The sequence below is a fragment of the Gopherus flavomarginatus genome, chromosome 21 (genome assembly GCF_025201925.1).
Source record: "Gopherus flavomarginatus isolate rGopFla2 chromosome 21, rGopFla2.mat.asm, whole genome shotgun sequence".
In the NCBI taxonomy this organism is placed as follows: domain Eukaryota; kingdom Metazoa; phylum Chordata; order Testudines; family Testudinidae; genus Gopherus; species Gopherus flavomarginatus.
The window spans coordinates 10441139-10584859 of record NC_066637.1 but is presented as its reverse complement, the minus strand read 5'-3'; the positions used below and the strand labels follow the sequence as shown (position 1 = coordinate 10584859).

The 143721-nt window shown below is 48.3% G+C and overlaps 2 protein-coding genes across 11 annotated transcripts; both read right to left on the bottom strand.

Moving 5' to 3' along the window:
• Nucleotides 1–27641: 27641 nt before the first annotated feature.
• SPSB1 (splA/ryanodine receptor domain and SOCS box containing 1) lies at nt 27642–97018 on the bottom strand. 8 transcript variants are annotated; one of them, XM_050931445.1, is made up of 5 exons: nt 96699–97018; nt 51954–52045; nt 43492–43688; nt 36260–37081; nt 27642–29866 (listed from the first exon to the last, which is right to left on the bottom strand). In XM_050931445.1, exons 4-5 carry the CDS (start codon nt 36951–36953, stop codon nt 29739–29741), a joined length of 822 nt encoding a protein of 273 aa, XP_050787402.1. In that variant the 5' UTR covers nt 36954–37081; nt 43492–43688; nt 51954–52045; nt 96699–97018; the 3' UTR covers nt 27642–29738. The 8 variants fall into 8 exon arrangements, with proteins under 8 accessions (XP_050787402.1, XP_050787401.1, XP_050787399.1 ...); XM_050931444.1 differs by lacking the exon at nt 43492–43688; XM_050931442.1 differs by lacking the exons at nt 43492–43688; nt 51954–52045.
• A 14356-nt stretch (nt 97019–111374) lies between these two features.
• On the bottom strand, nt 111375–133859 carry H6PD (hexose-6-phosphate dehydrogenase/glucose 1-dehydrogenase). Of its 3 annotated transcripts, none has more exons than XM_050931411.1 (5): nt 133800–133859; nt 123636–124292; nt 119788–119905; nt 117626–117895; nt 111375–116891 (listed from the first exon to the last, which is right to left on the bottom strand). In XM_050931411.1, the coding sequence occupies exons 2-5, from the start codon at nt 124260–124262 to the stop codon at nt 115534–115536; spliced, it is 2373 nt and encodes a 790-aa protein (XP_050787368.1). In that variant the 5' UTR covers nt 124263–124292; nt 133800–133859; the 3' UTR covers nt 111375–115533. The 3 variants fall into 3 exon arrangements, with proteins under 3 accessions (XP_050787368.1, XP_050787369.1, XP_050787367.1); XM_050931412.1 differs by lacking the exon at nt 133800–133859 and adding an exon at nt 132043–132106; XM_050931410.1 differs by lacking the exon at nt 133800–133859 and adding an exon at nt 127596–127693.
• Between the last annotated feature and the right edge of the window lie 9862 nt (nt 133860–143721).

Below are 143721 nucleotides of genomic sequence, written 5' to 3'. Positions count from 1 at the left end.
GTTCAGTCTACTCATGTTTGTAAAGCACTTGGGGATGCTTGGGCGAAAGGCACTAGAGCAGGGTGGAGTGGGGTTATTATTTAGCACATATTAGCCCCTCGAGGACCAGGTGGACTCCCCCTCCCTTCCCTAGGGCAGCCTCTCCGCCTCTCTGTCTTTTATTTAATCGTGGTGTAATCCTGATTAGTTACAGCCTGCTCTTGTTTCTCCACAAAGCCATGTGGGCAGCACCACTCGCGCGCCACTGTCTGCCTTAGCCCTCTGATGATGAGCCAGAGCAGGAGGAATTAACCACTGAGCTGTCTGGCTGCATCTCCAACAGGAAGTTGTTCCGCTTACGGCCCAGACAGCAGGCTTCAAGGTGCCTGCAGGAGGATGTCATTGTCTCGACATGTGGGGTGGAGGAGGGGAGGCAGCTGTGCAGGGAAGAAAGGGGTGGGAGAAAGAAAGAGCACACAGCAAAAAAAAGGAGGGGAGGGGGAGCAGGAAGAACATAGAATCCAGCCGTTGGCACTAGCAACTTCAGAAAGGCTGAAATTAAGCAGCAAAGGAGCAGGCAGGCTCAACCCCCCCACTGAGTGTAGTGGAGTCACCCCAGGGTTGTCCCATTAATGATCCACATTTTGTGACCCTCTGAAAACCAACGCCAACTGCACCAGCAGATGTGTTGCTACATTCCCTGGGCCCAGGCGGGGGGACTGAGTGATGGATGTGTGGCAGGCAGGGGTAGGCTTGTTGGGGTGTCGTAACACATGCATCCGCGTCTCCCGCTTCGCATCCAAGCTGGGATCGTGATTCTCCACAGCCGTGTGCTGGTACGTGCACAGGGTGAAGTGGGTGTAAAATGCCACTATTGCCCTTAGGGCCTTGAGCCAAAGCCCAGAGAAGTCAATGGAGTCATGCTGCTGACTTCAGGAAGCGTCAGCTGAGTTGGGGACTCTGAGGTAGTCGCCTCTTTTGTAGTCAACTCTGCCCGAGAGCAAACAGCCACACAAGGTGCAGGGCGGGAGAGAATCGGGCCCACAGCTGTGCGCTGAGCGTGTGCTCCCCTGCACACGTCCATGAGCAAGTGCAAGAGAGGGCTTTGGTTTGCCTTGTGCTTGCAAGCGACACGTATGGATGTGAGTGTGCATTACACATGCCACACGTGGAAATCAAAGAGGGGGCTGAAAGGGAGGTAAGACTTGAGCGTGGACATACAGGGTACCTTACGCTAGCCTGTCTAGTGATGGTGAGGAAACGATTTGCTAATGAAACATGACATTTTCAACTTCTGAAGCCTGCTTAATCAGAATGAACTATTCCACTTTCAAGTGGTTTGGGCTGCAACGAGCAGTAATTAAGGGGATTTTCCAGGCCTGTTCCTCTGCTTTTCAAGCCAGGCCGACTTCTCTCCCTCTGATGTTTAGCTTGGGTGGCATTTGGCCACCAGCTGTGGGCAGGTAGCACCTCTGTAGCCAGCAGCACATGGGCCTTTGCTATGCTGACTGAGATAAAGGGGGAGCTGCAGGAGGCTTTAATCTTTATGGTTCTCCCCCACACCTGTGTGATTTTCCCAGTGATTTATCCAAACCTACAGAAAAGCTCCTGGAGCAGATCCTGCTCTCAGTAACATCAGTATAAATACAGAGCGACTCTCTTGCAGCATTACAACTCTGTGCCTGAGAGCAGAACTGGACTCTGGAGGTCTCTGGAGACTCTTGAGGGCCAAAATCCTCATCAGCTGGATATACTGTGCTGAATCGTGCGTGCGAGCACATTGTTTTGGGCATGGGATTGACATTGTCCTTTCCTCCAGACAAGGGGCTGGGCTAGGCATGGCTTTCAAGGACCTTGTGACAAGCCAATCTCACCTGTAGACCTCACATGGCAATCAAATCAAACCCAAATTGGAATCCAGGACTTGGCGGCCCAGCTAGGGTGCCACAGAGAGGTGTCATATAGAAAACCTGGCATCTGGAGCAACCCTGGGATGCTTGGGAGAGAGGTGTATCTAAGCCTACCTCTACGACTGATTAGGATGCATTTGATTTCTGAACTGGAGGGTGCCAGGCTGGGGACAGAGAATGGTGCTCAATGAAAAGATGATGCGAGGAGAGGATTGGAACAAAGGAGAGGGGCTTACACGGCTGCTTCTGGCCATGAACAAGGCGAGTAGCCTACTGGGGTCTGAACGTCCCTACATACCAACCGTTGGCCAGTCCTTTCCCCAGTGAGGGCCCACAGCCAGAACTCTGGTGCCAAACCCATGCCCATACTCTGTGTCCCGGGCTGAGCTTTATGTCGCTGGTCCACAAAGAGAGGGCCAGACATGGCAGCATGGCCGATAGTTCGCTCATGAAGGGGCACAGGTGTCACTGCACTCAAGTCCTGCCCCCGGCGGCGCCTGTGCCTTGTGAATAATATCCCCACCCACAATGCCTACGAGCTCGGCACCAGCCCTGGACGAAGAGAAACAAGTGCTCAGCAGGTTTCTGAGAACTACTGGTGAAAGCCCCAGATCTGAGCTGGCTTTGATGGAGCTGAGCCGAACTGTTTTACATCGAAATAGAGATTTCCTCCACGCTCGGCCTGTTTCCACTTACAGCAGGGCTGGGGCAGTCTGCAGTTTCCCCATTGCAACACGAAGGGAAAGGGGAGGGTCTGATTTGTGCTTTCACCTGGATCTGGGACTCTAATTATCTTCAGTCCCCCAACACCACAGACTTGGGCCTGCCACCTCCCCCAGCCTTCTGACTTCACCTGGTACTGTGGGGCTGTCAGGCAGTCATTCGAATAGGAGCCTGGGACTCAGACTTTCTGGGGGATACATCCCAGCCACTGACTCTGTGTGATTGTGGGGAGGTCACGGCCCCGCTCTGGGCCTCGTTTCCCCACCTGTAAAATGGGTATAGTGATTCTTTTGCACTTTGGTGACGTGCTTTGAGATGCTACATGTGCAAGAGATGAGATTAAGGCAGTGCTAACATGATTTTCAGAAGGGCAAAGCACCCACAGCTCCCACTGGTGTGCAATGGGAGCTGGGCATTCTCAGCACCTCCGAGAATCAGGCCATAAACTCACTGCAGGACTCCTCATCCACTGGATGGAAGTGGATACCAAGAAGAACCCGAACCCAGCTGATCTGCATGAATTTATGTGAAGGCGACTGTATCCCAGCTGTACCTGTAACAGAGCAGCAGCCAGTCTCTTGGGTTTACAGAGACTGCCAGCAAAACATGCAACATTAAAGACTCAGTAAATGATGGAAGTAAAGGCCCCTGCAGCTGTTCCTCATTTCTGGAAGCAAAATCCATCACTGAACTTCTGGGACACATGCACACCTCACGGTTACCTTCACCAAACACCCCATGTCATCAGCTCTTCCTACATGGCCAGGATCTGCGTTCTCATCTGCAGCCCTCATCTGTTAGCGCAGCCTCCCTGGATCTCTGTCTCATCTGTCCTCATGACTTGACCATGCTCTTACTTTCTTCTCTGTCCCCGCTCTGCCGTGACCCATCATTTCATTCCTGCTCAGCATCTTGGGGGGAAGCTGATATGACAAGCTGGAGGACTCCAGGCAAAAAGGAAGTCGCAACATAGTGCCCCTCTGCTGGGTTTTCTCTTTTCCATGTTACAAGCCAGCAATGATGCTGGGAATTCTCCATGCCATGAAACACAAGGAGGCACAGCAATGACTGTGGTGGCGGGGAGCAGGGCAGGTCTTAATTGCAAACGAGGATTAAAGCTTCTTACAGTGGTATCTTGGACCCTGATCCAAAGCCCATTGCAGCCAACAGAAAACCTCCCAATTTCTTCAGCAGACTTTGAATCAGGCCCTCGATAAGCAGGAAAGGCTGTGTGGGGAGTATTTCTGCAGCCACACAGGACCGTTCAGTACCAGTCTGGTTCTGCATGATGCTACCCGCCCCCCAGTATGAGGTGCAGGAGCACCCATGGTTATGGAGTCCTCCTGTTTGGCCCAAGGCTCCCTCTGAACACACTGAAAACGAGAGAAGAAAAGCTTGAGAGAAAATACAGTGTAAATAGCAATGAAATGAAATGACATGAAGCAAATTGAAATGGGCCAAAGCGGTGATGTTCCAGTGCAGATTTGAACTTCCTTGTATCTGAAAGCAGGGTCCATTCTAGCAAGCAAAAAGTCACACAGTTCTCACCCACAGCCGAAACGCCGCCAAGTCTGGGGACAATCGGAGAGCCCCAGCTCCAGCTGTAGGAAAAGACACTTTTGATGATCACAACTTGCAAAGCAGCTCGACTGAGTCACAGGGATGAGACTCCCCGGTTCCCCCTAGATACCGGATTGGGCTCGTGTGAACCCTCTCATTCACTTGGGAGCGAGCGCAACAGCACGAAAGCAGCAGAGGAACAAAGGGACCAAGGCCAAGGCACCAGACTGGGAGTCAAGCAGTGTGGCCCTGCAGCTGACTTACTGGGTTACCATGGGCACGTCACTTAGCAGCTCCGTGCCTCAGTTTCCCCTCTGAGAAATAGGGTTACTGGCATTTGTCTCCCACACAGGAGCGGAACTTGTCACTATTTGCCAAGTGTCTAGAAATCCTCCAAGGGATGTTGCTGAGGGGCATGAGTGCAAAGTATTCTGACCAAAACACTGACAAGCCGAGGAAATGAAAGAGTCACTCGCAGAGCTCAGCATCTCTCTAGAATCCCACCTGGCGAGGGAGAAGGCTTTGAAAGGGAGGTGAGAAGTGGGCCTATGCCAAGCTGGCAGAGGGAGGGCTGAAGGAATCCAGCCTCTCCCCCGCTCGCCTGGTGCCTCACAAACGCAAGCGAGGCAGCAGCAGCAGCAGCGATCCCGCATGCTTGAATAACGCGGCTCCCTGAAGCTGATCCAACAAGAGCCCAGGCGGATCATAAAACAGCCTCTCACGTCCATGTGGTTTGCGCTGCTAGGAGACAAGGCACCAAACACAACCTCACGTGGGCCCAGTAAAACCTTATATCCCCTCAGACCCGGAGTTCAGCTGAAGAATTTGCATCACCTAATTAAAACCAAGCCAAGTTTGCAAAAAAAAACCTTCCAACCCCCAAAAGCCCCTCCCCACTCCTCTCCATGATTTCAATTACACTACAACTTGAAAGCTGCCTTCCTGGCTTCTCCCTGGGGGTTTCCTTGCAGAAGCTTTGCTGGCAGGGCTCAGCTGCTAAGAACATTTGAAGGCTAAAGTCACTTCCTCTGCCTGGTGCCCAAAAGGCAGGTGTAGCCCTTTCTCTGGCCTTCCCAGGGAGAAGAGCAAACAGAGAGCTCCTGGGAAACGCAAGGAGGACTTGAAACAGTTGCTCTGGGGTTGACTGCCGTGGGCTGTCACGGGGTTGTTGTTCTGCAAGGAGGAGGAGACGTTGATCTCTCCTTTACAACCAGAGATGAGGTTGTTCATTTTATTTTGGTTTGCTCTTTTTTTTTTTTTTTTTTAAAGCAGCTAGAATAAGGGGCACTGTGGCCAGGTGCTATGCCAGCTCCTCCTCCCCGTCACCTCTGGCTCACTCCCAGCCGGCAGCCCCCTGCTCTCCCAGTCCTGCATCCCCCCCACTGCTCTGCCAATGCGCCTCACTCCTCCCTAGCAGCACCCCACGCTGCTTGGGCACAACATGCGAACTTGTCACCTGCAGCAGCCCTTCCTCTCCCAGGCATGCTACACCGCTCTGCTGACCCCCCCGCACCTCTCTTGGACTGGCCCCCTACTAACCCAGGCATGGGCCTCTCGTGAGCCAGACCACAAGACGTGTCAAGTGTCAGGCTAGTTTTATGGCAACTGGAGAAAACCGAGGCCAGATGAAAGCAGAACAACTCCAGCCAGAGTTCACTTCAGAGTCCCTGTGTCCAGCAGCAACTTCTCCATTTTCCAGCTTCCTAGGATTGTGTGTGTCTTGGGAAGTTCAGCGCATTAGACTCTCATCTGTTCATTTTCCCTTTGCAGCAGTCACTCAAACTGTTGGACTGGGAGGTCACCGCCCAGCAAACCTGCCTGCTGCTCTGGCTCCCATACCCACTCTGCTGCAGGGTGCGAGTGAGGAGGTGTGAGAGGGTGAGGATGATTCGTGCAGCTTGTGTCTTCTTTTCAGCAAATCCAGATCCTGCCCATTCACTCCTTTCCCAGCAGCTGGCTGAAATAGGGACCGTCACAAAAGCAAACTGTCAGTGACTCGCTCAGAGGTGCTGCCCTTCACCTCAGGATCTGATCTCAGAGCATGCTGCAAACATTCATTAAGCTTCAAGGCCATTCTCAGGTAGCTGAGCATCCTCCTTCCCATTTCATAGAGGGGTAAACTGAGGCACAGAGCTTCTCCCAAGCTGCCAAAGCGAGTCAGTGGCAGAGCTGGGAACAGAAGGCAAGAATCCTGCATCCTCGTGTTCTCCCCCGCCCCCCGCCACCCTGTCCTAACCACCAGGCAACGCTCCCCGTCAAACCACCTATCTGAGATCAGTGTCTAGCCATCTGATTTTGCAAAGTGCGTCACTGGACGTTTCCCATCGATCATGTTAGTCAGTGACCCAGCTCCCTGGTGAGAGTTCCTCACCTTGCCAGGCCTCCTCCATCCATCACACAGCAGGACCTCCCCATCTGGTGCTGAAGAACAGAACGGCCTTTCGCTAGGTAGCATGGAGTTGGTCCGGCCCAGCCTGCCTTGAGGGCAGGTAAGTACTGGGGGAAGCATTAGAAGGGCCTTTCTTCAACTGCCTCACACCTCCTGGCTTCAGGTTTCTGGCCTGTATGGGGCTGGCAGTGTGTGGGCCGGAGGGGCAGCGCTCTTGTGAGGTTTGGACACAATTTTGGTAGCTCACACCCTGTGATTTCTCCTGGCCGCAGTCCCACCTCTGTTTGATGTGCCAGTCAGAGTAGAAAAATATGAACTGGCCCAGAACACTTCCTTGAGGAAGACCTATTTTTACTAGGGGAGAGGGGGCAGTGCAAGGATTACTCACCCGATCTGAGCTGCTTTGTTGTTTGAGCCGTCAGATGGATGCAGCCTGCTGGCTATTTGTGGTCCAGGCTCCCCTTGCGAGCCGCCTGGCTTGCCTTCCAACACATGGAGATGGCAGCCATTCCAGAGCGGTTAGAGTCCTCGCTTTGCCCTGTGCTAAACGGCTGATGCAGTGGAAAGCAGCTGCAGGAGGGGAGTGTGCTGCCAGGACAGGCAGCTGGCAAAATAACTCGCCCTTCCCTCCCCTTTTTGCCCCTCACTCACATCAGAGGGGAGAGAAAGGAAAGTGTCCCTCTACCTCAAACGGCCAGGGAGAAGCAAACTGAGCTGGGTTTCCAGGAGAAGCTGCCAACCCACTTGTCCTCTTCAGGTCATGGAAGATGTGAGGGGGTGGGTGCTGCTTTAGCAGCTGCAGAGCTACTCTTGGATTGCTACAGCATAGCTGGGTGGAGCCTTTGTGACCCCTGGCACTGGTGTCCTGCCCTAAGAACAGTTAGTGCCAGCCATCTGAAATGGCGACCCAACTCCCTGCCTGCGGCACCAGGGATGGCCAGCTGGGTGACATGCCTCCCCGCTCACAACCCATGCCTATATTCAAAGCCATTGGTGCAGTGGTACGATGCTGGTTACATCTCCCTGTGGCATGTCTAACACAGTCTATGATGCTGATGATGCTGTAGCTACCCTACAGTACAATATACCCGCGGGGTGCTTTGGCAGTATGTATGTCAGGGTAAGGCCAATACAGTACATCCCATGAACTGCTATGGCACCAATAAAGTGCATCAGTGTAGTGCCTTTATGACCCCAGGATAACACCACTACAGCTCCAAGATGGCATGCTGGCACAGTGCCCTGCCTTGGCCTCAGGCTGGCACATCAGTGCACTGCTGCCGTACAGGCTGATACAATACAGACACTACAGTGATGCGCACAGGAGAAATACCTGGAGGGCAGGAGGCCAGCGTAGTACTGTGCCCTCCTAACATACTCCTTGCTCGGCCTGAGCAGTGGAGCCTGAGTCAAATCCAAGGGCTGGAGAGGGGATCTTAGTCAGGGGCATATGCTGGAAGTATGGTTTGGGGTTATAGTTTGGCTAAGTAGGCTGTGACGAATGTTCATTCCTAGTTGCTGTATCACAGCCAAGGCTTCCGGAGAAAGCAGCCAGTGGAACACAGAGACAGGTCCATGAAAGGGAGGGCCATATCCGCTGCAGTCTGTACACTCGAGAGGATGCAGCTGTATCCTCCACGCCAGACCTGTGCCTGCATTTTCCTTCGTCAGTGCTAGAGTGAGCCCCACACTCCCTTCCCCTCCCAGTGCAAGCTGAAGACTGACCTCTGCCAGCTGCCCCTGTGCCTGCCCTCTAGAAGGCACCGAGAGGGAGAAGGAAAGGGAATTAGACCTGTCCAGATTCGTGCAGCAGCCTTGCCTGCCAAGATCCTTCTGTCACCTCCAGTGGGATGCTGGGGCCGCCAGGTTTAAAGGGAGAGTTGTCACAGCCTCGCCTCCACCATCAGACCCAGGTAGAGTCCACCCATCCAGTCTTTTAGCACGATGAAAAGATCCCAGTAAGGAGCCAATGTCATGGGGGGTCCCATGGATACCAAGTGTGTCACTGAGCAGAGTGAGAGGAAAGAATAATCTCAGGGAGGGAGAAAAAAACCAAACAAACCCAAGGACTTTCCCTGCCATGTGCTCAGAGGATGAAAGGGGAGGAAAGTCAATCGCTGAAGCTGTGGCTCTGCTCCAACTCATTGTTCTGAGGGAGACTCAGTCGCTGGGCTTTCAGCAGGTGCTACCTGGAAAATCCCTCACCTCTCCCATTTCTCAGCTCTGGCTGTTAGTAGGAGTGGAGATATTCCAGACAGCTGTAACAGCGCCAGCTTCCTGGCTAGTTTTGCCTCACCTTCTTAGAGGAAAATCAGCCAAGCCTTCCCGTTACCAGGAGAAGGACCATGCCTAGGACTGCACGGTGCTGACGGCGGAGCTCATGCAAAAGGCAGCCGAGGGAAATTCAGAACTGTCTCTGATTTTTCTGGACATTCCATGCCTGCTGTGGAACCCATCTACTGCATTGATGGACGCTGTCTTGGCCCGCAGAAAGCTGCTGGGTGTTGGGCCATCAGCAAAGCCGGGCAGCCACCCTGACCCCCACAGTAAAAAGTATCTTCCATTAGAAACACAGCTCTCTTCCTCTCCTCCATTCCTGCCTACCACTGCCCTCCATGGCACCTCCCGGAGAGGGGGCAGACAACTTCCTAATCTCAAGTGAGAAAACACTGTGGAACGCAGACTTTCTGCCCTGGCTTCTGGGTCAGGTCCCTGTGCATTGCTAAGGTAGGCAGGACAGAGTCCAAAGTTTCTCCTAAGAAACTAAGAGCCTTCATAGGTCCCCCTAAGTGACTGCAACAATAAAGTGCCCTTCAAGGTCTTACTGATGCCAGGGGCTATACCCAGAATCCATTCCAGCCCAGCCCAGAGCTCTAGTTCAGGACTTCTACCTTCCCACCTGGACTGTAACCCAGGAGGAAGGAAGGTGAGAGACAGAGAGGCTGCTGAAAAAGGAGCATGACTCAGAGGTTACAGTGCTAGCCTAAGACTTGCCAGACCTGGGTTCACTGCCACAGACTTGATTTCAATGGAAACTAGGAGCCCTGGGCCTCTTTGTGCCTCAGTTTCCTATCTGTACAATGAGGTTAATAGCATTTCCCTCCCTCACAGGGGTCCTGCGAGGATAAATGCATTACTGATTGTGAAGTGCTCAGATGCTATGGGCCGTATAAGCGTCTAAGATACTGATGGGTGATTCTCTATCACATCCATTACTGCCCTACTGGTACAGCAGTCCTTGAAGGGGGAAATTTATGCTGAATAGGCTCTGTTGAGTGCAGATGGAATTTACCAGCCTTTTCCATAGAATGCATAATTCCAAATCCTTGAGACTCATGGAAGGGGCTCAATGGGGGATCATATTAAATGGCTTAATGTGCAAGTGTTGTCCTATGGCTTAAAGTGCTCTCACTCAGGGGAGCGACATCAGGAAACCTCCCCCACACCCCACCCCGGTTGATTCAAGAGACCTTTCTGGCTCTCATTTGCCTTAGAACACCCAGAACCTACAGAGAATTCTGAAGGGAGAAGCAGACAACCGCAGGATAATTAAACTATTACGACAGTCTTGATCCTCTCAAGCAGACAGTTTTAAATACATTACCAATTCTCTCAACATGGCACACGCACAGTGCTGGGCTGCCACAGCAGTCTGGTTCTGGCTCATGTTGCTGTCTGCCTGTGCGTCACATCAGTATACAGGGACACTGGTCAACAATGGGAAGGGGGCATTTTTCCATTGAAACTTTTTTTTTTAAATGGAAAATTGGGTGTTTGACTAAAACATTTCAAGGAAAGTGCCTGACTTTTTTGAAATTTGTTGCTAATTATGCCAAAATGTAACAAAAATCATTTTTTGGTAAAGTTTTCAATAAAAAAATCAATTTTTTTTGCAGGGGGTGAGGGGAGGAGAACCATTTCCTGACCAGTTCTATTGGCCCACCCTCAATTCTTGTCTACTTAGATAGTAATCCCTGCCCTGAAGAACAGAAAAATCACAGAGCACTATGGGATATCCACCCCCCCACATGGGCAAGTTAAGAAACAGTGAGGACACAATAACTCAGGTCGAGCTTTGCAGTGGAGATGCTCATGCCTAGGCTTGGCTAACCTGGCTGCCCAGACCCGAGCTAACTGTGCAGTGAAGACATACCTAGAGTGGCAAGTGACTTGCCCAAGGTCATGTAGTAGGTCAGCAGCAGAAAGAAGAGGTACCCCAGATCTCCTGGTATTTGATCCAGAGCTCAGTCCACCGGATCACACTTTTTCTTTGAAATAATGATACTGAAAGAGGAAAAGGGAAAGAAAGAGGTAGGGGAATGAAAGGAGAGGAAATAGAGGGAAAATCAGGGAGAGAGAACGGCAGAAAAGGAGATGGAGAGATCCCTCATTCTTGTCCCTCATGTACTGTGGCAGACTCTCACTGTCTCACATCCTTTCTGTCTGAGAGCTCTGTTCCTTAAGGGTAGGTTTGTCTATCTGTTTTTTATAAAGGGCAAATCCAATTTCCGATTGGAAGCAAACGTGTTCTGCCCACACGCTGAGAGCTGATGAAGAATGAGTGCCCTCATCTGCTTGAGAGCACAGCATTTTTAACTGGACGCCGGTGTGGCTCCAAGTGTGGTCTTTCAGCAAACTCCATCCACTGGAGTAAGCAACAAATTCCATTACTTCAGTGCAAATTAACAAAAGGTGAGGGAGGTGTTCCCTCAGAACAGTCAGCTGGCTGTTGCATTTTCTCTTTAAAGAACCTCCTGGGTTTGAGGGCCTTGAGCTCTCTGGAAGAAATTGATGCTCCAGGGAAGAAATGGTTAGGAGACTAAGAATGAGGAATACGAAGAACCAAAACACATAAACAAAATAAATAAGGTTGGACACAGCCTTTGTGCGCAGGGCTAGAAGAGACCAATAAAAGATGAATGGGATATTATCAAGCATAGGGGTCTTGGATGGGAACTTTGGCTATGAAATTTTACTTGAGTTATTACAGTCATGACTCAAATTTTAGCTCCAAGTGAACTCCCAGTGCTTCCTCATGAAGGAGATCACAGACTGTACCCTGCTCTACTGCAGCCTATAACTCAAGAGACATCTGCTCCACCACACCTGCCTTCTACATGGCAAAGACTTTGGCACAAAACTCAGACCATTACATCATTAGCCATCTACAGCCTTGTTTTCTGACCCTATGACTCCAGATTAAGTCAGCTGGAGCTTCAGCTGCTCAGCACCTCTGGAAGTCAGACCCTCTTGTCTAATTAAGGTATTTCTAAGTGACCATCACCCTAGTATCTAACACCTATGGAAAGAATGAGCTCTTGCCCAGTGAATCACTAACAGTAGACAATTGATGGCTCGAAGAGCTGGCTGGTCACATGGTGCTGGTTTCTCCTTTTGGTTTCCAGCAGCTAAGTCACTTTAGAGGCTACCAAGAATACATTAGATTCATAAACAGTTGCTGTATGTGACACAGGGAGGCAGGCCATGAGCAATCCACCTAATCATGAATGGGAGAGGAGGCACTCAAAAGACAACTTTGCTAAGATGTCATGGTCCACAGCATGAGAAAGTCTGAGAACCTCACATCTAATGTTTGCAATTGAGCTGTAGGAGTATGCATTGAATATTCCCTGTCTATGCTTGGGTTACCACCTGAGGTAATGTCTAGGTGCTTGGACTCCTCTCTAATGTTTCCTAACACATTCTCAGAAGCTGAGAAAGAAGTTGCCCATTGCACTCTGAAAGTCACTATGCAGCATTCCCCACCTTGTACTGGGCACTTGTGTTCTCTCTTGATTGTGTGTGTATGGGGAGAGAAGGGTTCCTCTAGGAATGCATCCTTTGATATTCCCCATGGAGTATTGGGGGCATTCCTCATATTCTGGTTGGGTTTTGTGGGAGTCTGCTGATCCTCCATTGGTTCTTTGGGGTTCCTTCTAATTTTCTGACAGGATTCTAAGGACTCCTTTCCATTATCTTGCTTTGAGTTCCCTTTGACATTCTCCACTCATCTCCCCATTTGGAAACCACCATAGATGAAAGCCACCAGTCCACTCTTGGAGGGCACAACTGTCATTGCCTCCACCAGGGATGACCCTTTCAATGAAGGTAGGAAGTTTCTATGAAAGCCTATGGACAACACGAGATGTCACCGATCAGCACAAACTGACTGCTTTGTTCACATAAAGATGAGTTCAAATGCATTAGGGGAGCTCTGTCTAGCAAGAAATAGACTGGATTCTGAATATCTACACACTCAATCCCATCTTTTTTGGAAAGTGAGGTTTCATTTTTTAAGACACCCAGGACCCATAAGAATTCTGGAGGCCAGTTGATAATGGGTAGGCCTGTGGGGAAATACATTTTATGTACAGCTAATCTACTGAAAATATCCTCCTGTTATGGTTCCCACATCCACCCTCTACCCATTTGTTCCATCCACTTATTACCACCTGTCATTAGGGCAGGAACAATCTCTTACGACATGATTGTACAGTTCCTAGCACACTACGTCCCTGCTCCCTGCCTGGGGGGCTCTAGATGCTATTGTAATATGAACAATTATAGTACTTTAATTTGATTTATCATTCCCCTATTTCTGCAAATAGAAGGGATGGTTTCCTGTTCAGAAAGGGGGAAGGGGAGCCAAGAAGTGAAAGGTACATGCAACTCCCCCCCTCCTCCTCCAACCACCTCTTCAGCACACAGACTCACAGGGACACATCCTCTCACCCGCAGACTTCTCTGCAGAGATTATAACAGACTATAAATCAGCCCCACTGTGAAGTAGCTGGAGAGCAATTAAAAAAAAATACTGAACAGCTGAGAGGTGTGTGTGTGTGAGAGAGAGAGAGAGAGAGGCAGCATACATCTCAGCAGACAGGCCTGCAAATTCTTCTGGGATGCTAGAGGAAACGTAAGAAACTGCACATTGACTTTAGCACAATGAAGACACATGCGGTCCCTGATTTTTTGGAGTGTTGTAGTTTGTTAACATGCAGGCAGCATTTGAGTGGGAGCCATTACTGGAGAGGATGGCTCTGTGATAATATTTACATATTGTGTTCTTCTGCGGGTGCAGCTCTCGCCAGCTCCCGGTCTTTGTTCCAAGCAGCCCTCCTATGGACTGTCAGCACTGCATTCTCCGAATCTGGAGTCCCGAGAACATGGGTTTTAGGACGTTGGCTATGATCCTTTCTTAGCAGCATGACTGCCTTGCTGCACCAAAGCCGTGCCCGATCCCTCTGGGAAACACTGACCAAAGCTTGGAACATAAATGGAATTTCAGGCACCATTGGGGATCGCCCCAAGGGCTGTCTGTTCTTAAAAATACGTAGTGCAATGTGTTTAAAAAGCATCGGAATTTGCGCCTGTATAATAGTCTAACATGGATTGGTGGCAGTATCTGCTGTACAAGCTTCCATCTCATTGCCCTGCCAAATGCACCTCAACCTTCCCAGGTAGCATCCCCTGATATTTCAGTCCTGCACTCCCAAAGCCAGTTGAGAACATACAAGTGTCTCCCCTCACAGATCATAGACTGAATGCATACATTGCCAACAGCCCATAGGTATATGCGTGGAAAGAATGTGATTGACATGGGCAACGCGGGTCTGACTGGATTTGTAATCCAGTCCTTCAGCCCACAGTGCACTTGGGCGTCTGCAAAACAATCAGAGAAAGAGGTGGATCACGGAGCTTTACAGATGTCCAAGTAGGCAGGCGCCATTCCCATTTTAAATGGCATAGAAAAAAGGAAAATCAGCAAGAGGACCTAGACATATGAGAGAGGATCTCTGCCCATGTAGAGGGAGCCTAGCCTAGTGGAGGAGAAAGTCAGGACTCCCAGGTTTTATTCTCCCTTCTAGTACTGACACACTTCTTGAGCATAGACGAGTCACTTAACGTGTATGTGCCTGGGTGTCAGGTTTGCAAGCCAAGGTACTATCTTTAATGCGTGTGCAAAGTGCTTCTAGATTTTTCACTGAAAGGAGCTGTTAACTTGCTTATTACTAGTTATCAGCATGAATAAAAGGGATACGGTTTAAGCGAGATACATAAAGGGACTGGAGAGGAAAGGCTGTTAAAAGGGTAGAAATACAGCATGCCTCCTACCTGACTGGAGTTACTTGTGTATATCATACACAGCCTGTCATTCCCCACAAACAGCAGGTACCTTCTTAGAACTCTGCTGGTTCGATCCCACGATAAGGCAAGCGAATGTCAGCCTTCATTAAAGATTGGAAAGGGAAGATGCAGCACGGACAAAGACAATCCATTATTGTCCATATCCCAGACAGGCAGATGTTCCCAGAAAAGAAAGATAACCCACTGGCAAGACCCAGTTGTGTAATTAGCACAAAGCCAGGCGACGTCCAAGCAGAAGGAATAGCCATGTTTTATTGATTAATAAGCTTTGGCTGCTTAAGATTTCCATCAGCCAACTTGGGGCAAATGAGTTCACTCAACCCGATGTAGCCAATGTTTGTACTGGACTGTTGGTCATCTAGTGCACTCACAGTGAGAGACAGACTGGGACTTCCTTGCCCCCACTGATGAGCAGTTGCACACGCAAGATTATTTGTGAGAGTAACCGCTCACCAAGATAAGTGAGAGGTTCATAATCTGGCTGTGAGTTTGCACAGGTTCCTTAACCCAGATTTAGCTGCCTTTCTCTAGGCAATTCCCTATAGCAAATGAGTCCCCTTCATTCCTGCCGTGATTACAATGAAGGTTACAGCAGCTACACCAGGGATAATGGGGACCATTTATCCCCGTTTACCAAGCAAACAAGTTCCCAGGAATTCTGCAACTGTCTGGTGGCCCCTGCGCTCCTGGGAAGAGAAGCGCAGAGGAGTGAATAACTAAGCCCCTTTAGTCAGAAAAGGAGGCGGCAGCTGCTGGAAAGGGTCCAAACCACACCCCTACACGCCCTCTGCCTAGGAAGTTGTTCTTGGTACCAGGTGATTTCAGCTCCAGTGAGGTGTGTGTTAGCTGCCCTGGTTTCTTAGAACAGAGCTGGGAGCCAGAGTCTGCATGCCTTACAAGGATGATTACTGGCCCCTTGTGCAATTCTGTACTCCCCTTTAACTCGACGGCAGCGAGAGGCTTCTACTCTTCAACCAGCACAACAGACGAGGTGCGGCTGAAACTATCCAGCCCCACAGCCTCCAAATGTGGCAGCAATGGGACCAGCTGCCCTGGAGGCAGCATGGCAAGTTCATCTCTCATTTGTGTGGGCAGCTAGAAGACAATTCAATTTGTGTCACCTCTTTCTTGCTCAAGTAGCTTCCCTTTGGCTAATGATCAACAAGTACAATGGTATTGTCAAGAGAAGGCTGTAAACCTTTATGCATAACAAATGGGGAAGATCATGGAAGCAGGGTCCAAGGGACCTACAAGATGCATGGAATATACAAGAGTATTCTCAGCTGGGCATGACCAGATTTATTCTTGCATTAAATCTTGAGCTGGTCCTTGCATCATCTATGCATGATCCTTGTGCTTTTGCTGGAATAGACAGTTGGACCACAGGGACTTTAGCAACAATCACAGCAAGTGGAAAAACAGGTCCACACATAAGGAATTGTATAGAGAAGAGAACACTGGGTGGAGAAGGCCCCTGCACCTCCTTCAATGCCCCAAAGAAGTTACCACTTTCATATAAGGCCCTGTTCCAGAGCAGGTTCTTCCACCACGACTGAAGGACTGGGATGCCTGAACTCCCTCACTCCATTGTAAGCTCAGGGAAAAATGGCTCCAGCTCTCACTCATCTGCAGAACATACTGGAGTTCCAGCTGTGAAGATCTGCACAGAACGACTCAATGCCTCCCCTCAGCCACAACGAAGAATCGAAGTAGCTAGAACCATTGTACCTCTGAAACCATGTTAAGAGCTGACAGGAGGAATTGCACAGAGGAAGCTGTTTCCAGCACAGAAGAAGTTTCACTGGTCCCACACAAACCCCAATGGTAGCCTCGAGTGCTATCTATTGGCTCCTTATCTGTAGTTATTTGTCTATCCACAGATACAGAGTATGCTCGTGAAACCAACCACCCAACCCAGTGCCATCCCACTCATCTTCCATCCTGGTTGAAAAATGGCAAAGGAGGTAGGACCAATGCACCCTTTGTCTTCATACAATCAGCCCCTCCTGTATCCTTTTGTTTCTGGCTGACTCTGGCAAAAGAATGAAAAAACCCCCCGAAAAACCCAAGACTTTTTATTTATGGTTGTGTCAGTGGGCTGCACTGTCTAGACAGCTGGTATTAGCATCTCAAGCTGTCCTGGAATTTGAAATACCATTTATTTACCAGGAGAAATAAAAACTCTGAGATTAAACAGTTCATAAAAATAAATTGGGAACTGACACCAGGCAGGAGGAGACAAAAGGTAACGATGTCTGGGGTAGGCGTTTTCATTTGTCTTGGCGACAGAAATGTTTTTACAGAAAACAAAACAAAACAAAACAAAAAAGTCAGCTTGGCTTCAGCGAAATGTCCTCTCTCTCTCCCCTCCCCACCTTCACTCAGCTGCTCTCAACATGTCCCCACAAGAAATCCTCAGTTTGCTCAATTGAAAAGGAAAGATGGACAGAAACAGGTGTCACCCTTCTACAAGAAGCCTGGGGACCAGCAGTCACTCCATGTTCATGTGGAGAAAGCGACGAGGGATAGCCGGCTAATAAGTTACATGCAAAAAGAGGGGAGAGCTGGAAGCAGGAATCCTCAACCTTCCTTCTCTGCTGTGGAGGTTACAGGGCAATCCATGCCTGCCCCATTTTGGAGTGGCACTTTTGCAGGACACTGCACCTGCCTGCCCATTTCCACTCCAGTTCACAGATTCCAGGAGGTTTCCAGTCACATAGCTTTTAAGATTCAGCATGGACAGAGCAAAATAAATTTCTAGATCCCACCATCTCCCTCTCCTTGAATGAGCAGCACACAGTCTCCCAGGGGAACATATAAAGAGAGTTTGATGGAGCCACCCCATAATTTTAACAACAGCTGCAGAACTTTAAAGAGGAACCACATGAAAACATGAGACCTCACCTCTTACAAAGAGCTACAGGCTCTGTGTTGAAGCTGAAAGTTCATTTTTAATATAAATGACTCATTAGGCCAAACACACAGCAGCTTGGCTGGAGAATTACTCCAGCTCTCCAAAGACAGGAAGATTTTAATAAGTAAAGGAGAGGCCACAGGACAGAATCACAGTGCCAGGACTGGAACTAGCAGGGCTTTGTGCGGGTCAGACAGAGGCAAGAGTTAGCATTCCAAAATTGAAGAGGCGGTAAAAATCAGAAAAAACGGATTGGGAAGATAAGGGAGGGGAACTTGGTGTAATTAATAAGTACCAAAGCCTTGAAGGTCTGGAAAGAAAGGAGAAACAACAATCTGTAACGGATCGAACCATGTGCCTGCTGCAAGCCATGTTAGTGGTATCCAAGGATAGCGAGAGCAGTAATAGCCTGTAGGTGGTTTTTTTTAAGCCTTGATAATATATAGGTTTGGAATCTAATGTGGATATTCTTAAGGCATCTATCCCTGTGGTAACTAAGCACTCTGCTTCTGAATGCAGTGCACAGGGCCTGAATGCTGGGTGATGAACAACACCCTGCAAGTGAAATCTGCAGCCTACTGTTTCAAAGTACTCATTGATGATACTAACCTCAAAGGAAATTTGCCATTTAAGGCCAATACAGGCAGGGAGGCAGCACACACCAGGGCACAGTAAATAGTTTCAATACATTTCAGTTCTATTCAGCAAAGTGACTCAAAATGAGCTTTATAAAGCCAACCACTCCATCCATAGTTCAGAGCTTGAGAGGAAGGATGGCCCTGTGGTGTACTGGGACTTGGGAAATCTGCGTTTAATTCCCAACTCTGCTACAGACTCCATGACTGGCCCTGGCGAACCCACTTATTTCCTGGGCCTCAGTTTCCACCTCCACCTTCCCTACTGTGAATTGCAGGTGAAATGTAGGTGAGGTCACTTTCCGAGACCTGAAGAAGAGCTTTGTGAGACTAGAAAGTTTGTCTCTCTCACCAGCAAAAGTGGGTCCAATCAAATAATTTACTTCACCCACCATGTCTCTCTCCCCCTTGTCTACTTAGAATGTAAAATCTAGACCAGGGCTTCTCATTGCACTTTGACCCCCTTCTGACAACAAAAATTACTGCACGACCCCGGGAGGGAGGGGGACTGAAGCCCAAGCCCTGGGCAGGGGGCAAAGACAAAGCCAGAGCTGCACCGTCCCATGTGGGGGAGCCAAAGCCGAATCCCAAGGGCTTCTGCCCCAGGTGGGGAGCCTGTAACCTGAGCCCCGCTGCCCAGGGATGAAGCTCTCAGGCTCTGGCTTCGGACCCTGGGCAGTGAGGCTTGGGCTTCGACCCCAGCCCCAGCAATCTAAGTCAGCCCTGGCGACCCCATTAAAATGAGGGTCGCAACCCACTTTGGGGTCCGGACTCACAGTTTGAGAATCACTGCTCTAAACTCTTTCTTACAACACATACGGACAGCACCTAGCACACCAGGGTCCTGGTCTCTTTGGAGCCCCTTGGTGTTAACCACAATTCTATACAATAAATGCTCCTTACAGTCTTCTGGCTACGGCAACCTGGCCAAAGCAGCAGCCAACTCTGTAGAGGTCAGGCATTTTCTGCAAAGGGTGATTGGATCCTGGCTAGTGCCAGAAGGCCAGATTTGCTGGACCGAGGTTCTGATCCAGTATGGCCAACCCTATCTTACTATGGAAACACTGGTGAGTTCAGAGTCTGAAGAGCCAAATTCTGAAGCACAGAGAGGAAAGGATGTTTTCTTTTCTGCTGGACAAAACATAACATTTCTGGCAGGCGCGAGCAGGGACTGAACACTGTGTCCACTTTGGCAATATCCCCGATTCCTGGACGGACACAAGTGTGTTTTTACATGCAACACAATTGTGTAATCCATTTCCCTCCACTCCCTCTGAAGGAACTTGGCAAAAAAGCATCCACAAGGCTTTGGAAATTAAGAGTAGCTTGGAGCATGTTGCATCTCACTCCATTCCTAGTGCTCCTCGGTGCGGCTGCAGAGCAAGCATCACACAAATAAACAAAGTCACCTTCAACACTGCATAGTCTGTAGGTTTGCTGCACCCAGATTGTAAGAGGATCAATCATCAAAGCCCAGTTTCTCCCTCTCATTATATCCAATGAAGCTACATTCTAAAAATCCAAGGGTCATGAACTATCTATTCCAGACAGCACCAGTGAAGAACCTGGAAAACCCTGGTCTTAGTGTTGGGGTTCCCTGGCTTGCTAGCTTGTGTCCACACACAGCCTTCTGTTCGCTGCACAGGAAAAGTCCTCGCACAAACGAGAACACAGTTAACTAGCTCTTATGTGCACTCAACTCACCGTAGGTCCAGGGCCAGGCCATCTGAAATATACAGATTATGTTTGGAGTAACAGCCATTACTCCTCAACCTTGTCTGGCAGGAGGAACAGACCCTTTCGGCACTTGGGAGGAGACATCCAAAGGAAACACCCCGGGGTTATTGATTCCATAGGCAGCACTCAGCCTCCAATGAACAATGAACCACTGCCCAGCATGGTGCTAGAGAATCCTATTGCCAGAGGTGCTTGCTTTGGAAAAAGAAATACAGCAGGACTCTGGTGCCTCACACAATCATTAGAAACCTCCTTCTTTTTGTAGGGGGCAGAAAAGGTAACCCGCGTCCTCGTCAAATGCCAGTTTAGGCCAGCATATTTTGCCAGCCTGTACTATGAACTGGATAGAATATTTGCTTGTGCGGGTCCTGAACTGCTGAATAGTCGTTACTGCCCAGGCAAGAGATGATTACAGTTCAGGGGCACACGAGATTCCGGTACGAACAAGCACTATAATGAAGCACTTTGCAACCCTTTAGGACAAACAAAGCATTTTCTAGAAATTTATACAGCAACACCACCCCTACTCAAGCCTATACCCCCCTGCTATTAGATACCCCAACCAACTCCTTCCTGAGCTATCACCATCGGTTGCCTGAACAGCTTGACCAAGAGGATGCCTTAAAAATCTCAACCCACATGTACTCTGGGGGGAAAAACAGTGGTGGGTGAGTGGGGAGAAGTACTGATTCTACATATTTTTAGAGGTACAGATTAAAGTCCCTCTAGGCAAGCATCAATGGACGCTCAGAGTCAAGGCCTGCTGTCCAGTTACCCATCTATACTTACACAAATGGACTTTCACTTAGCATAATTCTGTCAGTTTGGTTTTCTTTCTAAGGCACTTGCACTGTTCCCCTCCCATCCTGTAATATTATCCCCATTTTACAGATGGGTTCCCGGAGGACGGAAGATGTTCTAGACCTCAGGCCAAGCTCACAGCTATTCAAGCAGAGTGGCTGCTCACGGCCAATTTTTTCACAATCAAAATGTTCAGCAGGAGTATGCTGATGTCAGCAAATCTTCTGACAGAAACCAGGCAGCATTCCTGCCGCATTGCCCACTTGGCAGGCTGCTGCAGAGCTGCGACCCTGGAAGCCCCAGCTCGAGTTGGGGTCATCTGGACTTTCAAGCTCCCAGCTTCTTGGTCACCCCTCCAGGCAGACCCCCAGGCAGCTCAAGGAGCCTCATCAGTTTTGTTTAGACAGAGTCAAAATGAAACATTTTGATTTTTCAAGCTGGAAATTTCAGGCTGTCTCTGTTCCGCAGGAAATTCTGAAACCACAGTTTTGTTCCAATGCAGAATTATTATTTTTTCAACTCTTAGAATTTCCTGCCCACTGGGGATTCCAGGTTCCGACCAACCAATATTAAGTGCCAGTCTATTTAAGGAAGTGTAGGCCCAGGCCAGGCTGTTCCCACATGACCCAGTTGCCTTTACAAATGGCTGTAAGCCACCTTAACATCTATGTGATACTGTAACACGTGAATGGAGGAACGTGGCTGAACTGGGTGAGTCCCAGTACCCTTGGAAATCAGAACAGCAAGTTAGGCAGTAAACGTGCATTACCGTAGGCTTGCATGATGAGATCTAGCTGGTATCTCTTCAATGCTATGTGCGTCTGTGGTTTGGGTGGGAAACAAGCATTTCGAGGCAGCAGAACAGAATGCACCAGGGCAGCTTGAACTCCAGCGGGAAGAGCATTGCTAAACAGTAAGCAAGTTGTAAACCACCAGTCAGACAAAACATCTGGCAGCTGCTTCAAATAGTTCTCTGTCTGAAGGGCGGACAAGGCTGCAACAGACTCATAAATCAAAACATTTGTGAGGACAGGGCCAGAGCCCCGGGAGGGCTTTGTGCAGCCCTAGGACGAGCCTTTCTCCCTTTGGCACCACTTTCTGGGCCAAGGAAGTTTTAAAAATAAAATAAGTAAATAAATCTCCAAATATTTCCCTCTCCAATCAAATTCAAGTCAGCCTTGGGCACGGGATCAAGATTATCAGTGCGGTATAGGATGGGGGAGCACACTAAGGGATCCTTTTCATTCCTAGCTTCAGAACAGCTTCACTCACTCAATAGAGAAGACCTGTTTGCACCCAAATTGGAACATTCTCTGCAGCAGTCAGCAGAGAAAGGCTGGCTGTGGTTAAGGCCTGGGGCTGGGACTCAGGAGATTTGCAGTCAGTTCTCAGCTCTGTCACTGGATGGCCTCTGTGACCTTGTGCAAGTCACTGAATCTCTGCCTGAGTTCCTCATCTACAACAATGAAATAGGGTTACTCCCTTTGGGCCATGACCCTAGTTAGGGTTGCCAACTTTCTAATTGCACAAAACTGAACACTCTTGCCCTGTCTCCTTTCCCTGAGACCCCATCCCCCACCCTCACTTACTTTCACTGGGCTGGGGAAAGGGATTGGGGTGCAGGAGGAGATGAGGACTCTGGCTGGGGGCACAGGCTCTGGTGTGGGGCCAGGAATGAGGGGTTTGGGGTGCAGAAGGGGACTCCAGGCTGTGGCCAAGGAGTTCAGAGTGTGGGAGGGGGCTCAGAGCTGGGGCACGGGGTTGGGGTGCAGGAGGGGCTGTGGGCTCTAGCTGGTGCTCTGGATGAGGGGTTTGGGATGCAGGAGAGGGCTCAAGGCTGGGGCAGGGCTTTGGGGTGCGGGAGGAGGTACGAGGTGCAGGCTCTGGGTGGGAGTTTGGGTCTGGGCGGGGACTCAGTGCTGAGGCAGGGCATTGGGATGCAGGAGGGGGTTCCAACCTGGTGCAGAGGGTTGGGGCGCAGGCTCTGGCTGGGCAGCACTTACCACAGGTCAGGGCCGGCTTTATACCCGCAGGGCCTGATTGGAATACTTGGCGGCGGCCTGGGGCTTCGGCAGTATTTTGGCCACGGGGCCCACTCCGGGTCTTCCATAGCATCGAAGGACCCCCCGCTGCCAAAATACTGCTGAAGACCTCCAGAGCGGACCCCCCCTCGCCGCCAAAATGCCTCTAAAGACCCCCGGAGCACAGCCCCCTTCAGTGCGGGGCCTGATTCCAGGGAATCGGTGGAATTGGCATAAATCCAGCCCTGCCACAGGTGGCTTCTGGTTGGTGGTGCAACAGAGCTAAGGCACGCTCCCTGCCTGCCCTAGCTCTGTGCTGCTCCTGGAAGCAGCTAGCCTAGGTGGAGGGGCCATGGGGCTCTGCGTGCTGCCTGCAGGCATCACTCCCACAGCTCCCATTGGCTGTGGCTCACAGCCAATGGGAGCTGCAGAGCCGGCGCTCAGGATGGGGGCAGCGCACGGAAACCCTGTGGTCGCCCCTGTGCCTAGGAGCTGGATATACGGGGAGTTTTCTGCAGTGGGGGGAGGCTGCATGGCAGAGTGGAAAGGACACTGATGGGTACCCAGGCCTGGGCTGTATTCTCAACTCCACGCTGAATCACTATGACTTCGGGAAAGCCACAACCCCTCTGCACCTCCTTATGGATGAGACTTGAGCTTCCTTTCCTAAGTAGCTTGGATATTGACAACTAAAGCCCTGTATCTGTGCTGATAGCTATTTTACCATAGCCATCACGGCAAAACACTCCCCTTGACTTAAGTTACTTTTAGGAGTTTCATCAGGATATCTCAGATTCTTTCAAAGAGCACCACAGGACATCTCTGGGGAGAGGAGTGCAGGGCCGGCTCCAGGCCACAGCGTGCCAAGTGCGTGCTTGGGGTGGCATGCCGCAGGGGTTGTTCTGCCGGTTGCTGGGAGGGTGGCAGGCGGCTCTGGTGGACCTGCCGCAGGCGTTTCTGCGGACGGTCCGCTGGTCCTGCGGCTCCGGTGGACCTCCCGGAGACACGCCTGCGGCAGCTTCACCGGAGCCGCAGAACCACTGGACCCTCCGCAGGAACGCCTGCGGGAGGTCCACCGGAGCCGCGGGACCGGTGAGCGGCAGAGTGCCCCCTGCAGCATGCCGCCGTGCTTGGGGCGGCGAAACTGCTAGAGCCAGCCCTGGAGGAGCGTCAGATACCTTGGATTGCATCACTGAGACAGCAAAACGGGATAGATTGCAATAAAATGGGAAGGCATAATTCAGTGCAGATGAACGTGATTAGTCAGCAATAGAAGGGAGGCAAGTGATATTGGCCAGCAAGCCAGGATTGGCTTTAAAGGAGGCCTCGAGTCAAGTGGGACTTGTAATTTTCATGGTCTTCAGAGGTGGGAGCAGCCTTGGCTGTTGGCGGCCAGGACCCAAGCATATGCCACAGCAGAGGAAATAGGGCTCCACTGATTCATTAGTATTTGCTAATCTGTGACATCATTTGTTGATCCCACCAGGTCCAGTCCACATCTCATGACTTCCTGCATGGTTGCTAAGGCGATGTACATAAACACTGCAAACTCCAGGCCCCGAGCAGGTCATTTATTTCAAATATTCCCAGCAGCTGGAACATGAGCCTGTTTGGGTGTCTGGAGCAGAGCATGAACAAATTTCTCAGTCTTTGGCATCCGCCCCACCTTCTGTCCCCACAACCCCAGCCCACTGCTGTGCCCCTCCCCAGAGTTTATGGCTCACTAGAGCTCACATTCCATAGAACATTGATGAGACAGGCTGCAAGGGAGGCAAGCTTTGCCCACATATGGTCAGAAGTTAATATTTCTCTTCAAATCCCTGCTACCTGCAGCAGGAGAAAGATGCAGAGATTCATTGTTACCATGTGTGCAGGCTGCTTTCACTTAGCAACATTGCATTAGTGCTTTCCTTTAAATATGAAGAGTGGCACCAAGGGTTCCCGCCCCCTCCTCTCATTTATCTTGCATTTGCCCCCTGCCCAGGGCAGAAGCCATTTCTGGTGTACTAAGAGTTCAAGGCCCGTGGACGGTGTGAGGCCGGTGGTGGCCCCCGGCAAGCCGGGACCGGGTCTTCTCGGAGTCGGGTTGCTTGGGAATGCAGCCCAAAGCAGGTGGTAAACTCCATCTAAGGCTAAATGCAATCTTGAGTGGAGCTCAGTTTTACAGATCCCCTTCCCCAGGCTGGAGTTGTAAGAGGTCTTTTCCTCTCACACGCACCCTGCCCAGTTTGGTAGCTATGGCACTGGTGTGCTTCCTCTCACAAGTGGTGCAAAGCTTCCCCCGGATTAGTACAGGTGCTCTCAACCCCAGCCCAGTAAGTCACATACACACTAGTCTACCAGGGAAAACTGCATTAGCTAAGGTCACCCTGTAGCCATTATAGAATCCTACAAAGGACTAGGCAGAGCGACCACCCCAAACACCACGGCATTGGCATTGCAAGATGCCACTTCTGGGACCATGGAACTACCTTCTTGAAACAGGGCCTTCTTTCCAAGGAGTGAAACCTCTCCCCAAAGCCTATGTATTGTCATTTCAAGCAGTCACAGGGAGGGGTGGGCACTGATTATACCAACTGCATCCCCATTGGTGCTTTGAGTCAAAGTGGAACAGGTAGGACTGGTGTAAGGTGCTAGATTAAGAGCCCTGTAGCTGGAAGGCCTCAGTGTATTGTGTGGGCAGAAGCAATGTAAACTTCCACTCACCACCCCTTGCAAATCCTTCAGCCTTGAGCTGGAGGCCCCACCAGGCTTAAGAGGGTTATTCAGATTCCACCACCAAATTATATCTTTGGCCTCTAACGGACAGCTGCAATGACATCTGTACCAGACAGATCTAATGGCAAAACAGTCTCAGTTCATCGCCACCAGGTCTGAACCAGGTACCAGTCAACGGCCTAGAGGGAAGAGGCTCTGTGCATCCCTCTACAGATTCCAGAGCCATCGGTCCCCTGCATCAAGGCAGGTGCTACCTGAACCTGCAGGGGCAGGGCACTGCTCTTCAGCTTTTCCACCCCATCCAAAAGACCCTCAGTTAAGTGAATGAGGAGAAACAGGAATCACACTACTTCCATGTAACCCCAAAAGAGCCTGGCTGGAATAGGTCATGATCTCCTCTATTTAGCCAGTTCCCTTCTCTCCTTCTGTTTCTTCCTCTCTGCCTCTCCAGATCCCCTCCACTTTTTCTTCGCAACTTTCAGGAACCCACTCAAGTAACGCAACGGAAAACAAAACGTTCCCATATTTATACTGTATTGCCCATTACATTTTGTTCATATACACAGTGATTCTTTACCCTTACACTACAGTGTGAAGGCGGCACATTTTAAAGAGAGGCTAGCTAGCCATTGGAACGTAAGGAATGTGGTGGATTCTCAGTCACTTAAATTCCAAGTCAAGATAGCAGGTGTCTAAAAGATCATCTTTACTCACCCAGAAGTTATGGGGTTGATACAAGAATCACTGGGTAAAACTCTCTGGCATGTGCTATGCAGGAAGTCAGCCTAGATAAGAGTCCCTTAAGGCCTTTAAAAAAAGGCATCTATGAGTGAACCTGGTTCATTTTAAGGAACTGAGTACAGGGCCAGTAACAAGTCTTCCCTGCCAAAACTGCCATCTCATCTCAGAGATATTCAATCCAGCCGTACGTGCAGTAGAGATTTCCAGACATGACTGGCAGATGGGGGTCCCATAAGCCTTTAGAAGTTAATGAGGTTGTCTAAACACACTGGTTAGCGGAAGATCCCCAGTGCTTCAAGGAAACAAAAGTGCTGCAATTCTCATACATCATATCCCCACTCTCTTGGCCTGCCTCCTGCAACCTTCCTCACACTCCGGATTCAGAAGGAAGTTACATGCAACAAGACGGCTGCAGGCTTGATCCCAAGTGACAAACAATGGGGGAGACCTGAACTCAAATGGTACCTGCTGTTACAGGTGGAAACAGTGCAACACTACCACGAGAACCACAAGCTACCAAAGGAAATGGTAGATTCTCTGACTCTTGGGAGTCTTCAATTCAAAGACCGGACGCCTTTCTGGAAGATCTGCTCTAGCCCAACACGTTGTTGGTTTCAGTACAGGGGCAACAAGGTAAAACTTCTGACTCAGGACATGCAGGAAGTCAGACTAGGTGTTTTAATGGTCCCTTCTGGCCTTACAATCTATTAAAAAAACCTGAGCCATCTGAGGCTATAGTTGTCCATTATGTGCCTCTGCTAGGAAGTATGCAATGGATTGCAAGGAGCCCAGAGTCTGGAGAACAGGGTGAGGGGCTCCAATGGTCAGATGGAAAAGAAGTGTGGCAGTGGGGGCATAGGGCCTGGCCCCTCCTTTAACTACAATAGGATACTCCAGCCTTTCACCGATACCACTTCAGATTCCTATCCACACAGCCCTGTTCCCCAGTCACCTCTATGTCTCCTCCAACACGGCCAGGCATCTCGCTTTCAGCAGGGGAGCACCACCACAAGACCATACCAGATAAGCTTGCATAAGAGCACAACTCGTAATGACAGCTCTGCATGTAAGTGGGGGGTGGGGCGGGGAAGGAGGGAAGCAGCTTTTCAGTCTGAAGAACAAGGATGGGGGTTATAGCACTAGATATCTGGGTTCAATTCCCAGCTCTGCCACAGACTTTTTGGGGAGCCTCAGAATGGGATCTGTAAAATGGGCATAATCCATGCTCTCATCTTTGCTTGTTCTATTCAGACTAGACTCTTTGGGGCAGGTCTCTTGGTCTGTATATGTACAGACCTGAGCACAACTGGCCTCTGATTTTGGTAGGGGCCCCCTAGGCACAAATAAAACAGGACTCCTGCTCTATATATTTAATAAACTTTATTTCTGTATTGGATTACTGAATATTATTTACAGCTGTAAAAGAGAAAGCAAAGAGCTTAAAACTGTACAAAGCAATGCACTGGAGACAGCAGAGAGACAGTGGAAACAAAGGGGTGGGGGCACTAAAAGCACACAAACAGGACAGAAGGTGGCCACTTCCCAGGAGGCGTGGAAGATGCTGGTCGAGTTGAAGGCAATCAAGCTAGGCTCTGTACATGCTGAATTCTCTTGTGCAACTTGGTACGTGTCCCACCCTGTAACAGAAGCTTGTACAAATCCCTACATAAAAATAATCATCCAGGTTACATAAAAAAAGAAAGAAAGGGGCACACCGCACCCCACCCAGTCTTGGCACCAATTCTGTGCTTTAAAAAATATACTATGCCAGTAGATATTTTTTTTTTTAAAAAGGTACCATACAGCAGCTGTTTAAAACAGGATTATACAACACCACAAATATATATTAAACATTTTCAACAAATAAACCTCATTTGTACCTGTACAAAACAGAAGCAAAAAACCCCCACACAAACAGCTTTTCAAGACAAAAAAGAAATGTGCAAAATAACCCCAGAGAAGGCAGCTTAATAGCCTGCTATTTGGAGAGGCCAGGAGGGAGCAGCTCCTGTTGACAGTGGGGGACTGGGTCCTCTCTTTTTGGCTACTGAGGTGAGAATCTTTATTTGGGATGTGTGAGGATCTCTCTCTCTTTTTTTTTTTAAAATAAAGTCTCAATGGTTCTTCTCCCCCTCTTGACTGTAATTCAGGCTAGTTCCCTTTGCTGTGCATGCACAGCATCAAAAGAGCTTCCCATCAAACTATTTTCCATCACATCACCCTCTAGACGTCTGGCCTGCTGACATACTGTAAATCAGAACACTCTGTTCACACCCTTCCTCCTGGGTCGTCCCTCTGGCCACTAGCAGGGATGAGAGAGAAGGTCATTCCTGCCAGAGAGTAAGGAGGAGATTATCTTGATGGACAATGGCAGACTGAAAAGCTCTGCTTTGAAATACTCTAAGCAGCTTATCAAAGCAGAAGATTGCCCGGCAGATCCATTTCAGGGGCGCTAACATGGACTAGAATATGTATGACGCAGACATGAGAAAGGAGAGGTCTGTGGTTGTAAAGAATCTGCAAATTGACAAATCAATCTGGAGTGGCTGGCTCTCCATGGATGATATTGGATGCCAATGAGTCATGGCAGGGGAAACTCACCGCCAACAGGCACCTGATCTAAAAGCTGCAGGTTAAAGTGAACACAAGGAAAAAGAGGGAGGAGATGCAGACATCAGAGGGGCTGCTTAAAGGATTGGTTTCCCCATCTATTGCAGGTCTTATCTGCCACTAGCATCACACCCAGTGAAAGGAAGACAGACAAGATGCAGGAAAAATGGAGTGAGGGATGGAGAGTGATGGTGAAAGAAACAAGATTCAATCTACATAAAGTAACAGTTAAGACAAGGTGAGACAGTATCGCAACATTGACATCAGGTACATAACCACCTTATCCAAGTTAAAAAAAAAAAAAAGTGTCCATGTGGAGTTTTTTTGGTGTCTTCACTTCCCATTGAAGTCTTTTACATCCTTGCTTGTCAGAAGGCCCCTCCCCATCTTGTGCCATTCCACATCTAGCACCTGCCATTCGACGTGTTGCCATTCTCAGTGCTTCCCTTCCAAGCCTCATGTACTCTCCTTCAGCTGGCATAAGAGACAGAATTTACGCCTCAACTGCAGGTGTTCAAAGGATGCTCTATAGCTGTTTGCCAGGAGCTGGGAGGAAAGCAGCAAGGGATGTGCAGAGAGATTCTGGAAGGCTGTGTTTTGGGGGGTTTTTGGAAGCATGCAGGGATGTGATGTGAACTTCATCAGCAAAGGTCATCTTAGTTGTGAAACAAGGATATTTGAAAATGGCCATTTTAAGGGCATATTTGGTTTTGGCATTGGAGGAAGGTACTTGGGCTGAGGATGTCCAACACTAGTGATGATGGAGGGAGGCTAGCAGGACCACCGTCCAGTGGGTCAGCGCCAAATCATTTGCCTCTGTTTCAGTTCTCACAGCGTCCTTCAACCTGTAGGTCATTGGTAGAGAAGGTAGCTCTTGAGGGAGGCTGGCAGTGGCAGCGCTTGGATCTCACTCAGTCGATCCTTGCCCAGAGCCAGCCGCACAGAACGCCGGCACAGGTCCATCAGAGGCAGTGGTTCGGCTGCAAGACAAAAAAGCCACACGTTAACTCAGAACACGAGTTAGAGTCCGGTGGCTGTGTTGTTAGTTATGGTAACAGATATTCAAGAGGAGCGTGAGAGAAACTGAGGCCCTGGCCTGTTCAGGAGCCCTTGGCCACCCAGCACCCTCAGCAAGCGAGGCAGCAGTTCTAGGTTACTATGCAGAGGATCCCAGTAGGCCACGAAAGCTGTAAACTATCCGCAGCAAGCACTGAAGGTAATACATGCCCTAGAAATACCAACGGTAGAGTAGGAAACGAGACCCTGGAATCCCCCAATAATTAGGGAGGTGTAGCAGCATTCAGTTAAGGTGGGAGATCCAACATTTTTAGACACCACAATGTGGGAACCTTTGTGAAAGCTGTTTAAACACAGGACTGCATCTTGCAGTATGATTTTATTATTTCTAGGTACCCCAAAACAATGTACTGTTCTTCACATTTCTAGGCACCCCAGAAGCCTTCACATGATTACTTCTGACCTCCCCACTCCCAAAATACAGACAGGCCAGCTCCATCAAGTTTCACAAATCACTAGATTTGCTCGCCTCAGCAGAGATTTCACCTTCAACCTGCATCCTGATCCAGCAGCACCAGATGGGACTGTACACCCGCATCCATTAGTTCAGTATCCATGCAGCAGGTTTTATAGCCCTTAATAGTGAGAGCTTTATTTAGAGCTCACACTGTCAGTTCTACTTGGGTGTCTTTCTATGCATCCTTGGTGGACTGGGCAAGTTGCTTGTGCCAGCACGACATCCCCCATGATGCAGCACAAGAGTTCCTATTCTGTTAACACCTCCTGAAATCCAAGCGTCATGCGATTAAGGGTGCAGGTATTCTGGCTGCTAAAGCCAGTGCTTGCACTGAACACGCATCACTGATGTGAGTAGTAATTTCTCTTCTGCAGGCAACCCTGCCCACCTCCTCACCCACCCCCAAAACCCATCACTGCAGCAGATCTCTAGCCTGTTTCCCCTCCAGGGAGATTTTCCAATGAGGTAGCTCAAGACCGAAGTCTCCAGCAGAGGCTAATGGTAGCCACCTTGAGAAAAATCTAAAGCCTAACATGAAGAAGTCACCCCCAAAAGAATGAGTTGAGCTCACTTGCCTAGGTCAGGACTTCAGTGACTGGGGGGCATATGAGAACCAAGCCAGCTACAGAATGTCCCCAACAAACTAGGTTGCAACACCTATATTTAAGGGGGCAAGCCCACGTCATACGCCCCCGAGAGTGCTCCCAGTACTGGGGACAGAACATGTTCTACTGGAAGATCTGCAACTACGATTCTTGCAAAACAGCTTTAATAATACAGAAAGGAGAAAGTGCAAGGGTGGCTGGCTTCACTAACCAGGATTAAGACCCACCCAGTGTGGAAAAGCTAGTAGTCAAAAGACCAGCTTCATTTTAGCTCCACAGTTAGGTTTGACAGACTACGGCAGTACCCCAGCAATGAAGAGTTGGGGAAATGTTTTTCAATATCCAACGATTGCATATGCATCTATGGCTCCACACACATCAATGCACTAGGGAGCTGCTATCTCTAGTTCTTAGGAAGGAGGAGGATCTACGAAAGCCAAGTGTTCAGCACAGTGAGCGCAGGAAATCCAGGAGGTCGAGATTAAGATTGATATTTTAGAGACAGACGATCCAAATTGCCATCTCCCTACTTCCTGGGTTACAATTCTGCTATCTAAGCAATTTCATAGCCCCAAAAAAGTAGGAGATGCAATTTAACTTGAGCGAGCTGCCATAATAGATTAAAATACAAATGAATATTTCCTAGGAATATTTCACTGCTCTCCACAGGAAAGACAGGTTTCTTGTGATCTGATGGGGCAGACAGCAGTAACCAAAGTTACAGCTGCACGTAAGGAAAAGAATCTGAACTTTCAAGAGTTTTTCTTGATGAAGTTTTCCAAGCTCATCTGGATAGCACTAAATAAGGGTCAAGGTTTTTCAAAAGCAACTAGGCATGCCTCTGTTTTGGGCTGTCTCACTAGACACTTTAAGAGGTTCTGATTTATAAAAAATAAAAAGCTCAACAGCATCTAGAAATCCAGGTCCAGCTGGAACCCTCAAAACGGGGACTTTGAAAATCCCGGCCAACAAGCGTCAGTTTTTCAGGAGCTGACTACAGATTCATGCCAACAGTGCTCGCTTCCTCTGGAACAAGCCAAATTAAGCTATCAACCCTGTTCATCCTGCTGCCACTGCCAACAGATGAGAGGCAAAGTTTTTAGTCCATTTTCTGACTATAAATGTCATTGCATTCGTGCTCTTTTCCAGGATCATTCCAGAACAACCAACCAACCAAAAACCCTCTTGCATCTCTCCTCCAACACTTTGCACTCCGTAAGAGTTTTAAGATCCATCCTTCCCTTCTGTCCAGAGCAACGACACCCTCATTCCGGTCTTCCCCACCCCACTTTTCAGATTGTAGCCATTGCTTCCACCTTTTAGCCTCCCAATACTCATTGACAAAGCTGTGACAGAGTTTTCCTAGCAGCTTGGGCAGAATCCCTTCTTAGATTCCAAGGCCAGATGGGACCACTGGGAACATCTAGTCTGACCTCATGTGTAACGCAGGCCAGAGAACTTCCCCGAAATAATTCCTAGGGCATAGTTTTTAGAAAGACATCCAGTCTTGATTTCAAAATTCAGTGCCCTGCACATCAGATCAAGTTCAAGATTCCAAACTTTCCTTTCAAGGTTCTAAACATCTCTGCCCCACACTCCCCTCCAGCCTCTCCACCTAGCCAGCGATGCCAGCCTTGTCCACCGATTGGTCTCTGTTCTTTCCACTAGGATCTACCCCTCTGTCCATACTAGGGCTTCCCTGCACCAACCCTGAAGGTCCCAATCCTCCTCTTGAGATGCAGCTCAGCTACAGTACTGGTCAATCAGCTAATTAATGGCTACGTGTGAGGCATATGGGGACATGACTCTTTAGAAGTCATTTTAAAAGGCAAGGGTGCATACTATGCATTTGATTCTCTACCTCCCACTCCAGGCCCCACCCCAATGAACTTCATTTGTCCCTTCGCCTGTAAGCTCTTCAGGGCAAGGACTGCGTCTTTGTTTATATAGCATTCAGCACAATAGGGCCCTGACCCTCCTTGGGTCCTGTGGCATCACTGCAATAGAAACATGCCAATGCCGTGGCCTTCAAAGCAGCTTTGGATGCAAACTAATCCAGCTAAATCGCACTCACTACATTACTTGTTAGCATGGATAACCCCAAAACAGTCCCATAAAGACCACCCAGCTCCACCCAGCTATCTGTGCCTGGTAGCTGGTGTCTGACCATTTCTGACTCTGATACCACTACCCACGGTCAAGGCTGGGCTCCAGTAGCCCCACATTGGGTATGTTACACCTTGGAACCCACTCTGACAAGCAGACACAGAACGTGACTGTTCGCTTGCTATGCGGAGTTCTGTGCTGAGAACTCCAATCTATACTGGCTGCCTACTGGCTTCACCCCTATAGTGCTGAATGGTTTGGAACCCAGCTACCTGAGTAACTGCCTTCCCTAGGCCATACTGTATAGCAGCTGTGCCACAGCTGGACTCCCTTCTGTCTGAGTGGCAGGGCACCACTGCCAAGAGCACTCTATTCAAATGCTTGATCCCATGCCCTCCAGGGTTGGGCACCCTTCCAGACATGCTCCCAGCCAGCCTGTTTAGAGACAAGGAGGCTGGGAGGAAGTGGCTGCAGAGGGACTATCTGGCTTTCAGGTGGTAGTTTTTAGCTGCAGAAGGCAGCCTATATGGAAAGCACTGACTATGCGTTTTCAAGTTTCAGCACCAGTATCCCAAAGAGGCACCTAATCCATGGAGATAAGACATCCGACCTTTATCCACTGCCTTTCCCTACTTCACACATACACTTGCCCTGTGCCTGGACCTTCAGAGCTAGTGCAAGTGAAGGGCTCTTGCTCATTTATTAGCCTGTAAAGTAAATACAAACCATTCCCAGCCATTACCTCTGGCTGGTTCCTTTCAGATACAGGAGACTTGATAGGGCGATTGGCCAAGACCACAGTGTAGACAAGAATCTGTGTTCTTGTGTCACAAAGCTCGGTTTAGGCCACCTCAAAATTAGACCACTCTAGTCCCATCACTGTTTAGAAGGAGGGGGATACAGAATATTAGTGCTCCAATCCCTGCCTGTCTGCTCCTGGATGTAATTTGAAATGCCTGTTTTGCTTTACCTACTTCCACACGGTTTGGGAGGTGGTACCTGTGAGACTAACCATCCCCAAAGGGCTGCTACGGCCATCAGGCTTAGCTGGAAAGATCTCTCCAACCAATGGCACCTGCAAGTGAGGAGTAACAGTTTTTGAGGAAGGGTCCTGGGTTGTGGAATTCTCCTCACTGATGTGCAAGGCAAAGCTCTTCCTTTGAGCCAAGCATTTGCTTGACATGGGTCACAGATAAGACAATGTTTTGCTGAGAGGTATGTGGGGTGGAAGGGGGCTGTCATTAGGGAGATCTCGGTTACGGTGAACTTAAAGTGTAGAGTAAAAATACATGAGTTTGGATATGTTTAATCTGCAGCTGTCCCTGTAGTCATGCAAAAGCTCAGAGCTTGCTATATACCCAGCTGCATCACTGGCCAGGTTTGCTCAGAGCCCCGCTACACTAAATTTGAAAATCAAGAGACTGAATGGTAGGTGTTTACAGCAGGGCAAATTAGGAGAAGTGAGACTTATCTCTCTCACACACACACACGCATGTGCGCCAAACGTTTCACTCCAATGCCTATGACTCAGCACTAGCGCTCTCTCAGGCCAGGAATACCTACTACATGTCGATTGGTTGCCAGGTTTGGCTAGATAATAGAGCAGCAGAAACAGCGAAGTTGGAAGATTCAGTCTCTGCAGTCCATCCTGGGTAGCAAAAACTAGGAGGAGTTTTAATGCAGAGTGGGGAAAAAAAAATCTCACTCTTCAAACACATTGTCCCTTTTGGTCTGTTTGTACAGCTCCTAGCACAACAGAATACTGCTCCATGACCAGGGCTACCAGGGGGACTACAATACAAACACCACCCATTGCCTTAATTTAATAGCTACAGTAGCAAGGAGAGTCAAGTCTGCAGTATTAGGCACTTGCACTTCGTTCTACAGAAGTGAACTATCCTGCTTAAATAACTCAATTCATTCATTGTAATTAATACTACACTCGATTCTGAACGGGCTTCATCATTGCACTGGGTGACCTATGCATGGCTTTGATGAAGAGCAAGTATATTTACCCTCACATACAGGAAGAAAGTATTCTATAATCCCCCCTGCAACAATACAAGACAGATGCTACTCTGGGGCTCAGGGTGAACATGCTCTCTCTTCCCATATTAAACCTGACAAATTTAAGTAGCAGCAAATCCAGATTAAGCCATTCCTCCGAATGGACTAAATCACATTCTGGTGCAATTGGGAACCTCTGTCCCAAAGAGACAGATAGGCTTTTTTTTCCAGGATCAATTTGAACTTGGGAAGCTTGTACTAAGCTTGGTGACCAACTGCCACCCTGAGTTTACACTGAGCCCTCAGAACTACCAAGGTTTTCCTGGCCACAATACCCAATCCCACTCTGTTTAACAGTGTTACTTAGCCTTGAAGGGAAAAGGACAGAAAGCTAGTTGCTGAAAGAGGTGGGGTTCCAGGCTACTGACTGCGCAGCTCCCTACACATGTGCCTGCAAAGCACGTTTAAAACTTGTTCTCCTGTATGAAGAGTACCTGAGGAGAGGTCACCTTTCAGGGAAAGAGTGCTACAGAGACGCTACAGGATTCTGCCTCATCCATTGGCCTAAATCCATAGTAAGGCACTGGAGACTCTAGCAGTAAGTGGGGGGGAGGAGGAGGAGGACATCAGCTTTCCAGATAGACTTAATGCACATGGCTGGAGTCCCAGCAGTAGGTTTCCTCTCCGCATAGCTGCCCAAAATCCACACTTTCCACCCTATACTGTCACCTAGTTACTTTCAAACTGCTTTCCTAATTTGAGGCCCCGTGTGCTGATGTGTAGCCAGACCCGCTGGGGTTACCCAGCTATAGGAACATAATCTGGCTGACTGGTAGCTACACCAGATCCAGTTAGAAACAATACTCTTCTTTCCAAACACAGCCCATTAGCAGAGACTAATCTGGAGCAGAAACCCCATCCTCCCCCAAACCCTTTGCTGCCCTAACAGACCCTGCTGTCCTAACAGTCATTTCGGTTTGCACGGGCCACAGTTTTCAGGTACATAACTCACTAGCTATTGGGAAGGGAGTACGGATATGTGGTTCCATCTCTTTAGCAGGGCTAGGAAGGCATGCAGAGATCTGCACTTTCAGAACAAGCTGCAGAGGGTTTATACTCACGATCAAGCCCGTTCAAGTAGCGCATCCGTATTTCGCAGTGCCCCCACACCGCACTTACAACTGGATACAGTTTTTTCCCTTTAAGTCCCCGAAAAGCAACACCCATGTACTGCCCGTCTACGATGAAGCTCAGGGTTCCGTCATCCATGTCCAGGACCACCAGGAAAGAGTCCGGCACAATGAAAGTCTCATCTGGTTCTAAGAAGGCAGGGTAGGTTTTACTCGGCTGGTTCTTGCCATCGTGGTACAGTCTGTTCCGCCCAAGGTCCCAGCCCCAGGATTCATGGTTATTTCCTATCAAGGTCGTGTACCCTACAGAATGCAAGGGCGCGTCCGCTGTAGCCACCCCTACCACGGCATGCGTGCCCCGCTGCCTCATGGCCCACGTGATCTGCCACACATGCAGTCCCCTCGTATATCCAACTTTGCCTCGGATGGCATCTGTGCTCTGAGCCACCGGATGCCGGTGAAATATGAGTTTGTCGTCCTCTTTCACAAAGACGTTCAGCGAGCGGTCATCATTGTTCCACGAGTGCAGCAGCTGGATCTCGTAGGAGACCGGAGGCATATCCAGTAGCAAGTCCAGGCGCGTGGGCTTGCAGTAATCCAGCCCCTGGAGCTCCTGCTTGAGTGGCCTGTATGCAGGGTCTCTCATATCCACAGTCTTTATCCCGCCAGTGACCTTCTGACCCATCTTGTGCTTTGATTTCAGGTATTTAGAGACTCCCAGGGCAAGCTCATCAATTACCCTCCTGCTGTCATTCAGCCCTGCAGAAGAGGTTGCTCAGAGACCTTATCAAGATGTGCACTGGTCAGTATTGCCTAATGGAGGGAAAGAAAAACAAGGATGAGAGTTAAACATTAGCACACCACCTGTAAACAAGAGTCCCAGCACTCCAGTTGTCTGGGCAAACAGACCAAAGGTCACACCTGGAGCGGTGGGGGATGGAGGAGGGCTGGCTCACATGCCCTGCACAGACAGAGACAGGACCACCACTCACTGGACCGTGCAGCGTGTTCTAGAGGGAACCTTGAAAAGTTCTGTCTACATTGCAGGACTAGGTGTGATTGCAGCATACATTGACCTACCTGAGCTAGCTTTAATCTAGCAAGAGAGAGCACCAAGAGCAGTGAAGCCACCGCAGCACAGAGGCTTAAGCCCATCTGGGACACTGGGTACTTACCCAGGCAGCTAGCTGATGCCAAAGTCCTTGCTGCTGCAGCTTCAGCACTATTGGGACTTGCACTAGCTGGCTTAAAGCTCTCTCAGGTTGGTCTCCACATGATGCAATTTCACCTCTAACTGCAGTGTGGACGTACCGTAAGGGCTGGGAGTTTGCCAGGCAACTCATGTACGCCAAGTTTAATAAGGAAGCTGGAAAAATTTAAGCACACCCAGCCTCTCACGAGCTGCAAGGAGGACACAAGTCTCCGTACTGTGATGTATGATGCATAGAGAAACGCAGACTTTGGCCCTTTGTGGGCGTCACTGAGAACACAGACTGGACCACCCTCTTGTCCCTGGGCCATGCTAAAGCTTTTAGACACAGGACTTCTCTAATACGCCGCCTTCCCATAGGTCTCCCCTGCATTTAATCTCCAATCACTCCCGCTAAATACTCTATTGTATGCTGCATACCTGGGCACAAGAGTTGCAGCTGGATACAAGGTACTGACAGAGATTAAGAAATTCCTTGATGGTCCTGAATCAGCAATTGAGTTGTAGCAGATATGGCTTTTAGTGAGCACAGCCTTGCTTCATCTCAGCCCCAACCTATACTCTCACAGATGGAAGCTGCACGAGACACCCCAGCCATTGCCAGGACCATCCACCTGTGTGTATCTTTCCAGACACTTATAAAGGCCCTGGAATTACATTCCAACTGGACAACAGTCAAAGCAATCTCTACAGTTGCCCAGAAAGGAGCCAAAATACACAAAGCATTTAACATTCTGCAAAGAAAAATCCCTAAACAGCCCCAGGCAACTACTGCAGCTATTTGAGCCCTTGTAGCAAAGCGAATCCCAGAGGTATGTCCAAGTTCAGAGGGCTTGAAGTTGCATTTAGAGCCTAGAAGGAGCTGGCTTTCATCTTGCAGGGTTAGAGTGCTCTGGTGGGAGAACTGAGCTTGCTTATTCAGACTTGGTTACTGAAGCTTAAGGCAAGGTCCAGGGATTACTGCATGTTCAGTATTTAGCTTGTTCTTAGCAGCACAAGCTTCCCCTATCCTGACCCCATGTCTTATTTTGCAATAGACAAGACAGAACCAACCACCAGACAGAGGCAGTTGCCACTAAACAATGAAGGTGGCTGAAATATTACTATAGGAGTAGTAAAGGGGTAGGCTGTGCTTCAGTGGGTCTCCCTTCAGGGTTTTATTTCCTCACCACTGTGCTCTCAGGGGGAACCTGAAGACTTGATCTGGATCTGCGAAGAGGTCTAGCACTTGCTGGGCTATTACAGGGCTGGCTGGCAGAGCCTGATGTCTATGCTACCCTGCAGGAGTTTGGCACGTTGTATCCCACTCACTAGTTCAACAAGAGCTGAGAGCACAGCAGAGGAAGCACTCGCTCATGTGAGATGGGGAAGTGACTTGCATGGATTTCCCTGGAGTAGCTGTAGCTGGCCAAGGGTGCAGGATCCAGCCTTCCTTGTCTGCCTGCCGTAGGTGACAGGGCTCTCTGGGTGGGAGGGAATCCTTTGGGCTCTAAGCACCCTCTGGAGAAAGGATTACATAATGCAAACACACAGGCAAGGTTGGCTCAGTGATAGCTTTTCCTTCCTCAGCTCAGCACTGAAACTCAACTCCTGAAAAAAGCTTTAAACATGGCTACTTCCCAACAGCAATAAAGCTATTTCAGTGATCAAAAAAGGGAGAGTCTGGGCAGCAAGGGAAAGCCCCCGATGCCTACAGACGATTTGCTGAACAGTGGGCAGAGTTAGAGAGCACACCCTCCGCTGGGACAGGTCTGGAGAGGAATCTGTCCCCCAACCCCCCAGTACTTCCCTAGTCCAACCCCCCAATACTGCAAAGTACCTTGGAAGCGTCCAACTTTGCAGAGCTGAAGGAGCAGGCGAACAGGCTCGGCCCCAGCTTCAGGAGGCCCACATTCCAGCAACGCTTGGCAGCAGAGCTCCCATTGAGTTACTGGAATCCAGATAGTTACAAAAACCCTCCTTGTACGTTGCGTCTCAAATTCTCTGCATCACTGGGGCAGCTGCTCTTCCCAGGGAGACAGAAGCAGACTCTGAGTCCGGCAAGAGGAGCAGGATTCTTTGCACAGCTTAACAGTCTCCTTCCAAGCTTCAGACAGACTCATTTTGAGAGGCGCCTATCTGCTTAGAGACCAGCTACCTCTGTGCACCGCTCTGTGGCATTGTGTCCACCCAAGCAAATCCGCTCTCACTCGGCTACACAAGCAACCCTCTGTTTATGAGCCGCCAGAGCAGGGGCAGCTATTAGGAAAATAAAAATATGGGAGGGGAAGGAACGAGCTTTCTAAGAAAAAAAAAAAAAAGTGTTATTCTAACGTTTCCTGGAGTGAGGCAATCACCCAGAATTCCTGCCAGCTAACAGTCACAACAGTTACTCATGACCAGGACCTCATCTGGCATGGAAAAAAAAAAAAGAAAAAAAAAAAATCACAGTGCATGAATCAGATCTTGTATAAAAATGTAAGGTTACCGGACATAAGCGGCAGCACTTCAGTTAGAGGCAGTGAGGGGGAGGAAGGGCTGTACTGTGTGTCGGCATCACCATGGACAGACTGATCAGCTTCCCCTAAGCTTTATGCTAACGAAGTTGCTGAGACTACTCTGCTATTTTAGGTGCCTGTGGTCCAGGGGTTGCTGCAGTTCTGTGGCTATTTGCATAGCGTACTAAACCACACACACACAGTTTGTCAAACTTTCTGAGACTAACCCCCAAAGTTCCATCTCCGAGAAATTAGCTCCACAGCTGGCACAGTACACTGGCCCTGAAGATCTTACACATTCTCTTCTATCTTTGACTGGTGAGCTGAATGTCAGATTCCTGGAGGTGCGCTCCTAGGGAACAAACCACTCCCAACCTCCCAGTCAAGCCTGCCCTAGTTTATTAGGCAACTATGGAAGAAAAAGCAGCTGCCTCTTAGAACGGTTTGTTTCCACCTTTAAATGCTCAACCCATTTTCTGCTACGGTTTTGCACAGGCCATATGCTTCACCATTTAAGAGACAGTGTCAATGAAACAACAAGACCTATCCTACATCTCAAGTACTATATTGGGCTCTCTTCAGGGACCTCTGCCCTACGGGGCAGAAGTGCTTTAGCAAACTCCAGTTCTGTACACCAGGGCTGATAACATTGGTAATAAACAACTTGAAATGGAGGATAATTACTATAAGTCAGACATCAACCAGTATTACCCACAAGGGCACTCGAAGACAAGCTAGGGAACTTGCAAGGACTGCTTAAATCACACTCCAGCACTTGCTGACTGGCTAAGCAGCTAAGCATACAAGTCATCAACCAGTTGCAAAATAATTTTAATGATGTTCCCCTTTCTTTGTCTCAATGCTTCTCTTTAAAATATGTGCCTCATTCTCCCCGGGAATCTCATTCCACTTCACTTCAATAGGTGATAACACTAAATCTTGATTAATCTGCAGATATTTAGGTCTGTAATCCGCCTACCTAGCACATCTGGATATACTTCAATCACTTCTCTGCCAATGCAAGTGCCTTGGGCACTGGTGCACCTTGGTCGCTCCTACTGTCTCCCTGAGATGCATAGTAATCTAGTTTCACATGGGCTGAATGCTAGAGTGTCTGGTTTCGATTCGGTTTTGGGTGGTGTTGGTGGCCTATGATATATAGGATGTCAGACGAGATGATCTGGTGATCCTTTGGGGCCGTCAACTCTACGATGAAGGATCAGAACACTGGCAGAAAAGGAGATGCAGAGATTTTCCTGAACACAATGGTCCACATGATAGCAACAGACAAGAAGCTACAATCCAGCCTGCCAAACCGAGTGAGTATCTGGTGCAGAACATTTTGAAGCAAGACATGCATGAGAGTAGAGCTAGGATCGGCAACCTTTCAGAAGTGGTGTGCCGAGTCTTCATTTATTCACTCTAATTTAAGGTTTCATGTGCCAGTAATACATTTTAGCGTCCTTAAAATGTCTCTTTCTATAAAAAAGTCTATAATATATATAACTAAACTATTGTTGTATGTAAAGTAAATAAGGTTTCAAAATGTTTAGAAGTTTCATTTAAAATTAAAATGCAGAGCCCCTCGGACCGGTGGCCAGGACTCGGGCAGTGTGAGTGTCACTAAAAATCAGCTCGCGTGCCGCCTTCGGCACACGTGCCATAAGTTGCCTACTCCTGGAGTAGAGGGTACTTCTGTACTCTACTAATGAGCAAACAATCCCCCATTTCCCTGCTTCATCTGCGCAAGCGCCACCAAGACTAGATTCTAGTACTTGTTACCTACAGAACCCTTTCATACACTCCTTGTCTTTGACTTAACCTGCTGAATGGAGGCTATTCCCAAGTGCAATCTGTATTACTGCACCCACGCTCATCTGTAAGAGTAATAGGGTTTTCCCCTGCCTGAAACCAAGTGGAGCTCAAAGAAAGGGTGGGCTTTACATACCTGTGACACTGAACTGAGCCAAGGATTCTGAGGACAGAATGAGAGCTCCAAATCAGAGCACCGTGGCTTGTGGGTTTAGGAATTATTGTAATGCAGCACAATATATACCTACTGCAACACTCCATTGTGCACCATGTGCCCAACAGAGCCACTGCCCCAGAAATGCAGTAGGGGTGTCGCAAGAGAGAAAGGAGCTTTCAGCTGGGAATGAAAGCTGATGCCCTTGGAAACTTGAAAGAACCTCACCCACCTTTGGATGAGCACTAGTCACTGCATGTCTTCATTACCTCTTTCCTGAGGCGAAGAACTAGGGAGCTAGCCAGGTCCAAGAAGCAAAGAACTAGATTCGACATTACAGCCAGGACACGAGAGAGAGAAAAAGGTTGGGTTGGGAAGGAACAGAAAGGAGCAGCAAGAACTGAACACAAGTAAGGGGCTTCTAGAGGGTCAGACTGGATAGTGTCCAAGTAACACAAGGAGATGCTACTTAACTTATGGCTCCAAGATTCATGCAGAATGTTGCCCCTTTACAGTCTGACAGGCTAAGGCAGAAACCGTCAGCTCTGTTAGAGGGGTTGACAAACACTGTGCAAGCTCACATCTAGTTATAAGCAGTTGAGGAGAGCCAGCTTTGGCATGGAATCAGATTACCCAAAGGCAGGGTTCATTCCTTACATCCCAACAGGATTTTAAAAGAAAAGCGCCTGCTTGCAAATTAAAGTATAGCAGCCACCGTGGTGCTCTGCAAGCACAAAGCAGACCAGAAAACAGTTCTGCTGTGCAAATGGCTGTGTCCCCCAAGGACTGGACTCCTATACTATTAGAGTGGCAGCTTACCTATCTGGGAGAGCAGAGCTATGCATTAAGCCTCCCTACAGACAGTTCAGCATGAGACGCAGGCAGCCCTAAAGAAAAAGAGTCAGAAGACGCCAAGCACTTAAAGCTACAAACCTTTCACCACAAAGATTTTCAGGTGTCTACAAAGGTGCCTATCACCATGGAACGTATGCACTGGAAGATCTCCACTGCTCATGCAGCCTGTGCTTGCTGGATTTCTGTATTTTTCTACCACCATCAACCCCGTTTGGCCCCCTAGTTTTAAAGCCCCATTTTGCTCCTGTGCTATTCTGGTTTTATTCATAACTTGACAGATTTAAGAGCTTTGGAGTCTCATAGCAAGGACATCCACTGCTATTTTCCGACAACCTCCTTTGCCCTCTCCCAAGGGATGCAGCCTTCCATTTGCATGTCGTTCTGCGCCATCTCCACTTCCCAGGGCTGGAACAGCTCCCCTAACCCAGCCCCATTATGTGACCACCCTCTAAGGCCCCAACTTAAACTGCACTTCTTGCAAAGGACCTGCAAGCCTCCCCCTCCCCATTGAAACATTAACTAATGCAACGATTCGTCACCAAAATACTGCATGCAAGATGTTGAGAAGCCATGCTTTGCCTCCCTGTTCATACACCCACCCCGCCCAACATCACATCCAAACCCCAGCCTCGCTTTGGCCATCTAGACCCGTCCACACTACAGAACGTTCGAGTTTGAAAGCAACTGACTAACTGAGTTAGCTGACAACACTCACCACGATCTAACCCCATGCTTCGCTAGCGATCAGCCCTGCGTCAGCCAACTCGACTGTTCATCATCTTGTCCCAACACGGCCACGTTCTGTAGTCTAGGCAAGACCCAAGATTCCGCTCCATTGCTTTTAGTTTCTTTCGATTTGTTTAAAGCGCTCCCCCAGTGGGTCCGGAAGTTTCACAATAATTTATACAAGGGCTGAGAAAAAAAAAAAAGTCTTACTACTCAACTCCTGACAGGCTATGAGGAACCCTACAGACTCTGACATGCCCCACCCACTCCATCCTTCAACCCACTGTGCTCTCCTGTCTTGAGCTTTGCTGTGTGCCATAAAAATTAAACCTGGGCCGTCTGAACAACCAGGAGAAGTTCTCAGGAAGAGGGGCTCTCACCCAAGAGGTCCTCCCACCAGCTCTCCCTGCTCTGTCTAAAGCCAGACGACTGCTCAAACTACAGTGCTATCACACAGACAGGTCGTTTCAGGTAGTCACATTCCAAACCACATGGGGATTTAAAGGTCAAATCCTATGACAAACCCCATCCAGAAGCTAAGTGGGAGGCAGTGCAAGTCTGCAGGACGTCAGCGCAGGTGGGCTCTGCACAAAGCAGGGACTTGGTGCTGGGAGCTTTACAAAGGGGTACAGACAGGCTGCTGGTGCCATTACCCCAACCCCACCCTGACCTGTGGTTATCAAGTTTGCGGTAAGTCCTGCCCGGAGCTCTCTGCACTCGAGAGGGTTAAAGCAAATATTAAGAGATGCATTAAGGAAAAAAAGCAGAACCTCTCTACTTGTTCTGGGACAAGCAATGTTGCCAAACATGGAAGCAGCAGGAGGGGATGTTAGGACAGGAAAGCAGCTCCAGTTTGCTCCATGCAATGAGTGCATCGGAGCGGGCCAGAGCCGTGCTGGTGTCAGCTCAGACAAAAGAGACTGGAACTGAAAATGAACCAAGCACTGCAGAAAGGGAAAAGCCAAAGGCATCTCTAGCCAGCTACGAAAGGTTTTGGACAACTGAAGTTCAAAGCCACGCACAGCTGCTCTGGCCACGCTGAGCTGCAAAGCAACGGACACCACCTCCCAGGTCACCAGGCACAGAGGCCCCAACACGCTTTTCTCCATCCCCTGGCTTTCCGTGTAGGGTTTGCTCTATGGCTGTTGGTTTGAGGGAGAGTTTACTCTGGCTCGCTCTCTTCCCACAGTATTTACACAGAGTTTTTATGGAGGGAGAGGTCAGGCATCTATAAAGCACCCAGAGCATGAGGATAAAGTCCTGGCCCCACCCCAAAGAGCTTAAGATCTGGAGACACCATTTAGAGGGGCAGGGGAAGAGAAGATGCTGTGCACAGCCACTTAGCCAAGCTTTTAAAAAGGAGAATGATTTAACTGCCTGGCATGAGCCTTGTCATCATTCTACCATTCTTGAACCCCAGCTTATAATTTTAAAAAAAATAATTGGATTTTGCAAGTCCTTTTGGTTTGTTTTAGGGACTAAGTCAACACTGTCCCTCTTCCGACTTGTTAGAGACCAGGAACTCATCATGGCCAGTGGGCAGGGCACTGGACTGGCGTGTGGAGTCCTGGTTCTAGTCCCAGCTTTGCCCCCAATCTGTTCCTTGGGCAATTGACACACTCCCCACCCCCCGCAATTCCCCCATCACTCCTTTGTTTCAGCCAAGGCCTCACAGTGTCTGTACAGCACCTAGCAGAATGGAACCCTGATCTCAACTAGGGCCTCTAGAGGTGCATCTACACTGCAAACACACAGGTGTTTGATTGCCATGTAGACATGTCAAAGTGCTACTTCAATCCAAAGTGACAATAATCCTTCCTTCTCCCAGCAGTCAGCACTGTCTAGGAGCACAAACCCTCTTACATTGGACTGAAAGCACAGCTGACTGTAGCAACGTTCTAACCAGAAGGGAATGCACACCGCTCAAGTTCCCCTGTCAAACTAGTGCAACTGAAATCTGCACAACAGTTAAGCTTTGATCTCAGCAGAAAGTTACCAGCACTGCGTTTCTATTCTCAGTCCACAAAGGGGATCAGAGGGCGATGTCAGGAGACACAGTCCTGCTACTCCCCCAATGCATGGATACCCCCTGCACTCAGAAATATCTCCCAAGTCCCAGCTCCTGCCACTAACAATTAATCAACACTTTGAAACAGCAAGCTCACCTACCTGCCAGAAGGAGCCTTCGCCTGCTGCCCTGGAAGCTAGTCCGTGTGCAGCAAACGCTACCCAGCCCCAGAACAGGCTGCCTTGCCAGCTGCTAAGTCGCACACAGAGACCACTGCATTAGTAACATGGTTTACGCTAGTTTTGAAGTGTTGCAAGTCAGCCCCAGCAGAAATGGGTAGGCACAATCATCACTGCCTGGCACCAGTTTTAGGCACTGGTTGCTGCCCCTCTTCAGTCTTGCTTCACAGACCACAAAAAGAAGTCGCCCGAGGGGGGCAACTTCCCCCAACCCCACCACCGGCAGAAGCAGCTTGACTAGGAAGGTTCAATTGCTGGAAGGGCTGATACGATCCCTCGGCAGAAAGTGAAACTGCCTTAGCATGTGAGAGCAGGAGGAAAGCAATAAAGAGGGATGGCACATGTCCTGGCAGACAGATGGAGCAAGAAAATCCTCTTCCAGAACAGAGGCCCCAACAAGCAGCTGTATTCTACAGATCTGCAGGGGATGGGGAGAACAAGCCTCTTTACAGCCTAACAGCAGTACTGGCAACCCACGTTCCTAAGCCAAGCACCAGATTCTTCTGCAGAGTTGTGGGCCCTATGCCTACAGACTTCTACAGCTAGATTCCAGTTCTTCTAGATGTTGAGTGAGAGATATATCTGCCCTCATCCCTCTAAGAGAGAGAGGTCTTCACTACAGGGAGGAAGAGGGGTATCTTTTCAGAAAAAGGAGAAGATTCATTTTATGGCACTGCTAGGACCTGGAGCAGTTTTAAACACCAGCTGTTTTACAAGATAGAGTTTTCTGAAACCCCCTGCTCAGGAGATGGCCTAAGAAGGGGTCTCCAAGCAGCAGCTTTGCAAATGTGGTGCATTTTGGGTAGCATGTGAAATGCACTGTTGGCATCTCACACACTGTGGTTCATCCTCAAACTGTTCGACTTTCAAACACAACCATGGCAGGGCTGTGAACTTGAATGAGCCAGTGCCTAGAATTAGCTAGGCCCACCCTTGATCCCACCAACATCTCCATAAAACCATGTAACAGAGGAACCACCTATAGGAATCCAATCTCTTGATTAAGTTTCCACTCTCCTCCGACCCAATACAGCCATGAAGCTCTGCAGCTAGCAACAAGAATGTCTTGAAGCACCTCCACAACCAGGGAGGGGATGAATAACTCAGATTCCAAGGCCAGAAGAGACCACTGATCTAGTCTGACCTCTTGTACAACACAGGCCAGACAACTTCAAAATAATTCCTAGGGAATAGCTTCTAGGAGAAAAAAATATAATCTAATCTTAAACCTCTAGTCAACAGATTCTGAATCACTGTGGTCATCAGGGGAGTTCTGCACAGCAGCCAATAGCTGAGACACAGACATTTGCTTTGTTGAAGATTTGTCCTCAGGAAGACACGTCTAGAAGGTGGTTTCCTGCTCCTGCCAGAAATGGTCCCCTGGATTATAGGGGACAGCTGCAAGTGGCAGTTAAAACCAAACTCCTGGATGCAATGTGCATATCGGCATTTGCTAGTGGTCTCAGAAAGGCCTGGTCATATTGTAAAGGACTTAAGGGGAATCCCGCATCACAAAGTTTAGCGGATGTGCCAAAAAGGTCACTAGATTATCTGCAGCTCTCAAGAAAACTCATAATCCTTGCCAGTGCCAGCTGCAAATCAAACCGCATGTACAGACACAGCATTTCCTCAAGGTTTTTAAAAATAGCCTGCTTAAGCGAAGGCAGATTCCAGCCATTCCCTCCCCACAGCAACAAAATCTACACTAGAGGGACAGAAAAGTTTCCAACTGTACAATGTTTGGCAATGGTGGTCAACATCAGGCTTTTCAGGGGAAAGTACTCTAATCCTTGCAATGCCCTACTTATGAGGAAGTTTTTTCTTAACTATCCCCCACCCGCATCAGTCAGTGGGTGGTTTCTGCCCCTGAGTGTAGGAGATTATAAAAACTTGCATTTATAAAAACCAACGTGTTTAAGCCCTGAAGTTCAGCTACAGACAGCTGATGCAGTGTCACTGCTTTCATGATCACAAGGGATAGTTTTCCCCCTCCCTCTGTCCCATTTAGGACAATATTCGCTTGGGGCTTAAGCATCAAGGTTAGTGCTATAGATACCGCTGACACATGTGGATGGGTTTATATCCTGTCAAATGCTGCCAGGGTCCTCTTGGCTGTGACACAGGATCCTGCTTCTTTCTATGTGAGTATATACATTTCACAGCACCTTTACAGCAGTTGCTTCTCAAACGGGGTGCCAGGTGGGAGCACATTAGTTCTCTTTCCTCCTTTGATGAAACAGGACCAGCATGAAATGGCCCAGTGCCGGAAGACAGGATTCCATGTTAATGGTTCTCTGGCAAATCAGCACTGGCTACCTGCAGCCAGATCAGAAAAGATACACACTGTAGCTCCACCTGTAACTGGATTCTCTCTCTCTTTAAATAAGGATGGTTCACACACCCCTGCCTTGTACGCCGTTGTCTCCGGTGCTGAGCCAAACCACTGTTCCTTCCCCATATCAAAAAAGTTTTTTTTCTTTTAAATAAAGTGATCACACCTGAGGATACTTCAGGGTGCGGCAAGCTTTGCTCAAAGTGCTGTACAGACACATCCCTCCAGAGACCACCAGAGGCAGCATGGCTTAATGGATAGAAAGAGGTGGGTTTTCTATCCTGGGCTCTGATCTACCCTGAGACCTTGGCCAAGTCACTTCTCCTCTGTGTGTCCGTTTCTCCTCCCATCATCTGTCTCGTCTATTTGGCTTGTGAGCTCTTTGGGGCAAAGACCATCTCACTGTGTCCAATTCCAAGCACAATAAGGATCCTATTATGGTAGGTTGGGGGCATCTCCAGGTGCCACCATGATAACCTTGTGCCAGGTTCTCCCTCTCCTCCAATCTACCAAAGGGTTAAGTGTCTCCCAGCAGTGCCATCTGCACAGCCAGGAAGAGAAACCCCAGTGGAACCCCCAGCCCATTCCCCTCGAACACCAAAGCCCAGGGATAAGCACCTCTGCAGAATGACTTCTGGGGAGCAAATTTAGCAGCTCTATATCCTAAGAGGCACCTTTAATAGAGGTAAGATGGGAAGTAAGGACATGGGGATATTTCAGCGAGTTCACCAGAGCTAGGTCACTGAGTAGCTTTGCACTTTAAGTAGCGGCAGGATCCAAGTCAGCCAAGACATGAACTATTAGAGACCATCTCCCCAGGATACTGCCCTGGCAGTTTAAGATCACATTAAACTAATACCGCACTACATCTGTGCCAGATTGCTGAGAAATTTAGCAAAAGCCCCTTCCCATGTCCTGAATTTGCAGCTGCAGCCCTGACCTTCCGCACAACTCTCCCCTCTGCTTCTCTTCAACATCCTGCAGATCCAAAGCATTTGGCTGCAGCCCACTGGCGAAATGCTGTTTTGATCAGCTGTGTCCATGTGTCACAAGAATTGCCAGGTAGCCTTACAAGTCAGAGAGCTGGTCTAATGAGCTCTGTTTGCAGGTATACTTCATGCTGTCTAACCCACCTACGGTGCCACAAGCCAGACTGTCACATGTCCTGATGCCGACTACCAGCGAGAGTTAATCCAGCCATCTGTCCACAGCTCTTTCTGAAGCTAGCAATGTGTACGGATGGATTGCAGACATACCTTGTTTTTATGCAAGGGTTGCAGACAGACTATATCATGGACATCACTGATGATGATGATCATCATATGTGGTGAGTCAGAATAAGAGCCATAGCTCTGAACTCCAGATAGATTCTTTTGGAGGAAATAGCACAAAGTTGTGGTCTGGCAGATACGGCACCATTGAGACGGCACCTGTACATTGCGTTACGCCTGGATTTTCCTGCCTAGTATTTTTCCCCCTTGCTCCAAGGCAAGTCTGAGGCAGCAAAAAGACACGTGTCTGGAGCATCCCAGCAGTTACACATCAGAGAGGGAAGTTAGGAGATAGAGAGAGAGAGAGAGAGAGAGAACAATGTGTCCTTGCAGTAATTAGGCAATTATACAGAGTTACTCCTCTCCAAAGCACTTTGCAAATGTTAGTCATCAGCCCTCCCATGCTGCAGTGTAAGCAATTCACCGATGAGGAAACAGTCACAGATTTAAGTGATTTGGCCAGGGCCACACAGTGTCGACTGCAACATTTGGTGGCATGGCAACTGATCCACGTTCTTAGGTGTAAAGGAGACAACTGACTGTTTCAGAAAGTAGATTGGCTAGATCAAGCGTCTGCCCCAGACAGGAGAACAAGCCTTCAGAGCGCCTGAGCTGGTGTCATTTGCCATAGTTTGTCAAAAGGCAGGACTAGGGGTCAGAAGCTCCTGGTTCTGCGCCTCATAGATGGATGGTTTTCTAAGCCAAGCTCTTTGTGGACATTTATAACACCACAGAGCTGATGCAGCTGCTCGTCTCCTCAGTAGGAGCACCGAGGGTGCAGCGTCCACTAGGACTGAGGTTCATTGGCAGAGCCACATGGAGAGAGGCTCACAGGTTGGATCAGCAGCCCCTCGTGCCGAAGTCAACAACCTGGGGATGGAAGTTGATGGAGTAAAACCTGGGCCCTTCAGAAGAAAGTATTGCGCTCTGGGCCCCTGTTGTTTCAGAACCTCATGGTTATGGTTTCTTATACCCACACAATACTTCCAGTGCCCATACAGGGTCAGGATTCAAGAACCACTTGCCCGTCAGTATTGTGCGGGCGCAGAACCAGTGGGGAAGGGGAGGACTTCACCTCTGCTTAGGAATCTCTCCTCTTATCCCCACATACCTGCCCTATTCTGGAAGTTAACTTTCCTAGCACTGCCAGGACTTGAAAAGCTTGCACACGAGGACACCACCCCGCTCACTAAGGGTTTGCCAGGCTGGGCTTGCATCACAGCTAGCAAAGATCCCAAAGCCACAGCTTAGCAGCGCTGGAAAGACTGGTTTGGGCAGTTGGGAGACTGTCCTGAGAGGCATCAGCCATTCTGTCATCCAAGTTATTAACTGACCCGTGTCTTGGGAGCCTCTCCCCGCGTTTACAAGCTAACCTCCACACTTCCCCGTTCGACACATGCTCGGCACGCAGGACACAAGCCTGGCTTTAAAGAGAGGCTTTTTAAAAAGCAAGGTGCTTAGGCAGGCTTCTGTCTCTATGGATGCTGCATCATGGTTTCTGTGTCCTTAGACTGGAGGCTCTTTGAGGTAGGGGTTCCTGTTTTGTATTTGCACTGCACTTTGCCCGATAGGCTCCTGATCCATGAGGTGCTCCTATAACCCCACAATAATAAGAATAATAATATCCTTTGCACAGCTGCCCCACCTCACAGCAGACAGTCCTAGTCTAGGCCTGACCAAACTAAGAACTCACTGATACCAATTGCATCATGTTTTTTTGACTACAGCTGACAGGTCTGAGACACACCCAGCTGGTGAGCGAAGTAGGTGAAAGACTGATCCTTTGGGGCCATGCCAAGTTTCCACTTCTGGGGTGGTGCACTCAAGCCATCAAGGAAGAGTTGACATGTTACTGGATTTACTGAAATTGCTAGTCTAGCTCAGAGCAGCTGTTTTGACTTGGAAAGCTTCATGTGCCTGTGAATAAAGGAGCACTTAGCAGCAGGTGGGTAGGTTCCCTACCACTGACCCTCACCTCCGGCAGTTTGTCACTGTTTTCTTGTCACTCCCCTCCAGGAACACAGCCAGCTGGAAAGTACAGCATCTGAGAGAGCTTTCGGGGCTGCTCTTTTGCAAGACCCATAGGTTAAATTGGCAGGAGACAAACAGCAGGAGAGTGTGGGTGGAATAAGGAATCGGGCAGCCCTGTAGCAATGGAAAAATAGATAAGGAGGGCAGGGATGCTTCCCCTAAAATTAACACCAGTAACCTTTGCCATGTTACTAGGCAGCAAGCTGACAGAGGCTCTCAGATTAGACCCAGTTCCAATGTGTTTAACTGTTCTGTGCCTGGCTTGGGAGCTTCCAAACAGCTGGTGCCGTCTATACCCCCCTTAACATCGATTCCCCCCCTCAGTAAGACTCGTCTAGCTGATTAACCACTTCCCACATCAGGTTTCTCTGAACCCAGGAGCTGTAATATCCGGATAAGCCACATTTTAAGAAGGTATTTCCTCTGCTATTAAGCCACCATAAACTTTAAATAATAGATGTTTACCTTTGGAGCTATTTGCATTAAAGAAACACACCTAATCCTTAGCCAAACCAAGCTCCTCTTACACAGCCAGGGCTCCAGAGTCTAATTTATTCCCACTTTACTTACTCATAGCCCATGCAGCAGTCCATACAGCCTGTGTCTTTATCTGCCTCAACGACCTTCTTTAGTTCTGTTATTAGCTGGACAATGACACCAGTCTGAGACAGTGGGGAAGACAAGGAAAGAAACGAGTTCGTCACTATCCAGAGTTTCTGTTCCCATATCTGAAGCTTTTTTCTGCTGAGACAGTACTATGGGCCAACAAAACAAGCCATCAAGACCCTGGGTTTCGTAACAGCACTCTCCTTCCCTCTCAAAGCCCGTTAGCTCTGAGTCACTGTGGTTTAATTGTAGTGACCGCTGCACTGGTGGAAGGAATCCACCTTAAAGTTGTACGACAACATCTACCCCATCCTTCTCCAAGTGACAGTGGGGCAGATGGACGACTGCTTGAAAGCCCAGGAGATTGGGACAGGAGCAACAGTTTCATTGGGGGGGTAGATTGTTCTTAGGTAGAAGGAAGGGGCTGGGTTGATAGCAGAGACAGTTACAGCACAGCCAGCGGTGAAACTGAAGGCTCCCACATCCCAGTGTGCAAGCTTACTCTACTGCAGCAGGACTAGCCAGTAATACCAGGGGAGTTTAGTCTTCGTTCTGTTCAGTCCTTGGCCTGCCAACCAGTGTGGACGCCTAGGGTACGTTTACACTGCAACAACAAAAATCCATGACACCAAGCCCAGCTCCACTGACTCATGCTCGCTGGGCTAAAGTTTGCATTGTAGATGTTAGAGCACAAACTCCACCCCAACCCCGGAGACCCACCTCCCCAGCAGAATTTCAGAGTCTGGGCTCCAGCTGGGGCCTGAACATTGACATTGCAATATTTTTAGCCCTGCAAGACACGTCTGCTGAGCCTAGCCAGCTGCGGCCATCCTGTGGGTCTTATTGCAGTGTGGCTGTACCCTTCGTGACTAGAACTAGGCAGAAGTCACTCACCCATTTTCATACAGACCTCTGAACAGCAGCTAGACGGCTACTCCTAGACACTACAAACCCCAGCCGGATATGAACTAGTAACCCAGACACACAAGACTTGTCCAGTTACCAGGATCTTGTATGATGACTGGACAACTAGAGAGCACAGGCGGGTCTCCCCTTGTGCCTCAGCATTTTAGGAAATTAATTTTCTCCTTCCCTTACAGAAGGCCAAGCAAAGGTGCATTCCACACTAGCACCCCAGCTACCATCATGCCCAAACAGCACAGTGACATGGTTCTAGTGAGTCATTAGCATGACCAAGACTAGAACCCAGGTCTCTCCTCTATTGCCTGCTGTAGCCACTAGATGACACTCTCCTAATAAGCAGTTCCAGGAGTCAGCGCAGTTCTGAAAGACAGGCCTGCAGAACAAAGCCAAGAGCCCTTTCATGGTTAATGCCTCGTTTTGCCTTTGTTACCATTTGTTTCGAGAACACAGCAATGTTGTCAGGGATTGAACAAGGCAGCCTAGCACGGGACTGTCACGGGGATCAGAGGCCTATCTGTACTAGTCAGCCACTGCAAGGCTGAGAGGGAGAATCAAAGGCTGGAAAGGAACGAGTCTGCTCATCTATACTGAACCGACAGGGCCATACAGACACTCTGAAAAGAATGTTTTTGTGCTGAGCTAGAAGCTGCTAAGCCTCCTGTGTGTATGGGCAAGGCTTGGGGAGCGGAGAAGAATTCCCTATGACCCAACCGCCTTTACATTCTTTGGGGCATCCAGTTAGCTGGGGATCAGCTATCCCCTTTAAGAGTTCGGTTGCATTTGGCAGAAGTCCTTTGCACCCAAAGCCAGGGGACAAAATTTAGTTTCCAGGTTAAAACGTTTCATACAGCTGACGATACCAAGATATATGGGTCTTGCAGAAGATCCTAGAAAAGCCATGACTCCCTACTCACAGAAGTGCAGCTGAACACATCTAGAATACCAGGTCATCCTAAATGCTAGCCTAGAGGCTCCATCCAGCATGGCAGAGAAGCCACCACTAGCTAGTGCACTGTTTCCTCAAACTGGGGTTGCCTCTTGTGTAGGGAAAGCCACTTCCAGCAGCTCCCATTGGCCTGGAGCAGCAAACCGCGGCTAGCGGGAGCCGCGATCGGCCAGACCTGCGGACGCAGCAGGTAAACTGGTCCGGCCTGCCAGGAGCTTTCCCTACAGAAACGGCGACCCCAGTTTGAGAAACACTGAGCTAGGATCTGGAGAAGGGCAAATGCATAGTAACACCCCCTCTTCCACCCCAACAACTTTGAGCCATGGTCAACATAATACAATTGCAGACACTGCGTTACCTATGTCAATGCTAACAGTCCTGCAGCAGCTGTTGAACAATGTCAGACACTAGCCACTCTGCTCACAATTGTAAACTCCACCGCCCAGGTGTCACTGAAATCGGAAGCCCCCCAGACCCTTTACAGACCCACGAATTTTTGAAATGCCTTTTCCTGATTGTCCAGTTTGGTGAGCTCACCTAACCGCTCTCCTTTGTTGTCTGCAACTGCTCAGCTGACCCTGACAGCTACAAGCTCCAGACTTGGAAAAGACAAGAGACAGGAGATATTGGATCCCCTGAGCCTGTGTGGAGAATAGGCTGTGCAGAGCACAGCAGTTCATGTATACAGGGATGTCCCTGGAATCCTTGAGATCTCTCAGTGAAACTTTGACGGAGATACTCTGCAATCCTTTCCCAGAGGCTTCTAGGGCTGGCAGCCTTATTTCTTCCTTTGCAGGACACTTTCCCACGCCAGCTGAGGATTACTGCAATGGTGCCTGCCGAAGTTAACGGGTTAGCAGCATACGGGTACAGCCAGCTTTGGGATGCCAGCTGCAGCTGTGCTCGTGTTACCCTCAGGAGTGAGAGATCAACGACCACCACCACCGAAGGTGGGGAACGATGCCAGTATTCTGTGCCGTTGCGCTAGAGTTATAGTTTCATGCAACTGAGCAATTCCCTCCCAATATCCGTCCCCCACAACTAGCCACACTCACCATGGCTGGAGCTGAGAGCTGACCATGCACAAGCACTCAGAAGTAGTAACACGCCTCCTTGAAAACAGTAGGGAAGCAAGGGAAGGGAGCTCTGAATCTTAAACTTTCACTTTCGGTTGTGCCTATACAGAATGGTGCCTGTGTGTGTTTTATCTATAGCTGCTGCTGCTGCTGTTGGGGCCTTAAGGGGTTTTTAATTCCACATCTGCAGAATGCCTGAACCAGATGAGGAGGAGGAAGAGGACATGTTCTGCGAGGTCCTGCAAACCAGTGCTGCCTCAGACCAGGAACAGAGAGCCTGGACGATGAATATTGCAGCCTGTATGGAGAAGGAAAGAGTGGACAGGAGAAAGGCCCAGACGTTGAAGAGGGAAAGGCACCAGGACATAAATAGGGCTTCTTTGGCAGCAAACAGATGCTGCAGACTCTTGGGGAGCTACAGGTTCCGTCCCAGGCTCACCTCTCCTTTGCAGTCCATGGAGCACTCCAGTACAGCACCTTCCTACCACTCCCCTGCCCCTATCACTGCACATCGGGGGACATTAAGGACAACCACAACTTCACATACCCTCACCTGTGAGCAGCGGTGAACGTAGCTTAAAGGACTTACCAGTACGCAGGCCCAGAGTCCTGAGCAGGGGCACAGGGCCTCAATCAGAAGAGGTAGAGCCTTTAAAATCCCCAGGCATTTAAAAAAAAAAAAAGAAGAAGAAAATTGAGATTTAAAGGGCCTGGGGCTCCGGCTACAATAGCCGCGGCTGGGAGCCCTTGGCCCTTTAAATCACCGTCAGAGCCCCATGGTAGCGGTAGCTGTGGTGGTGCTGGGAGCCCCACGACTCAGGCTGCGACTTGGAAGGACCCTAGGCTCCAGCCACCGCCGCTACCCTGGGGCTCTGGCAGTAGGGCCCAGTGCTCTGCTGTGGTAGTGGCAGCTGGAAACCCCAGACCCTTTAAACCACCGCTGGAGCCCTGGGGCTCCTGGCCCTCACCACTACCCTGGGGCTTCAGCAGCGATTTAAAGGGCCCAGGGCTCCAGCTGCTGCCGGGAGCCCCAGACCCTTTAAATCACCAGCGTGGGGAAGCTGCCCCCTACTTGCCGGTACGCTGTACTGGCTTACTTTCACTACTATTTTAGCTACACATCCATCTACTGTGGCTCTGACAGGCAGAGGTCAATGTTCTTTAAGCTCTGTTCCATGAATTTGTTAAGATTTTAATGCATTTGCTTTTAACGTGCACAGAATTTAAGTGGTTTTGTTACTCAATAACTATTATTTGGAAAATAGTTCATCTTTATTAGTTCCCAACATATGCTGCAGAACAGCTGGAGGGACTTGTGATTGTAACCAGACAACTCATAGGATCAAGTATCAGAGGCGTAGCCATGTTAGCCTGTAGCCACAAAAAATAAGGAGCCTGGTGGCACCTTAAAGACTAAAAGATTTATTTGGGCATAGGCTTTTGTGGGTAAGAACCCACTTCTTCAGATGCATGGTGTGAAAATTACAGATGCAGGCATTATTATACATGAAGAGAAGGGCGTTACCTTAGAAGTGGAGAACCAGTGTTGACAGGGCCAGTTCATTCAGGGTGGATGTGGTTCACTCCCAATAATTGATGAGATGTCGTCAATTCCAAGAGAGGGAAAATTGCTTTTGTAATGAGCCAGCCACTCCCAGCCCATATTCAAGCCCAAATTAATCATGTTAAATTTGCAAATGAATCGTAGCTCTGAAGTCTGTTTTTGAAGTCCATTTGTTTGCACTTGGAGAGGAAGATGAGGTCTGTATCTATCTGTGAGAGTTTTATTTGAGGAGGCTGATGGATTTCCACTCATAGGATCAGTGACAGTGTAATCATACATGTGAACTAATCACCACAAAATTCTTAAAATGCCCCCCAGACAGAAGGCCAGATACAGCAGCGCCATGACAATGCATTACTATGGCTCACTGATCTAGGGCTCTTCCAAAGCCCCCCTGAGCTGTATAGGTCCATGCTGAGCTCTTGCCTGCCCTTGTACCTGGCTGTTCAAACTCAGCTGACAGCCGCTTCGCCTTTGCCCTCCACCCCAGCAGCGAATTTCCCCTCCTTTGGTTCACAGATGTTATGCAGGACACAGCAGGCAGCTAGAACCACTGGAATATTTTTCTCATTGAGATCCAATCTTGTGCCCCTTCAATCTCCGCAAAGGGCATTCAGTTCTTCTGCACGTGCTGAGCCAGTAGTTGACTATTTCCTTGGTGCTGTTGATTGAGGTGGCCAGGGTCTGCTTTCCTGAGCCAAGAAGTAAACAGTAGGCTGGGTCCCTCAGGATCCTACTGACATTTCAGCATTGCCAATGGTCATCTACTGGTTGGGAAAGGAAGCCCCTGCTTGTAGCTTGTGAGCAGTCCAATGCTCTTAAAGATGTGAGCGTCATGCACTTTCCCTCACCAGCTAGCACTAATGTCAATGATGCATCCCCAGTGAGCCACTAGCACTTGCATAACCATAAAAAAAAACCAAAACCAACCCTCCCTGTTCATGTACTCGATGACAAGGTGTTCTGATGCCAAAATAGGGATGTGCTTGCAATCTCTCTCCCCACAGCAGTTTGGGAACCCCATAGCTGCAAATCCATCCATTATGTCCTGCACATTGCGGAGAGTCACAGTCCTGTGTAGCAGGAGATGAGTAATGACCCCACAAACTTGCGAGACAATGGCCCCTCTCCGTGGATTTTCCAACTCCAAAATTATTTCCCTTTGACTAGCAGCAATCTGGCATGACCACCACTCGCTTCTCCACTGTCAGTGCAGCTCTCACTCTGGTGTCCTTGTGTTGGAGGGCTGGGGCAAGCTCGGCACACAGATCCAGGAATATGGCATTGTGCATCTGAAAGTCCTGCAGCCACTGCTCGGCATCCCAAACCTGCATTATGATGCGATCCCACCAGGCAGTGCTCATTTCTTGGGCCCAGGAATAGCACCCCTCTTGCAGCTGCCCCGTGCTTGCCACTGACCATCTTGAATGGATTCTCATTCTGTCCCACAGCAATCTGACTTCCAGGAAATGGTCACTTTCCACATTGCTCTTCTTGCATCTCTGTGAACATCAGAGGATTGCATGTCCTGTGTTTGTAATGCTCTGGAAAATAGGACAGAGCTGTTCAGGCTCCATGCTTCTGTCAGAGATAGCAAACCAGTCCCATATAAGGTTCATGGGTTTGTCAAAATCGGCATGAAAAATCATGGGTGGAGAACACTGCATCATGGGAACTTGACTTCTTCAGTCCCAGTCATCCCTTCATGACAAATTTCTGACCGAGGAGGCACTGTCAAAACTTCCCAAGTCTATGGGCTAGATGATGGCAAGTTGCATATTGGGATAACTACTGCACTGTGCATCGAAACAAGCACCCCAGTGAGCAAGTGCACCCCAATGCAAGGCTCCAAGCAGTATACTAAACTGACAGCTTTATGCTGATGTGACTTCCATCGGCAAAAGTTAGAGGTCAGACTTGAGGGCATGTCTACACCACAAAGGGATGTCAGACAAGACTATGGGGCTGCATCCAAATATAAATCTCTGCCTCCAGGGCGGGGACCTGCAGGAGAATGAAGTGACTGAATAGACAGCGGAATATTTTTGTGACCGGGCAAATACAAGCCCCTCAAAACTTTTGGGGTGACATGTATCCAAGTTCAATCTTGGAAAACAGAAGGGTAGAGGCAGTTTGCTCGGCCTACGTGTTTTACCTTCATTTTTGTATTTCAGCTGGTGCAGTGTCCTTCTATAAATGCTGAAAAGAGTCACACTCATTCTTCATCACCTTGCTTTCCTCCCAGGCATTCAAGACAATCCCACCTTACTCTCCATTAGGCTGCTTCATCCTCCCACCCCAGCTAGTACTGCATTCAGGGAAGCCACATCTTTAGCACTCAACTAACATTCCCGACAGAGCGTTTCCATTTTCCACCTCCTTGGGTGCTCTGCTTTGGTTGCAGACCAAGGAGCCTTCCACCGGCTTCTGCAAGCATCAGCATGACTGGAGCGGTGAACATGCACCTCTGCTTGCTAGTGCTCAGCTAGCAGTGTCGCCATTACAGCCTTTGTCTCTTCTCGAGTTGGCTGAGAAACGGTTTGGTGCTGGGAGCAGCTGAGCAGGGTTCAAGGTAGATGAACTGCAAGTCTGTTCCAACAGCAGCTCCACACACACAGGCAGACCATCTCATCTGGATGGAAAATCCCTTACCATTTTCAAGTTGTTTTATCAATACTAAGGCTGCCAAACTGCAACCTCCTCCTTCCTCTTTTCATTTAAGCTGTGTTAGCCAGGTCACAAACACTATAAACCAAAGAGCAGAAATCCCCAACAATGAAGCATTAGATTACTCAGCCTGTGCCCTTCTAAGGCTTTGTTGAGTCTGACACAGAGCTACAGTAAATGCTTCTACGTCGGTAAAGTCTCTGCCCAAGAGGAAGTTATAGCAAGCATGCTTGGGCCAGGTCTACACTCAAGTACGGTCAGCCCACCTACGTCCCTCAGTGTGTGAAAAATCCACAACCCTGAGCAATGTAGTAAAGCCAACCTTATTCTTCAAAGACGTCTTCCATCAACCTAGCTGCTGCCTCTCGGACAGGTGGATTCCCTTTGCTGATGGGAGAACCCCTCCTGTGGCTCTAATGAGTGTCTACACATGGATGTACTGCAGCAGCGCAGCTGTAATGCTCAAGTGTAGACACAGCATTGGCAATGGCACTCGGCTGTTTAGGAAGGCAGCACTGTCTGAAAACATTTGCCAACCAATTCCACTTGATCTACAGCAGGTGCCCCTCCACACTCCACCCACCCCCAACAAACACTCTCACCAGCTCTACCGCAGTGAGGAGCTCAAAGGAAGTTTTGAGGAACATACAGGGGGCGTGTTTCCATTTATTGGCAGTCTGTGCCGACAGGGCCAATGAGCCACTGGGCCACAAACACTGAATTCCTACCCATGCCTCTACCGGTCAGAAGAGAGGCAGACTGGGTCTGCACATGTTTGTGCAATCTTGCATCAATGATGCATTTTTTGAGGCTCAATAGAGGACATTACTCTGCAGGACTGAAGGCAGAAGCAGCACCGTAAGCTAGCGGTGTTAGGATGCGGCGTTGCCTAGTCAGTAAGGCGCTGGAGTGGGATCAGGAGACTGGGTGTGAGTCCCAGCTCTGCTGCTGCATTGCACAGGGTGTGTGGGTGGGTGGGGGGGGCAATTTCCTCCCTGTAAACCCCCCCCCCCATCTACAAAATGGGTATAGTGATATGACCTCCTTTGTGATCCATGGATCAAAGCATTGGATAAAAGCTAGGTATTATTAAATGAGAAGAAGAACCTGGATCCAAATTCCTCCCACCCTAACCCTGAGCAGTATCTCTTCTGAACAAGGACTAGATCCCTCCTCCTACGAGGGAGAGGCGTCTCTAGATAGATACAGAAGGGCCTGTGGTTGGAAGACTAATCAACTCCCTTCTGCTCGCCTCTTGAGGCTGGCGACACAGCACACTCGCTACAGTTGATCTGTTTTCTCCTTTCCAGCCCGCACTCCCAAAAGCCATTCTTCAGATGCGAGTTACAGTTTCTCTTTTCCTTCCTTTCCAACCTTAAATTCCCTTAAGAGGCCAACACTGAACTTCTCTGGCTTCACCAGTCTCTGGTGTTTACACCTTACTACTTGCATTCAATAAATGGACGCTCAGCTTTGTGGAGTGAGATCTGTGCCAAGTCTCTCCAGCCTTGCCTGCCAACTGCCGCTGTAGGTTTACACATTACAGGGGCTGCTCTGGATTTGATCAGGTGTGAACACAAAAGGTGTACTGGTTTCAAAAACAGCTTTGGTTAAACTAGTGGTTCTGCACTCTTGTTCTGAAAACTGGCTAAAGAGGATTAGCTAAAATTGGCTTGTTGCAAGCCTTACGCAAAGTCAATTGAGCTACATATACTGTAAATAAATGCTCATGCAGATTTGCAGCTGAACAAATAATCAACACCTTGTGTTATTCAAGTGCAAGTTTGAAGGTAGAACAATCACTTGGCTGAACCCAGCCACAGCAAGCCAATGCATTTATTACATAGTCAGGAGAGGGGGTTACAGATTGAAATAAAAGAGTTCCTGCACACACAAACCGCGTCAGGTTTGAGGAACTAGAAGAGAACCACTCTAAGTGAACAGTTAATGATTGCCCAATTACCTGCAGAATTTCGAAAAGCAGAATGCTTTATTAGCTCTGTGACGAGCAGCCGCATGAACTGAAGAAACGAGCTGTGAAGTCAGACACCGAGAATGTCATGTTAGGACAGAGCATCACTAGGATGCATTGAACACCTTCCAGGAGCTCTGCCTAGCGGATACTTCTGTGTGGCCTTCTAAAGGAGATTGAGACATGATACAGCACAAGATTGAGAGCGTGTTTGATAGGAAGGGGATATGGTGATGCACAATACAATCCCCTTCTTAAATTCAACTTGCAGTCCACCCAGAAGACCAGATGGGCAGCACCTGACCCCCATACATAACAGCATCCCATGAAGGTGTCTCCAAGCTGCTCCACCAGCAGTTTAAAGACTGAGGTTACTTGGGCTCTGCTCTTTCCCTGTGCATCTGACTTAACATGCTAGTCTCTCCCCTCTGTTGGGGATAGCTGGTAGCCTTTCAGTGGAAAGCCGCCAACTCTGCCAGCTCGTGTCAGTCAGACTGTGGGGGGGGGAGGGGGGGAAGTAGGCAGCAATTCCAAGTATGGCCAAAATCCCCTCCCTGTAGCAATGGGCTAGCCCTTCCATACTGGGTTTCTTTCTCCCTGTGCCAGCACAGGCCACAGAGATTGAGAGCCTAACCTTTTTCTGGAGTCTTCTTGCTGCCATCACAATAAGCTACTAATAGCGAATCCAAACAGGAGAGCTAGGATCTAATCTATGTAGTGCAGTACCCAAGCACCTTGAGGTTCCTATAACTCCTCTTCTCCCCCGCTCTCCCCACCAATGAGGCAGGGAATACCTGCTGACCCCTTATGGGATCTAGAACCAACCAACCCAGGCCAGTTGCAGGCATTTAACTGCTGTACAGACATACCCTCCGAGATCTCCAGGATGGGCCTGGTTAAAGATCTTTATTTGGATAGATTCTAAAAGAGACAGCTAGACAGGGAGCCCCACACTAATTTCAGCCCCAGGGACATCATGTAACAGCATGAATATCAAGCCTAGAACTGCTTCCTCTCATTACAAAGAAATGCTTCTCACTTATTAGTAATGTTGACTTACTGAGTAAGACCAGACCGAGTTGCTTGATACACAAGCCTGCAGAGTGCATCTCTGGAGGAATCAGGGGTGGCTCCAGGCACCAGCGCTCCAAGTGTGTGCCTGGGGTGGCAAGCCATGGGGGGGCACTTTGCCAGTCGCCGCTAGGGTGGCAGGCAGAGTGCCTCACGCAGGCATGCCTGCGGAGGGTCTGCTGGTCCCTCGGCTTCAGCGGACCCACCGTGCTTGGGGCAGCAAAATGTCTAGAGCTGCCCCTGGGAGGAATAAGGCTATTCAGCTCCAGGGACAAGGTTACTAGAAGAGTCAGAAGAAACTTCTGCCCAATCATATTAGTCTGTTGTCCATCTGTGATCCCAGCTCCTTCTTTTATACCACATGTCAATGAAGCCCTTTTTTTTTTCCCCCCCCCCAGGCATCAAGAACTTAATAGCTAAGCTTCTCACAACCAATGCAGCTGCCACTACAGTCCTAGACAGGAAGAGATGTCAAGCTGCACTGGGGTTTTGTAATAGGGCCAAGTGTCCTTGGAGGAATGAAATTAGACTTTGCTCCCATCTAACTGTGACCCAATAAACACTGGAACCCCATTTTGCTTGGAGAGGGACTAGTCCACTAACATCACTGCACCATTAAGTTCTCAAGCCACATTCACACAAAGACGCTTCTACATCTTTGCTTATTCTTTCTGCTGGAGTATTCCCCGAAGTGGGAAAAAATCTTTGTCGGCGAAGGTCAGTGAAAGGCTCTGTACTGTTCTCTCCCCCACGCCCTGCCCCAAGCCACACGGTGCTGCAGGCAGTGAGATCAGTTAAAGCCCCCAGCATTCAGCCAGGCAGAAACAACCTCCTGATTCCAGGACATGAGGACTCAGCTGTGGGAAAGAGACGAAGGGAGACATTGTGCAAATGTCTAGGAGACTCAATCTCACGACAGGCTAGTCCTGGAAGGAGAGAAGAGAAAGGACCCCGTCTGACAGTAAGGCAATCAGCACTACTAATAGGAATTAGCAAGACTAGTACTGGAGGCAATTATGAATCAACAAGGAATTTTATTTATTTGCAGCCAGTGTCTGAAGTACCCCAAAGCCAGACAAAAACCGAGGAAAGTCCCTCGGTCAAATGGTCTGGATAGTTGAAATTTCAAGTTCCAACATCACAACCCCCAAACAAGTTGTCTGCCCGTTGTTTTTGGGTACGTGGGAGGGGGAACCCAGGAAAGGTCTTTTCAGCTGCTTCCTTCTGGGAAACAAGCAGCCAATATCCCAGAACACAGCCTAGGCATGCAAGAGGTCAACATATGGCATACTGGTGATGAAACACTGTATAGCTGCCACTCCTCCTCCCTCCAACCCCACAAATCTCCTGCTTCCAAAGCTTTTAGCTGTCCGGCAGAGAGGATATGTCTTCACTGCATCAAACAGATGTTCCGTACCCCGGGGCAGGCAGCAGCAAAGACAAGAGATATTTGCTTTTCCACTTGTTAGCAGCTGGAGTTAAAAAAGTCTATAGGGAGTCTGGTGTTGAACTCAAGCAGCCTCATCTTCACTATTTTAACCTGAGTGTTCTTTATTTGGGTTGACAACCCCCCCTTTTTTTTTTTGGGGGGGGGAAGGGGACAACAGTGAAAACATGCACCTTGTGTGGTCAAAGCAAACCGCCTACAAATAAATCACAGGACAATTATCAACTGCTCCACAAGCTAAACACAGCAGCTTCCCCTTAAAAATACAGGTTGCCACACTCCACTTCACAGAATCCCTGAGCCCAAAACATCTCCACTTCCATTAAAACAGCCCTATAGCCCAAGTCAGCCTGCATGGGCCAGCCATGGGTTAATTGCAATGCAGACAACCCTTACAGCCCACTGAATCACAAACCACCAGTGAATTTCATGAGCTACTTAGATTGCTTGGGCAAAATTGCACTAAATAGGCCAGATGTAAAGTGTGGAGAGCAGAGGTCTAAGGAGAAAGGTATGTATACGCGTATTCCCGAGTGGAGTTTCACCATATGCCAAAGTCAGACATACCAACTCCTAGCTTTTAAGGATCTCCTCTAGAGTGTTTGTCAGGACCACTTATCCCTCTGTAAGAAGGTACTGACAAAAAGTGGATGGTGGCGGGGGGGGGGGGGGGGGGGGGGGATTAGCCTTGTGCCTTTCTTCTCTGATTCACAAGGGCCCAAAAGGATGTCAGACATTTGCTTATACTAAACATTCAGCCCCTTCCTGCCCTGAAGACAGACAACAAACCCCACAAGACAGAACAGAGTTGAGTAACCAAGGGAGTGATTTTGAAAACAGCTTCTGTTCATGCCAACACTTAACACAACCCCCCTTTTGCCAAGTGCTTATTAAGCAGTCAACACCCTTACACATGCAATTGAAGTGTGACAGCTCACACCCCCACCCCCAGGAGCGCTTTCAAAGCCTGGGGAGACCATTCTCGATATTCCTGATGTTACTAATCTTACAAAAACGTGGGCGTGGGGGGGTTGTTTTTAAAAAACGCTAAGCCCTTCATGCAAAAACAGTGAAATCTTCTAGACCAGCTAGGAGTTTTAGAGACCCACTTGTAGGAACTGGGAGATCAACCCTTAGGCAGCTTTTGGAAAAAAAGAGAAACTCCATTTTAAAAGCAAAAACCTTTTACAAATTATCTTTAAAAAGTCTGATACCTGTTTCTGTTCATGAACCAGGACCCCAAGCTGAAGGAGAACAGTCCTCACTTCTGGTCTGTGTCCTTAACTCATAACCAAAACTGGTACATTGGTAAGGCTCAGTGATCAGCAAGGTTGGGTTGGGGAAGGGGTAGGGAAAGAGTGAAGAGCACCCAGTGACACATTAAACACTAGCTTTTGATCCACTAGCAAGCCATGGCATGGGGTCAGGGAAGCTGAGGATGGAACCCAGCAAAGATTCCCAGCAGTGAGCATGCTGGACAGCATCCCCAGCTCTATCCTGGGACTCAGAGCGTTATCTCACCAATAAAAGGAAAAACGTGTTCAAAGTGTTAGGACGCCTCACGGTAACAACAAGCCTACCCATGCACATGGCACTTCAGCTTTATACTTTATAAATATCCACCCTGTATAGACAAGGCCAGCCCTATTATGTAAGGAAGGACAAGTTAGACAAGTGACTTGCCCACAGCTGCAGAGTGAGTGAGCAACAGAGCCAGGACTAGACGCGGGGCGTTACCTTACACCTAGCCCCATGCTCAGCCCAAGCAGGGAAACTGAACAGGTCCACCAGATAAAATATACTCTTACCTGGCTTGCAGCTACAGATCACTTCATTGCCACAGTTAAAGGTCTTCTCAAGAGTGAGGTTCATCTGCCCGGCTTCTTCCCGCAGTTGTGCTAGGGAACAGCTCCAAGCGGAACCACACCAATGGCATGATACCAGTAGCATCATTTTCACACTACAGCCTATAATCAACTGGGAGGTGAACAAGTTGCAGGAACAGTCGATACAACATGTGATGTTCCTCAGACCAACTCTTTCCCTTCAACCCCTTATTTTCTAGCCTCCTGGCGCAAGCTCCACCTACCCCTCAAAGAGGCCACATGCTGCAGAGCAGCCAGTGAAACAGCCAAGTGAAACAGACTAAGAGAGCTGAAATGTTGGCCCAAATGTGGTCCCAGTTGCTTTGTAGGGCCACGCTTGTTTTTAGGGAGGGGGCTGAACGACACAGGGCTCACCTTGCCGTAGAAAAGGCATTTTATTACCAAAGTGGTCTGGATGGGGAGCTTCGAAAAACTCCCTTCTCCCCCTCACATGAAAGTCCTGTTAAATTTAGCTTTGCAACCAAAACAAAACAAAAGCAGCATCTGCTTGGAAGAGATGAACACAAGATAAAAGGTGTCCATGACAGAAAGCTGGCTGCAGCCTCATGTTTTCTTTTCAAGTTTGAGCTGGGAAAGAAACATAACAAGAGCTGTGGAAAAACCTTCTCCAAATCCAGCAACACAGCCAGAAGAGGCAATTATTCTTCCCCAACGGCATCAATAGCCAGGCAAGGTAAGAGGTTGAGACAGATCCAAACTTGCTGTCCCCTCTGGTGCCTATAGCTCCTCTGCTTGCTGGAATCTGCAGGGATTTTCCCAGCCCACCCCAAAGAAAGAGCAGTTTCCTAGGGATTTCCCTCAGCAAAAAGGAAATAGAGTTTCATATGATGGAAGGGCGCCTCCAGAATTCTTCTGGCATGGAAGGTTTGCAACCCCGCCAGTAAGGAAAGGAAAAGCACTGGCATCTTTCCTCTGCCTAGAACGGACTGTTCTTAGAGGAGAGTGAAGTTAGGATCATCGTATGTTTGCTGGGATGTTATATAATACAGTATTCAGACACTGCTGAGGTCTCATCGTGGTCAAGCCCAACACTGCAGTATGAATAGACAAGGACTGCCCGGCTACAGATGCACAGTAACGCAGCAGCTCCTCCCCCACTACAGGGAGGGGCTACCATCCCTTACTCTGCAGCATCCCAGCTGCCAGTACTCCCTTGGACACACAGTGCCCCTAGTATGTACAAGTTAACCCAGCACAACAGAGCTCATGAAATGTGGGTTTGTGCTGCTAGGGGCCGACTGAAAAAGCCAAGGTGCCTTAAGAATCCAGGATTTTACACACTTCAGGCTCTTATGAAATGTGTTTAGTGGTCTCAGTCCAGCCTCCAAACGGACAAGCCTCCACCACTACATTGGTATGTTCACAGTATCCAGCAGTCAGAAACAAGGAGAAATTAAAAGACTACTGGGGAGGGAGGCAGGAAATGTGACAGAGGTCTATAAAATCATGACTGAAGTGTTATTTACTCCTTCACATAACACAACACAAGAACCAAGGGGTCACTCAATTAAGCTAATAGGCAGCAGGTTTAAAACACACACTGTCAACCTGTGGAACTCATTGCCAGGGGATGCTGAAGGCCGAAAGCATAATGGGATTTAAAAAAAAAAAAATAAAAAAAAAGTTAATTCATAGAGGATAGCCAAGGACAGCTGTTAGCCAAGATGATCAAGGATACAACTGCATGCTCTGGATGTCACAGAATATCAGGGTTGGAAGGGACCTCAGGAGGTCATCTAGTCCAATCCCCTGCTCAAAGCAGGACCAAGCCTCAGATAGATTTTTGTCCCTGATCCCTAAATGGCCCCCTCAAGGATTGAACTCACAGCCACCCTGGTTTAGCAGGCCAATGCTCAAACCCCTGACCTATCCCTCTTGCCGAAGCTGGGACTGGATAACTGCAGATGGATCACTCGGTTGCCCTGTTCTGTTCATTACCTCTGAATCATCCAGCACTGGCCACTGTCAGAAAACAGGATACTGGGCTTGCTGGACCATTGGTCTGACCCAGTATGACTGTTCTTAAGTTCAACTACGTGGTCAGCCTACTCTCAATCCACCTGCAGCATCTATTAAAAAGGTACATACGTGCCCCTCTCATTACCAGCGTCTGCCGAAGTCTACAAAGCATTTGAAAAATTACATACGTGGGAACCAAACAGGATTCATCCAGATGTGGCACAGACAAGTGCTAGGCAGCTCTGTCAGCGCTGAGATGACTCTGTCATCTCATAGTACACCAGCGTAAATACCACAGCCAGAACACAAAGAAGTGACAAGTTACTCCACAGCATCTCATGGGCTACCCACTAACTATTGAGTAAGAGGACATTCCTGAGAGAACTCAAGACTACTCAGAAGGCAGCTCAGATTACCAGGGTACAGGATCATACACAGAAACTCCCTCAGCTAAGCATGCTGGGCCGATACCTCTCTAGAGCTCATTGGTCCTTCATTAGTCAAAGAGGTGGTTGAACCCTGTGTTTACCAGAATGCTTCAGTCCAATTATTTTTAAATGGGAATATGGCAGGCAGTGCACACACCTCAATGAAGATTACAGCTCTGCACTCCCATCCAGGCTCATTAGATAATACATGACTCCTTTCACCCTACCCGGAGAAGCTTATGAGAACGTAATCATGTTCGTTAAGTGCTTTTAGGAGGGTTGGGCTACAGGAGTGATTCATTTGGATTCTTACATCACCTAGCATTGCAAAAGGCTTAAGATATCACACAGGTCACTGACAAGACAGCTAGATTTGTCCATTTGTTTAGGTGTTTTTTTAGCTTTGTCAGCTGAAGTTTTATGCAAAGCAGCTTGCATCAGAGGACATAAGCAGAGCTCAAATTTGCATGTACAAAAAACCTGAAGCTACTGATTCAACTGTGCTTCCCTTAGGGTAGGTTTACACTAGGAACAGCTAGTGCGGCAACCGCACCGCTGTAGTGCTTCAACATAGACAGTCACTACAGCGACGGGAAGGGTCTTCTGTCTCTGTAGTAAATCCAGTCCCCCGGGGAGGTGGTAGCCAGGTTGACAGAAGAATTATTCTGTCAACCTAGCACTGTCTACATGGGGACTTAAGTCAGCTTAACTACATCGTGCAGAGTCAGATTTTTCATTCACCTGAGTGACGTAGCTGCGTCCATCTACTTTTCTAATGTAGAACAGCCCCGAGTCTTTACTCCTTCAACATAGCCCAGAGGGATCTGCTCTTCAGACAGCCCTACCTCACTGAGAGCGAACCTCTTAAGACTGAGGCCTGGACTACACCTAAAACTTAGATCCACCTAGTTATGTCACTCAGGGGCATGAAAAAGTTTACCCCACCCCCAGAGAGATGTCACTCAGGACTTGTCTACACTTACTGGGGAATCAACGCATCGGTGGTCCATTTAGCAGGTCTAGTGAAGACCCAGGTAAATCCACCAGTGATCCTCTCCCATCAATGTCACGTAGTAGCTTAGATCCACTTACCACGGGGTCCACAAATAACTCAAATTGCGTAACTTAGATCGAATGTCCCCTGTAGTGTAGACAAGGCCTAAGCCAACCTCAGCCCAGCTGTACAGACTCTGCTAGCTCAATGGAAGACAGACTACCCCTCCCTGTTGCTGTTGAGTCTATGCTATGGCAGCACCGTGCCCGTAGCACTTGTAGCATAGGGATACCTAAAGAGGAGAAAGACTATGGGCCTAATGCAGCTCCCACTGAGCTGAACAGCACAAGCTCTAGATATAGACTGCAAGACATCATAACAAGTATTTGCCTCTCCAAGCCCCTTCAAGTCACCATGAAGCTGTGCCCAGCTCGTTAAATTACTTAAGGGAGTTCTAACAACTTAGGGTTCCCCACGTGGTGCATTCCCTATACCAGTTTACATAACAGGAGCACCACCCTAGGGCAGCAAACATGACCTGCGTAACTTGACTGCATTACTTGTCAGTGCCAGGACATCAGTGTGACAATATAGTCCAGTAAAAGACTCTCTCATCCACCAACTTCTGTTGGCAAGCGAGAGATGCCTGAAGGGCTCTGTGTGAGCTTGTCTTACACGAACAGAATGTGGACCAATAAAAGATATTACCTCACCCCCATGTGTGTCTAACTTCCTCAGACTAACATGATTATACCACCACAGCAGACAACTTACTGTAGACAGCCCTTTGCATAACCTCACGCACAGTCTTACATCGGCTGATTAGAAGACAAATTGCATGCTAAGCACATAAGCAAATTCTTATAGCCTTCTTTTCCTTACAGGCTTTTGGGGAGGGGAGGAGGGGGGTCACAGTGGGAACAATACCTGGCAGGATGATTAAAGACCTAAAACCAGCCACACTTTTGACATTTGCCTAGAGTTAAAGGAAAGTTGTTCCAGCCAGTCTAGAGTAGTCAGAAGTGAGGTCCAATGACGCTGTCAGGAAGAGCAGAAGATTGTAGGAACTGGAGTTCGCTCATGCTGGATGTTTCAGCTTGTTCTTCCCCTGTAAATCTGAAGCGCAGATGAGACTTCCTTGCTGATTTCCTGCACTGGAATGTATGCATGCTTGGTTGGGAAATTAAGACCAGAGTTTAATTAGCCTTGTAATATATTGACTGAGGGTATAGATTTTGTTTAGCTATCTATCTGCCAAGACCGTCTCCAGCAATGAAGAAAGGCTGCTAGTACACACTGTCCACAGGGCAATTAGCGGAAAACAAACAAACAAACAAAACAAAAAAATACAAACAAACCCCCTCCCCCAACCTTTGCCTACATAACGTCACGTAGACTGCCCCTCCTTCGTTGAAAGGGAATTTTACTTCAATCCTCTAGAACAAAAATGAGAGAACAGTTTCCCCAAAACACATGGTCAGATCTTTTTCATGCTGCACTGCAGAACTTTAAGAACTAGCCTGCCCCTACGTTTTCACGTTCCAAGTGCACCAACAATACCGCAGGGTCCTGTGGTGAGTGGTGTTTGGAGGAAGCCTCAGAAATTGAGCACACATACACATATGCACCCCACGCCCTCCCTGGGGCTCCCATGCAGACTAAACTGTGGGTTTCCTCTTAGAAAGGACAGAATTCCAGTATCTGTCATTAAGCTAGCTGCTTTATGCCATGACTGTTCCAACATGGATGTCTGAATCCTTTCCATCATTACCAATGAGAAAAAAACGAGAGTCAGAAGGAGAGGGTAGGTACCACAAACCAACCCCAAATTCTCTTATCTGGCATTTCACAGCTGCTAGTTGTTTTTTTTTTTTTTTTTTACAGTTCAAAGGCCAGGCAAAAAATATCCATAGTCAACCTGTCCTCTCATAGCCATTTTAAGCCCTCATAAAATCAACATACCCACTAAATAAACATTTAATACAAATGTTGATATAGTCACTTACTTCCTGGTGAACCAAATCATTTGAAGTGGGCCATGGAAAGTTGATGACATCAGTGGAAAGTTTCCAATTAGGAGACCAAAAGTTTAAACTATATTAACTGCATTTCGGGCTCTTTAAAGAAAGCTGTGGACATGGAAACAGCAAAAAGAAACCTGCTGCTAAGCAAAGAGTCATTTTTAAAACAGGTTTGAGTGGTAGCTGTGTTAGTCTGTATCAGCAAAAAAAAAAACAAAAACAAAAACCATGAGGTTCCCTGTGGCACCTAATGCCCAAATAAATTTGTTAGTCTCTAAGGTGCCACAACTCCTTGTTGTTTTTAAGACAAACTCCTAGGACCAAAAGAAGAATATAGACCAGGTCTTGTGTTCTTAGTCGGTGCTTATGTGAGTTGACTGAATGGAAACAGCACATGACCCAATGGACAAGCTAGGGTCATTAGGGTCAGGCTTCTGTCTTTATTAAGACTGGCTGAGGGACTCAACAAGCCAAGCTGTTTCATCCATCCAAAGCACACTGAACATTGACCTGTTTTCAAGTTGCCACTGAGTTAGAAGCATCCATTCTAGATCAAAAGGGTAGAGTCAGTCATTACAAGTCTCTTGCCAATCACACACACACCCCTCTACTTACCTACCTACCTTCAGGAGCATTCACCATCAGAACTTCTTACTATGCTAACTCAGCTCTGCAGCACAAAAGTTGGAATAGACGATTTTTCCCAGTTTTAGGAGTCTGGTATCTGGTCCCCACCAGATCATGGGCTTGAGTACAGGGGAGTGGTTCCCTTCGACCCTCAAAGGAATTAATACTTGCCAAAGCAACGCAGACAAGTTTGCAGTAGGGTTCAGCAATCCTCAAGAAGCCACCATCAAAATAGGGGCTACTGGACAGAGAAGGGGCAGATGCTGAGCCCTCAGAGATTATCTTTGTCCAAGCAGAGACTCTAATTTACCTCTTAAGTGTGTGGGGGAAACAGTACTATTTATAGCCTTTCTAAAAACTGAAGTTACACCAAGCGAAGTGCAACAGTCTGGTGTTCGAGGTTGGGTGTGGGGGCGGGGGGGTAATTTTTGCATTGGCTTACCAACTACTTAGGACATGACTTGATAGGTTTCCATCAACATGCCTCTTTCCAGCTAAATTCCTGCAAGGAATCAGCGCACTTTCAAGACATTTGTCCAACGGCCATCATTCAGATGTTGTCTCACTGGATCGAGGTTATTGCCTGCCAGCTCTTCAGTTCTAGTCGTAGCTCTCACAGTTAAGAGCTCAGAGGTAGATGCTAGTAAGAGACGCTGCAGGACTGGTTCTTTAAGACACCCATGTGTTTAGAGCCAGAACCACAGATGCAGAGTGAGCAATCCTACAGGGGTGGGGGGAGACAGCCTCAGTAAGCATACTCAACAGCTAGCAGAGAGGAATGGGGACTTCCCGGCCAGCCTCCACACATACTGCTTCCCAAGCAAGCGCAGTGCTGGCCTGGAACAGTGTCAATGCAGCACACCCCATGCCAGAGAGATGCTTGTAGGCACTTAGGTTTCTGAACCAAACGTACCAGAGAGACTTGGAAAAAAGAGCCCCATGGGGGATAATTACAAACTGCATTTCTCCTCATGCAACCAGCTGTCTCCAAGTCACACGCTCTACAACAGCCGCACTTACGGTGCTAAAACGTTTTTTGCTACTAACATCACACACAGAATGGGACACCTCCCCCACATCCCGATTCCCAGCTATCACCATTACAGAGAAGGAAAAGTTGCTTTTTGTAGTGCAGAATGATCACCTTTGCTTTTCAAATGTGACCAAGGGGCTATCTCCCAGAACGGGTCTTTAATCATCCTTACATCTGACAAGCGCACTCTCTCTCCTGTTAAAGCATCTGGCATTGGACACTGTCAGAAGACAGGATAATGGGCTAGCTGGACCATTGGCCTGACTCAGTATGGCCGTTCTTGCCCTTAAAGGGAATTCACAGCAGACAAGCTTGAAGCCATGGGCATTTTTGGCGATCAAGTCACTGCATTGTCACATGCAGATTTAGGGAGTCCTTAAGAAAAGCGTGGTTTCATATCAGGGTGACCAGATAGCAAGTGTGAAAAAATCGGGATGGGAGTGGGGGTGGGGAATAGGAGCCTATATAAGAAGAAGCTCCAAACATTCGGACAGTCCCTATAAAATCAAAACATCTGGTCACCCTATTTCACGTACTGAAGTGTACTACAGTATTAGATCTCTTTCCTCCAGTGCAGGAGGAGTCCTGGATTAGCCTTACTGCCCTGATGTTGTAGTACAGAGCACATATTTTAACAGGCAGGGAAATAGTGGTGAGAGCCTCAGGACCTGCAATAAAGTTTGGCTCCACTCATTAGAATTTAACATGAAAGGAAGAGGTGGCAGTGTGGTCTAGTAGATAGGAGCACCAGACTGGAACTCAGGAGACCAGGCTTCTATTCTCAGTTTTGTCACTGGCCTGCTAGGTGACCTTGGGCAAGTCACTTTGCACTCGGTGCCTCAGTTTCCCCATCTGTAAGATGAAAAAAATAAGGCTCCTGACCACCTAAGCTGCTTAGAGATCTACTGATGCAAAGCCCCGTAAGACTCACGGTCACTACTACTCCAGGAACTACATTTCCAAAGCAACACTATATCAGCTTAGAGCAGAGGTGAGTGATTAAGTACTGCTGGAAAGGTGCTTCCAAGAAGGGGGCTATATGAAAAGAGGTTCATCTGAAGTGGTAGCCTGAAAAATTACCAAGAGTCTTTTAACCACCCGAGACTGATTGTGTGCCAACAGCACAGTAATCTATAGCAAGTGGATCTTGAACAGACGCTTTTAGTTCAGGATGGATTCACTCGAGGATTTCTGGAGAATAGCAAATTGACAATTGTCTAGTAAGTCTCAAGGTTGTGACTTGGGGCCTTTTTAGATGAGCACCTCCCTGTTTAGATGGATTGGCTTCAAGGGAAGCCAGAGCTCGGCTCAGACCTCTTTGCAAGAAGGGAGCCAGGCTAGAAGAACAGAAGCTCGGGGCAGCGAGAACTCACAGCTCAGCCTCCTCTTCAAAGAAGAATCTTTCCCAATTGCCTGAACCCAAATCAGAACTAAAATACCCTGCTCCGAGTCAAGCAAAGAGCTCTCTGCTAATGCAAGTATTTAGAGATTGGCAAAAAAAAAAAAAGAAGGGGTGACCCATTATGAAAGGCAGGGTAACAGGTGCAAACCAGACGCTCCGTAGCGTCTGCCGCCCAAGCACAGAGCATCTGTGCCAAAGCAGAGCATGACGTACTCCCGGCTGACAGCTTTAGAAGGTCAGCGGCAGCATCATTCAAGGAAGTTTGCTAGTAACAGCAACAGAGGAGTAACCTTTGCAATGTCTTTTCTGTGCCTCAGCTGGGACACCTATCTAGTTTGGGCAGCCACTTTTAAGTGCTACACAAATAGGCCTATTACACAGTGGCTTTTCAAGAGACTGCCAAACTGCTCGCAGTCTGCAAAGATAAGCTGCTGTCAGTTCATCCCAACATCCAACCCTCCACCACAGGAATACTGCTCTCACACAACACCCTGAAACCCCATCCCTCCATAGCTTTGACCATGCCACACACAGATTCAAAGGCTGGCTAAGAAGATCTTCATCCCAGATAATTCTGTAGAGATGCACATGAGGTGGATTGGCCAACTTTTATGTTAGCCTTACAGCCAAAATGGTTAATTTCAGCTGTTTGCAAAGCCATCCCTTTCACTGCTGACTGCCTGCCACCTGCTGGACCATTTGCCTTGTCCGCTCAGGAGAAAACCTTGGTTAGCAAATGGCTCAGCAGCACAATATTGGCATGTACAAGATTTCACCCAGTTCTTTCATGGGTGGCCCAACCATGCCAAGACAACAAGATTCCATGACACACAGAATAGGACACTGAAAAAAATGCTACTGAGGCACTGAAGGGGCCTTCTGCTGTTTGATTCTAGATGGTTAGGAGGACCCCAGGCAGCCAACAAACCAGATGACTAGGGTTTTGCCTTGAATCCTAGTCTAGACATGATATTAGCATGTTAGCCAACATGCACCAACATCTTTGAGAAATCAGTATAGACATGGGACACTGCTTTTACACATGCTAAACTGGTCAAGTAAAGCCTAATGGAGAGCTTCAGATCCAACGTGACTGGCTTCACAAGCATACGATGCCTTGTCCTACCTAGCCTAGGTTCCTGAGACACGTTGCCATGTGCCAATGTCACACCACAAATCCTAGTCTAGGCAAGCCTTCATTTGCATCTGCTACAGCTTAGCTGCATTTGTCTCCCCACCCTCCCACCCCCACCCTTGCACAATGAATACTGGTAGGACTAAACTGGCTTGTAGCACTCTTTCGTATCGGGAACAGGACATTCCCTCAAATATCATGACCCTTTTGAGTGGTCCGCCCGGGAAACCACTTCTGCTTTAAGCTGTTTGAGAGCAGGGTAGAATCTTGAGTTCCGTGTTTGGCTCTTCTGTATTTGCCCGATCAGGGACACAACAGAGTCAGAAGGATGTTGCTTATTTTCAAGGAAGAAGTCTCTACACCAGACACTTGGTGTTCAGAATGCCCAAAATGACTTGGAGTCTACAGCATCACAACCCTGGAACACAAGGTCTATATTTATATATCCCATCAAGCTCACCTTCACTCCTCCCCTTCCAGGGACCCACGGGACTTTGGCTTCAGCAGGGGTTCTCACTATGGCTGGCCACTCTCCCTCCCTGGCCTCCGACACAGTCCTTCCCCAATGGCAGCAATTATCTCAGCTAGTCTTCTAGAGGGGGTCCCAAGCTTGCACTCAACCTTAGTAACTACCAGGGCCGGCTCTAGCAATTTCACCGTCCCAAGCACGACGGCATGCTGCGGGGGGGTGCTCTGCTGCTTGCCTGTCCCCCGGCTCCAGTGGACCTGCCGCAGGCATTTCTGTGGACAGTCCGCTGGTCCCGCGGCTCTGGTGGAGCTGCCGCAGGCGTGTCTGCAGGAGGTCCACCAGAGCCGCAAGACCAGCGGACCGTCCACAGCCAGGCATGCGGCAGGGTCCACTGGAGCCACCTGCTGCCCTCCCAGCAACCGGCAGAGAGCCCCCCGTGGCGTGCCGCCCCAACCACGCGCTTGGCGTGCTGTGGCCTGGAGCCGGCCCTGGTAACTACCTAGTGTCAGTCCATTCCCTAGTCCATCCAGGGGTAGCAGAACAGGGGGATCAGGGGGCCATGGCCCCATCACTTTTTACCAGCCATAAGGGCAAGCAATGGGTGGGAAGGGTCTCAAGGTGAAGGGGCAGAGACAGTGCGGGGGGGCAGGGCCATGGTTCGGGAGCCGGTGGCCCCTGCCACTTTGCTCCCCATTGCTAGGGGGTGAGGGGGAATTTCAATCATTTGACCATGTTCCCCAGCGCTATCAACAGTGAGCTGAAGAGTTCCTCCTGGGAGTTACCTGGCTGCTAATGGAACATTACAGCTCACTTAGGGTATGGCTACATTTGGAATTTCAAAGTGCTGCCGCAGCAGTGCTTTGGAGTGTGAGTGTAGTCAGAGCGGCAACGCTGGGAGAGAGCTCTCCCAGAGCTGCATGTAAACCACATCCCTTATGGGTGTAGCGTGCAGCGCTGGGAGCCGCGCTCCCAGCGCTGCTGCCCTGATTACACTGACGCTTTACAGCGCTGTATCTTGCAGCGCTCAGGAGGGTGTTTTTTCACACCCCAGTTGCAGCGCTGTAAAGTGTGAGTGTAGCCAAGGCCTTAGTCTGGGGTTGTCAGCCCTGCTCTGACTAGCCTTAAGTATCCCGTGTACCACTGATGCTTTTGTTCACAGCACTGTGAGTAGACCTGTCCTGCAGCTGTCCAGAGGTTCCTAGAAACCAGACAGTCCTTGCCTGGTCTCCCAGTTCAGCTTATTCCTTGGCTGCTTGGCCAGGTTTTTATTTCTCGGCCTGGGTGCGGCCTGGAATCTCACAAATCTACTTTGGGTGAACTTTTATTCGGGGATTAGGCTAGTCCAAAACATCAGAGCAGTCCCTCCCTAATCAACTCAGGTTGTGATTGGCCTGATCCTGACTAGCTAGGGAAAAATGAGTTCTCTTACAGGTAGGGTGACCAGACAGCAAGTGTGGAAAAACCAGGTCAGGTGAAAATGCTAAGGAAGTTAAACCAGGTCACGCTATTGAGCCCACCCCTACAAAAAGCAGAACCCTGGCCTCTTTAATGGGACGCTGTTCAACTACACCAGGCTGTTTCCACCACCGGCTCAACATTCCAAATGCATGGGCTCCACCTGGATTGGGCAGGGGCAGGGGCACTGGAACAAGTGGTGTAGCAGCACCCCAGCTTAAAGTAATAATAGCGTGGCTTCCATAATATGCAGGGGTTTGCAGCGTTGCTCAATGGCTGTCAGCACCCCTGCTAAGAAAAAAAAAAAAAATCATTCCAGCATCCTTGGTCTCGGAGGTTAATCATCAGCTAGGTAACAACATTTAAATTCTGCCTGGCCCAACTCACCAATTCATCCTTCTTTTGGTAGGGACTGTAGATATAGTCCTGGGGCCTGACTGCTCTGTGCCCTTGCAGATTTAACCAACTGAATTGTGCACAAGTTGTATAACCTGAGCTGAAGCCGCGCTACCATGAAGTCCTGGTAGGCCCTGGAATGCATGAGTTAGAAAGTTGGGACAAGTAAGCATTAAGTTGCATTGTTATAATTAAAAGACGCCCTGATTTCTGTTGAAACCAAGCTTATTTTAAGCTTGGGCTCAGCTAATTAGGAATCTCTTTCAACTAACCCAACAATGCCACTCAAGCCAGAGAAGAGTCCACACAAGGGTTTATAGCAGTTTAAATGAGTAAGTCTTTTTAAAGACAGAGTTTAAACTAGCGCTGCTTTCTTGCGCAGAAAAGGGCTTGGCCTCATCCATCCCTGGCTTATGTTGGCTGTTGACAGTCTGTGGCTTGAGTTCTCTTTAAAACGCAGCCATTCCTAGAAGGAATATTGTATAGTTACTGACTCGTTTTGTACATTTATAGTGTCGAGGCCCCATTTGGGAATCTCCTCACGATAGATTCTTGACATGGCAACAAGCCACAGATTCAAAGAAAGTAGCTCTGGCATCTATCCAGCTGCTGCAAAACTGAAGACTTCTCATCAAATTCCCTTCCCAGCCCGGGAGAGAAAGCCCTTGTTTGGTAACTCCATATTCTAGCACACCACCATCTTCTGCCCCAGTGCCCTCAGATAAGAAGCAGGCATGTTCGTACATTTAGAAAAAATGAGTAAAATCCTACCTCCATCCCACGGTTATAAAAGTCCTAAGACAACTTAATATACTAGCAGTGCTACCACAGTGAGCTGCCTACTTCTGCAGTCTGATAGCAGAGCAACAATCTAAACCTCAGAGAATTAAAAAATAAATTTCTTTTATTGCCATTAAGAAGGTTGCAGAGAACCCTGTTGACTTCTAACAACGTGCACGCAGATGGCAATTTCTGCATGAAGATTGGGAAAAGCATCTCATCTGAAGAGTTTCTTTGGTGCTCAATTTAATTAATCCCAAGACTAAGTAAGCCTCACATGTGAAAGATCTCTGAACGACACTGAAGCTGTGAGAAAATAGTGGGAAGTATTTTTTGGATGCGAGCTGGGAAAGAATTAGAGCCAGTAGCACACTGTGTTTTTCCTACATCTGTGAAGGGGAAGATATCCCATTTCTGAAGCTTGTTTATATTACAGTAACAGCCACAAACCCCCAAAAGCAACCGGGCCTCTCGCTGCATTAAGCTCATAAGCAAGAGGGCTGTCCCTGTCCCAGAGAGCCTACAACTGAGAGCAAGTAGGGATGCACCAGAGCAGAATAGCCAAAATGCACAAATATACTAAGGATGGCCTATGCTGTTCCAGCACGAGTCAGGAAGGAAAGCAGCCTGGCCCTGGTAGGTTCTGCAGCTGAAAGCAGTCCTCGGATTATTTCCAGAGAGAACATACAGCAAAGATTCCTTCTACGCCCAGGAAAGAAGCAGCTAGAGTGTAAAGGGATGCCGTCCCCTCCCATTCAAAGCTATGCCGATGTGTCCCAGGGAAGAGACTGGACACCAAAACATAGTGCAGCACCAGATCAATCCAGACTGTTCAATTGTCGGTGGAGAGAAGCTGCATTTCAACCGTTTCATTGGACGGTAACCCCATCACCAATGCCAAATTCCTGCATGCATGGCAGCTGTTCATCAGCTTTTAAGGAAGCCCAGGTTAGAATGGCAGGAACTGTACACAAGATATATTTTAAAACCCTTTAGTACGCACGGAGCTCCGAGAGAGGGTGAGAAGACTTTTCCCAGAACAAATTTCACTTGCTATTGATATCTTCCAACAAGAATGAATTGGTTTTTACGTTTTACATATGCTGCTTACTTGTTGCATCTCAATCTGCTTAGACGACGAAGAAGCTTCTAAACCAGTTTCACTTTCAGGTTATCATGCACCAGTAGCCCAGGGTTTGCAGTGCTAGCCCTGTAGGGGAACGCATGCTGAAGTACAGAGACAAAGCCTCATTTTCACTTATTTTAAAAGTTAAGTAAATATTTCTAGCAGAATCCACTTTTATAGGGCAAAAGTACCTTAATTTTGGGCTTCACCTGCCTAACAGGGGCCCTTCTGTAGCGTGGCCCAAAAGGCAGGGACTAGAGCTGTTGCAGAGCTGCTTTCCTTGGTTGTGTCCCTTGCAGTCAATCAGTCCCCCTGCAAACAAGACTAACTTCATGAAGTCAACCTAACAGAAATCTAGGCCTGAGTTTTGCAGGGTTGTGTGTGAAGGGATACAAAACCTCAGCCTAAGGTGGCAAAGGAGTCCAAATCAAGGGAAGTCAATTGTTAAATCATTATGTAGTCAGAGGTGAACGGGCCACAGGGGATGGATCACTTGATGATTACCTGTTCTGTTCATTCCCTCTGGGGCACCTGACATTGGCCGCTGTCACTAGACAGGATACTGGGCTAGATGGAACTTTGGTCTGATCCAGTACTGGATCAGACCAAAGGTCCATCTAGCCCAGTATCCTGTCTAGTGACAGCGGCCAATGTCAGGTGCCCTCATTCTTATATTCTAACAGTTCAGCCCTGAGATGTGCAAGGCATTGCACAATAAAGGCTAGCAAACCTAATACCCCCTCTCCCACTTTGGTCAGTGCTCTCGATGTCTTTCTAACCCACTCCTTGAGCTCCACGCTTTGTAATTAAACTAATATTAGGGCTTGGCAGAATTTTTTTTTTAAATATAAAATTTTGATGGATAATGTTTATTTTTAAGTTCTACTTTTATCAAGGAAAGTTTTCACAGTTGCAGGAAGTTATGGAGTCATGCTTCTCAAGAAGCATTTTGCTTACTTTGCCCACTTGTGAGTTTTAATTATCGATGGACTTTTTTCATTCGTTTGCGTGTCAACAGTGGAACCGATGTTCACTGACAGAAATCTAATCCTGCCAAGCCTTGTCATATTGTATTTGTCTGAGCCAGACTGCAAACATTTCAGCACAGGCATTGGACATGCTGGCCTGGTCTACACGTACAAGTTTTACTGATATAACGATTTCGGGTATGGGGAATTTGTTTTAAAGCAAATATTTATTCTGGTAAAAGCCCTAGGATGGATGCAGTTATAACAGTATAAAGATCAAACTTATAAGTATAGCTTCTTCTACCTCCTGAGTCAGAAGGAGTTATACCAGTGCAAGCACTTACACTGGTATAACTGCTGGAGCTGTCCGAATAGGGGATTTTTCAGTTTCCAGGCAATTCCAGATAACAGGAGGGGGAAATTGTTTGTGTCAAAACTAAAAACATTTTTTTCAACCCAAAACAAATTGTTGTTTTAACACAACTTTGTGTAAGCGTTTAGATGTTTCCTTTAAGTCAAAGTTAATTTCCAATCGTTGACTTGTTTAAATGAAATGTTGTTTTTATTTTGTATTTTCTGACCAAAATAGTTCAGCAGAAATGGCAGCTTGTGAAATGTTTTGGTGCTACCAAATCTGCATTTTTCTCCAAAAAAGGTGCGTTAGAAAGTGTTACCCTGCTCCAACGACTTCATCTGCACTAGTGGTTTTGTTGCCCCATAGCAAAGCTTTCTAGTGTAATCAAGGCCCTTGATTCAATGCCATTTAAAATTCAGTTTTTTATAGTAAAGGACATAGTTTAGCCCCTACGGTCCGTTTAGGGTAGAGTTTTTAGTTTCCTCTAATGTGATAGGTATTGGTAATACGATTGTCATACTACAGTAACCTACTGCAGCTGCCTATGGTAAGGGTGGGAGAAAAGCATAGTGAACTATTGCCACTGCACAAGTTTGAACAGATGCCAGCATCCAAATCATGTCCAATAGGTATTCAGGAAGATGAAAGGCCTCTTTAAATTGAAAAAACACCCTAACATCCAGCAAGTAAAATAGTTGTTACTTTACAAGAAAATATTCACAGCCTTGTACAGACACAGGCAGATTCACACAGAACCTGTAGCCAGTTTACTGATTATTTATAATCGCATCAACTTTATTTTGCTTCGGGGAAGAGTTAGTTTCATGCATGATTTTCTCTATACATGAAAATTTGTTTTTTCAACCAGTCAACCATGCACAGACCATAAAACAATCAGGAATACACAGAGCAAATGAAAAATGGCTTCTCTACGTTTTTATATTGGGCTTATGAATGAAATGTGTGCTTGGGTGGACAGTCAGTACAATGCCTGGATGTTTCCAAACAAACAAGAATAATGAAATTATTCAGAAACAAACAAGAGCTTTTCCTTGCAAGTTTAGGATACCATTCTCTAATTAAAACACTAAGAAACTGAACTTGTGTGCCTATAACCCACTTTCCTATCTTTTTCACTCAGTTTTTAAAATAACCTGCATGGACTTCAGTGTCCCTTCCACATAACTTCCTATTAGAAATAATTCACTTCTAATTCCTAAAATGTTTGTCTCACACCCTGGCATTTTCACATACACCTCCACGAACAAGGTAGTTGTCCATATTATCGGTGTGAAAGTTACAAGCAGCCAAGTCTCCAGATATTGGACAATGGCAGAACTGTTCCAGCCAACATACTTAAAGCTTCCTCGTGTTACACAACAAGCATTTGATGCCACTAGATTTTATGAGCCTAACAGAGGAAGAAAACCCATTAGTTGGGGGGTGGGTAGGGGGGATCAGAGTCACTTCTAAGCTCTGAAGGGATCCTGAGTTCTAAGAAGATAGATCATACATAAGAGGTTGCCTTAGATGCTATTCCTCTGGGAATAATGTGTTTTTAAGAAGCAAGGGGTGTCAGCCAGGAGCGCCCAGCCTGAAGGCACTGCTACAGATCTAGCAGAATCACAATGACTGAATGAAAAAAAGGAGGAAGAACAAACCTTAAGGATAACGACAGCTCAACCATCCTCTGAAATCAGCGGCTTCTTTTAGATAAAAGGAAATGTGGAGTGGTCCAAGCTTTCTAATTAGAGGAGTAACAGTAACTCAGATGTTGAGTTTTGCAGTCTAGTTTAGGACTTCCGATTTTTCTTCCACTGGCTAATGGCTGGGGATTTAAAGTTCTGCTTTCCTCCCTTAAGATGAGTGTCGAACACCAGGAAGTGCAGGTCCAACAGAGCAGGTTAGATCCATGCAGACACCAAGCAAGTTTGCTGACACCTGAAGCCACACTCACACCAGCTGACATTCTTCTCCCATCTCCCTTTCTAGTACAGGCTATCAAGGGCTGACACAGTGCAGTGGTTCTTCAGAGGTTGAAACTCAGAGCATTTGTGACCCAAGCAACATATGAGCCAGGATGCCAGGAATTAAAAGCTACGTCAGGATTTATACGTTCTGTTTGTCGGTGTCTTTGCTGGAGGCATCAATCCCAGCTTCCTTTCAAAGGAAGTTTATTGTTAAGGCTTGCACTGAGTCAGAAGATTTCAAGTATTAAAAGAAACGTTTCAGTCTTCAAGATGGCTATTTTGCAGCTTAATAATGAGGCTGCCGCAGAAACTCACCAAGCCATGCTGATGACTCATGATCCACAGGGAAGGGGAGGGCTAGAAGGCAGGTAACATCCAAGAAAGCCTTTACCTCAAATGTCATTGCTTATCTCGATATTAGGAATGCATCCAAAAAAACTCCTTCCCACTCCTGACTTGCAATGAGCCAGCGTCCAGAAATGAGGGTGGAAAGGCTTCCGGCACGTACCAGCAGTTCCAGGCAACATGCTGCAGCCACAGTGCCCAGCTGCTGCATTTTCAGGGTGTCGTCAGGATTGATTCATTCCCTCCGCCCCCAGTCAAAATGAGTCCCCACATCATGAGAAGTCTCCCACCAAGACCAGGCCATGTTGCTTCCTGCATAAGCCAGAAAGCAGCACCATGCAAATCAGCACCATATGAATGTCAGTCCTTACAACAGCCCAGCTCAGCAGATTTCTCCTTCTGCAAAGACAGGCTGACACATTGAGGGACCTCCTCAAGGCCACACAGCAAATCAGTGGTACAGCTGAGATTAGCCTACAATTCCTCCTGGCTCCCAGCCCTGTCCTCAATCCACTAAACTACACTCCTTGGGGCAGGCTACTGCTGCCAGAATGCTACAAGCACCAGGTGGCCCAGAGAACCCTGGACCTAAAGCCCGATCTCAGGCACAGCAACATGCTGTGAATGTGATGGTCGCTGGAGAACGAGTGAGCATGCTTCTCGTGCATCCATTGGCCATTTTAGCAGCATCCCTGGCCTCACTCCACATACAGCCATTATCCCTCCAACCAAACCCCTTATGAGCACATGCTCCCCTTCCAAATCAACAGCGCACAAGAAACCAGTCTGCAGGCAACCTGATGGCGCAGGGGATGGATGAGGAGTTATTCAGCATTTCACTTGTAAGTCATGGCTTTATACACAGATCGTTAGGGACAGAGTTGTTACTGTGCTGTAGCTATTCAGTGAGTTGGGGGGCGGGGGCCTCAGCCCAGCATACACCTCTAACACCAGTCAGGCTTGTTCAAGAGAGGTCAAGGACATCAAAGTAGCCTTTGACCCCTAGAAAAGTTCATTCCAGGTCAGGACTGCAGAAGCTCATGTTGCTCCAGATAGAATAGTGCAGAAGATTGCATAATCAATTGAGCCCCTTTCAGCAGCATTAAAAACACAGATTTAACCCCCGTAATTTTCCACTTACTAGAACCACTCCTAGCCCAGATCATACATCTGTGAAACAGCACTGGAAGCTGAACTCGCATCTCTTCACCACTAGGGCACTCCTGAAGAGTTCAGGCTGGCACCAGCCTCAACAACCCTCATTTGTTAACTGCAGTAGGATTTTCCTTGGGACTGCACCAGAGCTGCATTAAAATTTTAGTTTCCAAGACTGCAGAATTGCTACGACTAGAGTGGGAGAAGCTAATTAGAGTGTCACTACTATGGAGACTGCCACCATGTAAACCTGTCCCAATACAGAATAACTGCAACAGGCATTTCATCAGAGACAGGAAAGCCTTAAGTTTAAAGGGAGGTTAAGCCTGTGCACTGGTCAGACCAAAAACGATCACGTCCAGAAGTGCCACCAACTCCCTGTATCTCTCTTTAGGCAAGTCTCCGTTTCCCTCTATTCCAGTCAACTAAGCTGGACAACTAGGTGCAACTTAGGATCATCTTGATAGAGAACTTCTAAACTCCTTTGTATGCTAGGCAGACAAACTCTTTGCTCTGCACAGCCCTACACTGGCCAGGAACGGTATACGAGACACACAACACTGGAGCCATCAGTCATCCACTGGCGTGTAGTTGGCAGGAGGAATTTGCTCTTAGATCTGGTCTACACTGAAGTTAAGTTGACAGACCTATGTCAGTCCAGGGGTAAAACACACACCCCTCCCCTACAAGTGCCAGAGCTATCCAGACTTAAACCCCAGGGCCCAGAATGCTTCTGTCAACTTAGCTGCCTTCACTCAGGGAGGGGGTGTTCCTACACAGCCTGGAAAACCCCCTTCCACTGGCGCAGGCTGTGTCTACATTACTGCGTCTCAGCAGTGCAGACATACCCGGAATTACCTTGCATCACCTCTGCCAGTAAAAATTATATAAGTGCATAATTGTATGTTAGCAAAGCAATATTATAAACGATTTTGGCACACGTGTACTATGCAGTGTAAACATACTAGATAAGACCGTGGGAAAACTTCCATCCTACTCAGCATGGATAATTAGTTTACTGGACCAAGCTACTTCTAAACACAGAAATGGAAGCCAGGACCTCCTGGCATTCTAATCCTGGCTGTGCCAACAGCCCCCCAATGCTCCAGGCACCTCAGTTAAGTCTGGAAACACACAAGTTTTAACATCTGATGGATAGTTGCCTACCTCACAGGACTGTGTCAAGCGGTTTGCACAGAATCAGGATGGATACAAATCAATGGATTTAAAAAAAAACAAACAACACTAATTTTTTTTATTTAAATCAGATTTTTTGATAAAATGCTTTTGAGGAAAAAACTTATCTCAAGATAGTTTTAATTAAGATACATTATAGTTCTAATGGAATAGGGATTATAAATTCTAATTCTATAGTACGAGACAATATATTCATGTAATGTTTATGAAAAGGTTGGTAAATGAGTTCCAATAGTTCATGGATTAGGAACCCTATCTTATGGGCTTCTGTACAGATGATTTAGGTTAATCTTTCTATCTACCCAATGGGACTCAGTGCTCAGTCTAGAAGATACCATCAGAGATGCTTAGCTTTGCAGTTCTCAAACTGTGGATTTGTGTCTCCAGAGATAACATGCTTGTTAACAGCAAAAATATTAAATAAATAAATATAGAGGTGAGAAATAACAGACCTCAACCCTATTGTCCCTCTGCAAATTTTGTGTACACAAAGTCAATCCCCTACCTCTCTCTAAAAGTGCAAAGTTTCAAAAAGTTCAATAATAGAAGATTGTTGGAGGTGGAATAGATCTGGACAAGGAGAATTCTGGAGATAAATGTGAGAAGGGAGGGATAAGCAGTAGAAACAAAAGTGAAACTGTTTGAGCAGCGTATTCCAGAAGGCTTGAGGTCATTCTGCGTGTAGCCTTGGTTGATTTGAGATCTACCATACCATTCTCTCACTAGAAGGGAAAACTTATGGCCTGCTGCCATTATAGAAGAGACCCAGTTGGGGAATATTTTAAATGAAGTACCTCTACCTGTGAATAATATGTATGAAGGTTATAACAACCAACAAGAATGCACTTTTATGTAGAAATCCATGATTAAATCGAGTCTTCCTGACTAGTGATTTAAATCAATTTGATTTCATTCAGAGCCACCCTGTACAGAATGCAGGCACACACAAGCTAACTATTCAACACTATTGCTGCACCTGTCAGTCAAGGATCGAAGTCATTTACAAACACGTTGTCACAACCCATCCTGTGAAGCAGATGCATCAACCCCTTTTTACAAACAGGGAAACAGAGGCAGAGATTAAGGGACATTCCCACGGTCACACACCGCGGCAGAGACATTCCCAGGAAAAGGAATCAGACATCCTGGTTCCTAGTCACATGCGCATAACACTGAAAAAATTAAGTAATTCTGTGGGTAGGTTTCCTCCTCTACATACCAGATGCAAAGCCACGTGTAGTGCAAAGCTGCATTCTTTGGATGCTAGTCATCATTTCAGACACCCTAGAGCTCTCCTCTCCTGCCTCTGCAGTTAGGCTGTGAAATAACAGAGCCACCTCAGTTACTGAGGGAGGGCACCACTTCCAGAACCCCTGGTCAGCACAGCAAGAGGCCTGCAGGCAAGGGGAGAGTTCAGACAAACATGCTGTGTCACAGTTCAGGGCAACTGCACTTGTGTTTCCCTATCTATGGCCCAGCAAAGGAACCTGCTCTAGGTGCCTGGGTCCACAGCCCTCACCTTTCTTGTCTCCCCTCCCACCCTCAACTGGTCTATTTCCAGGCTGCACAGTTCCCTGCTTACATTGTGAATCCCCAGCAGTTCTGACTGTGCAGAAGCCTGCTTGGCTTTCCTCTCTCGGAGGCTATAAACAGCATAATTGTCCACAGTTACCACACAGCCCTTTCTAAGCGTTATTCTTCATGTACCAGCATTAGACAAGACATATTAACAATAAAAACCTACCTGCAAGCTAATAGCTTACCAGAGATCACCCCTGACTCCAGCAGGGGATCTGGGAGGTGAATGGTTCTTTAAAACACCAAACCCTTCTGAGGTCATAAGCACAGAACCGCCTTGGCTCAGAACAAGAGTCACTCTTATCCAGTCTGAGCCTCTGATCTTGTCTGCACATAAGGAGTGATCAGCAGACAATGGGTTTCTCCTCAGGGAGCAGTTCCAGAGATAAGAAGTTACCTTCTCTGCCTCCCAAGTACTTCAAGCAAAGTGGGATACCTAGGGTCTGTCTAGCCCATTGTTTCCCCGAGTCCTTTGAAGCTCATAACACTTCCCAAGGGTTTACACTGGTCACGTCTCCTAGAGAGGTTGCCCACAATCCTACAACAAATACAGACATTTGCATTTTCAATACGAGTTCCTAAGACACTTAAACTTAATTCAATAAGGTTTGTTCATGACATTGCAAGGTGTGTCTCACAGGCGGAAGGTTGGTCAGACCAGGCTGAAATCTGCTTGGTTGAAAGGTTGACCTGATGAACTATTTGAGCTGGCTATATGGCTACACACTTAACTTCCATCTATTTGAGACTGTTGGACAAGCCAGAACTAGGGAAGGTAGGTTTAAAGCTAACCGGACTCAAGCAAAATGATGAAGTGTTTGGAAGAGCAAATTGCTGCCATATGCTTAAAGCTGAGGAGGAGTCAAGCAGCATTATTGTGACTAAGCAAGAGCTGGACGCTGGGAAAGAATGTGCATGTCATGAGTCAGTAGAGCACTCTGAATAGCATCCCCCTCTTTTGCGAGAGTGGGGGTGTCAGAGACAGGAAGAATGGTCTTGCACTTAAGGTAGGGGACGGGGTCTGGGCCTGGACAGATCTGGGTTGAATTCCCAGCTCTGCCAAACTTCCTGTGTGAAGTCAGGCAAGTCACTTATTAAGACTTAGTTTCCCATCTGTAAAACAACTTCCCAACCCCTCCTATTTCTGAGGCAAGGAGGGGCCATGCAGATAGCCCCCCGACTGTTGTACTCTCCCTCCCACGCAGAATGGCTACACAGCATTTCTACCTATTAGGAACAACAGCTTATTTTTAAAAACTTGCTCTAAACAGGACAGAGCTGGTTTGCAGCCCATTTTAGCACTCTTCACTCCCTCACAACCATGTCCAAGGTTCAGCAGAGAGCAAACAACTGCTTGTCCAACATGTGCCAGAGTCCTCATGAATGGGATAATATACAGACTCACCGCATTTTGCTGGCAGCTAGCTTGTCCTCGGTTTAACAGGCAAGTCCCTGTGTGTACACACTCTTCAGTTTAGGGGTGGCTTATTTCAGCTTAAATAGATTCCTAACTGATTTAACCTAAGCCAAACTAAGTGTGTCCACACAAGGATTTCCAAAAGATTTAAGTGAAAGCAGAGAAGCATTCTTGTTAAAACAAAGTCCCAGTGATAAGATTGAGCAATATATAGAGAGAAGGGATCACACCTATCACCGCTTTTACTGCGGTGGTAAATGGCTCCCTGACCCTGGCAGCCTCCCACCAACCGGGCTATTTATAGCCCATGAGTGCTAAGTGAGCTGCTGAAGGCAGCAGTGTCCATTAAGGAGAGAAGACATAGATACCAGCATTGGCTATTGCTGCTGAACCCGATAAAGGTTAACAAAATCCCAGAAGAATAGAGAACTGTCAGAGAATCACAGAAACACAAGCACCACCCAGGCCCTGGCTTACACCCACCCACCCACCCACCAACAAAGACACACGAAATTCAACCATCTCTCTCCATTCAGTTTCAGATTCCAGAGAGTTATTGTTGCAAAATGCTATTATCCCTATTCAGTTATCAGCCAGCACCCACAAGGATGTTCCTTCCCCAGCACAGTTTGCTGGGGCTTTGCTTCTAACAAAGACATCAAGCTATAAATTTTTCAGTGGCTCTAACCCTGTGCCCCCCCACCGACAACTATTTCAAATGAAGATCTAGGCAAATCAAACCAAAAGAAGGAAGCTCTTTGTGGGGGGAAGTGGGAATAATCGATCCATCAGGATAACTTGAAACTGGTAAATGAGTATGGCTCTTTCCATTAGCCTATAAATAAATGATTGCTAAGTAATCAAGCAGCTGTAACCTTGTCTGAAAGTCACACGTGACCAGCTCTGCTGGAAATAACTTCCTAAATCTTTAAGATCTTCGTAGAAGGAGAAGGGACTTATTCTTATTTGTTGCCTGGTGGCTAGAAAGAGGAATGGTCAGTTTTTATCGTAGTATCCAGAGAACACAAGGCCTGTTCATCAAAATGAAGTAAGGAAGTGGGTTCCAGGAACCCTGTGTCAATCAGAATTATCCATGGCTTTGTCGACTGTTGTACTGCTTTAACTATATCGGTACAGTTAAAGCAGTACCCCAGCGTGGGCACAGTTACAATAACATAAAGGTGATTTATTCCAGTTAAGTTTACTCCCCCTTCTTGTGCCAGAATAAGTTACACCAATACAAGGTAGTTTTATACCAATATAGCAGTGCCCATACTAGGAGTTGTACAGGTACAACTATTTTGGTCAAATGAAGGTCACACCACTAACCAAAATAGTTATGCTGGGAAAACTGAGTTTAGACCAGATCTTCACTTCTTCCCATCCCCTCCCAGTAAAAGAGAAGCCCTCTGTCCTAAAGGATGCTTTAAACATAGGAGAACCTTCTTTCCTTCTCATCGTGCCCCTCACATCCGGGAAAACCCTCTGGGCAGTTTCAGCACTTCGGAACCCACGCGTCAAGGAGGCTACAAGCCCCCAAGTTAATACAATCCCACCTCTGCATCCAGATCTTTTGCGAGGCAGTTATCGAAATTCCCATTTTTATTACCATCACACACACAGGACAACTGCATAACACATCTCAACCCCCACTTACAGCTCCACCACCAGAGTTATTTAAGAAGATGTACCAAGGACAGCACCTATTGTCTTGAGCCTCCAGTGCCTCTTTCACATGGGCAAAGAACCTGGAAGCCTATCTGATCCTCATTCAGCTGAGAAAACTCTTCGTACTGTGACCACGTGGCACAAAGCAGCCTCCTTCCAGCCAAGAAAGGAGAGTTCACAATGCGGTTATATAGGGACAAAGCAAGACACACCAATTTGGCAGGGGTAGGAGAGGGAGATCCTCCCAGGCCTATGCACTTAACCAGTAGTGAGGAGATGCAGAGCTCACCAGGGCCTTAATTAGCTCTCAGCTCTTCCCCCTCTTCATTTAGATTTGAAGAATGGCACCCGAGTATACAGCGCAGTAACAGATAGAGCCATGTCAGAGGAATGTGACATGTGACCCAAAACCTCCATTAGACATATAATAGCCAAATCCAGATGTTCCAGTTTCCTTCCTTGTATTTCACACAGTGTGAAAGCTTCCCAGCGTTTAATTCCCCTAAACTTGCCTTACTGCACATGCTATCTGCTGGATGGTCTTGTGATCTGATACCACGTGGCTATGCAGGACTTGCTGCTTTACCCTACCTTGGCTTTAAAAGCCACTAAGATCGGACTCTGACAGAAGGGAGGGAGCAAGTTCTAACAGTGACTCAAGTTTTGCTTTCGGCCTTACAAGCACAGATTTGCTTGAGCATAGAAAAGAAACGTGCCGGGCTACATTCATGCATCTCTCCCCGGTAGGGTGACCAGATGTCCAGATTTTATAGGGCTAGTCCTGATATTTGCGGCTGTATCTTATAAAGGCACCTATTACCCCCACGCCCTGTCCCAATTTTTCATACTTGCTGCCTGGTCACCTTACTCCCCGGTCATTGAAATGTGTTGGTTAACTTATGAGGAGATGGGGGGGGCTATTAAAATGGCCATTCATTTACACTAGTGTAAGATGTGCTTTAGAGAGCAAAGCGAGCTAGTCCCTACAAAAATAGAGAGTAAGTTCCAAACAGAGGGGCAGCATGAAGAGGCTAAGCTGAAAACAAGCCACGGAACCTGAGGGTGTCTTCACTGCAAAAAGCAAAAAAGAGTTTTCACATCAAGGTAGCTTGATGGAAGGCAGCAGGAGGGAGATTAAGTAGGGTTGACCTCAATTTGCCATAATCGAGGTAACTACTTGTGCCTTGTCTCCATTTGGGATTTTACATTTTTATTTTGCATCAGGGTAGCCAACAAAGTCACACTCACCCTTTCTGCAGTGAAAGCACAGCCTAAGTTCAAGCAGAGATTGTGCAGGGCCCTGAAAGTGAAGGACAGGAGCTCAGATCTGATGTGGTCAGGGGCCGGAAGCCAGTGCAGCAGATTGTTCAGTATTCTGGGCCTGGAACATCTGTATTGAGTCTGGCCGTGCGCCCACCCTGACTTTGTTACAAAGAGTTTTTGCTTTCAGCGATGGTATTTCGTGCCCATCTTGGTGTGGTTTGTACAATTATTTGTAAACTGAGAAAGTCAATAATGCCAAACTTGCACATTTCAAAGTGAGCCCAGGGATCCTGGCTACTAGGATCCATCCCCTAATTGCACACTGGAACTAGGTGTTCTGCTGTTTTGACACAACTGCACACTAAAAAAAAAGTTTGTGGTCTTAAATATCCCATTACTTAAGTTCTCATCCAGCCTCAGCGGTGGAGTTTTTTTTTCCCCCAACCCTAAGTGTCAAGACTTCCTGTTCTATTTTTAACAGTTTTCTATTACATTTAATTCAATGACACACCATAATTTGTCCCTAAGAGACATCCTTCTACACACAAAAGTCTCCTTCAATCACGCAGCTGCCAAGATCTCCAGCAAGCCACTCAGCTCAGATAGGCAGGTCTCACTAATACAAAAAACGTATTAGCTACTTTCTTTGGAAGAGTATTCCCATATTCTTCCCCCCACCTTCTCCCCAGTGAAAGACATGGTTTGATAGAGCAATGCTTCCTGTGGCATTAGTGGAAGGGGCCAGTAGGCTTTAAGATAATTACAATCACTGGGCAAAAGCTTGCCCTGGGTTGGTTTCCACTCCTGTTCTAAGGCTCTCAAACTGTCTCCAGACTTCGGACTGCATCTCAACAAAAACAGAGTCTCTTGGACAGACCCAAGCAATAGCATGTGTCACTCCCCCGTTTGCCTATGTGCAACAGCATAATATCTTTGTGGTAACTCAGCAATTGCTTACATGGAAGAGCAACCTTAGGGAAGTAGTCGGCTGTCTGACACAATGTAGTAGCTGGAAGTGAGTCAGCACACGTTGACATGAGCCAACTCTGAAGACCAGCAGCAAGAACTCCGCAGACCACGGTTTGGAAGCCTCCGTTCTCAGACACTTATTCACTTTTTATATCCCATGAGCATTACCCTTGATTGAACAACCTCTTCAGGAGCTCATCATACAGCTGGCGTCTAATTAGTGCCCTGCCCCAGCACTCTACAGGAGCCATTAGCGAGAGAGATTAAATAACTCTCCCATTATTAGACTGCTCACGTGAAGAGCAGGGCTGCCCACTGGACAGGTCTCCATCTTAGGTGATGTCTATGTCAGGGAAATTTGCACCAAATCATTGCAAACTTCTCCTGTAGTTATTACACTGCTGTGACTTATCCCTTTGAACACCAGGTGTAAATTGCACAGGTGCAGCATCTACATTAGGGCTTTGCACTGGCATAGCTGTACTAAAAGAGCCTCGCTGATGCACGCCCATTGGCACTGATCTCCCTCGTCTAACCAAGCCCTCGAGGACTGGGAGCAACTTGCTCATCTCCTCCCCAACCCTGTTCCATTCTCAGGTGTGAGTAGTTGAGCCTGGCTTCCAAGGGAGAGACAAATAGGCTGGTTTAGAGTTCCAAGTCAGAACCTGCTTCCATTCTTACTAACTTCCAGCTACTTGTGGAGTAAGTGCTGCTGGTGCAGGATGAGCGCAGGTAAGCACTGAATAATCCAACAGCTCACCATATCAGCCAACCATACGAACCTAGACAGATATGCAATACCTTCCCCTCCCTGCCACCACACACAGAGGGAGAAGCTGTTGCTACCCTCTTTGTTGCAAATGCAGCGACCATGAATGAACAGCATCACATCAGCTGAAGAATCAGCTGCATCTTCAGCTACATTTACAAGACAAGCAAGACCTCCAGGGCAAGCAGCCCACATCTTTGCACGGGGCAGGAGACAATGGGGACCCTGTCCTCAGCAGCCATGCTTCATTTCACTTTCAAAAACCCATGGAAAAGTGTGACAAGAAGTACAATATGCTGCAGTGTTAGACCAGAGATCAGATAAAAGAAATGGAGACAAAACTGTGAGTCTTGAAAGTTAAAAAGACTGTCAGTCATAATTACATCAAGTTGAGTGCATGATTGATGGGATTTTTTCCTCAACACTTCTGGGGGAAATGTTGAACAATTCTACTCCCCTCTCCCTCCCCTATGAACTATGAATCAAACACTAATACAAATAAAGGTACCCTCAGGGTCCCCTATAAATACCACTGAACTATGAAAATAAAATAAATAAAAACTTACTGGATTAAATGCAAGACTCCTTGAACTTGAAAATTACTCAGTTTATGCAGTGTTAGCCCCACAGCATGCAGCAGCTTACGTACAAATCCACAGGGCTAGGAATTCCAGTGTACTAACTGGCTCAACTACAAATCAAATGCCTTCATCAATTCGTAACCAGTCCATTTTAAAGCGCATCATTTATAGCTTATTGAGGGGAGGGACTGAATATTAAACCAACTCCTTTTCTGTCCAGGATCCATGTGAAGCCACCTGACTCCACAGGAGGACAATACAGCATCACAGCAAATTAGTTCCTGGAAAATCAGACCACAGCTTAGACACATCCAACATATGGGATCCAAAACACACACAAACTCCCAATCACATTATAATGCACTTCAGTGATCTCTGAAGAAATAGAGACAATGCACGAAGCTGCACCAGCACAATCTCCCTCCAGGGGAATACTCTGCTGTGAAACAGTTATCATTCCCATTGCCTCTGCAATACAAAAAAAGATTAATGGGCAGAAGGAGGGAGGAATAAATTACACCTTAATATAGCAATCATCTTAGTTCTTGATAAAGCCAGAACAGCCAAGACACGGACAGGCAGATTGACGGAGCAGTTCAGTGAATTTAGCATTTAAAGGTCATCCTATCAAGGGGGAAAAGAGTCTTGCATGTATCAACATTTAAGTCCCTCTTGAAGGTGCCATTTACTTTTAGATTACTTTGTAAGTAGTGGAATGGCTCCATCTTATTCTCAATGCATTTCATATCAACTGGCTCTGCTCACAGGGCTATCCCTCCCCTACCCCTACCATTGTCATCCATCATCTCATTCTACAGTCCCATGTACTCAGATCCTCCTTTGTAGTGAATGGAAATTCTGCACATGGACTGCTCAGACGATCAGGCCTTCAACTTGCAGGGTATAAATTAGAGAGACTAGCTGGGTGAGGCAATCTCCTTCTGTTGGTTAAAGAGACAAGCTTTCTAGCTCTAAAGAGCTCTTCTTCAGGTCTGCTCTTTCCACAACAGAAGTTAATCCAACAGAAGGTCTTTTCTCTCTCTCATTTGTTTCTTTCATAGCCTGGGACCAACATGGTTACAGCAATGCTGCAAATCTATAAATTAAAGCAGTATTTCTCTCTTACAGAGCCTGCAGGTCACATTCTGAATGGATGAGGCAAAACAAAAGGGGTAAAAATATTTATATATATATATATATATATTTTTTTTAAATCAACTCTTGCCCTCCTCTATCTGTCTCTGTCCTGTATCGCTGATAGGAGTAAAAAGCTCCATTCCCCCTCAGGAAGGTTGATTGTTGCCATTTTTACAATCACTTAGGGCTTGTCTATACTTGTAAGTAGGGTTTTCAAGTGTAGACAACTACACCAGAAACAGTAGTGGGAAACCTCTCCCACAATTCTCCCATGGATCCAGCCCTGTCTACAGAGGGGCTTAGGTCAGTATAATTATGTCTCTCAGGGGCGTGGATTTTTCACACCCCTGAGACACAAGCTGTGCCAATGCAAGTTCCCAGTGTAGACCAGCCTTAAGTATGACACAAAAGGATGCTTTAGGCAGGACAGAAGATAGACCATTTACAATGAACACCAGGTGTAGGTGCAGCTCATGACATGTCAGGTTGTTCATTAGCCATTGGCTCAGTCAGGAAGCCACAAATGTCAAACGAACTAGGAAACCCCCCGACGAAGAGCTCTGTGAAAGCTCAAACGCTCGTCTCTTTCACCCACAGAAGTTGGCCCAATATTACCTCACCCACCTGGTATCTCAAATTAACTGCATTTCATCTTTACTTGTCAAGAGTATTTTGTCATGGAAATGACAGACACCAGCTATTTAAAACTAGGCTGACGTCATCTTATACTACCAAGATGACCATGTTGTAAAAATAACCATGTTCATTAGACTTGCAGGGTGTGCTCCCAAGACCATTCAGAGCAGCACTGTAAAGGCACACACTTTACAAACAAACCTATCTCCTTAGTTAGTTTAACTCTCTGAATCGACCCACCTTATCGCTGTTTGCCTTTTAAATTCACACACGGCTACAGCAGATGACCTCTGGCCATTAAACATTTCCTTGCATCCCAATCACTTGGGTTGTCTGATAAAGGAAATAAAGCATTTGCCCAGGTCCCCGGCTGACAGCTCTGTGACAACTGGCACTTGCGATTGCCCCAGCTAATCTTCATTTATTTTCACATGAAAAGGACACCGCCAGTCACTTCTGCCCTAGGGTGAAGATACTATAACAGAGCAATTCAGATACAACAGCCCCTATTAGCTACACAAACTAGGGCATAAAGCATGGAGGAATCAGAGTTGTGTATTGCTTGGTTTTCGGGTGGTTTGTTTGTTTGAAGATTTGCATTGAGCTAGTTCAGTTACTAGAAGAAAAAAAGTTCTTTGCCATGAACTTGAGGGCGGGGGAAATCCTCATCCCAAGTAAAGTTTTCAACAGCCAGTGTTTGCACAGCGGCTGCATCTTAAGGAGGTGTGGGGGGGAGGAATGAAATACTGACTGTTGGCCAGAAGAGGAGATTGAGCAGGAAAGTGAATTTACCGTCTCAGCACAAGCTCCAGCAGGTGAGAGCTCCCTCGAAGCGGGATGTTTTGGGGGAGGAGGAGAAAGAAGGGGCCGGCACACAGGCGAGGTACTTGTCTCTACCCCTAGCGTGGGCCGCTACATAGGAAACCGAAGCCGCAGAAGGTGGGAAGTGAGGACCAGTCCCTAGCCAAGTTTCCATTAACCCCTTCGGGCCGGAACACGAACCGCTTCGGAGCCGACCGGCTCGACCCCGCCTACCCCGGGCTGCTAAGGGTTTCCCGAGATGGGCACGGGATGCCCACGTTACTCCCCCGGGACTCCCCATCCCGCCCCCAAGCAGCTTCAGGGCAGGCCCCTGCCCCAGCAGCCGCCTGGCTGCACCCGGGGCACCCACCAGCCGCCCTGCTCCCTGCCCGCCCCAGCCAGCGCCCTGCAGAGCAGCCTGTGGCTCGTCCCAGGGCCCGCCCGGAGCCGGGCGCCGCCTGCACCCCCGGACGCGGGAGAGGGCACGGCCGCCACCCCCCAAGCCCCAGCGCCGCTTCTTACCATGCAAACCCTCCTGCCCGAGCAGCGCTGCTTCCTATCGCCCCGGGACGCGGCACCGCAGCATGGCAGCGGCCGAGGCCAGGCTCTCCCCGCTCCTTCGGGGAGGGGGGGCAGGTTTCTTCGGGGCTCCCCGTCCGCGTCCTCCCCAGGCCGGGCCGCTGGGATGCGAGGGGAAAACCGGCCCCACCCCTTGCACGCAAGCCCGGCTCCTCCTGCCACCGCCTTGCTGGCCCCCCCTGCAAACCCCGGCAGCGCGTGACTCCCCCCCGGACAATTTCAGGGCTGGAGCCGGGCTCCTCCTGGGCGCCAGACGCGAAGAGCTCCGGCCGGCCGGATCACATGGGCCAAATAGCTCCCAGCTGCCGCTTGGCACCTCCCCGCTCCCAGCCCCTCCTCTCGGCGGGGAGGGGGGACCCGCGGCCGAGCTTGGGAGCAGGAAAAGCCCGCTGCCCAAGGTCCGCTTTGCTGCTTCTGCCCTTTGCAGCAGAACTGCGTGTCCGGAGGTGAGAAAAGCCCCCAGCTAAAGAGATCAGGAAAAACTTTCTCACTCTCAGGCTCTGGAACAGGCCTCCAAGGGGCTGTGGAATCCCCTTCCTTGGGTGGTTTTCAGAACAGGTTGGACCAGCCGCTGTCAGGGGTGGTCTAGGGCCAGGTTTCCTTGGTCCTGCCTCAGTGCAGGGGGCTGGATGGTTTTCTCAAGGTCTTTTCCTCCAGCCGCACGTTCCTATGCTGTGAGTCGGGGGTAGGATCAGGGGCTAGGAAGTGATGTAAATCCAGATTATTACTGGATTGTGTTGGTGTCTAAAAGGCCATTGTGCCAGGCACCCTACTAACAGATCCGATGAATTTGCAACCCAAAGCACTAGATCAGTGTTTCTCAAACTTGTATTGGTGACACAGCAAACCTCTGAGTGTGACCCCCCCTCATACATTATAACAGTTTTTTTGTATTTAACACCGTTATAAATGCTGGAGGCAAAGCGGTGTTTGGGGGTGGAGGCTGACAGCTCGCGACCTGCCATGTAATAACCTCGCAGCCCCCTGAGGGGTCACAATCCCCAGTTTGAGAACCCCGGCACTAGATCCTGTAAATTCTTATGCACGGTGCTTAACTACACTACCCTGACTAGTTTTACTGATTTCTTTAGGACACCTCTGGTAGCAAAAGTTGAGCACATGCAGAAGTGTTTGCAGGATGGGGGCTGCAGTGCATACTGCCAGCCCCAAGCATTCACGGGCCACAAGTCAGGCCCCAAAAAATCAGGAAAATGGCTTAAAAATAATGAGATTTGAAAAATAATTATCAGTTCTTTTTATTTGCGTTCTCGTATTTGACCCTTTAGGTTACGCTCAGGACATGTTTTCAAGCTTTTCACTCTAGCCATGAAAGCTAGAAGCTTACCTAAAAAAAAAAAAAATGGCAGAGATTCACACCTACTCACATGATTCCAGGAGTTGGGACTTTGAGAAAAATACCAAATAGGATGAGAGTTGGCAACACTGCAGGGTGAAAATTCTACTTGTCTAATTCCTTACCTATGTTACAAATAACACCTTAGGTTATTAATGCACAAAGCATTTTTATTATTATTATTATTTATACACTGTTTATTTTTATTTATTTGTGGACAAATAAACCCAATTCTGCTTTTGTTTGTGAACTGACTAGTAGTGGCAAACACTTTAGTGGAAGGTATATTAAAAAAACAAAACAATTTAATTAAAAAATAAACCATGAAAACAATTCTATCGGTTTTAGGTTATCCAGAAAGGAAATTGTGGGTCTCCTTTTAAGAGGTGCATTTTTAGTATTCCCAAGCAAAAGGTCTGTTTGTAACCATATCACTTAGGACTGTGAACTTACAAGTTCTCATAAATTAGGCAAGCTTGAACTTGATCAGGATTGAACGGAGCACCTCCAACGGCCACCTAGGTGGTGCAGGAAGTGGTATGATGGAGGAATGATTCAGTAGATGGCACTCTGCCAGCCGACTCAGTATTGAACCGGTGCCCCATCCTGGTGCAGAAGGTGGTAGATTTTGAGCTGAGACATTCAAATCCAGTCCTGACCGCCTGTGGTCATTAAAGATCCCATGACACTTTTCCCAAGAAAAGTCTTGGCTAAATTGAAAGGGCCTAATTCTCATCTATGCTCAGGCACCTTTACACTGCAGAGCCTTTGTTTAACTAAGACTCATACTCAAGTTGTGTAACTGCGTTCTGCCTACCTAAATGCAGTTGAAGTTAGAAAACTTTCTCTCCTGAAACCTGTCTCCTGTTAGTGTTGCTGTGCTCTTTTTAGTGATGACTGGAGTTCAGAAACGAGTAAGGGGATTCCTTTCTATGCACATCATAGGCTTGTCTTTGCTGCAACAAAGGAGAGGGTTTTCACAGCGGGAGAACTAACATTAGCTATCCCACTATAAAATCCTAGCGGAGACAAATCACTATAGCTTTTACTTCAAGGTAACTAGGTGAGTTTAAAAGTATAGTACATTCACATGACATTAAGGTAGTTATTCTAGCTGTCTAGTAGCACCTGGAAATTTAAAGATAAAGCACAAAGTCCTTTAACACACTACATTGCAGGAGAGAGAAGGGAGAAACAAATGTTAAAAATATATAGGTAGGTGGCATTTTCAAAACCACTTTGTATTGACCTGACTCTTCCCCCATTTAAGTCAGTGGAAGTTTTCCATTCATTTCCATGGCAGCCCTGAGCCGGTTTGAAAATCTCACATGCATACTTTTTCCCCTGTGTACTTTTTATTTGAACAGGTGGTGGGTCAAGCCCTGCAGGTCCACACTCAGCTGAAGTCAGTGGGAGTTTTGCCTGAAGAAGGAGTGACTAGGGAGTGCAGGATTTTGCCCTGTGTAATAGCTCCCAGTTCAGCCAGGACTGCAGTGACAGCTCGCTGCCTAACTCCTTCTTTGTCTGGGCATCGATTCTTTGCAGCTGTTAAAAGTCTCTTATGTCTCTTGTCCTCCCCCACGTGCAGAACACATCTCCATGCAGAAATTTCTGCTCAGAACATCGCGGCATGGATGCTAACACTCAGTATTGTGGCTATCTTTATTTGAGTATTTAAAAACACCAAACCCACTCTCAATCATTCTCATTTATACTGAGGCTTCTTTATGCCATTCTGGCAGGGTAGATGTCACTCAATTACACCTATTTTAAGGCTCTTTTAGACTATCAGAGAGATGTCAATGGGGTCTTAACGTAATGAGTATCTGACCCATGGAGGTTAACGTAGGCTGAAATGGCCTTGTAACCCAGAAAGCTGTAGTTGTGTCACCCACGGGGCACTGTTTAATTTGTTATTGGAATGTTGCGCTTGTGAAAGATGTTGGATCAGGACTGAGGTCTTTGGTTGGCCCACAGAATAGGTACTGCAGGGGCAGCAGCAATGCACGTTTCCCTGCAAACCTGACCTGGAGGTCCCACAGGTGGCACTGCGCAGGTTTCTATTGGACTCTCCTGATGCTGCCACTGACAGTGTCTGCTACGAGCCTACCATCTCATTTCACATAAGCCACCAAACAGCCATCAAGAGGTTAAAACCTACTACTGACCTGATCCACGGTCACACTGAGGACCTAGAGAGCAAATCTCCAAAGACCCCCTACCCATTGCTTGAGGTGTCAAGTTCCTATCTCACACAGAGCTTACAAAGAGCCAGTTGGATTTACTGATGCTTAACTGTAGGGTTTGGGAAAGTCCCTCTTTCACTGCATGTGCGTGGTGCCCCAGGGGAAGTCCAGCTGTGGCAACAGAGCGCTGCAGCACCACAGGGGGGACCATGCCCCTGTGGGAACTTAAAAGCTCTTGCATGGAGATTCCGAAGGAGCCTTTAGCTACTGCTCCCATGCTGCCTTGGGAACTAGTGTGAGGTTTGCATCTCCTGCAGAGAAGGAGGCCAAGTCATTGGTGACTCCCAAAAATAAGAATTCTACAGGGAAGACACCACCCATCTGCCTGTGAACGCCATGGCTCAGTTAGCTGCTCTGCAGTGGAATAGGCAGGTCTCCCAATATACGTACTGGGGATACCAGCTCCATGGAAGACTGGACAATGAAAGGGAAGTAATAAGGCTTTAACTGGAAGGGAAAAAAAAAAAAAGGTTAGACACTCACCATGAGAGCAGAGGGAAAAGGCACTAAGCATTTGTTAGAAGAGTCTCTTAATCTGTATGATGGACCCTACTAGTCCTTTTGCCTGCTGGAGAGAAGGAGGGGGGGGAAATCTCTACAGGAGCTGAAATTTAGTCTGGCTTCCTCTATCAGCTGAGATGAGGGGATCCCGTTCAACTAAGCCACTTGCCGGGTGTGCAGCACAAAACGTATCAAAATGACAAGAAGGATGTGTTAGTTCTGGTCTCTTTCTCTTGTAGGATGAGGTCAAGGCAGACCCACTAGAGAGGCCAACCTAGTACAAGCTCCAAGGAAAAAAAACTTTCTTGATGTCCTGGGCCAAATCCATCCCTGGGGTGTACCTTGGATAACTTCAGGAGTGTTAGAGTGGGGATGCATCTGGCCCGCAGAGTGTGCAGAGGTGGATTTCAGGATGCATGAGTGTCAAAATAGAGACTGCTAAGGAAATTATTCCACCCCACCTCTTCTTAACAGACACTGCTTCTTGGCTGAAATTTTAAAAAGTGACTAGGAATTTCGGGTGCTCAACTGGAAACACCTTAAAAGGACCTGGTTTTCAGAGGGTGGGCACTCAGCGTTGTGTGCATATCAGGCCCCTTTAAGATGTCGAAAGTTGGACAGCCAAAATCACTAGTCACTTTTTTAAATGTAGGACCTTATCTGTAGAAGGCACTGTCATGCTTAGAGCAAGACAGGGAGTCAGCATGCCAGGATTGTCCACTGGTTTTCTGTGGGGCCTTGGACAATTCATGCCTTTGTCACTTGGTCCAGATCCTCAAAAGTGGCTCTTTAGGTGCCTAACCCCCAATGGGTAGATATCCACTTTATATGCGCGGACCATGTTTGCGGCTTGGGGCTCAGATACGGATTCAAATTTTGTATCCATGCAGGGCTCTACCAATGGGAGTTAGGCAGCTATATACCTTTGATGATCGGGGCCACTGATATTAGACTGTTGCAATGCATTCTACATGGGGCTAACCCTTACATCCATTCCAAAACTTAAATTGGTGCAATATGCACCCCCTCACTTACCTTGTGGCGAGCACATTATATCCCTGGTAAATAAAGAAGTATTATTTTTAAAGTGAGCGATTAAATGACCTGTCCAAGGTCATATACAGTCTGCACCAGAGTGCAAACTGAGCACAGGTCTCGGGGCCCAGTCTGGCTCCTTAATGACCACAAAACCCTTCCCTCCTCAGGCTGAAAGAGTACTGCCCAGAATGACCAAAGGTAAAGCAGTTGGCACCAGCCTGGAAGGGAGAATGCTGCACCAGTTCACGTGCGAAATAGGACACTTTGCCATCAGGATTGTCTGAACCAGCAGGCAGAAATAAGCCCCTACTCCGTGTGAGAACTTAGGTTTCTTTCCCATAATAATGTACCATGCTGTCTTCACGCTGACCCTTGTAAATGAAGCTTTATTAATTATTACCTTCTTTCAAGACGCCCTATTCTTAGTATCTGGCCTCTGAGCATGGATAGAGTGCAAGAGAACACAGCAGCCAGATGAGGCCTCTTATTCTGTAGACAATATGGGCTAAATTTTCCTCTGATTTACACTGGTGCAACCACACTGAGCTCAAGAGGGCTTCGCTGATGTGATTAGCAGGCTCTCTCACCCACTCCCATAGGGATGCAGGGGTCCTTCATTGAATCACCCTGTAACCAGGACTCAGAAGCCTGCCCAAAGCTGAGGGATACATTCTGCTGACTCACAATGGCAGGTGCAGCTTGTTAACTTCAGCAATATAAGAAAGTTTGGGGGCAGCCCTCTAGTCATGGGTGGGTTTAGAGACAGAAACAAGGTGTCCTAGGATACTTGTTCTTTGAGGCCTGAGTAGAGTCAGGCCCCACAAGGGGGTTGAGTTACGTGTCTTGTACAGGCTTTATTTTCAGCAAGGTGGACAAGCCATGTTGTGCTACTGAGAAGAAAACCAAGTCCTCTGTCTTTGGCTCTTAAATCAAAGACAACCCTATAGAGGGCTTTATCACTATCCCCTTGTGCCCTGTTATGCAAGTTTCCTTGTTCTGAGGGATTGTCTCACAGCCTTGGACATCCTTTTGATGCAGTTCCTGGCATGTGAAGGTCTCCTGCTGTTTCTAACCAAAAGATACTCTTATCTCTGGATTAACGGCTGGGAATGCCCAGGGTGTTCTGTTCCAGGGGGTCTCAGTCAGAGAGATATTAATGCACATGCAAGCTAAGCACCCTCGATCTGACCTGCTCTTTTTGCGTTCACTTGGCTGTGATTTGCAGATTGCTGGAGAATTGTTACGCATGGGGTGGTGATAGAAACGTTCAGCTCTAGCTTTTTGTTACAGATGAAGGAAGGGTAAAACTGCAGGGTAAGGGGAGCAGACGGATTGGAGGAAACACTAGATTGCAAACAGTCAAAACACAGTTCTGGAACTTCTGGCCAGTCCATTCTGAAGATGGACACCTTCTCTGGGAGCAGTCGGGCCTTGGAACCTCCTGCCAGATGAGATTCCATCTTCTACAGAACAGTTTAATTTTGTCACATTTAACTCTCCTGCTTCCTCAAGGACCATGAAGATACTGAGTTATTTGCTAGAATCACTAACACACACATCCAACCAGCTCGTAAGAGAGGGGGTGTTTTTTTTTATTTTGTTTTAAATCCCTCTACCTTTCAATTTTGAATGAAAAAAATGGAGGAAGGGGATAATTGACAAATCCCATTGCCCAATGACTAAAACGGAATCTGCTTGAAGAGCTAGACTCTGCCTTGGCTGGGGAGTGGACCCCTTTGATTGAACAGGTCTTCTCCAGCTCTACCCACGGCCTAAGCCAAGATTTAAAAAAAATATTAGTTCGTTCGGGTGTCTCAATGTTTGATTTTAGGCACCTTAAAAGGGCCTGGTTTTTAGAAAGTGCTGAGCATCTGCCCTCAGAGAATCAGGTCTCTTTAAGGTGTCTCATGTTGGGCTCCAAAAATCACTGATAAGGTTTCCACCTTTGAGGCACAGCAAAACTGGCTGTGAGGTCAGGTCCCAACTTGCGGGGATGGCCTGTGGGAGCAGAGCCGCGCAGAGAATTCAGGGGGCCTGGTGCAAAGCAGGGGAGCTGCGGTGCTTGTACTCACCCGGCGGTGGTTCGGATCTTCGGCAGCATTTTGGCGGCGGGGAGCCCTTCAGTCACTTCGCGTCTTCAGCAGCACTGAAGGGCCCCCCGTCACCGAAGACCCGGACCGCCACCTGGGCAGGGCCCCACTTGCACCCTGCCCCTGGGTGGCCCTGTGTGGGAGGGGCTAGGTCCTAGGGCTGCGGGGAAGAGGCTCAGCTCTCGAAAATTTGGAAAGATCTAGGACTGGGACTGGTCACCACTTCCCCATGAGCTGATGTCCGTCCTTTGCACACTACATGCATGCAGAGCAATACCTAGGGGCCAGCCAGGTAACTGTGGTGCACTCCCAGCTGCCAAGAGCCCAGCCTGTAGTTAAGATATTGCATGTGCATGGAGCAAAAAACCTGGCAAATGACATCTTCTGTCAACCAGCAAGTGCCTGGACCAGGAAGTCAAAACCCTGCCCAGTGGCCAACCCTATTACTCCTCACTTTTGAAAGCATTGGCCCGAAAGCTGCTACATGATTTGTAGAGGTCCTTTTGCCCTGCAGGAGTTACTCCCTCAGCAGGAGGCTGGGAGACTGTATCTAAAATAAATCCCATCACTTTGCCTTTTGGCTCCTGGTTTAAAGAATCTGCAGCCATGTAGCGTTTTTTAAAGGAGCTAGATCTCTCCTAGCCTACCGCCGCCTTTTGCCTGGGGACAGTTGTGGTGTTCCCAGGAGCGGCGAGGCTGAGCAGCTCCCGGAAGCATCTACGTGCTGCATGTGGGAATCTAGGGAGACAATGTGACGGGCGGAACAATGAGGGTCTGTGCTGTACAGCGCTGGAGCCAGAGTAACCTAGTCCTCTGTTGAACAGAGGGAAAGAGACGTTATGAAAACAGCAGCATCCCCAGGAGGTAGAATTCCTGCCATGCCTGCTCATAATGCAATCAGCAAGCCCTCCTCAGCTAGAGGATGGGTCATTGTGATAGGGAAGGAAGTAAAAAAGAGGGCGTCAGGATGGCAAATCCCAGGGGAACTCCTGCAGGCCAGACATAATCCCTGCTCTTTTAAGTCAGCCAGTCTCCCGCGCGGCCCAGGTTCAGACCCCAACAGGCTCAACCCAGAACTTCAACCTTTCCAAGCAAATAAACAAAGCTCCATACAAGCTCTTTTCAAGCAAGACTTTAAATGCAGCCCCTGTCTACTCTGCACAGACACTAAAGCGCTTATGGAACGACTCAGAAGAGCTGGGATTTGCATGTATGTTCTGGACCACCGTTTCCTCTGGCCCACCCCGCTTGCACAGGGCGCCACATGGCCACTGGCTGCTTTGCACTGGTATGGGCCATCTAGAGCCTTAAAGCTCTTTGCACTAAAGATGCTCATCAAAGATGATTAAAATAATCTTTTATACAGGTATCCAGCCACTGAGAGTCCAGTTAAACTTAGGGTGCATGGGCGGCAGTCAGAACACCCCATCCTGACCCCTCAATGGGTGTGCATTCCTGGGGCACTGGCCTAGATGCATAAGCTGCTCCAGAGAAGGGCGCCTTTACAAACGCGCAGTTTTAATCATCACCGCTGCAATTGCAGTAACCTTAACAGCTAAGACAACCGTCCCTCCTTTATCCTCTGGGCATATAGTGCTGCGCTGGCCATTATCATATAGCACAATCACCAGTCTGTGCACAGGAGGCGGATCCCACTGTCACAGCCTGCACACAAAGTCTCCTTGTTTGTGCACAGGGAGTCTGCATGAATGTGAAATAGAGAAAATATTTTCTGGTCTTGCTGACCCAGAACGATGGCGGAAACACAGGGAGCCACAGAAAGTCAATGGTCCCCTTACGGGCTGCGTGGGACCTGCCACAGAAGAGCAGCCACTAAAGCAAACGTGTCCCAGGTTAGCTCGGAGGAGTTTATTTCTAGTAATCGTGCTCTCAGTGATGGGCAGACAGCTGTGCTCTGCATCGCCTGTGAACAATGCACTGCAGCCTTGGGCTGAGAAAATAACGGGTTCAGCGTCCTGCTCGCTCTGAGTTAGGAAAGAGCACCCCCTGCTGGTGAGATGCCTGACTCAACAGCACATTTGGCTAGAGTGCCTAGAGAAAGGCTGCAGCCTCATCAGGCTTTGAAAAGCATCTGTAAAAAAGTCCCTCTGCAAGTCATAACACTGCAGCGTGTGGGCGGTTTGTTTAATAGACGGTCTGACCGTCATGTCATGAACAAGTTGCATCTGCTCTCAGCAGCCAGGACATACACAGGCAAGGTGCACAAAAGATCTTGCTTGCTGCTCCTCTACTTCCAGTACTTTGGTTGGTATTTTATGGTGAACGTGTCTTTACACACACACCTCCCGAGGACTCTGTAACAATGCTCTCCCTTCATCACCCTTGATCCAGCACTTTACAAACCTTCACTAAGCCTTTAATAAATTGCCTACCTTATGGGATGACGACAGCCCTTTTACAGAATGGGGAACCAAGGCACAGATAAGTTAGGTGACTTGCCCTCCCTGAATCAGTGGCAGTGCCCTGCCATCCTGGCCACCTTCCCTTGCTCTAACCAGGGGCAGCTCCAAGCCCCAGCACGCCAAGCGCGTGCTTGGAACGGCAAGCCATGGGGCGGGAGGCCTCTGCTGTTCGCCGTGAGGGCAGCAGGCAGGGTGCCTTCGGCAGCTTGCCTGCGGAGGGTCCGCTGGTCCCGCGGCTTCGGTGGATCTCCCGCAGGTGTGCCTGCGGAGGGTCCGCTGGTCCCGTTCCTGCGGGAGGTCCGCTGAAGTCGCGGGACCAGCAGACCCTCTGCAGGCAAGCCGCCGAAGGCAGCCTGCCTGCCTGCCATGCTTGGAGCGGCAAAATGCCTAGAGCCACCCATGGTTCTAACCATTAGACAACATTCCCTCTTTGGAGCTGGGAACAGAACCAAGGAGTCCTGACTTCCTATTTCTCTGCTCTAGCAGACAACTCGTCACATCAAGGAGATCAATAAGGGGGCCTGGTTGGTTCCATTTCACCTCTCCCCCTTGGCCAGCCAGCGGGCCAACTCACCAGCCAGTGCATCAAGCCCAGTCAGTAGCCACTCAATTGTAATCCCTTTATTTCAGGGCTGGAATTTTATTTCTTGCAAATAAAAGTTTAACCTAAAAGTTTCCACCTCTCAACCACACCCTTTCCTCTGACCCAGGGTCTCCTGCAGGCACCAATCTCCAGCCCAGCTTGCTGTCCACAAAGGAGGGCCTCTTTACCTCCTTATCTCCCTGCCCTCAGGCTGCCCTTTATCTCAGCAGGCCTAGTTCTGAGCCACTCAGCTTCTACCTTGTGGCCCCAGGACTTTTTCCCTTCCCCGAGGGAGGTGAGCTGAGTCTGGCAGAGTGAAGCAGCTGAACCCCCAAATCTCTCAATGAGCCAGCTCACACTGTGACCCTCCCTTCAGCATACAGCTTTGTTCCAGCCCCTCTCGAACATACGGCATTCCCTGCTCCACTGCTTTGCTACAGTGTGTTCCCCAAAACGCATGTCCCCAAGGTGCTTATTCACCTTGGTCTCTGCACCAGGGGCCAACTCAGCAATGGTAAATGACCCTCCGACCCAGTGTCATTCACACATGACACAGCTTGTTTTGTGTACCAGTAGATGCCTACAAAAGGGAGCCCCAATGAAGGAAAAATGAAGTGATGTCTGTGCTGCACATTATAGGGATATATTTTCCAAGGAAATTTTCCCAAGAGCAGTTCGTCAAGGGGGAGCCAGTGCATCCCAACGGAAGGAGCATTGTAAGGGCACAGGCCTTCCCGCACGAAAGCCTGGTGCTGCATTGCTACAGGATAACATGCCAGCTCTGCAGAGGTAGGACCTGGGCTGAACTGTATCCATTTAAAACACACACCCCCTATTCCATCCACTGATTTGTTTAAGAATCAAAGGGATTCCTAGGAGGTATCACTTTTTTCCTCCTTTGTTCTGCATTTTCTCCTTCCCTTTTTATGAAACATCCATTTTCAATCGTACTGTTTTGGGGGAAAAATGAAATCAAATCATCACAAAGGAGAGGAGTCTGGAATTCCGGATCAGCGCAGGGCAAGCTTAGCCGTCGACTGTGGAGAAGCCAAGGCGACCATTAAAAGAGACATTTATATCTGAAATGATTCAGATGCTACTAAGGGCAAGCATCTCAGAGCTTCAATCCTTTCCATCACTGCTGCCTCTGCGAATGGTGGGGGAGGGGAGGAGACCTGGCTTTGGTAAAACCCTGCTAGTATTTTTAAGCATCCACCTTCTGTGATATGTGCTGAGCAAGAATTGCCTTTCCAAACAGGATTTAAAACGTTTGTGACTGAACCGGGAAGCGACATCTCTCCCGCGTGGCCAAGTTGTTACATATGTTTTCAGTAATCAATTTGGATGTATTAACTTACACATGTTCTGTTGAATCCTAATGTAATAGGCTGCCATCTCCATTCAGCATGTGCGTGAGATGCTCATGTGTGGCTCTAGTTATGGTTAGACATCAGTCCGGGAGACATCAAAGGGCTATTAGGATGTGGCTATCATTCCCCCCACCTCAGCCAGTGCAGCAATGTTCCTTTACTCCACATTTTCTCATACTATGGGGCCAATTCTGGACCCTATTCTGACCCATACTTACCGCCCCATCAACATCTAGAGTCAGAAACTGAGCCGCAAGGGACCAGAGGCGAATTCCCCAAGTGCAGAAACAGCATAAGGCAGCTATAAGGGCTCTGCGCTGCCTTCCCCAGTAAACCTTGGCGTAGAGGCACGCTAAAGGGAGTCCGGGGCGAAGAAGGGGAAGTACCCCTAGCACTTGGTGCTACAGAGAACCCTGTCTGCAATACAACCCTAATTTTACCCCAGGGTCATTTTGGCCCCTACAACAACCCAGAATCCAGGCAGCATGAAGTCATACTTGTCACCCATCCTCCTGGGTGATACAGCACAGAAGGTAGCTCTTTGTCAAGTTAGAAAGTTTCGCTTCCTTCCATTCGGCGACTATATCACAGTCTAATGGAATATGTGTTTCCGATGGTATAGTGTTCTTCTGGAAGAGGTCATTGGCTGCCATCAAGCAGGTCTTTGATCTGTAGACAATCACAGGCCTGGTTAAAGCTGATGGGTGTGCTGTGCACCATTCTTTCAGGCTAAATGTAAGGAGCAATTAAATGCATCTTTATGTAATGATAACTGCAAACATGAGGAAGCCACCACCCAAAACAATGGGCCTCATTAAGCCATGTTGACTGAGGAGTTTCCCTGGGGCTGACTGAAAAATGCTGGCACTAGGGGATTGGTTGGCTCAGGTAAGTATCTGTATATAACAGAGGCAGAAAACCAGCAAAGCCGTGGTGAGTGTGGCCTTCAAAGAGAAGTGAGAGGCAGAGAGGCTTTTGGGCACAGTACCTGATGGAAAAGCAGACTTGGATTTATGAGCAAGGAAACAGCCTGCCGCTTTTTGTTTCTACTGTGTTCAGGGAAACAGGACTTTATGTACACTCTTTTTAAATGAGCAGGATTGCACTAAAGAAATGCCTGGTTTGTATAATCAGTTTCTCCTCCTAATTAAAACAACATACCCCCCAAACATTGATAAACTGCTGAGCCCAAAAGGGGCAACAGCATAAATGTCTACGTTTTGCCTCCCTATCCCCAAATGACGCAGTTTCTTTTTCCGCTCCTCCCTTCTCTTCTTCCCCCTCCCCCGCAAACTAGGTTCTACACCTTTTTGTTTTGTTTAATGGAAAGAAAAATCTAACATATTAAAATGTATTTCATTTTTCAAGTGATGGTACTTAACCAAGAAGCGGGCTGGTTCTAGGCAGTGGCCATTAGGAATACAGGGGAACAGAGAACACAGCCCCAGCATTGGAATTCTCTTATTCAGCAGACAGCATATTCTGTAGAAGACAGTCTGCAGATTTCATTTTAAAATTCAACTACACAATTTTGACTCACTGGAACCTAAGTTACTAAGCAACCCTATACTATGGTGATGGCTTCTACAGAAATGCATAGAATAAATCAATACATCACTGGCGATTTTCCCCAAGCAGCATTCAGCTGATTCCAGAACATTACAGCCTATGTTTTCAAAGACTAGTGATTTTGGGAACCCAATCTGACACCTTAAAAAGGGCTTGATTTTTAGGAGGGTGGCTCAGCATTTTCTGAAACCCTGGTCCTTTTAAAACGGCTCAGGTTAGGCAGGCAAAAATTGAGAGAGTCGAAATGAATACTCACACCAAAAATTCAGACCTATTCTCTTCAAACTCTTGTAAATATAGGCCTACTGTCTTTGTAAGAACAAGTGCCATTTAAATGCAATCACCAAACAGAGGATAAACAAAAAGAATGAAAGGCAGTTTTAGGCCAAAAAATGATTTTATTATTCAAAAATATATATTTGTTTTTTTAAAAATAAATTTCCATCAATTCCCAAACATTTTATGGTTCATTATTAACAGGAAAAGAACTCTTTACAGCTTGATTTATAAAAGTTAAACCATGTGAGAAATGGCCCGTTTCCAGTGTTAGATTTTTGTAAAAATGTATATAAACGTTCACATCATTGCTTTGTATGGACACTGTTGAGAAATAGTTCTTCCTTTTAAAAAAAGCACTGTGACAATACGAATAATTGGCGGTGTGATAAAATGACTGCAAAAAGTCACTCAATGGGCTCCTCTTTGCAAGGATGTTTAACACACATTCACTCAGCAACACAACTGCACACAGCATTCCTAGCTCACTATTCACTGAAAATAAAAATCTATCAACAGTTTCTATTAATAGCTTTCCCAAAATGTAACTAGCACTCTGATTCCATGGCCTAGAATGAAGTAGATCTTTACCATACTGTCTTTTTCAGTGTCAGACTTATTTTAGAGTTTCACGTTCCCTCCCCCACATCCTGCTCCCCAAATCTCTTGCTGGTGAACTTTGGAGGTTTAAAAATATTTATCCCCACTGTTATTTTCCATTTGGCAAACACGAACAAAGGATTAAAGGGTTTAAAACAGATGCTTCGGAAAAGACATTGCCCTGAGAAATAATGAAAGATTTTCAGTGAAGAATAAAACATATATTCCAGAGCGCAATTACTAACAAAGGATACACTTACATACAAAGTTTCTATTGGAATTTTATAAAGGGAAACCTGAGGTTTTATTCACAATTTTGGGGTGCCCAACCTAAGATACCTTAAAGAGGTCCTGATTTTCAGAAAGAGCTGAGCACCCAACTTCGAGAAATCAGGCCTCTTTGAGGTGTCAAGTGGGGCACCTCAAAACCACTAGTTATTTTAAAAAATTTCAGCCAAATTATTCAAAAAAGAATCAAGGAAACACTCCACCTCTAAGCCATTCCTCCAGTGACACAACCTCTTCCGATCTGGAGAGAAATTCTGCTGATAGCCATTACATTTATTCTCCCCCCTCCCTTTTTTGTCTTATTACATTAATCCTGTTGCACCACACACGCTATTTGAATAAAGCCGACGGTAAAACAGCTAATTTTGTTTAACAAAGAAAAATGAAGCTTTGAATTTTCAGCTATCCCAGGCCTAAAACCTCCTCCTCTACATGGCTGCTTCAGCCACGGGGGCACATTTTGGAATTAGCAGTGTTAGCAATTTGGCACTTCAAACCAGCAGAGAGCAGGGGGAAATGTGTTCTTCCAGGTCTGTGACAGAAGGCTAGCAGCACCACCCTGAGCACTGACAGCCAGAAGCAGTTAACCACTTCTCTATTAGGAGATTATGAGGGGGGGGGGGAATTACTATGCGACTGGAATAACTGGCAGTAATTGGGAGGATCAGGAAGCAGGGGGGAGCTCAGACACTGTATGGAAAGCCCCGCCTGCTGCATACCTGTATCCTTTGTTTAGTTTGGGACTGAGGGACCACGGAAGCAGGCCAGAAAGTGAGGCACAATGGGTAGTTAAGGGAGCACCCCATGACAAGGTCCTATTGTAGGGGGTTGTGATGGGGGTAGCAGTCTGTGTTAATGCTTTCAGAAGCTGGAGGACTTTCTGTCTGGAAAAAACAATGTAGCTGATGGTATGAGACACAATGCAGAAGAGGAAGACCAAAAACATTTTATAATGCCAGTAAGCTACAGCATCGTCCCTCCTAAAAGCAACCAACAGGGCTTCCCATTACACAGTGCTTTACGCTCACCCTTTGCTTTGAGGCTGATAGGTAGGCCCGCCTGTCATAATAATCCAGAGAGGAGGTAACGCCAATCCACGCTCATATCTGATTAGACAGCCTTTGTCTCCTCGGGATCTGAGCCGATGATGTAGCTACTCCAGTGCAACCTCCCTAATGTAGACAAGCCAAGCTAAGTGCAGCAGAGCAATTTATCCCACATTGATCAGAGGCACCAGTGCAAACCACAGCTTGGTCTTTCTGCACTAGATGCTTGCACTGGTGCAACGACCTCAGTGGCAGAAAACAAAGCAGCCCGAATGGAGAAAAGGCCTCAGCTCTGAATTTCACTGACATCAGAACATGTCTCCCACCCCAGTCCTGGGTCTGAAAACAAGGGATTGGTTCTCAGAGCTTCCTCAGTTTATTTCTATCCACAGCATTAAAAGAGGATTGCGTGTTACAATAAAAGCCATTCGGAATGACCAGGAGTGGGAACACAGGTGCACAGGAACTGCCAGACTGAAGGAGACCCATGTCCTCGCGTCGGACAACGGCCAGCATCCAATGCTTTGGGGGCAGGTGCAGGAGACCCCCCGCAGATGTGGGATAATATGACCCCCCACATTACATCTCATCCTGATCTCTAGTAGTCAGAGGCTGGTTTGACTCTGCAGAGGAGGGGTTTTACATTCCTTCCAAGGTTTTTTTGGTATGAACTCTGCTAACGCTGGATATTCTCATTAGCCATATGCTTTCCCTCTTTGAAGCACCTTCACAACACCCCCCACCCCTGCAACAAATATATATATATTCACTATAAGAGGGTTTGGAGTTCTGAGAAGTCCTACTCTGAAAAACAGGAGGAAATGTCCTCCAGCCCGTTACACTCTGAATCCTAGCTGCTGATTTTTGTGACCCATATGTTTTTCCTATTTGTTACTCCTGCTAGCCCCTCAGCCATGAGAGTGAACCCAATTCCTTCCCAGCTTATGCATCATCAACACGTCTAGCGGTCTGACTGTGCCCCGACTGCCCTCTTCCACCAACATCCATGGAGTTCAGTGGGGTGCAAGTCAGGCAGAATTTGGCCCCAATATCCAGACCCCTGGATAGACTTTTCCTCCTTCCCCACTCCATCAGCATTTCACATCCATGTCGGTCATGAGGGCTGGCTCCTGAGAATCTCGCAAGCAGGACAGGAGCAGCCTCCCGTGGTTTCAGGCTCAAACAGTGCGGTGCTTGGAAACTACACACAATTTATCACCACTTGGTTTGTTTGGTCATGGCGCCACCTTGTGTCAGACTCCACCTTTTCCACTGAACTCCAGTTGCGTCCGTCAGTCATCACTTGGACTTCAGCAAGACCGGAGTGCTGGACAACTAATTCTTTCACTAGCTGCAAACATCAGAGAGTCAACAGCCTCCCCAAAAGGTGGCTGCTAAAATCCCTCTGAAAACCATCACTTTTTTCCCTTCTCCAGTTATTTCGGTCAAGGATGTGCATTGCTGGGTGCGGATCAGACACCAGCAGATCTGGATTTGCCAGGAACTGGTAGAATGTCCCTATTCTGGGTTCCTACAGCTCTGTCTTGTACTCCTGATCCTGCAATGCTTGGCTGGATTTACCTCCCCTGCTCCCTCCAAGATCATGGAGCAGCTCAACATGTCCCAATGCAGTTGGCTGGATCCGGGTTTCCTTATCTAAAAAAAGAACGTTCCTCCTGCACTCCACAGTAAATAGCCCACTGAAGCAGGCCATAGCGTCACTAGAGTATATGGGGATAAGGCTTATATAAAGGATGAGCAGCACATGGGCAAGCTGGAATTTAGGCAGTGGGGGAAAGAGGGTTCTAAAGATTCTTCCCTCATTTTACTAAACAGAACTGCACCCCCCGCTTTCTGCAGTTGGTCTATGCTCTTCTGACCCACCCTCCGATGTTTTCAAGGGACGTGTCCTCCCTACGCGGTGACGGTGGACTGGCTAGAAAACACCCAGGAGACAGAAAACTCCCTCCTCTTCTCCAACAGCATGCCAGTGCCCTGGAGTAACAGCCCCAGTCGCGGCAGTATCCTTGCCATAAGCGCTGGGGTGTCGGGATCATTACTGCTGAAGACTGTAGTACTGTATACAGCTGCCTCGCGGGGAGATGTCATAAGCTGCTGAACAATGCCGCAGCTTGCCCGTGAGGGCGGAGGAGGGCTCTTCCTGGGGAGTATAACACAAAGGCGCCTCAGGATATTTAAGGAAACCCAATTCCATCTGCAGATAACTCTGCCCTCCACCCCAATCCTCTGACAAGGGGAGCTTTATGCAACGGTAACGTCACGCTGCAGACAAACGCCATCTCCAGAATAATGGGAGCTGAGCCACGATGCTCTCAGCCCAATCCCCATAATCCTGAAAGCCTAAAAATCCCTTGCCTTTCCCATCCCCCTGGGGTGCTGGCTTCCCACTTAGGAAGAGCAGCAATTGCTACTGATAACTACGCCTGTGCACAGGACAATTTCTAAAGCCTCAGCACACAGCTCAGTGCCAGGGAGGGGGCAGTGTCGGTCACACAAGGGACGGTCCCTGGGTGTCTGCAGCTTCCAGGGCTGTATAAACACAGCCATGTAGAGAAGGGGACTGGTTGTTTCTCTTTGTTTGGGGGCGGGCAGGGGAAAGAGGGGGAGGAGGCGGAATCAGTAACAGGGCCAGTGCAATTGACAAAGGTTAATATGAGAGAAATCCCTGTGGATGGCACAAGACAAGCAGGCAAGGTCTGGAAAACTCCAGTGCCCAATGACTGTACCCAATCACGCCCTTACAATGAAGCAAGACCCCAGACCCGCCAATACAAGAGAGCTCTAAAACAGGAACTGCAGCAGAAGACATTAGACTAGGAGAGCTCCACAGAGGAAGAGTGGGAAAATGGTCAGTATTTTGCTGAAGTAAAGGGTTGGCACATACGGCACTAGAGCACAATCTGAATGGGACTGTGATTGGGCCTCTGGCCACCGTGAAAATGCTTCTGTCAGCCTGTCTGATCAGAGGCGAACATTAGCAGTCGGCTTCTTTCGGCGCCTCTCCTCTAAGAATCCTGATGAGCTCTGCAGGCAATTAATCAGAGCTGTCTCGGATGGCTCCTGTGAGGTAGGTCAGTATTATTAACCCCACGGTGTGTGTGGGAAACCGAGGCACAGAGCAGCGATGTGACCTGCCCAAGGTCCTAGAAGCAGTCAGGGGTAGAGTCAGGAATACAACGCTGATCTCCGAGCGCTGAGCCGCCTCCCTTTCTAGATGACAGAGCCGTTACGGCCAATGGATCTTCACAAAAGTTAGAGGGACTGTTCTGAGCAGGAGCTGTTATTGTAAACACAGGAGCCTGTGTGCAGTATTGGAAAATCCAGGCTCTAGGTGGGTAATGGGACAGGCATGAGGGGAGGGTAAACCAAGAGATCATCCAAGCAAAGCGTCATAATCCATGTACCACACCAGCTGGCCAGAGCTGGGGTTGACCCCTGAAATTGGCCACTTTCTGGGCTCCTGTCCCACTCTACTGATCTGGGTTGTAATTTCATGCTTCCTCTTCCCCATCACCAGCACGGCCACCTGCCTGGCTTGGTTGATGAGAGGCAGGCTGAGGCTCATCCTCTGGTGGGGTTTGACGGGGCTCTCCGTGAGCACCACCGTCTGGGCCCCTTCGAGGCCGCTGGATGAATGCGGGAAGAGCGAGGCCGTGTGCCCGTCAGAGCCCAGCCCCAGCAGCACAAAGTCCAAGCTGGCGTTGGTCATTAGCTCTGCGATCTCCTTGGCGTACAGCTCCGGCCCCCGGTCCTCCTCCACACACAGCCGCCGGTTCAGGTGCACCGGCATGGGGTGGATGTTGAGGTACGGCAACCGGACGTGCTGGAGGAGGTGGTCATGCAACCTGCGGAAGTTGGACTCCGGGTCGGCGAGCGGCACGCAGCGCTCATCCACCAGCCACAAGTGGGTGTGTCTCCACGGGAAGCCGTAGTGGTGAGTCACCAGCTGCTGGAACAGGGTGATGGGGCTCGAGCCACCTGACAGAGCCAGGTGGAACTCGCCACAGCGTGTCACCGCTTTGGCTGCCGCCGTCTCAATATCCATTGCCAACCGGGCAATCAGCTCCTCCGGCCAAGCTGAGACCAAGGGGCTTTGCCGAAACTTGGCCTGGATGGTTCGGTAGTCGCCCGGCATTTGCCCATCGGCGTGCAGCAGTTCCACCGGCTCCTCCAGTGTGAAGGACAGCTCCCTGCCCATCATTTCAAAGTCCAGGAGGTGCTGGTTCTCCAGCCCCCCCGGGTACAGGCGCGGGACCTGCTGGGTTAAGCTGTCCAGCAGCGGGGTCCAGAACTCCCAAGATGCCAGCAGGTTCTCAGTGGTGATGAAGGAGTCCTTCCTGCCGTGGAAGATGCTGGAGATGAGGACAGAGTAAGCCTCTCTCTCCTTCACCGGGCTGTACACGTAGTAATCCGACAGCGAGAGCCCGAAGAGGCGCAGTTGCGGGCGATCCACCACCTCCTTCCAGCTGCCTTCTGGCATGATGGGTTTGAAGAGGTTCCGGCTGATCAGCACGGCAGGACAGCTCAGCTCTCCATGCCCGATGTAGAAGATGATCTGCTTGGGTCCACACCGGCTCTGCCCCGCCTCCCTCAGGCTCTCACGCTGGGTGCAGTAGGCCCGGTTCTTGAAGAGGACACGGACGTAGCCTACCCGCTCGTCGAGGGCTTTGCCAGAGGTGAGGAGGAAGGGGACTCCCTCCCATCGCAGGCTGTCTAGCTGAATCAACACACCTGAAATGACATGGGAACCTCAGGTCCGAGCCCAAGCACCATTCTCCTTGCATGGATCCTGGCATCCGGAGCCTCCCTTGCACCACAATCAGCCTTTCCCATCACCCCACCAGGTCTCTGCTCTCCCGATCCCCAAGGATTTGCCTTGCTCCCTCCCAATTAGCCCACAACATTCCTCTGCTTGCCTAGCTACCCCTTAGGACAGCAGCTTCTCTGGATGAGCTATCACATCACTCCCTAGCCAAGGATCAAAAACACTGAGCATGTGCAGCATGGCCAGAGTTGGCCCTGTGATGAACTGAGGTCCACTGGCCCTAGAGAAACCACCCCTCGTTCTTACCTTTTGGAGACATGGAACGGCCCCCAGACAGCGAAGGAAGGGACCTAAGCCACTACAGAATAAATTCCTAAAAGTAACTGACATTTATAGTAATAATTCCACATGTGGCTTCACGGGCCAACAGACCCTTATAGATCCCTGGGTGGCTGGACCTCGGGCTCGAGGTCCTACAGGAACAGATGCCCTAGAAATAAACAAGGCAACTAGTGTCCCCGTGTAGCAGCCGTGGAAGCAGAGACAGAAGTTAAGTCATTGGCCCACAGCCACAAAGGAAGTGATGGAGCTGGGATTAGGATTCGGCTGCTCCCTGTCGCCTAGTCCCATGCGTTGACCACACCTCACCTGCCTCAGCCACTATGCCCTATGACATCATCAGCCTGGGTCTTGCCCCCACCTGCAAAGGTTGGCGTCATGCTGACGTAGTCCTGTGCCTTCTGCAGCTCCTCCCGCACCTGGCCGGTGTAGGCCTGGTATTGACCCAGCACTGCACTGGTGCTCTCCAGGCCCTGCAATGACTTGAAGGTCTGCAGCTTATGCCGGAGAACATCTTCAGCGCTGCTGATGTTGGCCGGCAGCTCCATGGCGAGATACAGCAGGACCTCGGTGAGGTGGTTCTGGAGGACGTCACGGATGACACCGTACTGCTCGTAGAAGCTGGTGCGGCCTGAGTGCGACGAGGAGGCGAGAGACGAGCAGTCAGAGCGGCAGGAAAAAGAAACCCCCTCTGCAGCCCCCAGCATGTGAAAGGAACTTGAATATTGGTGCCTGAGGGAATGAAGGGACAGGCCCAGGGACGGAGCCGTCTCTAGCCCCAGACTGGGTACAACACCAGCTGCCTCTGCGGGCATCTCAGCAACTCATTTCAGCCCTGCACACCACTTCGCCTACTGCAGTGGGGCCTCCCAGGAGAAGCTGCCGCAGCTGATAAAAGATTCCCAGGAGACCGGCTGCCCTCACCAGAGCAGCAGGAGGAACCTCTGTTGGAGGAAGGAACGGGAGAATTGGGGCTGGGCGGGGTTGGCGAGCTGGGTGAGCAGAAGGGCTAAGAGGAGGCAGCAAATCCTGTCTGTCCTCAGGCACCAATATAGACTTAAGCCAACCCTAATTACAGCCTTGCGTGGGGCTTCCTGAGCTCAGTGGGGTTGGGGAGGGGGCTTTGCCTGACCAGGCCGGCAGCACAGTCCATGTTCAGTCTGGGCCTGGGATCAGCGTCCAGACTACGTGCTGGGAAAGGAACGCACGACGTGCAGTGCCAGGCCTCTCTTTCACCCCAGCAACAATGGCCATATCCCAAGGGGCAGGTGGGATGGCAGCAGAGCCCGAGGTCTCTAGCTGGAGTGTGAATCCACATCAAAGCCTTAACAGAGGGATCAGAACAAACCCGATTACCCCTCGCAATTCTGCAGCAATGGACCAGGTCAACAGAGCAGCAGCTGTCTGCATTACACTGAGCCCCTTCCATCCACTGCTCCACGCACAGTCCACTCCGAACGTCTGAATACTCCCTCGTACCATCAACGTAAGCCCTGCCCTTTCTGCAAGAGTCAGGGCTTTACCTGTTTCAATACAGGATGTGCCTTGCCCTGGGCTGATTTCTTACTGGGGCCGGGAGGGAGAAGGACGATGTCCTATTAAATGCAGGTGATTCAAACCAAAGCCTCCTGTTAGCTGGTCGGGCAGGCTAAGCGCTGAAGACCTCACCCCTGCCCTGGGCTTCCCCTTGGTTTGATACAGTTTGTCTCCCTCTCTCTAATCCAAAGGCACATTTGTTAATGCAATCAATGCAGCAGCCTCTTGGAAGCCAGGCTGCAGGGGGATTGGGGTGGGAGGTCAAATGATCAATGACCAGGCTTTAATAGTTACCTTATTTAACAGTGTGTGTGTGGTGGCTAGGAGCAGGGGAGGGAGAGAGAAGAAGGGGAGCAGAGACACAATCCTGATGTTGCAGAAATAAGGGTGCCTGGCGTCCCCACAACTGCTGCCGGTGGCAGCCCAACCCAGAGCGCTTTCCACTCAGCGCTGCAGTGTGGGGCTGTAACCCTGCAGGCAGAGATTGCAGCCGTGTCCTTCAGCAACAGACCCGCATCTCTCCCTCTCTGAGCGGCTGCTGAGAGAGATGCCCCTGTGCTGGGATGGATGAGCACGGCCTGGTGGGTGCGAGTAGCTCCCCTGGGCAAAAGCTGCTGCAGCAGCCTAACCCAGACTTAAACTTTCACACCACAGCACCAAATGAGACCTGAACCCAGGCCAGGCCCTTTCCGCGTCCCTCTGCAGCAGAACTCAGGGTCTTTGGGCCTCGATGTGAAAGGCTCCTGAACTCTGCAGCAAGAGGAAGGGGCAGGTTCCCCCTCCAGCTGAGGGAGGTAACAGCCATGACTGGGAATCAAATTTCTGCCTCTTAAGTGCCCATGCAGAGGGACACCACTCAGCTACCCACCTGGCCTCCTTCTCATGCATTTGCAAATTGAACCACAGGGGTCGCTCTCACACAGATACACTAAAGCCGCCTAGGTCCTGAGAAATTCCCCCTGACTAGCTCAGCCCAGGCTCCCTGACCTTTAGCATCCAGAGTCTCCTTCAGGACAATCTCTACTCTCTCCACATGGTGCCGGTTCCAGATAGGGTCCAGAAACCGTCGGTTCTGGTCTCGGAAAGGCAGGATGTGGGCCACAACCTGCGAAGGGAGGGAGGGAGGGGAAGATCAGCGTTAAAAACAAAAATCCAAAGCCAGCAGCATTTCTAGAGCATCTCCCATCCCACTGCTCCATCCAGCACAGAAACGCAGCCCTTTCTGAGGTCTAGGGAGCACACGGCACGGGGAGGAAGAGGGGAAATCAGCACAAGAACCGCAGGGTAAAGCCTGACTCTTGCAGAAGGTACCAGGGGGTCTCTAATGTCCACGTGGGACAGACATGAAAGGCCTCCGTGGACAAGGCAAACGTTTTACAGTGTCATCGGAAAGCGACTCACACACAAAACACAAGACACTCAGCCTCTCTCCCTCGGAAGGGCAAATGGCTGAGTCAGACCCTGCTAGGATTCCAAGCCAGGGTTCCAAGGAATTGAGGCAGATCAAAGGGGCTGCATACATCATTGAGCCATCTGTTCTCACTTAGTGCAAAAAAAATTCCAGTAGAGATGCTCTCCCTTCAGTCAGACACGCACCCTTGTGACCGGACCATAGGGCCATGGATGGAATAAGGCTGTTTCGAAAAGGAGATGTCCCAGCACACTGAGGCCAGGGCAGTGCATCCACCTCACACACATTCCCTCGAGGGGCCATGCAGCTGTTCAGACGCCACATCTGGACAGGGCAGCAGCATGTTCTCAGAGCCCTGTGTTCTGGGGTCAAGAGTGAAACTTCAGCTTGGCCCGCTCCATGGCTACGGAAAGTGACACCTTGTCGGCTGGCTGAGGAAGGCTGGGTGGGAAGGAAAAGGTCACCCTGAGGTCTTCAACAACCTGATCCACCACAGCCCTCAAATCACTTGTGGTCTAGTGGATCTAGGGCTGGGCTGGGGAGTGGAAGACCTGAGTTCTGTTCCTGGCTCTGACAATGGCCTGCTGGGTGACCCTGGGCCAGTCTCTTCTCTTCTCCACCCATAACATGTGGATAGCGACGCTTACCTCTGTACGTAGAGGACTCCAGTATCTCTAGCTGACCGGCCCTATCAGAGCTAGATGTGCTGAAAACCCATGGAGGTCAACAGGCACAAAGTCAGGAAAACTCCCGTATAAAGCTAACCATCACGTCACTGGCGCAACCCAGCTGTTCCCACACCAGTGGTTCACAGGAATAACAGGTGCTGGGAAGTGGGACTGTGGGTGGATGGTGGATAATTTGGAGTTCCTTGGGAACCCCTGGGAGAAGGCAGAAGAAACTGAGGACAAAGTGGGAAGCATTGCATCTTTGGACTGGTTCTCAAGTAGGATGTTAACACTGATCTCCCAGCTCAGGATGGATCCTGATCAGGTACCCCTCCCTACTTCATGTTTATAGTTCAAAAGATGGGGTAGCGGCACAATGGGCAACCAGAATGGTGATTCCCTCTCAGTTCCTTACTAGAAAGATCCCAGCAGATCCAACAGAGAACCTTATTCCATCCATCTACTGCTAGAGGAGTGCTACCGAGCCCCTGGGTAAGCAGGATTGACAGGGAGAGGAAGATATCTCCCAGTGTGGCAGATACAATCACCTGGATTGTGTGTCAGCTGCCTTCCCATTAGGGGACCTGACCCCAAGCAGGTCTGTACCAGTAATTTACCTGCTGGATCTGGCAATATCTGGTGCAGGGGAAAGGACAAAGTCAAAAGCAGAGAGCGTATAGGCCACAGGTCAGGGGCTAGGATCTCAGGGGGGTCGGGGTGAGGGAACAGTCCTAATTCTCAAGAGAATCAAGTGATGAACCCCTTTCCTGCCCTGACATCCTCTTCCAGCCCAGAGCAGGAGAAATGTGACCTCCTCTGCCGCAAGGCTATGTTCACTGCCTTTTACACCCCCTCCCCACTCTGTCTCTGCTGCAGTCACTCGCACAGATGCACCAGCCCCTGAAAAATTGGCTGATCATTTAAAAAAAAAAAAAAAAAAGGGACAGCACATCATATCAAATTAAAAGCCTCCTCTAGAAGCTGGTGCTAAGAGGCTGGGTCCGCGTGGAAGGGAAAGGTTTGCTTACTCAGCAGAATACAAGCCCTGACCTTGCCTGGAAGACCAGATGGATTCTGCATCTCACACACACCCCCATATGTGGCCATCTCGCTAGGAGAAGGAGAACAAAAAGCCTGACCCATATCACTTTGGCATGAAAAGGTCCAGCCTCTGCATTTTCCTCGATGAGAGATGGGTTGGCAGTACAGGGGAAGAGTAATGGCCAGTTGCTGCAAGGTCACTCAGCTGCAGCCCGGAACAGTGGACAGGACACATTCTCTTTGGCAAGGGGAGGGTTTGAAACATGCTCTGAACTGCTCTGCCTGGGATCCCAAGGCGACATGGACCCCTTCAGACACCAGGGGAGGGGGCAGGATCCAGATATGCCGTAAGAGCAGTAAAAGAGCTCTAAGCGCTTCATAAACAGGGATCCATTTACCCTCCAGACCCCACTCGCAGGCAGGGACCATCCTCATTTGCAGATGGAGAAGCTGAGGCACAGAGAGGACAAGTCACAGCGTCTCTAAGAGGCAGAGCCTGGAAATGAAGCTAGGAGTCTGGACTCACAGTGGCTGTGCTGAAGCCACAAGGCCAACCTGCTTCCGTTATTAAGTAAAGAACAGGCAATCAACACAAAAACTAGGAGCCCAGAGCATAAAATTCATTGATGGGGCTGAACCCTCTTGCCTGGAGGCAGAAAGGGAAGAGAGAAGCTGCCTAAGGAGATCTGTAGCTATAAGCCCTTCAGGATTGGTTGGGGTGAGAGCAGGGGAGAAAACATAGACCTTGAGAAAACACCATCTGGTACTCTTGCACCTAATCCTTAATTGTTTGTATTGCCCTGATCTACAACAGATTCTCGACTCCTCAGGCACCTTGCCGCCTTCTGCGTCTGCAAAACGCCACGCACGCCTATGGCATTGTAAGGTAACGCAGTCCAGGGACATGCAGAGCGCAGACAGGCTGGCATTCGCTAAGAGGAAACGTGGGAGCAATGAAGCACCCACCAGTGTCTCCAAACTCCATAGGTCTGATGGGAATGGGACATCATGGCCTGGAAGTGACATCCCACACACCTGACATGGCCCTCGCACGACAGCTACAGTTCACAATATTATTGCACCAACCCTACATTTGTTAGATAAAAATTGCACAAGAGGACCCACCCCGATTTTGAGTGGGAGGCTCGAGGTTCTGCCCACCATGTTTAAAATCCTGCCGCACCCTCAGACTCAAAGGGAGGGTGGAAATATGCAGCTTGCGGCCTGCACCCCACCCACTCCCTGCCTTCCCTTTACCCTCCAGGGCGACCCAGCCAGTCTTATTAAGGTTTATTTTGCTGATGTTGAATATAAGCCATTGATCCTTTCTGCAGCTGGGCAAAGACCAGTAGTATTAATAAGTGAGGAGAAGCCAATGTGGCCCTTGTTTCACACGACAGTCAGGTCAACAGGAACCGAGACAGCCTCGCTGGGTCACAGCTGGCTGTATATTAGTCTCCAGCCCTGCGCATCTTGGTGAAGGGGACAAGGTACTAGCCAAACGAACAGTGATAAGAAGACTTAACAGGCTCCAGGTCACTTCACTGCTCCAGCAACCTAGGTGAGCAGCTCAGCTGGGCTGTGATTGGTGCACCTGGCAGTCTGCTGCCCACATTAAATGAAAGCCTGAAATTTAGGGCCCTCCCACCATCCAAGCTCCCACCCTGCCGAGACCCCATCCAGCATGGCAAGAGAGTCATTCTGAGTCTGCTCACCTGTTTGCCAAGGTAGTGATCCACCCGGTACATCTCCTCTTCCCGGAAGAAAGTCCTCAGCTCGATGGCCAGCTGCTGGGCTGACTTGAGGTCATGGCCAAAAGGCTTCTCCAGCACCACCCGCAACCACGCTCCGGGGCGCGGCCTGCAGCTGCCATTGATGTGGCGGGCGATCTCCGCATAGGCAAAGGGCGGCACCGAGAAGTAGAAGATCCTGCCGGCTTCCTCCAGTCCCTCCTGCTGGAGCAAGGTCTCAATCTCCCGGTTCAGGGCAGTGTAGTTCTCGGATGTCTTCAGCTGGTGATACCGGCTCAGCTTGAGGAACTGGTCCTTGACCACAGCACACCTGTCGGGGGACGCGTCCGACGGGCAGACCAGGTTCTTCAGCACCTCAAACATCAGCCTCTGCCCTGGCTCATGGGCCGTCAGCGCAGCCCCATGGAAAGTGAAGCTGTGGCCACTGCTCACCTGGTCCAGATAGAGATTGAACAGCCCCTCCCACAAGTACTTCTTGGCCAGGTCCCCCGTGGCTCCCAGCAAGACCACTGAGACATGCCCTCGGGACTCCTTGGCCAATGATGGCAGGGCGCCTAAGAGAAAGACGGCACACAGAGCTGCCCTCAGCATCCTGCGGGAGGAGACAAGGACCCAGGGAACCTAGAGGACGGGAGAAGGGAAACATTAAGCTACATTAGCACAGAATATAATGCCACAAAACACAGCCCCGGGTGCTGGTTCTTCCACAGCACTCGAGCCAGGAATTTTCACCTGGATTCCTCTCCCCAAAAGTCTCTCTCCTGGTTTGCCACAGGCGGGAGTGATCTCAACTCTGTTGACACAGCCCTAATTAAAGGTGAAGTCCCAGATGCTGCATAAACCAGGTGGCTTCTGTCAACAAGGAAGACTTGATCTCATGGGGTAGAGGGGATCAATGCCATCAGCACTGAGCAATAGGGTGAGCAGACCCGGCACTAGGCATAAGCTGACTAAACAATCACTTAGGGCCCCAAGCAGCTCAAGGGGGCACTCTATTCACTTTTTTAGTATGTGTTGTATGTGGGGGACCCCCACGATATCCCTGCTTAGGGCCCCCAATGGGCTAGCACTCTGTGTGTGTGTGTGTGTGTGTGTGTGTGTGTGTGTGTGTGTGTGTGTGTGTGTGTGTGTGTGTGTGTGTGTGTGTGTGTGTGTGGCTGGCTGCGCAGGACAATAAGGCTGCATTAGTGCAGGAAGCCGCGTCATCCTCTCCCCCCTCCCGCCCCCCCCCCCCCCCCCCCGTTGACAGAGTTTATGATTATTGCCAGCAAATATTTGCATTACAGGGCCCACATGCCCCTATCAGGACTGGGCTCTGGACAAACACAGCACCTGCCTTGGAGACCTTCCTGCTGTGTCAGCACTAACCCCTACATAGTGAGGTTTCTGAGTGGGAGTCGCTGGCTTTGAGCTGTGGAAATGAAATCCATTCTTATGTGAGTTTCAGTGTCTGCTGCAAACAAACGTGTGCGTCACTGCATGCAGGATGCTACTTCCTGCTTGGGGCTTTTCTTCCATTTTGGCACCAATTTGCATCAATATTGTCACAGCGCTTCAGAGACAGGTGCCACAACTGGTAATCCTGGTTTTCTAGCTCTTCGGTTCACTTCCATAATATGCAGCCATAAGACTTGCATTTAACTATGTCCCCATGAATGGCACTGAATAAGGCTCCAATAAGCCAAAATGGACCAATCAGTCTGATGAACTAAGTCTGGTATATGTAGCTATGAATCAGTGATGCATTTTTTGTGTGTACTTGCACCTTTATATCTCTAAGCACTCTGCAGAGATCCCCCATTCTGTTCCCAGAGTTGCTACAGACTATAACAGAAGAGATGCATACAGTCCGCTCTCCAAAATAAACTTAGCTTTTGTTCTTTGTTGCTTCTGTTTTCTTTATACAAAAATACAAGCAATTTTTTAGACAAAAGTACAGGTTTTGTTCTTTGTGCAAGGCGGTGACGTGGGAAACCAGGAGAGAGAACCCAGAAGGACAAGTTATGAAGACAGCACAATGGTTGATTCATAATCTATTGCATCAGTTGTTATCTCACTCTGTTCACCTAGTTTCCTGGTGTTATGCATTACTGGAGAGCAGCCACAATGATACCACAGTTGAGATAATCCAGGGCTTTCATGGCACTGCAAACAGCGACACCTTATCTACAACAGCAAGTTGTGTCGCTTTAACTACACCAGTTTAATTAAAGCATTAGAACACCCCCAAGTGCGACCACAGTCATACTGGTATAACAATGCTTCAGATCACTATAGTTACTCCTGTACTCCGTGCCCACAGTAGGTTATGTACTGGACTAACTACTTAGTTAAAAACATCATCTCTCTAACTGACACAGTTACAGCAGCACAAAACTGGTGTTTAGACCAGGCCTTAATGAGTGAGTTTCTCAAGTGTCTCGGTGAAATGCATTTGACACCACAGACCCCATTTGCTTTTTGTACATTCTGCATTTGGAGCAGTGAAACTAGTCATTTTACTTTCTGGCTCTCCTGCAGCAGCTGGTCAGGATGGATTTCTCTAGTGCATAGGCCTGGCAAATATCATTTCAGAAATTTTAAAAAAAAAAAAAAACAAAACAGGTGACAATATTTCCATTCACATTAGGGTTTGAAACAACCCCATTTTCTTTTTAGAGCAAGACTACATCAGAGCTCTGCACTATTGTGCAGAGAGCATCACTCCAGGGTATTTGGTTCATTCTCCTCAGACAGGAAACACCCATTCTTCACCAATACAGTAAATGATCCATAACGAAGGATGCAGGCTTTTTAAGCCTGTATCCTCTGGTGTCATTCACCCCAACGGTACCCATTCAGGCCATATAGGTCAAGTGTAAGGACCGGTCTTGTTCAGATTCTTGCATGAAATGGAAGTGGTGGGTATTTAGGATTTTTCTCCTGCTCCCCCAACAGCCTCATATCATCTGCCGCCAGCTTCCCCTGACCCCACTGCCTGCTCTGCTAATTCTGGGCTAGTTCACTTCTCTCCATCCCAAAACATCAGCAGGGTGGGGGGGCTGGGTGACTGCAAGGGGAGTGTGCCATATTCTGTTTAACAACTACGTGGCCCCAATTGGCTCTGGCCATGTGGGTCAGGTAGATCAAGGCTTCTGATTACTGGACTGAGCGCTCTGAGCTGGTTTGAACCCCAGTTTCCAGAAGAGTGCTGAACACAGCTTGTCCTGGTTACACTTGCTGTTCAAACCGCGTTCAGCACTGGCTCAGATGCCCTTGTTGTCAACCTGGGGCATCTTTCGGTGTAGACAAGGCTACCTAGAAGAAGAGTCGGAGCAGGTAGACCTGCGTCTGAGTGGCGGAGAGAAGGGGAATGGAGTGAGGGACAGTTGGTAGGTTTGGAGGATAAAGGCAAAGGAAGAGAAACAAACCCAAACTCTCCCCTGCCCCCACATCCCTGTGCAATCTCCCCTCTCCTCCAGCTTCTGCCTGGAACTTGGAAGCTCAATGAAATGTTTCTGGCAGTGCCAGCACAGCATGCTGGGAATGGATGGAAAGTGGAGATGTAGCAGCACCCGGGAAACAAAGGCTTCTCCACAGGATCCCAGAATCCCTGGCTCCAGCAGACAGCCCCCCTCTCTCCCAAAACACAATGACCTGTGCACCAACATCCTTTCCCCTTCCTCCTCCCCAAGCCCCACTTCAGGCCCTGGTTCTGGAACAAAGGACCTGGACTGTGATCCCCTGCAAGGCAGCAGGATGAGCGAGTCCTACCCTCCTAGTACAGTTCTAATGAGTTTCCATGCTAACGGGGTCCAAGGACAAGTCCCCTCTTCAGCGCTAGTGTATTCACTAAATCAATACAGGGAGCCCCAGGAAATCCTCCCCACCCTATCGTGAATAAACATGATTAAAACGCACACTGGTCTCACCCAGCAGACTCACCCCAGTAACACAAGAACTTTGCAAAGACTGCAACGGTGAAAGCGCTCTGGAAACTGACTTCCTTCTGTTAACTTCTGACCACAGATCTTTCTTCTCCTGCAGCCAGAGACAGGCTATGCCAGCGCACTCCGGACTAGCAAACCGATCAATAGTTAGACAAACAAGAGGCCTCGTTAACGATAAGCCAGCTCAGCACTTTCTGGTAAAGGGGAGGAAAGAGCAAACCTGAACCTCCCATTCCCAGCAGAGAAAAAATAAATGCTCCTGTACCCGTCTCCACCCAGCACTTCAAATTCATTGGTCCAACCAAGTTTCTTTTACATAGCTGTCCAGGAACAGGGGCAGGAAGGAGAGATTTTTTTTTTTCCCCCAACATGGATTCTTGATCTTTTATTTAAAAGAGGGAGAGGGGAACCAAGAAAAGTTAAGCTAAATATCTGCATCTAGGCTAGCAGCAGATGTGTGAAATGCTGGGCCATGCAGGAAGTCCAACTTCTCAAGAATTTTCTCTGAAACATTCATCTGATTAGTTAAGACACTTGAGAATCATACCTCTCACTCGTAGTAAGACGCACTGGTAATGGCTTATAGTGAGCCCTCAGTGAGAGGGATTTAAGAAAAGACTTCTCGAAGTCACAAAAACTGCATGAAAAAACGCGTACATTTTAAGACACACACACACAAATAAAATAAATGAAGGGTTTGATACTGCTGTGATTCTGAATGCCCTTGATCAGAGTTGAATTTGCAGATTAGGAAAGATAGTGCAGAAAGATGGAGGAAAAGCACTAATGCAGGTCTTGACAGACCTGAGTTCTTGCCCCAGCTTCGCCACAGCCTCCTTACATGACCTTGACCAAGTCACTTTGAAGTCTTGTCTATGCACAGTGAAGCCAATAAGAATGTGACCCTCGTGAGAGATATCATTTTTCTAATGAAACAGTTCAATCAGTATCGCCCCTACCAGTTATACTGGTATAAAGGTGACTTATGCTGGAATAATTCCTTGCTTTTCCCAACAGGAACAGCTAAAGCAGTAGAAGGCAGCACCTTTCCACCAGAGTAACTGCATCCACACTGGGTGTTGTGCTGCTTTCTCTATCTCAGTTAAGATAAAGCGCTACAACTTGCATTTATAAACAAGGCCTTAATCTCTCTGTGCCTCAGGTCCCCAGCCATAAACGGGAACAAAATTCCCCTTCTCCCACCTTTTGTCCGTCTTGTCTATTTCGGCCCATCAGCTCTTTGGGGCAGGGACTGTCTCCTCTTACTGGCATGCACAGCACCCAGCGCGATAAGCGCCTATATGCGCAGGGGCCTCTCGGTGCTGCTGTACTGCTACTTAATGTGCTTTTCCCCAGCCCTGGCTGATCGGTGGGGTTTTCAGGTACACAGAGCAGCACAGAAGGCGTTTCTTCGATGTTTTTCAAACACAGGAAAGAACGCCCCCTGGCTGCAGAGGAAGAATGTCACACATTGGCTGAACACAGGTAGAGCAGGCCTGCGTCGGCATTTAGCAAAGGGAAACAGGACATAGCCTCAGCATTTACCAGAGTGTGGAATGCTCTCTCAGGAGACAATCTGGGATGAATTCTTTTTTTCCTGGGAGCTCCTACAAGACATACCCTTGCTCATCAATCTCTCCCCAGCCATCCACTGTAACTCTCCTACCCCCTCCTTCCTTCCTTACTTCTTCACCATTGGCTACTTAACCTCTACGCAACCATTAAATTGCACTGACAACCACACAGGGCCAAAGGCATGGGACAGAATCCCCTTGTCTACTGTATTACAGATAGTGATTATTTTGCATGTGTACATGATAGTTTTTCCTTCCATTATGGAAATATAATAGAATAATATTATTGTATCCGGATCAGGAACTTCTATTTAACCCTAGAGTGCTTCAAATGTATTAAGATAGCACATAACTGAAATGCTCCTACCTTGTGGGATGCAGGGGGCAAGCCCCCTAGAACACAATATAGTGCATGACAGCTGAGGCAGGGTGAGCAAGGATTTTGGCTAAGGACCCTGGCATAGCCCTCAACTCTTATAATAAAAAGCCATGGAAACTTCTGTGATCTCAGCTGCATACGGGGCATAAGGAGGGGGGCCAGGTTACCTGCCCGGCTACCCCCAATCTGAGTGGTGTTGCGACTCTGTGTGCCAGATCACAACACCACTCTCTTAAATTTGGCCCACGCGGTCCTGTGTCATCCAGTTAGGGGCTGGGGTGCTGTGTCCCCCAGCTGTGTGGGAAATACTCCCACGTAAACTATAGGGCATCATTTATCTACTCCAACGCTGGAAAGATGAACCACCCCTATAGGGACTAGAATCTGTAATGCTTCACGGTTTGGGCATCCCAATCCTGGGCATTCCAAAGCTAAGATAACCCTTTGGGAGTTTTCTCTGTATTAGACCAGTGGTTCTTGAGCAGGGGTACATGTAACCCTGGGAGTATGCAGAGGTCTTCCAAGGGGGTACATCAACTCATCTAGATATTTACCTAGTTTTACAACAGGCTGCATAAAATGCACTAGCAAAGTCAGTACAAACTAAGATTGCATACAGACAGTGACTTGTTTATACTGCTCTATATACTATACACTGAAAGGTAAGCACAATATTTATTTTCCAGTCGATTTATTTTATAATTACATGGTAAAATTGAGAAAGTCAGCATTTTTTCAGTAAGTGGGCTGTGACACTTCTGTATTTTTAGGTCTGATTTTGTAAGCAAGTGGTTTTTTAGTGAGGTGAAACTTGGGGGTACGCAAGACAAATCAGACTCCTGAAAGGGGTACAGTACTCCGGAAAGTTTGAGATCATTGGACAACTTGTCTTGATGTAATTTAAACCAATTTAAAATCAGTTTAGTTGCACCCATGCAAACCCCTTACTGTAGACACGTTTACTGGTTTAAAGTGCATCATACTGATTTAGCTCAATTTGGTAACTTTTAAACCAGTTTTAAGTGTGTCTACAGAAAGGTCTTGCACCAGTGTAAGTAAGTTGATTTAGGTCACGTCTACACCTCGCATTTATGTCGGTAAAACTTTTGTCGCTCAGAGACGTGAAAAAAACACCCTCCTGGGCGATAGGAGTTTTGCCTGCAGAAATGCTTTGTTGGCAGGAGACACTCTCCCGCGGACATCGCTTCCACCTCTCGTGGAGGTGGAGTAATTATGCCGACAGGAGAGCGCTCTCCCATCAGCAGAGCGCGTCTCCACCAGATGCACTGCAGCTGCGTCAATATAGCATGGTAGCGTAGACTTGCCCTAAGCCAAGTGGACTCCTAGGGGATTCAACTACACAGTCTCCCATATTTACAGTCCAACTAAAAACTGGTTACTCAATACTTCCAATTGCAAAACACCGCCTGCTGTGCCCAGAGCCAGCAGAATAAAGCCAGTTCCCCTGGTTTACTGCCGTCATATCATATAACAAAAAGGACCCATGTAAAAATAAAACCAGACAGGATTATGTTACCCAAGAAGGATTCCTTTCCCATGTGCCCTAAGGCTTAGCTATATGAGAAAGTTGCAACATTTTAACGTAAATCAATTTTAAATCTGGGTTAGTTAAACCTGTGCAGGCCCTTGTGCAGGCCCTTGTGCAGACATTCTTATTCTGGTTGAAGAATAGCTTGTTTGGGTTTATCTGGGTAAATTCCCAAAACTTAAAAACCAAAATAATTGCTATCAAATGGGCATAAGGCAGCCCTGGTGCAAAAGTACACCCCCCACCCCCGTTATAAGAAACACCCTGACAACCACAAACCTGAAAATAAACAGCCCGATTAAAACGAATGGATTTTACAACATGGCCATAAAGGCTTGTCCTGCAATGACTCCATTCGGGCAATCCACTGAGGGTAATGCTGCCATGCATGGATGCAGGAGTCCACCACACAACCAACTGCAGGATGAAGGCCTTAGACCCTACCGACCGGCAAACCAATTCCAAGGGTTTTCTCACCCTGGATGTCACTGCTCTCAGCAGTTCAGGACCCATACTGAGAGCATTCCACTTGGCCACAACCACTGTGACATACGTATTCAGGCCCTCATCCTGCAATGATCTGTTAAACTATGGGTTGTCTTCAAGGTTAAGAGTCCAATGGGGTACCCAAGGGAGGTTGAGAGACTGTCTTAGGCCCCAATTTTTCATTACAGATCCACTAGTGCAGACCCCTTCAAATTGAGGTGATTGCAGGATCAGGGCCAAATATGTTCTCCCATACTCTCTGCCTCTGCTAACCAAAAAGCCACCCACAGTGCGACACTGATCACCCTAAAGTCTTTAGTGCTGGACTCTTTAAGGGAGTAAGACTGATTTGGGTTGGTCTTGGAGAGCACTGCAGAGAAAAATCACCTATTAATCACTTTTACACACACTTACACATACACACACAGTCTTCTGACCAAAGAAAAGCACTTACAGCCTTGGGAAAACAGCAGCTACTATCATGACTGGCTAGAAGTCTCAATCACCCAACTCGCCGCTGTATGAAAAAATGACAAAATGATTACTGAGTAGCAGGTTTCCACTAGTGAATTAGCATTCAGTCCACCCCACAAAACATTTAAGAGAGATACAGCACAACACACCATGGCTTAATCTTTCTGTAAGGCTGGGCATATATAAAACACAAAGGAAAGCGTCGCCAAGACGGAGTGAGAATGAAGAAAAAAAAGTCAGCCTTCTGCACGGGGAAGTATTAGAGATGGCTTGAATTGGCACCATCAGTTCCTGGAAAGGTCAGAGGTTTAATGCCCCAGATCATTAAGTACAGAAGGAGAGATTCAAATTAGCACTTGATCCTTTCTATCAACTGTTCTGACAAAGCCACCTCCAAGCTTTACACAAAGGAGACAGAGCTTAGGCAACCAGCCCGAGAAAATTGAATCACAGAATTTCCGGTGAGTAGGAGGAGCAGACTCGCATTTATAGAGGCCCCAATCAATATAGCATCTATTTCTCAATGACACAGAAGGCAAAACCTTGGCAATACAAGGGTTAGACAACATCTGAAGTGTGCGTTTCTTGCTACTCCGACCAGTGTGTCTAAGTGGAGATCTAAAATACTCATCTGCCTTCCTCAGGCTGATTCCAGCCCAGTAATTTATTTGTTAAACCCCTAAGCACCAAAGAGGCAGAAGATGAATTTCAGTGGAACCATGCACAGAGGTAACTAGTGTCATAACTGGCAATAACTAGCAAATGATGTACCAAAAAACAATAAAACAAACCAGAGAGTTACAGAGACAGAGACGAGGAAGTGTACTTCCTTAGGTGAGATCTAAGGAAAAGTTACCTTAGAAGAGAGGCATTTCTTGTAACGTTAACCACACGCACAACCTACACATAAATAACTTGTCCAGTATCTGAGGGGTAGCCATGTGAGACTGTATCCACAAAAACAACAAGGAGTCCGGTGGCACCTTAAAGACTAACAGATTTATTTGGGCATAAGCTTTTGTGGGTAAAAAACCCGCTTCTTCAGATAGATGGAGTGAAAATTACATGCATCTGAAGAAGGTTTTTTACCCATGAAAGCTTATGTCCAAATAAATGTTAGTCTTTAAGGTGCCACAGGACTCCTTGTTGTTTTTATAAATACAGTAACTTTGTTCCCTTCCCTCAACAAGGCATCACCAAAACCCACACCTCATAAATAAATCACTCCTCACACACACACAATCTCCCTACCTATAAACTACTGAGTGAGCTCCTCCCTTCACCCTCCTCCCGTCCCAGAATCCTCCACGGAACAGAAACCAAGTGCACTCTGCAAAATGACTTGTGCAAGAAGAAAGAGCCGTGGCCATGGTGCTTTCTTTACACACACAGCCCAAGACAGGGGAGGGGAGGAACTTTCCCATATTCCTCCTTCTCCAGAAGCACTAGCTGACCCCTCGCCATCTCCCCTAGGAGTGGGGCTCCCCCCAAATCCAAGTCTAATTCTGCAAACCCGCAGCCCATCAACTGACACGTGCTCTTGAGCACGGACAGCCCAGACTGCCCCCGCTTGGCCGCACGACAGCCCATCCCCCTGGGTTCCCCACCACCACTCAGCAGTTTGCAAGCTGGGCAGAGTGCACGGCGCTGCAGCTGGCTCTGCTCCCACCACACGGCTCACCCTCCCCCCCGCAACAGAGCCCAGGATATGCGCGAGCCCCCTCCCCCCGTACTCACCCCAAGGACCAAGCCACAAGCAAACACACCCCGGGCTGGGCCGGCTGCAGCTGCGGGCTCCGCCTCCCGCACCGGCGCACAGGGCTCCGCTCCTCCACTGCTAGTAAAGTCTATGGTTCACGCTGCACTGGCTCCCGCTATTGAGAGGCGGGAGGGGGCAGAAAGACTGGATAAGTGGATTCTTAGGGATTCAGCTGCAAGGGTGGGTCTGGCCTCCAAACTAGACAGCTCCAGTCTCAGAGGGGCCAGATGGCTTTCCCCCCCCCCCAAAGAGTTTAGCTCCCATCTGAGAACTTAAATGAAGCTGGCCAGACTTCCAAAAGTTCCCAGCAGCTGTAGAGCCCACGGGACCTGTCAAGTTTTGAAACAAAGCTGTGGGTGCTTTCTCCCATGCTTCCCCACACATGCTTGGGAGAAGCTCCCTGTTAGCATTGCCAAAGCTATCTCATGCGCTGCTGTCAAATCCCTCCTCCAAACTCTCCTTTGCCATGTTGCCTTCAAAAAACTTCACAACCGTGGGATTGCTGGTGTGCTGAGATCACTGCCTGTCAGGCTGACTGTATGCCATGGTTTCCTTGTCGCCCCCATCTAGCTGTTGTCTCTTGTCTTAGCGGATAAGTTCCTTGGGGCAGAAGGGACTATCTTTTTGTTCTGGGTTTGTCCAGCACCTAACACAGGGGGGTCCTGGACCATGATTCGAGCTCCTAGGCTCTGTGATAATACAAATAATAAATAATGATTAATAATTAACCCTCTGGGAAATCTGGCCATGCATGCACTAGTCTCTACACAGTTTCGATGTTCAGTAACTTCCCATCCCCAAACAGTCGATTTCCTTCTTTTTATTTGTCTGTGGTTTACATTACCATTATGCTAAAAATGCTATGAGTGGCTGGGCAGGGCAGGGCTATTACTCAATAGCTGCAGGAGAGATCTAGTTTTGTTGGGGAGTGGGGACTCACTGGCTGCAGGATGCTCTCAGGGCTGAAAGCTATTGCCCATGTCCTGCGAGGCACTGTCACATGATGACTTTGCAAATCAACCTCGTGACCTTTGTACACAGATTGAGGATGCCTAGGACATGTGTTCTTGCATTATTTGCATTGCAGCATAACAGACAAATGCAACTTGATAATGTCACACCTTATCCTGTTTTGTTGCAATATACCACTATAATAGCTTATCCCATTGGACAGACTCCAAAATGTGGCAACCTTTACAGCCTATGGCCCTGATCTTGGAAGGGGGCTCCACCCACATGCACGGACTCCATTCACACAGAGCCTATTGCAGCATCAGGGCCCCACATGTAGCTCCCACCACCTCCCCATCTAACAGGGTGTGAAATTAACATGTGCATTACAAAAATCTGTAGTCACTTTAGACTTCTTGGTTGTCACTGTGTTGCATACCATGACCACTCAGAAATACATGGCAATAGGAGGGATTGAACTCTGATCTTTCTGCTTTTAAAGAAAAAACACTCAGTGAACCGCCATAAACCACCAGTACAATACAGCTAAAAGTATTGAGCAGTTCTAATTCTATCCGGAAAAGGGCAGTGAACTACATAGTAAGAACAAATACTTAGCATACCTATGCTGTGTTCCACCCAAGAAGCTCAAAGTACTTTACAAAAGTGGATCTATATTATGAAACCATTTTACAGATGACAAAATTGAGGCACAACAACAGAACTCAGCTCTCCTGAGGGCCAGTCCTACGTGCTCACCTCTACACTACACTTCCTTATGCTCTATTTGGTGGTATAGTTTCTTGATACCTGTAATTTACCTTCACTTTATTGGGTTCTCCCACAGAGAGTGAGCCAAAGTATGTCACGCAGGCTCTTGGGGCTTTTCAGCATCACCCAAAGACACCCTAATTCTTAATTGTAGAGAACTCAGAGGACCCAGTAACAAATGCTCCATCTTGATCTTCAGCACTGTGTGTTGGCAGAGCATTGGCCTTCCCCATCCAGCATCCTGTCTCCAGCTGTGGCCATCCCTGATGCTTCAGAGAAAGGGCTCACCTCCTCCCCGCCCCCAAGAATACCCATTTGTGCATCAGGGGAAAGGCCTGCCTTTGTTTCAAGTGCAGCTGAGTAGTTGTTCCCAGATGTGTCCTCAGTAACAGCTGGCAGCTCATATGTTGTGTCACCTGGATGTGAGACATGGGACTGAGCATCAGAAAACCTGGGTTCTAGTGTCAGCTCTACCACTGACTTGCTGTGTGACCTCGGATAAGTTGCGTAGGTCCAGATTTTGATACCTTTACTTTGTGGGCTGGCCCCTCCCTCCACGAGTTTCTCTATTGACATCTCTCGGACTAGCTGAGGAGTAATGGCACTCTCCAATATGACTCAGGGTGTGAGAAAGTGGTGCTGGGCCTTTTGCGGACTTCATTTCTTTGTGTGTGAAATGGGGGTTATGATACATAGGAAGGCAAGGGTTGTTGAAAATAATGGACACTAGACAATAATTCCTGTATCTGAGTCCATCACAGCCCTAGTAGCACTGAACATTGTGAGTTCCCCTCTTCAGGTAATTTTAGGGGTGCAGTTGAAACCTCATGCTCCCTTTCTTTTAGAAATGGACACCTCTACATGCATGAGTGTGTGTGTGTAAACACGCACAAATTTCTGTCTTGAAATTTGGGGTCCAACCCTGTTCCCATTTAAAGTCAATGGGAGTTTTGTCATTGACATCAAAGGGGGAAGGATTGGGATGTTTCCTTCCAAAGAATGTTGATGTAGAGTTTTTCTTTAGGGCTAATTTACTGGCATTGAGGTCTTTTTTTTTTCTTTCTTTCTTTCAACCAACTGCACTGACATACTTATTATGAGGAGAAAACCCCAAATAAAGATTTACATAGATTCTACAAAGAGAGATTTTTTAAAAGCTCACATTTTGGCCTCAGTGTCCACTTAAATCAAGATTTTTTATTATTCCATGTGGATAGTGCATCTTTGAATACCAGCTTCTACTTTCATATTGATTTCTGATTGACTGATACATGTTTAACAATCACGGTAGCTTTATTTGTACTGTCTGAGAAATTTTGCTAATTATTTTGTTACAGACAATGGCATTATATCTAGGAAGCACCTTGAGGACAAAGCACAAAGCCAGCAGGTCAGTGATGTCCCCATTGTGATGGCGTGGTGCTGCAGGGAGCTGCATTGCACTGCATGTCACAACGCAGAGCTGATGCAGAGTGCTGCACTTGGAAAAAGCTGAACTGCACGAATCCTGCTGAGGCAACTCAATGGCCTCTTCTGAACATGTGATAATTGAATGCAAAGAAACCTTATGTTAATGCAACATTAAGGAGGAGAATCTAAAAATGCACCAAGGTCAGAAAATAATGAAGCTACAGTCCTCACACCAATGTTAACTGGGCCAAACTGCACAGCTGTGTTATTGTCACTGAGCTGTATTGCAGCAGTGCCTTAGTACAGGATTTTGGATCACAGTCCATGCTGTTAAATGCACACCTCAATGTACTGCACACAAGCAATGTGGCTGAGCTATATCACAGTGGCGTGACAGTTCATTATTCTCCAGCCTCTCTTGCGTTGTTATTCTCCATCTTATTCCGTGAACCAGAAGAGTTTGGTTATTCAGTGTGGGTGAAGTGACAGCTATGTATATCCCTTACCTACCTCACAGGGTGGTGCTGTGAAGCACATTTCATGTTTGTGGGTGCTCTGAGATCCATAAGGAAGGCGATATTGCTATTACTATGGTATTGTTTATCTTACAATAGAATCTAGAGAACCCACCTTGAGATCAGAGCCCCATGGAGCTTGGTGCTGTACATGCACACACAATAAGAGACAGTCCTTACTCCAAAGAGCTTACCATCTAAATAGACAAGACAAACAAAGGGTGGTAGGAGTAGGAGAAGTGACTTGCCCAAGGTCACATGCCTGCTCAGCAGCAGAGCCTAGATCTCCTGAGTCCCAGCCTAGGGCCTTAGCCACTGGACCAGCTTGTGTCTCTTCTTAAGTATGTTACATGAGAGCTGTTGGGTATCAGCCCAGTTCCCCATGGACAGGAGCACACATCACAAACTCACCAGTACATTTACCACTAGTCGGCACCTTCATTTGAAAGTGCAGCAGGAAGGCCATGGATCAAGAATGTGAGCCTACAAAGTGCTGAGCACCCTCTCAGAGGTGCTGAGTGCCCTAGTCTCCCAGTGATGTTGCGGGCAGTCAGTACCTTGCTGGACTGGGACCTGAGTGAGCCATGGAGAATGAAATCCCCTCTGGGGCCCCTGTAGAACAATCTCTGGCATGGACTCAGGCACATGGATGGCACAGCCTGCGAGAAGCCTGCACTGCTAATGCCCTTGCTGTGTAGGGTCACCAGATGTCCCGATTTTATAGGGACAGTCCTGATTTTTGGGTCTTTTTCTTACATAGGCTCCTATTACCCCCCACCCCATCCCGATCTTTTACATTTGCTGTCTGGTCACCCTATTGCTGTACATGGAGAGCTTCAGACTCAAAAGGTGCCAAGCTAGCACTGTTCACAAATACTCAGCTCCACTGGAAAAATTACAGATCTACCCATTAAATAAGGATCACATAAAGGCACATGGACACTGGCCCAGCTACACCAGGCTGAGTTTAACACTAGATACTTGGGCAAGCTTGGAGGCTTTACTGATTAATTTTCTCAATCCCTCTACTTTGGTGCATTGCATCCACCCTATAAACGATCCCAGGGATTTGGAGACGCACCATGCATGTTGTTGCTTCCACTGAGCTGCTGGGAAAGCAGGACTGTACAGAAGCCAGGATTCTGGAGACCTGTTTGGGGTGTAGTTCAGTGTGGTACACTGCTGGCCCATGCATCTTCAGTCACTGGCCATTTAATACCCAGCTTTATAGCTGGTTGGTGCATTGGCTTTTTCATAAGAAACTATACCCCCACCCCCAAGCTTTGCAGAACAAAAAATGACAGGATGGCATTGGAGGGTGGAAAAATTAAACCATTCAGACCTAAAACCAATTACCAAAGGGGAGTGCAATTATGATGAGAGACAGGGGAGGGATTTTCAAAAGTCATCTCTGATTTGGGAGCTGCAGGTGCTTAACAGCTCCGAAAACGTGGCCTAAAGTATTTCAAGTTGGGCACCCAAAACCAGAGGCACTCCTGATGGCTGTCTTCTTGGCCTCGACCCCGCCTCTGTGTCTCTGCATCTTCTGTAGATCAAGATAACAGCCACCTTCATAAAACGCTTTCGTGTCTATGCATGAAAAGTAGTTAATGTCTTGCCTCAAACCTATCCCCCTGGCCCACCCACCCCTACTCTCTCTGCTTCTTCGTTACACCAACATACTGCAGCTTGCCTTAATTAAGAGCCCATTCCTGCAGCTGGCACCACACAGCCAGCACTCTGCATTAAGCTCAGTGGGGCTCCACTGAAGGCCGAGGCTTTCGGCCTGGAAGCACATCAGAGTAGAGGAGGTCTCTGACTGTGGGTCCTGTTTGCCACTGCCCTGCACCTGGGTAGTTGTTTTGCACCATCGCCGAGTGGGTGTAAAATGGAATCCGTCCGAGTGGGTTGCAGTTCACACTCAGTTTTGCCCTTCTGTAAATGACTTCACAGGGTGCAGATCAGGAGTGAATTTGGACCCTAGACATTTGTGCAGCCCTTCTTACAATGGGACTCAATCTGACGGGCCGATTTGGGCAGCTGCATTAGAAATCATACATTCTAACACAGGCATTTACTGTTACGAGGGCGGCAGGGCGGGAGGGTCTTAGAATGTGCTGTGCTGAGTCCTTCCTGTCAGAGCTCCTGTCAACAGAGCCAGGTCACGTAGTCACGTGAAGTCCTCTTCATGCTAAATCTAAGAGGTCCCAGTGCATTCTGCAATAGCCTCAGCACCACATGGAGGCGTCTGTAAGCGCAGGGAACCAGACTGAAACTCGGACACCTGCCCAGATCTTCAAAGATATGTAGCCTCCTAACTTCAGTGGAAGGAGCCTACATACCTTTGAGAAGTTGGAACGATCCACAGGAGAAGCCTTTTGACTAGAGGTGAGCACAGGATTTGGGCTTGTCTGATCAAGGACAGCTTGGCATAGAGCTTTCACCTAGCTGATATGAATTTTACACCACGCCATGTAATACATATATACACACCATGCCCTGGAGTAGCCCTGAACTAAAGCTAAGCACCATCTCCCAGTGCTGTGGAGGGACCTTGGACCCACAGCCACCAAGGGGGCAGCTAAATCATCTTTGTGATTCAAAGAGGCAAAGTGGATCTTCTCTTCCTTGGAAATGAGCGTCTCTGTGTCCATGTGTGAGACCCAAAAGGGGAAAAAGAGCCTTGCACACAATGGCTCTGCGGCTCATAAAAATCATGCCCTATACTAGCGGTGCGGTGGGCTGAATCCAGCATGGATGAAGAAAAAAAGGAGGGTGGGGTGTGGCATAGCTTCCTGTCCTGTACCATTCCAATGGCTTTATCAATGGGCTACTCAATGAGCCAGAAACCCAATATTCTGTCCAGATAACAAAAGGCCCGGCAGAGTCAAATGCACAAAGGGTAAAAATTCACCTTCGGGCCAGATTCTCAGAGGCTGTAAATCAGCACGGATGTCAATGGAGTGATGTTGATTTACACCAGCTCAAGGTCTGGAACCTTGCTTGGTACTCTCCTGCACGTCAGGAATAAAACACGGGGCAATCAGATGAGCAGAGGGTTTTTTTTTCTGAGGTAGAACCTCTCCCTGGTTCCCGGTGGAGTTCTACACTGGCTGGGAGAAGACTGGGATTAGCAGCGTTCTTGAGCTTGGATGAGATCCCTCCTTATTCCTCTGCTGTCTTCTCTATTTGTTCCATTATCCACGTCAAGCCCATTTTCTCCCCAGTCCCTGCTGGGCTGAGCACCAGGCTACTAGTAACTATGGAACAAGTTCCAACCTGCCCCCCCAAAGGTGGGCCCAAGAGGGAGGGGAAAAGGGGCCCCCTAGTCTCTGCACAGGCCTGGTTTGTTTTTGTTTTGCCAGAGGCCCCTCTCCAGGTGAGCCCATCCAGCAGGTAGTCAAATCGAGCCTTTACCTGGACAGAAAATGAGGAGGGGGAGGGGGAGATGCTTCTTAGGTGCCTTCCTATAGGATCAGCGTTCTTGCCATGACAGGGATTTCAATTCCTCCCCCCGCCCTCCTCTTGCTTGTCAGAACAGCAGCTCGGGCCTCTCCCGGCCTCATTGCAGTGCAAGGACCCATCTGACACTCACTGGAGGTCCCGGCTCCCCGCTAGCCGCAGCCTGCAAGCAACTTTTGCATTCAGCCAGGACCCATCTCCGAGGCAGAGAGCAGCGCAAAGCGGATCTGCGGGGAGAGAGGTAACTTGCGGGGGGGATTCAGAGCTTGGCTGGATTCAGTGGCGGTGGCTTTGCCTTCACGCTTGTTAGCAATGATCCTTGTTAAAGGAGAGTTCATATTTCCGTCTCAAGGGTCGGGGTAGTTCATGCAATTTGCAGAAATTAATAAGATTTGGGGATTTCCCCCCCCATAAACTTTCTAGGGGCGCTTGCTAATTAACTGCCCCCCGGTTAGTTCTTTCTTGCCTTGAGCTCTGGCTGGGGATCAATGCAGGGACGGGTCAGTCCGTGTCGTCCAGAAATGGATTACTTTGGATGTTAAAGCCCCGCTTTGTAGCATTGCTAAAGACCGTTTGGCTGCTAGTCTGGGGCTTCCAGTTTGCAACATCTTTGCTGTTTAATTTTTCTGGGCAGAGGGGATGGATTGATTTTTTTATGCCCCCAGCCTCATGCAGTCCTGCTGCGGTCCCAGCTCCCTGGCAAACTGCAGACAGACCCTTGGCTGCAGGAAGGAGTGCATCCAAATGCATTGCCTTCCCACTCAGGCAGCAGCGTGGGGGTGTCCTCCCGGATCCCTCTGTACCCCATGTCCTCCCCCAGTCGCCCCCTTGGTCCCCCCTACCTGTCAGGGCGCTTGCAGGTTGAGATGCAGGAGATTGAACGGGAAATTGGACACTGCAGCTTTAAGAGTGCCGTAATGCGAAAGCTTTTCTCCTTCAAGTGATCTGCAGAGGAGCAGCAGCAGCTTCAGCCAGGGGATTTCCCCCTGCCTTGATGCTCTGCGCTCTCCACGGCTACCAGCCGGCAGAGGAAAGCGCAGCAATCAGGCCTTTGCACGATCAGCCTCAACTTTCCTGACTTTTTTTTTTTGGTAATTGTTTTAAAAATATAAAGGGAGGGGATGTAGGTCCTGCTGTGACATATTCAAGTTCGGATCGTACCTCCTGCCTTCAGCAAGATCCTGTCCTGGTGCATTCATTTCTATTTAATTAACTGAGGGGGTTGTATTTTTCAAATCCCCACAAGTCTCTAGCGTTTGATTTATGAAATCAAGAGATAAGCTGCTGGATGCAAAAGTAGAATTTACTTTGGGAACGTGCTGGTACAGTCAGTGCAAGACCTGGATCGTCTTCTGGGGGGATGTGAGCTCTGGACAAAATCTGCTAATGGAATGAGGTTTGAATGATGATTTATTGTCGATTTTAAACAAATAAACCACAATAAGTGGCATTAGGGACAGGATTCTTTCTCTAAACTAGAATGGGGGGTTCTTCCCCACAGTGCAAAAATACAGCTACAAACAATTACAAATTAGGGCAGATTTTGTCAATTGCCAGTTCTGTGGGCTACATAGGAATGTGAATGGATGGGGCTGGTGGAGGGGGATTGAACTCGAAGAAATTGTTAATTCTGGTGAAATGTAATAACAGCAAAGTCAGCTGGGTTGAAATCTTGCTGGATAAATATTTCACAAACTCTATCTAGGGGGAGAAAAGTTGCTCTGAAAGCAGTTTTTAGAAAACACCAAGTTAGTTCCTTGCTGCTGTAGGAAAAAGCAATTGGTGACATTTAGAGAGGCCTGGCATGGCCACATTTTTGTCTGCATTTTTGGTGATGTCATTCAGCACCAATGAGGACATTTCTGCAAAGAGTCGCAGCTGAGGGCTGAGTGACTTTTCTTGTCCATAACTTCTTCTAAAGCAGAGGTGTGTGTCTTTACTTGTTTTTGATCTGTAATAGTAATGCCTGGCAATTGTATTGCTGTCTTTCATATGAAGACTGCACAACGATTTATAGATGCCAATCAAGTAAACCCCAGATCTGTGGAAAAGATAAGTATTAGCTCCACTTTATAGAGAAGTAAATTGAGGATCAGAAGCTGAATTCCCAAGGTCATGCAGCCAGTCAGTGGCAGAGGCTGGGCTAGAGCCAAGGTGTCCTGAGTTTGACACTTCTGCTTCATGCACAGCTGGTCAAATTTGCAGATGTTAAGTTATATCAGGATTGCGTTTGTCATAGCGTCTGCTCTGTGTCTCTGAGTCCTAGATTGGTTGTAAAGATCCTGATAAGCTTTGTGTGCTGTGAAAAATTGAAAGCTAAAGTACCTAAAACATTAAATGATGGCAGACAATAATTCTGGATTGCACTGGCTCATAGTGCATGTCCCCATGTACTATCATACAGTTACCAAGAATTAAGCCTGGTCTTTTAAAAAAATATTAAGGCACTGATACATTTGTGCGGTTCCTCATCAGTGGCACTGCGTAATTCATAGAGAGAAAGTACCGTATACTAGTAATCATACGTGTGACTAACATAAAGGCTGATAGTTATTAATAGGAGACAGACAATTGTGAGATGAGTGACTTTCCTAGACTGGGCCGGATCTGATGATGCAGAGTTCCATAGCACGGGCTGCACTGCAGAATCTGGAGGCCCAGACACTCATTCTATCATCAGCCGCTGCCTTATGAAATAAGGTATCTTTATGAAGAGTTGGGGAAAAAGGAGGATTCCACCAGGAGGAGGAAAATATGCCCATCTACTCAAAGCAGATGAGATCCAGGGGAT

Coding starts and splice junctions, on each gene's coding strand:
- SPSB1 (XM_050931445.1), bottom strand. CDS start 36,953: ATGGGTCAGAAGGTCACTGGCGGGATAAAGACTGTGGATATGAGAGAC. Junction 29,867..36,259: donor CTACTTGAACGGGCTTGATC/GTGAGTATAAAC, acceptor TTTGTCTTGCAG/CCGAACCACTGCCTCTGATG.
- H6PD (XM_050931411.1), bottom strand. CDS start 124,262: ATGCTGAGGGCAGCTCTGTGTGCCGTCTTTCTCTTAGGCGCCCTGCCA. Junction 119,906..123,635: donor ATCACTACCTTGGCAAACAG/GTGAGCAGACTC, acceptor CTCCCTTCGCAG/GTTGTGGCCCACATCCTGCC. Junction 116,892..117,625: donor CATGACGCCAACCTTTGCAG/GTGGGGGCAAGA, acceptor ATGTCATTTCAG/GTGTGTTGATTCAGCTAGAC.